This window comes from Ochlerotatus camptorhynchus, unplaced genomic scaffold, assembly GCF_037179485.1.
Source record: "Ochlerotatus camptorhynchus isolate MF236.1 unplaced genomic scaffold, CSIRO-AGI_Acam_v1.1 ptg000058l, whole genome shotgun sequence".
NCBI lineage: Eukaryota > Metazoa > Arthropoda > Insecta > Diptera > Culicidae > Ochlerotatus > Ochlerotatus camptorhynchus.
The window spans coordinates 112,501-214,713 of NW_027040548.1; the positions used below are offsets into that span (position 1 = coordinate 112,501).

Sequence of the window (102,213 nt, forward strand, 5' to 3'; positions counted from 1 at the left end):
TCTTCGTTGACGCATCCACGGTGGAATTGACTCCATCTGCGCGCTGGACACTCTATTCAAAGTGTTAACTGTTTTTAACATTCGTCCGCCAGCAGCAGTGCAGAATATTATTGATTTTGTGTTCATGTGCTACGGAATCAAAACTACCAGCACCCAGCAGATGGTCAATCGTTTAGTTTTATCGTTTATGGAATCCATCAATGCTGACGAAAACGATTCTGATGATTATTGTATTTCTAAATTCATTGTTTACGTTCAATAAAAACCAAGTTTAGTAATCAGTAATTTTTATTTTCTTTTCTTTCGAACCGTATTTTCCATACAACAAACAAATTTTCAAATATCAGATTATATCAAATATCAGATTATCCCATTGAAATATTATTTAAAATGGGTACTTTTTACCCAGTTACCAAATACAATAAATTTTGGAAATGGGTAAAAAGTACTCCATGATTTGACGTACAAGCTCTTTACCCATTAGTGGGTAATGATGTTTTACCCATTTTATGAGTTTACCTACTTTACCGCGAAATAGGCACTTTTTCACCCATTAATGGGTACTTTCCAGTTACAGTGTACACATTTTTTTCGTCCGGGAAGAAAATTAAATTTGGTGTCAAATCCTTCGGCGGTCTTATACTACGGCTATGCATTTTATATCCAGGCCAACCTCGCTCAAGGGGACTGAGCTTCATCCGTTTGAAGTTCACCATCTCATCGCGAATCTTCTTGAGCTTGGCTTCCCGCTCCTTATCTTCCGGAAGCTGCTGCTGTTGGACAACCTCGAATAATCCGAGGGGGGTGACTCTATCTACGATGCAGAAAAGATTGTGTTTTGCTGTGGCTAGCTGCACGCACGATGAGTAGATAGAAGGAAGATTTATGTCGATTTTGAAGATTTCCTGCAAAAATATGAAGCACGATGCAAGTAGATGCGAGAAAAGAAAGATGATTTTTCGAAGATTGATTCGCTAGTGTGAGATTTTTTGAGCATCTAGAATTGAGATTTAGATGTGTCGCCCCCCTCGGAATAATCGGTGCTGACAATCCTGGCCATACAATGTTGCCCTAATAAAAAATAACCATAAACGAACGTAACCCAAATCATTGAACTATTCCACAAATGGTTTGGATGATACCCAGAACACGTCGTTAAGCAAATTAACCATACAATTTTTATTAGGGTGGCCTTACCGAAACCAGGCACCTGTCCTTTGTTCAAATCCTTGGGAGTAATACGTCCCGATACCTTGCCTCGTCTTCGTTTCTTGCCGGCACTACTAACCGAAATGATTTATATCTGAACCATTTACCCAGAATCTGGGTAGATCTCACTCATCAGAGCAAAACCAGTTTACTCATGTTTTGACAACTCCATACAGCATTCAAAAATGAGTGCGATCCACCCAGTCACTGAGTAGCCTCAAAATAGCGTGTAGACTTGGCTTCACTCTTGGCGTGACTCATTATACACCGACTCTAACTGAAGGGAAAAAACTATTATACAACATCTCGCACAAAAATGGTTGTGTGAAAAGAGGGAGAATGATAATCATTGGAGAGGCCATCTTTCAGTGGAAGATTGACCAAAAACAAACATGCGTCCGTGTGCAAAAGACCGGTATTTTTAAGTGCAGTGCCATTTAGTGTACCCCCCCCCCCCCTGGAATGTTGGACTGCCTCCGTTCAGGACCTCGTACCGTAAATAAAACGGTCTTACACGGCTCGGCTCGGAAGTCAAGGGACGATTCCCTCAGACCGGTGGCCTTAATTGCCAAGGAGGGTCCCGTCTCGGCTTGACCGTCAACGACGGAAGACGCCTGCCAGCCAAACGAGCCAGCAATGCCTGCTGAGCGGTATGTGGCTGATGAACGCCACCAGATCCGCCCCAAAGCTGCAACACTGTCTGCAGCCCAGGCCGCAAGTTTCCGGCCACACGGTAGTGCAGGATCAGCCATGTGGGCCAACGCCAGCGTCGCGACGCCTAAGGAAATCCCGCTGCAGCAGTGAGTACAGTGAAAATTTTAAACCCTAGCATACACGCCACATATATGTGAAAACCGACACCCACACGCCACAGAATAGGGAAATAAATGTTAGAAAAATGTGAATATTCCTGTGTGTTTCATACTTTGTCCGCGTAGCCCCTCCGAATTCCCAGTAACAAACAAACAAATAAACAAACACGACTCTAAGCTGGAGCTTAATGGAACAACAAACTTTAATTATCCCTTCCAGGGCTTGGTCCATCACTAGTTGAAACACAGCAGCACTGGAACATGAGCAGTTTCACGCCAAATGACGAATCGATCTGACGCCATCTTCTCTGATTTGCATAAAACTTTGCATTATTTACCCATATTCTCGTTTTCGTTCGAATCGTATGTTCTACACATTTTTGTTGTATGGAAAATACGGGTCGAACGAAAACAAGAATATGGGTGATTGTTTGTTATGGTCACTTCTCATTTGAACTACAATTCGGCTATTTTGAATACCGAAAAAAAAAATCAAAATAGCGAGTTCAATATTTTCTCGAATAAAAATTAACATTAGCCCAACGTTTGATTTTGATGTCAACATTAGCATCGAAATCAAATGTATTATTGATGTCAAACATGCTTGGCATGCACAGTTGTACACACCAACTGTTCATTTGTTAATAACTTTTCACTCAGATGTTGAAATTTATTTTTCTTTAAAGTAATTGATAGATTAGACTCATAGTTTACTATAGATATGCGAAGATTAGGTAAAGTTTAACATTTGAATCAACACTAATCAATTTAACACTTAAATTCCGAGATGTGTAGTGAGCATTTCTCACCTCATTTTTACAACGCAAGAACAAATACAGTTTACTACCACAAACGAAGTGACAGACGGAGCGGCTCGAAAACTTTGGTGACTAACCTGCTATTTCAATTTTTCAGTGTACCACATGGCAACACCACTACTACTGGATTGTACCACATGGCAACACTACTACTGGATTGTACTAGCATTTTCACCAAATGTATTAGAATGTTTTGGTTCTATCTCTTTCACTCTATTCAAAACTGAAATGCATAAAAAAAATGACAAAATGTTAAGTACTTTTTGCACACTGTCAAAGAATCATTGTACACAAAATAAACTTTGTTCAAATCAAAACAAAAAATTAACCCATCTGGTGGATGATGGCACAAGCTTCCAAGAAAATTCTATTACTGTGAACCACATTATTTAAATGGATTTCTTCGCCAGTTAGTCGTCTGTCACTTCGTTTGTGTTACTACTAGCATTAAAATATACTTTTTTTTACATATGTATAACAAGTTTACACTCTCTTCTTTTTACTGCTTCAAAAAGAACTATGTTCCGTCAACTGTGTGTAAAGTTATTAGCAAATGAGCAGTTCGTGACCAAAACTGTGTATGCCAAACATGATGTCAAACATGGGAAAACATTATGATTTAGTTATATTTATGCAAAGCAACATGGTGTATACATCAGACATTTTGGAACAAAATTATGATATTCTAATGTCACTCTGACGTCAAGTATTTCAATCTTTTGACATTAGAACCAACCGTTTCAGGGGTGTTTTCGGATGAAAAAACGTCAGATCTAAACATTGTTCAGATGTTTTCAATTGTACCTCGTGTTTGTTGTTCTCTGATGTTTTTAGACGTACAAAACGTTTAAAGTAAACGTTATTCGGATGTTTCTAAATGTAGATGATTTCTAATGTTTTAAGATATACAAAACATTAGAATCTAACTTTTCAAATGCATTCAATTATATTGTTGGTCAAGTCGGATACCAGAAAACCCCACACGCGACATTCGATTTTCCTCTCGTTCTGTACGTTAAACATAACGTCGGATATAATGCGCTGCCCTAATAAAAATTGTATGGTTAATTTGCTTAACGACGTGTTCTGGGTATCATCCAAACCATTTGTGAAATAGTTCAATGATTTGGGTTATCGTTCGTTTATGGTTATTTTTTATTAGGGTGTATAGCGCATCACTATGCCATTAGTGCGCTAAGAGTTATTAGACCACTGACACAGGCGCCAATTCGTGGGTGACGAGGCACTTGGTGACATTACCGCTAGTTTGACGATTGTTGCAGCCTTTTTTAGCGAACTACCATTTAAGGTATGTATTGTTTACAAAATATGTTTCCACCTGGAAATAGTCCAGTGTTAGAAATGCGGTTATAGTTTATTTTACATTTAATTATTCTTGTTCAAAACTTCCCTAATAAAAAATAACCATAAACGAACGATAACCCAAATCATTGAACTATTCCATAAATGGTTTGGATGATACCCAGAACACGTCGTTAAGCAAATTAACCATACAATTTTTATTAGGGTTCAGATTTATTTTTCTCAGTTCAAGTCCATTGCGACATTGGCCCATATTTCAGCTCTATCTAGAATTGTTGCGCGCAAGTTGAACATCCGCGCTTAAAACGCTCGAGCTCCTCCCCACTGGGCAGCTAAAAGCTGCTGTCACAAAATCAGCCGTTGATCGCACGAAAATCAAAAAGAAAACAAAACTGCAAACTGTCAAAACTCAACACTCGCTTGCGCGCTGCATCAGATGCCGGTACACACATTTCCCAAGCCAGTTTTTCTCGAATATTTTGCAGGATATTTAAGCGTTTAGTTTACAATTTTATCGTTAATTCAAGTTTGAATGATCAACTAACGAATCAGCTCACTGAGGAAAGAGGTAAGTACGCGATATCCTGGTGCAATTTCGTATTTGAATAGAGGTGTTTGATTCAACGTACAGGAAGATGGCAACAGCAATGGAACCGGTCCCGTCTCGCGATTTAGAAGGTCGTAAAATTTGCGTCGAGCGCTTCATCTACGCAATCCTGTACAGCGTCGGGGCGCAGTTTGTTCTGCTTGCGAGCTTCCTGCTGTTGGTCAATTTTAGCCTGCTCCACCCCTTAGCTTGGTTGGTGGACTCGTTTCGATTGCTCGTTTCCCTTTCCACCTGGCTGTGGATTATGCCGCTCGTCAGTGCGGTCATCGTTCACGGAATATACCTGGCCAAATCGCACCTCTCCGGGGTCAAGTACTGTCCGACGCGGTTTCAGCAGATCTATCAGTGAGTTTTACTGTTTTGGTTATTTTCAAATTGAACTTGAGAGTTATGGTTATGGTTGGTGTCGTTTCAGATCGATCATCACCAAGTCCATCCTGCTGCTGGTCAATTGCGTGATTGGATTCCTGACGGCTTGGTTGTACACACGCTTCCTGCGGGACGATTATCGCATTTTGTTCCTACCGAAGGATAACGAAAATTCCGTACTGAACGAGAAGTATCTATTCCTGCAGCTGGGAGGCACGTTCGCCGGAGTGTACTATTTCATCAAGAACAAATTGGAAAAGCCTTGTCTCAACTTTCCGGTCATTCAGCAGTCTCGATACCAGCAGATTCGAGCTCAACTCTACAGTATGGTGTATCGGTCTCTGTTCAAATCGTTTTTCCCAACGCTGACCTACGTGAGCTTCTACTACACCTTCAACTGTTTCTACTTCCGCTACAAGTTGGCCAACGTCTTCCACGGTGTATCGCTCGCCGAGGAATCTTCGCTGGGTGCGCTGTATTCCGTGTTGACCGACATCCGACTGGTGTTGTACTGTTGGATTCTATCCTCGCAAATCCTGACCAACATGAACCTGATGCAGGTATTGTTTCACATTTTCCTCACGGAGCACCGGGAGTTCCTGGTCGAACGGACTTCGCTGGCCAATGACTCGCAAGTCACTCTAGTAGAAGCGCTTGCTTGCGAACAGATTCCTATCATCCAACAACTGGCCGCACTGGATCTTTTCACAATCGCGGAAAGCTGCGATCCGAGACGACGGGCCCGTCTGTATGCTCTGTCCATTCCGGGAGGCCATCCATACAATTGGCGTCTGGTTTCCGGCGAATGCATTCGTCTCATCAAAGACTACACCACTCAGCTGTCGAAATCAATCGAAGGAGCAACCCTGAAACCCCGTCCGGATATTGCCAAACTACGTCCCACGGCTTCCATGGATGCAGAAAAGCTACTGATGAAGCAGTACAATGAAAGCTTTGGAATTCGCAGCCTGTCTACGTCGGCCCTGCCAACGGAAGCTCCCCAGCCGGATGTCATCTGCAAAGTGGTCGACCACCGGCTAGACTCGTTACGCGAATCACTTCGCTCCATTCCGGGAATTTACTACCTCTTTGGGGAACCGAAAACTGCCAAAACCTGCCACCTTCTGGCGACGCAATCACAGCAGATTGTTTGGATCAGCCAAGCGCTGGCATCGCTGGCGGCGCACTCAATTCGGGAGGATCAGTTCGGTGTCGTTCAGAACGATCTGCCACTGGTCATACGGACGTTGCTGCAGCTGAAACAGGTGCTCGATAAGGTCGGTTCGATCCAGCTGGACGTGAAGAAGATCGATCGGAACTACGTGGCCCTGAAGGCGGCCACCAAGAGGAGCTTGTATCGAATTTCCGCCGCTTTTGCCGACTATCTGAACGATATCGTTCTGGAGCCGAGCGACGTGAAGGCCCTGCTGGGGTTCGTGAACTATCGGGAAGCCTAGGCGAATGGCCGGGTATTTTTGTGCGTTTTGGAACTTCTTTTTCTGTTAGTAAATAAGTCATCCAGGTAAACTGCCACGTGGACTCATGAAGTAATTGTAAGCAATTATAATTTAGTACGAAAATGTTGGATACGTGTGTGGTTTATCCGAAAAATCCTGCTCAATTATTGGGTTTTGCATTGGCGAGAAAGAGACTTTCGTCCTTACAGCCATATATGTTGTTGCCACTGGACAGTCCCTCGAATTGACATGAGAGTTTGTGTGTGGAAGAGTTAACTGTCAACTCAACGGTGGTAGGGTTGTCAATTAGAAGTAAGCCATCAGAAAACGATTTGTCATCATTGTTGTAGTGAACGAAATTGATAAAGTGAATTAAATTATATTTTCTCATACCTAATTAAATCCTAATTATTAAATTAATTGCAGTTTGAAACCTAACAGTACATTGAATTTGTTGCTGAGAAATATTTTGTGAAATACTTAATAGGAGACTAATTGTAAGTAAATTAAACTAAATTAACCTAAAATGTTTCTAAATAATAAACATTTACAGCTTTGAGCTGATCTCATCGCAAAGACGAGTAGCTTCAACGAAATCCGAATAATTAATTCTCGCAACATTCTCAAAGAATTATCGCCACAAGATGCAGCGATCATTTGTCCGTCAGACCCGATCTAGAACCAAGGTCACCCAAGATGCAGCGGGAAACCGTAATCAATCTGGAGACGGCGCTTGTGTGATGATTGACGATCCGGACACGACAGCGGATGATAGTTTTGTGCCTTCGGTGATCGATCTTGAGCACGGAAATGAGTGTGAGTGTGCGAAATGTGATCGACCCAATAATGACGAGCTTTATATGGTCCAATGCGGAGGCTGTAAGCGTTGGTACCATTTCTCGTGCGCGAATGTTGACACGATTACGGTACGCTCAAAAGACTTTGTGTGTGCGCAGTGTTCCCCTAAGGTACCTCCACCACCTGCTAGTTCTACTGCTGGACGGTCCAGCGTCTCTAGTGCACGGAGAGCTCAGATAGCCCGTGATCTAGATCGATTGGAGGAAGAAAGGCAAGTACAGGAGAAAGTGGAGGAGGAACGACTACGGATGGAAAAACTGTTGATCGATAAGGCGATGAAGGACAAACTAGAACGCGAAAAGGAGTACATTGCTCGTAAGCATGAGCTGCTCCGTCAGCAGGACGATGAAGTATCCAGCACACGTAGTCGGCATAGTAGCAGGAGTAGCATCCAAAAGGTGGAAGCATGGGTTGAGAAGCATGTGAAGCCTACTGATATCAATCGAGTCAACGTGGCAGGAAACGTGACTGATGCAAAGAACATCGATCAAGTGACACCAACACCCGTCGGTACGTCAACTCCGTTAATGAATAGCGGAATATCTGATATTGAAGGGGAAGTAATTTCTATTCCGCGTACCACCGATAGTGTAACCATCGGCGAAAGTCCGGAGAACGAGTCAGATTCGGCAAACGATCAACATCGGAATCCAAAAAACCATTTGATTTCTCCAAAGCTGCAGTTAGTGAACATTCAACCATATGCTCGCCTACTGGAAGAGTCTAGGGCTGCACAGTGGAAGATTGGAATTAATCCGATGCAATCCAGAACCGGCACGATTCCGAAGTTCGTTCCGAAGCTTATGGGAAACTCCTCTCCATACGATGTTTGGCACCGTGAAACCAGTGAGCTGAGAAAGCAGCAATGTCTTGAGCTGCAACTTCAGCACGATGTTGAACTGGAGCGTCATGAGCAACGTGAGCGTGAGCTGGTAGATCGCCTCAAACGCGCGGAGGAGCAGCGCGATCTGGAACGACAACGGTTGCTTCAAATCGAAGATGGCTTGCAAAGGCAGCGTGATATAGCAACGAAACATCAGGAGGAGAACGATTTGAGGCGCAAACGAGAGATGGACCTGGTAAACAAGTTGAAGCAGTTGGAACAACAGCGTACGGAAGAACGGAACCAATTACTCAAGGCTGAAAACGCTTTGCATATGCAGCTTGAAATGAGTAATCAGCAGTACCAGACCCTGGCGGCGACAAGGCAGCAGGAGCAAGCGGAAAGAGACGAAGACCGACGAAGATTTCGTTCGTTAGAGCAGCAACTTGCAGACCATCAAGAACTACTTCGACTACGAGAGAAGAGCCGTCCATTTCGAGCAACGGAGCCACAACAAGTGGCACCAGTGGCATCCACTCAGCCAATGCTGCACGTGAGTACAAATCGTACTCCCCAATTGGAGCGTAGGGAAATAAATAACTTCTCCCATACTTCGACACCCGATCCCAGTATCGTTAGTTCGTTAGACAGATTAGGAACGCCTCATACGTTTACTGTACCCCCTGAATTAGGGCCTTCTTATGTAGGACCACAGGGTCAACCACAGCTCAATCCGTTAGGGCCTTCTTACGTAGGACCACAGGGTCAGTCACAGTTCAATCCGTACCGCCCTCCGGAGTTTCACCCTTTCCATCATAATCAGTTCCCACCAGTGCAATACGGTCCAACACAACATCAGCTAGCTGCCAGGCATGTTATTCCAAAAGAGCTTCCGGTTTTCTCTGGGGATCCAATTGACTGGCCACTCTTCATAAGTAGCTACAAGCACTCCAACGAAGTTTGTGGCTACTCAGACTCGGAAAATCTACTACGCTTGCAACGTTCCCTCAAAGGTGCGGCGAAGGAGTCAGTTAGTAGTTTCCTTCTTCATCCTTCGACCGTGCCACAAATTCTTTCCACGCTACATACCTTGTATGGGAGGCCTGAACATATCGTACATAACATGGTTGCCAAAGTGCGAGCGACTCCAGCGCCAAAGGCGGAAAGACTGGAAACACTAGTCCAGTTTGGGTTAGTTGTCCAAAATTTATGCGGACATCTAAAGGCTGTCGGCATGGATAACCACCTTTCCAACCCTACCCTTCTTCAGGAGCTCGTTGATAAGCTGCCAGCTACAATAAAATTTAGCTGGGCACTCTATCAAGAGAATTTACCCGTTGTCGATTTGAACGCTTTTGGTGAGTACATGGGAAAAGTTACATCTGCTACTAGTGGTGTTACAAACCAATGTATGACAGCAAGAAATCCAAAGGAGGAGAAATCGAGACCGAAGGATAAGGTATATGTGAATACACACGCTACCTATGACCGTAGAAATTCGGGGTCGTCCAGTAATCAACCCAAGAGTGAACGGCGGGAGCTACCAACGAACAGCAAAGGCAAAGAAAACGAAGGAGGTAAATGCTGCCCGACTTGTAAATCAAAGGACCACATTGTAGCGAACTGTACATCTTTCAAAAAGCTTTCGTTGGACGAACGTTGGAAGGTGGTGAAAGAGAACAAGCTGTGCCGCAGATGCCTCGTTTCGCACACTCGCTGGCCTTGTGAAGGTGAAGTCTGCGGCGTCAACGGTTGCGAAAAGCGCCATCATCAACTTCTACATTATGAGCCTACCTCAGGACAATCCGCGATTACCACCAACGCTACTGTCACCATCCATCGTCAGCCTGTTTCGTCGACGTTATTCAAGATACTTCCGGTGACGTTATACGGGAAGAATGGTTCCGTTGATACCTATGCATTTCTGGACGATGGATCATCGGTCACCCTAGTAGAAAAGGCAATAGCAGATGAACTTGGAGCCGATGGTAAAATGCAATCCTTGTGTATCCAGTGGACTAGCGGAATCAACAAAAAGATTGCCACTACCCAACTGGTAAAGCTGGGAATATCAGAACCCGGTGGTAAAAATAAATTTGATGTGTCGGAAGTCTACACCGTCGAGAACTTGGGACTACCAGAGCAATCGTTGGATTTTGCTAGCATGCTAAAGCAGTACAAGCATTTTCGAAACTTGCCAGTCAAGAGTTTCCAGAGGGGCGTTCCTGGTTTGCTGATTGGTTTAAACAACGCTCACCTCCTGACCGCGTCCAAAGTTCGAGAAGGAGAGGAACAAGAACCAATCGCTTCAAAAACTCGTATCGGATGGGTAGTCTGCGGTAGTCTGCGAGGAGGAGCTCATCAATTCCAACACCGGCAGATGCACATGTGCGTGGAACCAGCGGAGCTCGATCTACACGAATACGTACGTGAATTTTTCTCTGTGGAAAGTCTAGGGGTTTCAGTGGCCCCGATTTTGGAAGGAAGTGAAGATCAACGAGCTCGTCGAATCCTCGAAGAGACGACAGTAAGAACAACTAGCGGGAAGTACGAGACTGGACTCTTGTGGAAACAAGACTCCATAAAATTTCCGAATAGCAGGCCGATGGCTGAACGTCGTTTGAAATGTCTCGAGAAGCGTCTTGAGAAGGATCCGCAACTCTACGACAGCGTACGGCGCCAAATAGCGGACTACCAGGCAAAAGGTTACATCCATGCGGTAACGGAAGAAGAAATTACAAAATTCGACCCACACCGCACTTGGTACCTTCCCCTTGGAGTGGTTCTGAACCCTAATAAACCGGGAAAGGTGAGGGTAATATGGGACGCAGCGGCTAAGGTAGACGGAATCTCTTTAAACACGATGTTGTTGAAAGGTCCTGATTTGCTGACTCCGCAGCTGTATGTTATGTTTAAGTTCCGTGAACGGGAAGTGGCATTCTCTGGCGATATCCAAGAAATGTTCCTGCAGGTCGGAATCAGAAGAAAGGACCGAAGTGCACTATTGTTCGTGTTCCGCAACTCGCCATCTCAACCTATGACTACTATGGTATCTGACGTGGCGATCTTCGGAGCGACTTGTTCTCCAGCTCAATCGCAGTATGTCAAAAATCTGAATGCAGCGGAAAACGAGCAAGACCATCCAAGAGCGGCGGCAGCAATCAAGAATAGACACTACGTCGACGATTACTTGGATAGCGTCAACACGGAGGAAGAAGCGATTGAGTTGGCTCTGGAAGTGGCGGAGGTCCATCGGAAGGCAGGTTTCCACATTCGTAACTGGGTGTCAAATAGACCCAAAGTACTAGAGGCTATAGGAGAAGTTAACCCAGCTACTGTCAAGAACCTCACGATGAACAACCAGAGTGGATTTGAGCGACTACTTGGGATATCTTGGCTGCCGAGGGAAGATGTGTTCTGCTTTTCGCTTAGCCTGCAAGGAGATCTTGAAGAATTAGTGGAAGGCGTGATTGCACCAACCAAACGAATGATGCTGAGCTTTGTCATGAAAATCTACGATCCGTTGGGGCTGGTAGGTTCGCTGATTATTCAAGGGAAGATCCTCATACAAGAAGTCTGGAGAGCTAACGTGGATTGGGATGAGCAAATACCGGAGAACATTTTCAAGGCATGGAAACTCTGGCTTCAGGCCCTGCAAGAATTGAACAATGTGAGAATTCCTCGTTGCTATTTCTCGGGGTACGATGTTAACTGTTATGATTCTCTGGAATTGCACATATTCGTCGATGGCAGTGCACAAGCATACTCGGCCGTGGCTTACTTCCGTGTTCAGGATCGTGGACAGATACGATGTGCTCTAGTTGCTTCAAAAACGAAAGTTGCTCCACTACAGTTACTATCAATCCCGCGCTTGGAATTGCAGGCGGCGGTTCTCGGGGCGCGTCTTCGAAAAACGATTGAAGAAGGTCATTCAATCCAAGTCAAGCGCACACATTTTTGGAGTGACTCTAGTACGATTATCTCGTGGATCAGATCGGACACTCGTCGGTATCGGCCATATGTTGCCTTCCGAGTCAACGAAATTTTGAACCATTCAAGGATTGAGGAATGGCGATGGCTGGGAACGAAAATCAATGTTGCAGATGAAGCTACAAAATGGGGAAAAGGCCCGAACTGTACGCCAGATAGTAGGTGGATGCGAGGTCCTGCGTTTCTCTACGAAAAGAAGAGTGAGTGGCCGAGCAGCGGATTCGAGGTACCGGAAGAAACAACGGAAGAATTACGATCGGCATACATATGCAGTCACTTTCTAACAGTTCCGATCATTGAGGTGGAAAGATTTTCCAAATACGAGCGTCTGTTGCGAAGCGTAGCATACGTTTACCGCTTCCAAGAGAAAAGTTTGAGACGAGCTGGAAATACACAGTGCGAAGGTGCAGAAGAGTTAAGCAGTGAAGAATTGCAGAAAGCAGAACGGAGTCTGTGGCGACTTGCACAATCGGAGTGCTATCTGGACGAGGTAGCTACTCTAAAACATAACAGTCAATTGAAGCGAGAACAGCAGAAGGCGTTGGATAGAAGCAGTTCTATAGCGAAGCTACCTCCTCTACTCGACGAGCACGGTGTTCTACGCGTGGATAGCCGTATCGCAGCAGCAGACTACGTCCCGTACGATACCAGATACCCTATCATTCTACCGCGGGGTCATCGGATTACCAACCTATTACTGGATTGGTATCACCGTAAATTTCGTCATGCTAACAATGAAACGATTGTCAATGAAGTGCGTCAGAGACATTATATTGCAAAACTCAGAACTCAAGTACGCTCTGCAGCAATTCGGTGCCAGTGGTGCCGCGTGTATAAAGCGAAACCCGTAGCACCAAAGATGGGTCAATTGCCTCGGATCCGAATAACGCCGTTTCTACGACCGTTCACGTTTGTAGGAATCGATTATTTCGGCCCCTACTTCGTTAAGGTCGGACGAAGTTCCGTCAAGCGCTGGGTAGCGGTCTTTACGTGCCTTACCGTGCGTGCATTACATCTGGAGATAGTCTTCAGTTTGACAGCTGATTCATGCAAGAAAGCCATTCGACGGTTTATTGCTAGAAGAGGAGCACCACAAGAAGTGTATACGGACAACGGCACCAATTTCGTTGGTGCTAGCAGGGAGCTGGAAATTGAGTTGCGAGAAATCAACATCGCGACGAGCAGCACTTTTACGGACACGAACACCAAATGGCGTTTCAACCCTCCCTCTACCCCTCACATGGGTGGTTGTTGGGAACGGATGGTACGATCTGTAAAGACTGCGCTGGGATCATTGCCAACGTTACGCAAGCTAGACGATGAATCCTTCATGACGCTGTTAGACGAAGCAGAACACATGATCAATTCACGACCGTTAACGTTCGTGCCGCTGAGCAATGAAGAACAGGAGTCGTTGACTCCGAATCACTTTTTGATGCTAAGTTCGAGCGGAGTTCGACAGCCGGTCAAAGCTCCCGTGGATGAAAGAAAAGCTCTATTGGACAGTTGGAAGTTACTGCAACATATGCTGGATGCGTTTTGGCGGCGTTGGATTATTGAGTACTTACCAATCATCTCCCGCAGAACCAAGTGGTTTCAAGACGTGGCACCAGTCAGGGAAGGAGCGATAGTAGTAATAGCAGACGAAGGAGTTCGTAACCAGTGGACAAGAGGCCGTGTGATCCGTACATATCCGGGCAAAGATGGAGTAGCACGTCGAGCCGACGTAGAGACATCTAGCGGCGTATTGAGGAGACCGGTTTGCAAACTTGCTGTTTTGGATGTAGTTCCTGATGGTGACGCCGAAACGGATTCCGGGCGTCACGAGGGGGAGAATGTTGCCACTGGACAGTCCCTCGAATTGACATGAGAGTTTGTGTGTGGAAGAGTTAACTGTCAACTCAACGGTGGTAGGGTTGTCAATTAGAAGTAAGCCATCAGAAAACGATTTGTCATCATTGTTGTAGTGAACGAAATTGATAAAGTGAATTAAATTATATTTTCTCATACCTAATTAAATCCTAATTATTAAATTAATTGCAGTTTGAAACCTAACAGTACATTGAATTTGTTGCTGAGAAATATTTTGTGAAATACTTAATAGGAGACTAATTGTAAGTAAATTAAACTAAATTAACCTAAAATGTTTCTAAATAATAAACATTTACAGCTTTGAGCTGATCTCATCGCAAAGACGAGTAGCTTCAACGAAATCCGAATAATTAATTCTCGCAACATATGTATTACCAAAGAGGTAACTCTAAGACCAGAAGGTCTCAGGTCAGTTGTGGGATAGTTTACCCTTCCGGGATACAGTTCGTTTGTGGTATTTTTTTATTAGGGTACACTCATAAAATAAATCACATAACCAGTGGAAAATATCCATGTGAATTTCACATAACTTTCATGTGATAACATGAGCAGATCTCTTCGGAATACAACGCTACTGCAACCAAATTTTCACCGAACCATGTTTGGGAACAACGAACCAATCTCAGCGTGTATTCGTGCGTTTACGGCTGTCGAAGAGTTTTTCGAGTTCAATGAACCAACCGAACGTTTTGCAAATCGGATTAGGTCTGTGTTAAATTAGCTCTAATATATTCATTAAGACTAAATTGTCAGATGAATTATTTTAAATACAAATAATTGGAAATTGCACCACTAAACCACATGAACGTTATGTGTCCAATGAAATCTATATGATTACTTACATAGAATTTCTGATGTTATGTGATATTCAGATAAAAATAGTTTTTGGAAAAATATTATATGCTTTCCTAATAGAAACTAAGTGAAAACTTTTATCAGTGTACCTAGAGTGAAGAAATGCTTCCAAATGAGTGGGAAAATGCTTCCAATGGGTAAACTTAAAGCCCTCCCGCATAAACAATAACCATAAGAAGCGCCTAACCACCAATTCGGGATATCATCCCAACTTTATGTGGGATAGTCGTACCATCTATGATATCGTTATTTATTTGTTATTTATTTGTTATTTATTTAATTACATCAACAGGCTGGATGAAGCCCCAATGATTTAAACCTTATCAACTATGGTAAAAAAAAAATACATTCAAGCATGGTCATAACATAAAAAACATTAAAAAACGTATATCTTATAGTCAATATCTTAACTCCTGCCGGCGAAAAACAGAAGAAAACTTTCGACGAAGCGCATCACGGGAGAGATGAAAGTCGAAAACGGATGCAACTCTGTTGAATGTTCTCTGCAGTCCGCAAATCGCACCGTACGCTCCATAATTTGTGCGACGTAGAGGCAGTCTTAGCATAAGGTTATTACGAAGCGGTCGGGGTTGAACATTCAGGTCAATTTGCCTCAGGATAGCCTCACAATCTGTCCTTCCTTGTAGAATATCGGCCACGGTAAGGGCTCTGTTTGTGTCTCTTCTAGTCCGGAGAAGTTCTAGGTCGATAAGTTGACAACGGCTTTCGTAGCTTGGTAATCGAAACGGATCGTTCCAAGGCAATCTACGCAACGCAAAACGAAGAAAGCGACGTTGAACAGATTCAATTCTCTCGGCACCGTTGTTGTAGTTTGGGTTCCAAACCGCTGAACAATACTCAAGCGTCGATCGAACAAGCGAACAATAGAGAGATTTTAGACAGTAGATATCAGTGAAGTTTTTAGCTATCCTAAAAATGAACCCTAAAGTTCTTGACGCCTTATCAACAACATATGCAATGTGTTGCTTGAAAGAAAGCTGCGAATCCAAGATCACACCCAAGTCTTTCACCTGATTCACGCGTTCGATTGTCGAGCCAAGCAGGTCATAGCTAAATATTATCGGTTGTTGTTTTCGTGAGAACGTAATAGCGGAGCATTTGGCTGGGTTCACTACCATTCTGTTTAACCTGCACCAACTAGCGAATACATTCAGTTGACGTTGAAGAAAGTGACAGTCAGCAATGGAGCAGATTCGTAGGAAGATTTTGAGGTCATCTGCATATGATAACCGAGGAGCTTCGATGACCAGATGCACGTCGTTGAAGTACAGTATAAAAATTAACGGTCCCATGTTAATTTCCAGTAGTAGTCCAGATTCTGCATCTATTCCATCTGGAGATCCTCCAATCCAGCTCTCTACAGGATGGATTACAAGGCCGCATCGTTTGATTAGAGGATTACGTTTTCTTCGATAGCATTCAAAAGCTAAAGACTCGGTTTCCTTGCCATATTTAGTAGATTTTACATTGAGGCTGCGGATGTTCCAGTATGACTCTATTTTTTTTTCTCCCAATTGGCAGACTTATTACTGATATACGTGAAGAGAGAGTAACAGGAACTGGCTGTTATTCTTGATGCCCGATGGATCTTCCAGGCATTTGTATTCTGGCTTTTCGTTTCGACAGCAATCGTTATGGATTTCTCAATGTCAACTTGTATGTACTTTTCGTAATATATTTTTTCCTCGTCCGAGCAGTACGATGCTGGATGAACCTCAATACCGCCGATTTTTCGTAGTAAGCATAACTCAATGTCTTTCGGAACACAAAATTCATCATCTGTATGATCTAACGCCTGTTGAGCACGATTTGGATAAGATAAGGGATCGTTCAGGAACCTGCCCTGAATATGTTTGTATAGTGCAGATTGCTTTGAAACTGAAACATGTAAAAACTGTGTTACTGGATAATTTATTAAATATAAATGTGATACTGCAGGATAACATACCGGCCAATATTCTGCTGAACGATTCGACCAATATTGCTTCTTCATCATGTTCGTCCACTTCCGGTGACGTTCTAGGGCGTTTGAAGCAACACATTTCGGAAACTTTTTTTGCACCCCATGGAGCAGACTTGTGAGCTTTCGGAGTTCCCCACACCTGAGTCACTTCCGTACAGGACATATACACCAGCTTTCTGTACCTTATGAATTAATATAAATCAAAACAAACATTATAAATAAATGTAATAGGTATGTACTGGGAAATAATGTTAAAATCCAATTACTTTTCTGCATGCAGCAAGCAAGCTACAAAGTGCTTGCATTTAGAAGTTCCCGCCTTGCAGGAACACTTGAGCGCCCATTGCGAAACATCAGAATAAATTCTCATATTTACAGTATGAGGAGTTTGGCCAGGGTGTGATGACTGGGTAACATACGCGAGAATGTCAATCCATTCAGTATCACATTTCCTCCAACCGATACTAACAATATGGTTTGCTGCAAAAACCGCATATCCTTCTTTGATCGGGCGGACGGATTCACCGACGTAGTCCAGTACATCGACAATTCAGTGCCAACATTTCAAAGGGGCGTAATTGCATTTGTAAACAATGGCTTTAGCCGTCGATTTCTCGCGAATAAAAGCTCATTCATGAAAAATAATGATACCAGCAGGTAGAGGAATGTTTCCTCTAGCAGCTAGCATTGTCATTTTGGTGAGGTAAGATTTCATTCGCGAGAAATTGACGGCTAAAGTCATTGTTTACAAAAGCAATTACGCCCCTTTGAAATGTTGGTACTGAATTGTAATTTGTACCTCACGTTCAGAATCTGCAAAAAAAACATAACCTGTAATGTTATTCCTGATTTGGATTTTATATTTTTTTAATATTCACTAATCTAATTTCAATGAATATATGTGCATAATAAAGTAAACGTAATTTCTCATCATCTGTTTTGCGTTCCATTTGAGAATATCCTTATTTTCACGACCAAAAAACACTTTAAAATTCACCTCCCACTTCGCGCCTTGGGACGAAAACAAAACCATCATCGCATTAGTAATAACAGAACTGACAGCTAGGTGTCGCAGGGCTAGTATTAGTTTAACTTTGATTTCTCAATTACTCGTTCATTAAAAAACGAGTCGGAAAAATTCTTTTATTTACATATGACCTTTGGTCAAATGATGACAAACATGAAAACGAATGTCTAGATTGCTTTCATACTGTCACTTACGTAGTATGCTATCGATCGATATCATAGAAACTGAGAACGTTGAAGTGAGGATTCATTGATGACGTTACACTGACGATTATTTTAACTTCAGTTTATGCGATTTCCTCAGTTTCTGTGCAAAATCAGCGTGGGTGAAGGAAGGCGGATTAACTCGCGGAAACAAATTTAAAGACATAATCCAACTGGTCTCATTGGAATACATTGGAAGCCAATTATATTCTACACGGTAACCGCAAAATACCCAATTATGACTACAAAGTAAGTATTTTCGAGGGAAACTGGGACTACCCATTAAATGAGTAAAATTTTACCCATTTATGAGTAATTACAACTACAAAAACAAGTAGTAAGTATTCATTTTTGAGTAACAAATACTCATAAATGGGTAATACTTTTACTCATTTAATGGGTAGTCCCAGTCTCCCTCGAAAATGCTTACTTTGTAGTCATTATTGGGTATTTTGCGGTTACCGTAATTTCAGGTGATGTACACGCTAAGATCAGTTTACCTAGACGGTACAAAGAGATTACCGAGATTGGCCGTAAATTGCACAAACTCACATATGGGTAAATTTTTTTAACCCAAATATGGGTTCTTGTGAACCATAAATGATTTATTTTTATGCAAATTTGATTTAAATTTACCCATATTTGGGTTAAAAAATTTACCTATATCTGAGTTCGTGCAGTTTACGCCTGATTTGGGTAAAGTAAACCTATATTTGGGTTATCTGATCTTAGCGTGTACACGCTTAGTTCGGTTCACCCAAATATGGGTGAAGAATACCCATAATCTCGAAAAAGTGCACATACCAATTTTATGAGTAAAGTCGACTTATACCCCGTTCACATTACAGCGTATATCACGTAATATACGCTGTCTTGCAATGAGCACTCATACATCTAGTTTTCACTGGAAATCCTATGTATAAGTGCTCATTGCAAGACAGCCTATATTACGTGATATAGGCTGTAATGTGAACGGGGTATTACTCATATTTGGGTACATGCAATTTACGGATAATGTAGGTAATGTTTACCTATATATGGGAAATTGATTTTGGGTGAATTTTATTTTTTCCAATTTATATGCTTTTGAACATTTATCGAATTAATAAAAATAAAAAATAAATTGCATCAGCTTTTATTTAAATCAAATGCAATCTCGTCACCAATCAGGTACTTAAATAGATCCAGCTTTAGCAGGAATAGAATTTGCGTCACAACGCTAGTCATCGTGAGGATATTGCTTTTCGGTTGGATACTTTTGGCAAGGGTAGTGGCATCATAAGCAAGGTTCCTCAGCTCGATGTCCTCATCCTCATCTTATTCCTCCTGTTCGTCCATATCTTCGTCAGATGGAGACAGTTCCTCCGGAGTGAAAACAAAGGGAAAGTATCTTCCAAAATACTTACCAATAAAGTGATTTTGATCCAGATTACTGTTTTGCAGATGAGAAGATGGCAGCAGCGGGATGGGAAGCGACGCGGTTAGACATTTCTCCATAGGGTTGATGTTTATATTGTGTCACGCTCTAAGGGGGGAGGGAGGTCTAAGATTTTGTGACAAGCAATGCATTAGGTATAGGAAAAACGTCCCGATGGGGGTGAACGTCTGATTTTTCCTTGATTTAGCGTGACATAATTCAAGAGCAAATTTTCATTACGTCGAATGTAACAAAGGTAAACAAAGTCGAGATATCAGTGTCAATCGATGCTCCTGCTATTACACTATATACTGTCCGAATATAGGATCACATCCCATTTTTAAATTTATTTACCAGTCGAATTGCTTTTTGACGTAATCACCTTCCGATCAAAATAGTTTTCGATGTTACTTAAGTCACCCGATTTCTATGGAGATGCCGTTTGCCTTAAGTAACAGCACCGAGAAACCCGTGAAAAGTGTACTTTCGTCGTTTCGCTTTCTCATTATTAAAGTGAATCAATCGAACTGTTTGTTGCTAAGATGATTTCGGTGGTCCTAAAATGATGAATGGGCTGCACGTAAGGAGACGTAATTGATAATTCTCTCGAATATCCTGGTAAATACACTTTGACTTAAGTAACAATAGGGGCCACCAAACGACGTATAATAACTTTTGACTCAAAAACCAGTATTTCTTAGCATGAAAACTAGCGATTTGCCTTTGTATGATTAAAACCCGGCTAAATATGTTAAACATTGTTATCACTATGAGATTATATGTGTTTAATTGGAAATAGGAATAACTTTTCGGTCATCAAAACAAAACTTTATTTTTCTCGGATCGGTGCGAATGTTACTTACGACGTAATGAAAATTTGCTCTTGAATTAAAGCATGGGCCCATAAAAATGAGTATAAATGACTCACTCTATGAGCTAGTTTCGTTTTCAGTGTTGATTCCGAGCGAGTTTCTCTACCTTCAAATAACTAGAGTCGGTGTATAATGAGTCACGCCAAGAGAAAAACAGTTGAACGCGCATCACGGTTTTCGAAAGATTCCCTTTCTTTTAACTTGGCAACAGAGGACTTCTGCATCAACTTCAAATGACTTCTAGCGAGGAAAAAAAAAATAACGGCTGTAGTAAATCATTATATCAGTGATTTTGTCGAATTATCTTAAAGAAAAATAGTAGAAATTGTCATTACTGATCATTACAAAACATATCGCATGACAAATGTAATGCTCACTGCGTGTATATGATCATTTCTTCGATTATATTTTATATTTAATTGCAATACCTTTCGTGGACCTTTCACAGCATCGTAATGCTTGTTTACTTTGCACGATAGGTAGCCGGTTTGACAGTTCAATAGGTAGACTTGGCTTCACTCTTGGCGTGACTCATTATACACCGACTCTACAAATAACCACCCGCACTGCTTTTGCCCACACACAGAAACTGAACAACAGGGTTACCAAAACTACAGATAAATCTGTAAGATTCCGGGCAATGAGAAGGCGGACTCACTTGCTAAGGTGGGCGCTATGCAAGGCGATATTTACGATCGACAAATCGCCTACAATGAATTTTTCTTCATTTATCGTCAACAGTCGCTCGCCAGCTGGCAAAATAAATTGAGTGAAGGGAGTTTGGGACGATGGCTACTCTCGATCATCCCTAAGGTGTCGAAAAGTCCTTGGTTTAAGGGGTTGGATGTGGGTCGAGACTTCATTCGTCTGATGCAGTAGTGGCACGAGTCCTGGAGTTTAACATTTTTTCCTTAACATTTGATACATTTTGCGATAACCATTGTGACGACACACAAAAACAAACTGGCAAGCGGCAAAAATGTCATGACATTTCTAAACTGTTTTCTGCCAGCGACAGAACATTTTCGCACAAAGAAGCAGACAAGACCGGCGGCACGCGCGAAATAAATTTATGTCGTGTAGAATTTTGCTGATTCCTGGCTAATTACTGCATTTATTTGATGTTTATTACATGGAATTAAAAGATAAGAATGAAGACTGACCACTCATAAGCATTGATGTTAAAATTATGCGTAAATAAGGGAGTTGGTAATTTACTGTCACACGCAAGCCTGCAGCTAAAATTTCATTACAATAAACTGTTTGAAAAAATCAGGCTGCGAGATTTTATTTATTATCTATCTCCGCTGTTCGCTTGGAATGTAGTTATACACGGTCGCCCGTGTGCTCTGATGTCTCGCCTAATGTCCAATCACTATTCGTTAAACGCTCACTTGTTTCGTGTTGGGCTGGGAGACAGCAATCTATGTGAATGTGGACAAGGTTACCAAGATGCCGATCACATCCTTTGGTCTTGTGCTGAGCATCGTGGAGTCAGATCTGAGCTGTGCGATTCCCTTCGGGCTCGAGGTAGACAACCTAATGTTCCAGTTCGGGATATTTTGGCTAGACGTGATCTGGAGTTTATGAAACTCATATATGTTTACTTTAAGAATACTAACCTTAGATTGTAAGTTTGATTAACCTTGTGTTTAGTTTGTGTATTGTGCGTTTTAATGTTTGTTTTCAAGATGAATAGAAATAAGTTCATGTTTCAGGATTAATTAAATATTTGTATAATAAATCATATTTCAAACCTCCTTCTCCCTTTCCCCATCCAAAAAATTGTAAATCTCCACTAACCTCGAGACGACCGCGAGTAATCGGTTCAATTCCTTTAACTCTAGATTTAAGACATTAATCATGTATAATGCAAATGATAACTCGGCTCTGTAAAGTTTATTAGATTGAGCCTGTACAAATAAATTAATATAAAAAAAAAAGATAAATCTGTATTTCTACAGATTTTTCAGAGCTTTTAAAATCAAGATTCTGTATTCACAGATTACAGATTTCTAGGATTTTAACAGATTACACAGATTTTTAAAATTTTATCGAACATTTAATAAATTAAACTTGAGGTGTTTAGTAACAAAACATTATTTTCACTTCAGTGTAATTTTATCATCACAATCTTTTATATCTATGCATGCTTTTTTGCGGAATTAAAAAGGAGAATGAGAACTGCCAAAGGTATACTTATTTGCCGATTTATTTTTTTTATATTAATTTATTTGTACAGGCTCAATCTAATAAACTTTACAGAGCCGAGTTATCATTTGCATTATACATGATTAATGTCTTAAATCTAGAGTTAAAGGAATTGAACCGATTACTCGCGGTCGTCTCGAGGTTAGTGGAGATTTACAATTTTTTGGATGGGGAAAGGGAGAAGGAGGTTTGAAATATGATTTATTATACAAATATTTAATTAATCCTGAAACATGAACTTATTTCTATTCATCTTGAAAACAAAAATTAAAACGCACAATACACAAACTAAACACAAGGTTAATCAAACTTACAATCTAAGGTTAGTATTCTTAAAGTAAACATATATGAGTTTCATAAACTCCAGATCACGTCTAGCCAAAATATCCCGAACTGGAACATTAGGTTGTCTACCTCAAGCCCGAAGGGAATCGCACAGCTCAGATCTGACTCCACGATGCTCAGCACAAGACCAAAGGATTTGCCGATTTATGATACATATATTTTTATCTATTTTTTGTCTCTGTCAGAAAAATTGCTGAATCACTTTTCAAATGACATTTTTTAAGAATTCAATTAATAAATTTTAAACACAGATATCATCACAGATTTTCTGGGCAAAAACTAAGATGAAAAGATTTTATTGAACAAAAACCACAGAGAACAGACGTCCAAGTTCGATCAGAAACTTGTGTAAAGTTAAGTGAAAACGTCGCCGTTACGTACCGCTAGCATCTCCTGATTTCCTCTATAAATTTATCACTTTCGACCAATTGGGCGCTAGTGTTGATAAATTATCTGTTGAAATTGCCACTTGGCGCTACCAGCACTTAGTGTATGTGTAAGTTTTGCAACGCCAGCACCATCATGTTGTCAAAAAAGGGGTTTTTAAGTGGGGAAGTCGCCGTTAGTGGCGCTTAAGTCAAATAGAAATCTTTACACAAGTTTTTAGAGAAATTTGGTTCGAGCCTCAATGCCTGTTCTCTGTGTTTTAATGTTGTCAAAAACGGAGGAGCAAAACCACGCAACAGGGGTAGTAAAGTGTGGTATATGGGTCTTTAAAATGATAACTAAATCTTTTTATGAATCCCAACATATTATTTGCTTTGTGAATTGTGGTATTCACAGTATCTACAAATGTCAACTTCGAGTCAAGAATTACTCCTAAGTCCCTAATTTTATCGCACCTTACAACCAGCTGGTTTCCTAGAGTACATGTAAAATCTAGAGTAGTGTTTTTTCTTGAATATGATATAATATTGCATTTTTTAACATTAATGTCCAACAGACTTTTAACGCACCAATTGTAGAAAACATCAATTTCATTTTTTAAATGTAGCAAATCAGAATTGTCAAAGATTTCCATGTACAGTTTCATATCGTCAGCATATATGAGCACATATAAATGATTTAACCAGACTTCACGTCATCCACAAATAAAATAAATAATAAAGGACCTAAATGAGATCCCTGTGGAACTCCCGAGGTAACATTAACTGGCGAAGATATTTTTCCTTTAAAGCGGACCATCTGTGTTCTTTCTGTCAAGTATGATCCAATCCATTTTAAAAGTGTACTTGTCATACCTAAACGTTTTAATTTAAAAAGAAGTAAGGGAATGTCTACTCTGTCAAAGGCCTTACTACTTGTAGCGGCGCCGGTGGTGTAGTGGTAAGCGTGATTACCTCTCACCCCAGCAGGCCTGGGTTCAATCCCAGTCGGCGCCGCCGGGATGTTCTGAGGCATAACATCTCTGATCACGTCTTCCTTCGGAAGGGAAGTAAAGCCGTTGGTCCCCGGTTCATGAGTTGATGGGTCGATAGGTAGGGTCCAGGTGTGGGAGCTGCTTCTCTGGCGTCGGTAGCATTGGTGCTCAGCACGGAAAACAAGATCGACGGAAAACAAATCAAAAAAAAAAAAAAAAAAAAAAAGGCCTTACTAAAGTCAGTGTATAAGGTTTCAACGGTATTACCTCTATCCATTGCTTCAATAGAAAAGTTTACAAATTCCAACAGGCCTCTATCCATTGCTTCAATAGAAAAGTTTACAAATTCCAACAGGTTAGTAAACGTTGACCGACCTTTAAAAAAACCATGTTGATTATTTGAAATGCGATGCTTAACCTGGTTAAATATTTTCTGGTTAACAATTGCTTCAAACATTTTAGGAATGCATGACATAATTGCAATACCTCTATAAAGCCAAAACAATGGTTTAACAAAACTTGTTGCTATTTTTTTCAATAAAAATGGAGTTATTTCATCAGGAACAGGTTCTTTGCCGGCATCGAGACTTTCAAGAGTCATAAAAATTTCTTTAACAGTGATATTATTAACTGATACGTCATTTTCCCCTTCATGTAGGTAAGAAAAATAGTTCAAATCGAGAGCATTACTGGATTTCTTATATGTGTTTTGGAAAAAGCGGGCAAATTGGTTACAAATATCCTCACTATCAGTGCTATCACACTCTTCAAACTGCATGCGTGATGGGAATGTACATGACTTCATTTTTTCGTTCGCGAAGTTAAAGAACGTTTTGGGATCAGATTTTATATTGTTCTCTACTCTTGAATTGTAATTCTCATATGCTGACGATATTTCTGCCTCAAGTGCTCCGCAAATTTCAACGTATTTTTCTAAATTTTGTGACGTTTTAAACTTTTTATACGCCTTGTGTGCTTTTTGTTTCCTGTTTTTAATATTTCTGATTTCTTGTGTATACCACACAGGATATTTGGTGCTGTTCATTATTATCTTTAGTCTTTTAGGAACGAATACTTCAATGATATTGAATAAGGTAGTATAAAATATGTCAACAGCCTTGTCCATGTTGTTTTCATCTTTTAAAAGGTTTTGCCAATTTATGTTATTCAGTCTGTTGTTAAATTCAGGAACATTTGCATTTTTAAAATCATAAACTAATTCAAAATCAACAACGCTTGGGCGTGACCGATGCGAGTCTGTGAACACTGAGTATTCAATAGCCGTATGAAATTTTTCATTCTTCCATAATGGAACTGCTGCTTCTACAATACAAAAATCTTCTGTACAATTAGTAAACATAAAATCCAAATAGGAATTGAGCTGGTTACGAACATGGTTAATTTGATGAAGTCCCAAGTGGCTGCTTTTATCAAAGATGAATTGCAAAGTATCGTTTTCACCTACAATTGGTAACAACAGAGAATTATTATCACTATCCTGTATAAAATTAACAGTATTCTGGTTAAAATCTCCATAAATATGAATTTTGGTTCTTGGATCTTCTCTTTGAATTTTCAGTTCTGCAGCAGTGAAAAACTTTTCGTAAGCTGGTTTTTTGGAAAAGTGTGGAGGAAAGTAGACAGAAGCAAAAAGGTGTTCTTCGCCGTTTATTACAATTTTAACCCACACATCTTCAAATTCTTTTTGGCTTTCACTAACAATTTGTTCAGCTTGAAATGTAGCATTCACAGCAATAAGTACACCACCACCTGATTTTTTACCTGATAATGATAAATCGCGGTCACATCGAAAAACACAAAATTTACTACCAAAGACCTCTTCGCTATTAATACTATCAGACCAACTAGTTTCTGTTTCAATTATTATATCATATGTGCATCCGCTTATTTTATTTTGAATTTCATTTATTTTATACGCACTACACTGAACCAATTTGACATATTCCTGTTATGTGGAAGTCTAATAATTTTGCGCTATAAGATAATCCATTGAAAATGATATGATTGAAAATGTGTCAGGTAAATTCTATTTGAATATCTGATACATTGACAATGCTGATAATTTGAAAACTTTTATATGATCGCCATATGATAAATGAAAATCGGTCAAATTATAATAATTAACTGAAATGGATTTGAAACCCATAAGCATAAGCTTTACTTTTCACCACAATATAATATATGTGTCATAAATCAATCGAAGTAAAGTTTATGTGAAAATCACATGAAATTTACTTATTCTTTTGACACATATATTTAATCGATTTCTAAAAATAAATCGAAAAATAAACACCAGGCAGTGGGAGCTTTCACAGTTGTGTTTTTTTATTGTAGCTGATTTGGGATTCGATCCAGAACTGTTGAGCTGTGATGCTTTTCGTGTCTGCGCTCGATTCCATTGGGCCACGGCTGACTTCAATATTGAGCTCGTTCAATTAGCATGAAGTAATAACAGCTCTCTCAACATGGAATATAGAACAACGTTATGCTCGTTTTGCTAGAGTGAAGAAAAATAGCACTGACCAATATATGCTCCGTTTCAGTGGTGTCGTGTATTCAAATCATTATTAATGCTCCTGTGTGCTATAAAACAACGACTACATTATATGAGTTCATGGAACTGGTTCATGAATCTTAGCAAATAAATATTGCAGTAGAATCATTTTTTTTCAATCTCAAAACATTCTTTTCCGGAACCCCTTATCTTATGAAACAATAACAAACAATGATTATTTATTACAGTATCATTGTTGTTAGCAATATTTAGTTCGACTAATCATTCTAATGAGTGTACGATACAAGGTACGATAACATAGTTGAAAATTGTTTCAATAATTTATAAAGAACAATTATGTAAGATGTATTTTATTGGGAGCGATGTTCATCCCAGAAAAACATACCAAAACAAATGTTTGCTGTTGGATTTCTTAAAAGGCAAATCTATATGACTATTTAATGATTGGGATAGATCTTTTTACAATATTCAAACCTCAAAAATCAAAGGAAGCTATTCCAATGAGATATATATGTTTTCCTATACTGCAAAGTTAAATGACAGTCCAATAGTTTCTACATGTCTGTTTACACGCGACATATCAACAAACGTCAAAAATCGTTAAAAGAAACTCCAATAAAATATACATGATTATCTTATATGATATATCTTTTAGTGAGCAATATTCATCATGAAAACAGGTACATTTTACTCGATTTGCTCATAGTGCAAACTTATATGATTTTCCATTAGTTTCTAGATGCCTGTTCCCACCCATGACATATCAACAGTTTTTCACCATGAAATATATCAGACAATATTCATATACATCTTACCTATCGCTAACCACGTTCGAAGCAAAGTATTATCAAGTACTAAGTATGTGAAATTACGATAGAAATCATTCCATATCGCAGTCATAGTTTTTAAGTGATAATCCATTGGAATCTATCAATCATCACATAGAATGAATAAATCTCCTGACATTGCTATGTTATAAGATGGATCCAATAAACGGTACATGTCGATTTGTTTCAGTGTACGCATACACGCTATGTCTGAAAGCACTTTTTTTGCAATTTTTATGTACCTCAGTTTTTTCTTCACAGGAATTGAGTATTGATCATAACAATCAAATCTGTGAAGGTTTTAAAATATTTCATCTTGGGTTTTTTGAGAAAAAGTGTTTTGAAGTACACTTAGCCGTTTATTAAGGCGTATATGGACTATTGACTATACAAAACTGTTACGGATCGAAACAAATTCAGCTAAAAATGATTCAAAAGAGATTAAAGTAGTCGAAATACTATGTTTCAACGGTATAGTAAGATTCCTTTTTCGGTACCATAAGATATCGTAGACTTGTTATGATCTCATGTTTAAATTAATAAAATAATTAAACTCTTGCAAAAATCTATGATTTCATATTTAACAATATGGAATTTCGGGGCTACCAGAGGTTTCGATAGATCAACTTTCACAACAAAAAAAAACCTATGCACTCATCCATGAGTTTATCACCGAAACAATGTCTCATAATAGCATCCATATTGTCCAAAACCTTTAGCTGATTATCAAAATTGCATCCTTACAAAACTACACATTTATCAAGCAATGGCGTTTATCAAGTACCTACAATGGCAACAAGCGAATCCAAATTGCGCATGCCGAGTTGCATTTGTGGCAGCCACCCAATTTGAAGCGTTTTGGGATCATTTTTGGCCGCGTTGTCTATCCTCATAGCTGATTTGAGGCCTGGCTGGATAGTTATTAAATGCTGACCTTATTAACACTCATATTAAGATCTTAGGTATAGCTGAGTAATTCTTCGTGAGAAATCTAAAACAAAAATCTGACTGTTTCAAATTTAAACCCACTGGTCTTCCTGCAACGTTTGAAAAACTAGCCTCGGCTTGTTTTTTTGCCTGATAACTGCAGTGGTTCTCAAGCTTTTTTTCTATTGCGACCCACTTTTATAAATTGTATAAGCTTGTGACCCACCAATATTAGATGGAGATGTTATTAGGCCAAAATTATGTTTAAAATCCATGATACCCCAAGAGATAAAATGACTAGAATCGACAAATTTGTGGTAAATCGGTAAATTCATCCAAACATCTGAAGACTATGAAAGAGCTATCTAAACGCATGAGTAACATATAACATATAACATTTAACAAGTATAAAACTACAGTCAACTCTCCACAACTCGATGTCCACTAACTCGATATTGAGTTTTAGAACCATAGTAAACATTAGTTTCATGGCTGTAATACTGTAATGGCGATTTTGTATGGCATTGTTATTCTATAACTCGATGATCCCTTGAATTTCGAGCTGTAGAAAGTTCAACGTATTAAGAAAACCACCTCATAGCGATGTTAAAAAACAGAGTCAAGACCTGCTTTTAACTTCAAACTGATTATTTAAAAAAAAAGAGCCAAAATAAAGGCTTTAAATCGCGAAAAAGGCCTCAAAACGCTAACATGACTTAGAAACGTCAGAACACCAACAAGGCCTCACAATCGCTAAACAAGATCAAAACTACCAAGAATTGCATCATAAACGCTTAATTGGTCTACAAATCTTATCAACAGCCTGAAAATTTCGGTACCAAATTTATGACACGTTAAAATACCCAAAAATGGTCCAAATAAGTCAAAATGGCCTAGACTTTCCAAACTGGCTGTATTATACCAAAATGGCTTTTAAATTGATTACCCCTGCATAATTTTAAAATCAGAATTATTCTACATGCTTGTTAAAAAACCTATGATCAACAATCTGAATTCCTGCAACCCACCTGAGAGTAGCTTGCGACCCACTGATGGGTCGCTACCCATAGTTTGAGAAACGCTGCTATAATGCAAAGTTATCCTTAATTTCGCCAGCCAATTTGGAGATATTCTGAAGCTTCCGGTTTTCACTACATACTTTACGTTTCTTAGGAGAAACCTGCGTCAGACATGATTTGCAAATTTTTACACACCTCGGCAGTTAAAAAAGTTTGAACTTCGTTAACTTCTTTCTTCTCGATATTTGTGAACCTCAATTTTCATATACTTATTGTTTATACAGGTAAACGGCAATGTAACATGCATGAGCCGTAATCAAGATATTTTTTAGGTGGCGAACTCTCTTTTTTTACACCCTTCCACCCTGCTCATGCCGTTGATCACATTTCATAAGGGAAGCGTAAAAGAGAAAGATATATATCGCAACAAATTCTGTCTATTATACCTGTTTTCAAAGACATTGAGTAAAAATTGTTCCCGATGAGTCAGTTTATAGAAGCTACATTCAAATTCAAATCCCTATTCAGAAGTTTTCCTTGAATTCGAAGAACTTCGAAGAAATTCTTCAAACTTTCCTGATGATCTTAGAACTTGTGTGTTGTGTGAGTTTGTCATTTTTTTCCCTGGATTTCTCAGATATTTCTTAAAGTTCACATTACTTCCTAATGTTAGTAAATTTTCCCTGTGGTTCACAGACCATCCTAAAGTTTGCAAAAATTTCCTGGCGTATAAAGAACTTTTTGCAGAGCATCATTAAAATTCAGATAATGTTGCTACAGCTTACGTATTACTCCATCACTATTGAGAAATGATGAAGTATTCGATTTTTGTTTTACAGTTGTTATTCTTGGATCTATCGCAAGGATCCGACTCTTATTGAAAGGTCCCGCTATTTATACCCTTCGGAGTGTTGGAACACCCTCCAAAGGCGCGCCCCTTTGTCAGTCAAAATCGGATTCCTTAGCAAAAGATTAAGGAATAACACTGATAATAACCATGCATCAGAACCCTAGTCTTAACCACTTCAAACTAGGGAACAACGAATTGAAGATTAAGAATCACATAGGTGAAGACAAACTAACTCATTTTTTCCTTGTTTCAAGATCATCCTCGGTCACTATCAACAAGGCATAAAAAGTAACAAGGACTAAGATTTGTTTCTTTGATTACTGAAAAGTCCTGTTCCCCTAGTTTAAAGTAGTCAGGACTAGGAATCAGTGGTAGATCTTACATCTCGTAACGTACCACGAAAAGGTGATCCACCCACGTTACGGGGTATTTGTAGAACTTACCAGGAGTACAAAAAACTCGCCTGAAGCTCACAAAACGTCCCTGAATTTGGCAAAATTTTCCTGAAGTTCATAGAACTTCTCTGAAGATCGAAACACATCTTGAAAGTTTGAATAATTTTCCTGAAGTTTGTAGAACTTCCCTGAAGCTCAATGAGCTTCTCTGAAAATTGCTCTGATTTTTTGGAGGAGCGTCTTTAAAGTTTGCAGAACTTTCCTTAAATTCACTACAGTTCCCTATAGTTTGCGGAGTTTCCTAGAATGTTACTGAACCTTCCTGAAAGTTTTCTTAGACAAAATAAGGGAACTGCAAGAAGCTCTAAAAATTGTAGTAATTCAAGATGAGGGCTACTTAAACATACTGAGCAAGAGTAGCTTACCTCGTGTGGGTTTCATTCCTATATTATGGGCATTATCTGTTAAACGATTTTCAAACAACTTTGTCATGGTTACCAGAATTTATTTTCGATCTCGCCGTTGAGTCAAACACCTCTATTTATTTTTAAAAAATTGAGAAAATTTTCCACCCGTCCGAATTGCAAACGCAGCCTTCGCCACCTACTGAATACGGGACACAAAAATTTTGGATACATACTATCTCCTTTATTGAACTCCGATAAAAATCTTTCGACGATCGTTACTAAGCGGCATGAGTACAAAAAGCGAATTATCTATTTTCTTCGTGAGCTCTTTTTAATTTTTCCAGATTTTCTACACGATAAATCTAAAAAAAAAAACACTCGACACATGACGAAAATCAATGCCTACTATGATTACGTAGATACGCTATTATTGGTTCCGGGAGTCACGGAAATCGGTACTGTAGGCAGGCATGGAAAATCATTTGCCTTCATTTAGTGCATTCATTTACATTCATTTGCCGCTAACTTTTTTCATCAATAGAATTTTGCAAAATGATGTATGGAGCTTTTGTAGGTTTTGTTATTAGCTACAACTTTTGTAAAAAACTCAAATTCGTATCTCTTATGCATGACGATCCAGAGCAGACAGAATCCACTACTGTTTTTCAGTGAATGTATTTTACATACACTGAAAAACAGTAACGAGTTCTGCCCGCTCTACTTCGTGATGCATAAGAGATACAGCAAAAATTTTAGCTAATAACAAAACCTACAAAAGCTCCATACATCATTTTGCGGAATTCTGTTGATGAATAAAGTTAGGGGCAAATGAATGTAAATGAATGCATGAAATTAATGTAAATGATTTTCCATGCCTGACTGTAGGACATAGTAATATCTCAGGCAAAAGTAGCTTGTGGCATGTCAAATCATGGCAAATAGGTAGAATCAATGCCTACTATGATTACGTGGTTGCCTTGGATTGTCCTGCTCGTTTTTTCTTTCTTTTACTCTTATGAGGGAAGAGAAATTAAACAAGAAGTTGTTCAAGCAACAAATATTAATTGATTTTGTGCAAACTCGTCATAACCAATACAGATCTTACTTGCGAGTCAAAGAGAGCTCTTTAACGCCATTTGCATTAATTAAATCATCTTTTGAACCTTGCCTGACTGCATTTGTTCAATTCGTAATAGTTTGGTATCGGCAATAGTCAATATACGCTTTCATAATCGGCATTGTAAACTTCAAAACAGTCTTTCTCAAAAAACCCAAGATGGAATATTTTAAAACCAGCACAGATTTGTTTGTTAGGATCAATACAAACATCCTGTGAAGAAAAAACTGAGGTACATGAATGTTGCAAAAAAAGTGCGTTCAGACATAGCGTGCGCATACGGTTAAAATTTTGGCAATAGACTGTAGTTTCACTTAAAAAAGAGCTACTTTAAAAACTAGCGACATGGTCACTTACGTCGTGCTGGTCAGGGGGTGAAGTGGCTGCATCCTGTCCGAAATCCCTCAAGTTATGTGAGATGCCATGATCCTCGGGCTCAGCTATGTTGTCATATTCTACCTCAGGTGAGTGTGTCAGTTGCGCCGAAAACACGCATGTCTACATGTGCACGGCTGACACGATGTAGAGGAAGAATTCCCCGGAGCCATACCATGTGAATTCTGAAGACCGCTTACTGGGTACGGGTTTATAGTTTCCCTTTTTTCAAACTGCATCGTAGGTTGATAATTAACCGGTGGTTTGTTGAAGACATTTTTTGCTGCTGAAAGCAGCTCTCGATCAGGTGGAAGAAAACGGTGGTTGCCATGATTTCTGATGTGGAACTGGTAGGAACTGTTGTTTTTGCTATTGCTGTTAATGTTATCCTGTTCGTTATGTTGAATGATGCTCCGGTGACCGAAAATGTTGCTGTGATTGGTACTGTACCCGTTGTCGGAATTCATGTTTCGATGATTACGATGCTTTAAGCTGTTGCTGTGTATGTTGTTCCTTACGTTAGAATAATTTCGTGCTGTATTTTGTTTCCTTTTCCTTCTAGCTTTTTCAGCATGTTTTTGTTGATTTAGCCGTCGTGATTTGCGCGCGTCGTAATCTGACCAGTCTGCCTTCCAGACCCTCCTCATGCCCAAAAGACGCCATCCTGAGTCATCAACGTTTTGCTCATTGTTTAACTCTTCCAGCAAACTGGGGAGAGGGTCAGGTGATGGTGATTTCACTTCGTATGGGGAGTCTGGCGTATTAAGTGTGACACAGTTAATTTGGGTTTCGATGTTGCCAATACCAGCCGATAACGATTTCAACTCATCTAATACAATACCTAACCCTAGTATAGGGTTTTGTTGCATTGCAACAGTAGAGCACAGGTCAGAAGTTATATTGCTGATATTTTTCAGCTCGTCCTTGAGAAAGTTAAGGTCTTCGGAAATTTCTGATGTCATTGTTGGCATTGAATTTGCAAAATTTTCTTGTGAAGCTTTCATCGCTATGTCAAAAAGCGAGGTAATGTGGTTTTTAATAGCACTAACGTTGTCAGTAGAACCACTGCTTCCAGTTGCCGTCAGCTGTTTTTTTTATATCGACGAGTAAAGCATCGAGTCGGTCGATCGCTTCATGGACAATGTCAGCATTATTTGGGTGAACCGTGGAGCGATGAGTCACCTCCGTGTTTTTGTTGACTTGGTCGACCAGCCGCGCTTGTTGCTCCACAAGCGCGTTGAACTCAAAACTAGCCGTTATCATAGTTTGGCATGAGCTACAGCATGGTAATACATAAGACAAAATGTTGATTGTCTTGTCTCTCTTGCGAATTGAGCTCCTCTGAACAGGCACAGGTACAGATAATCCTAGACAGGCTGCGTGGAATTGACGCTGGCATCCAGCACATTTCCACATGCCGGAGTCAGTGGAAGAATCCACAGCACAAATTTCACAGCTCATTTTAACGGCGTACAACAACAAAAGTTAAAAAAAATTGCCAATGGATACTAATTTTGATGATGATGTTGAATTTCGGGGAGTGGTACTGGCCACCAAACGGGTGAATGGTGAAATTGCTTTTCCTTATCACAGACGAATTGTGCCAACCGTACTTGCATTGCCACACTCCTCAGCGGCAGTTGAAAGGATGTTTTCGTCGATCACCCTAAACAAAACTAAACTGCGTAACAGGATGGATGCAGCTATGATGCGGGGAATCTTAGGGTCCAAGGAATATGGAAAAGCCAAAAAAGGAATCACTGAAATCATAAAAACAGCTTTTCGACTATTTTCAAGCAACATGTATGATAAAACTAAATAATAAAATCTGTTCGGTAAGTTCTGATCATTTCTCATTTATTTTTATTTGAAATAATAGATTTTCCCTTCTTCTAGCCTTACCCACATGCCTATGTTCCATTTTTACGTTGTCACTTAATTCCGATGGTTCGGTACATGAACCTCGATCGGGTTTTTAATTTTTTTAATCTCGTGATTTCAAACAGCAAAATGCTTTTTAAGTTTTGACTTCGTATTTTTTATACTAAGAATAAATATTAAAAAAACCACAAAAACGCACTTTATTAAGTATAAAAATGCTTACTTGTTTTGTTTAGTGTGTGGCGAGTAATTTTATAGCCAAAGTACATGTGGGAAATACGAAATCTGCAATGCGGTGATTTTTCTAGAATACAGACAAATACAGACATAGTTTGTGACACTCATACAGACTTTTGAAAAAATCATCTGGCATCACTGGAGATTTGGGCGTTATTGACCACCTTGTCAAGCAGTTTTGGCGTGACTTTCTACCAGCGATTTCACAAAACTGGACCAAATATTTTTTTTATGATACGCACAAATGTTGGCTACTTTTCTCGATGTTCTAGAGGAAAAAATATCAAAATAATGTTTTATTTTAAAGTTCAAGTGGTAGTAAACGTGATTTTAAGGTGATACGGCACGTGATGCAACAATGGCTGTCCCCACAATCATTAAATAAACATGTTTTGGTATGCGTACGAAAGACATCTTCCTACAAAATAGTAAATTGCTAATTACATACCTTAAAAAATTGGCCAAAATTGTATGAATTAGATCTGGATACATAGTTGTACACTTTTTCACCAAAATATTGCCAATTTATTCACACATTCGTAATATTTGCATTAAAAAGTACGATCAGTCGATTTTGTTCTACTCTGGGCATGTAATTATAATAACTGCTAATCACCCAAGAGAGAGGAGCCAGCTCAAATGACAGATGCTTTGTTTTGGTTGTCTTCTTCTTCTTCCTTTTTGTTGAAAAAATTGTTGATGGAAAGAATCATTCAAGCGAGGATGCGTGTTTGTCACTCGGTTTGTTGATATAGTTTTGCCGTCGGAGTGTTCAAATTTGTCGTGAACTGTATGTTGTGAGCAAGTATCTTACTGCATATTGCTTAGAGCTATCGGGTTCGTATTAAACGGGTTTGATTTTGTGAATTCTGGTGATTAGGAGGAGGTTAAAAGTGATACACAGCAGGTAAAATGCGTTGTCAAGTGAAGCGTTGCGGGGTGGCCGGAACAAGAAAACCCACCCGGATGTGTTGTTTCACCAGTGATGAAAGATTTTTGTTTATTGGAATCGTGGTTTTGATATGATCAAAAGTTTGAAGCGTGGAGGGGCTGACAAAATCGGATCATTACTGTAGTACACGACACTGAAGAAATCTGCACATTGTAGACGAAATATGCGAATCTGTCAAGGATAAGGAAAGGTAGTGGAATTAAATGGAACATACTAAACTCTTCATTCTCTTTATCTCTTCTCATAAAATTTAAATGAGGTAAAACGACGGATGATGCCGCCAACCACACTACCACGAAGTCAAAACATTTCACCACTTTATATTTACTATTCACTTTCATAATTTACTGTCAACTTAAAAAAAAAAATTAAAAATCAAAAGAAATCCGTGAAATCATGGATAAGAACATACTAACTACTAAAATCATTACCTTTGGAAATTCCTGGTTGCCACAATTTAAAAATCAAAATTATCAAAAGGTTTTTGAGATTTAAAGCAAAGTCAAATCGTACGAAGAAATCGCGTAAGCGAAAATATGATAGTCGAAGTATGCTACATTGAAACAAAAATTTCAAATAAGAATCAAGAGATAACACAATATATATGTCTTTATTTCACAAATTAACAATTATTTTAGTCAGAAATCTGAAATAGACCACCCACTCCTTCACAGTAGTCACCAAATAGTCAATGTATTGTGCAAAAAAAAATGGTTATTTTTTAGGAGCTCGGAGTAGCAGCGTACGAATACTTGAGCAACATTGTGCATTAGGTACGACTTCTAGCTTTTTCGGCATCAAAATGATTGTTGCTTGCTCCGATTTTCATACTTCTAGTGGATAGACGATAATCAATTTTTAATTACGTAACGATTGTTCACTTCAATCCCTACAAGTTGTCTCTATTTCAATGGAAAATAAATCCTTTGCGTGAAAACTACTAATAACACCCTCTCCCTGCTTCACAATAAGTAACAGAAACGCCGAACGTCCAAAAACATTTGTATTCTTCACCGTCATTAACTGCCATTTCAAAAAAACTATCTTGAAAAAAAAAACAATACGCAGATTTTTTTCCGATTAACAATACTTCCCCCACTTTATTGAATCAAAATTTCGGTTCGCAGTGACAGATCATGACTGGTTCGCATTGACGTTTACGCGATCGGCTTCAGAGCTAGCTGGCGCCTCTCTCTTGGCTAATCACTAGCTTTCACTTCCCAGAACCACACTAAAAACAATTACGACACGTGCTTCTACAAGCACTTTCAAGTTAATTCACTTTTAAAGATGATATTTACTTAAACAATATCATTTGCATCACTAAAAACGCGAGCCGCGAATAATTTCGTAAGCTGAAACTGTTTTGTTTACCTTTTTTCTATACACCACATTACGAAGGTGTGTGTACGAATCCATCTATCATCGTATCCAGTGTTGTCAATTTAATTGACACAAAGTGTTTAAAAAACAATGTTTTTATTGCTTTTGAAGGTTCTTCAACTGTGTTCAATTAAGAAACCATCACTAATACAAATTAAAAACAATTTCTTATTTTGATTTTCCTGAAAAGAAATGGAAGTAAATAAACCTACAAATCTTCTACAGAAAACATATTTGTCATTTTGGTTGCACTGGTCGAAGCCATCAGCTGATATTAAAAAGGCGAGAAAAGAATGATGTAAAAACATAAACATACACGATAACAAAAAACGATCTAGCGGCCAGTTCACATTTACCTACTTTCGACTTTGAGTATAATCACGATCATATTCATCTACTTTTGGGTGTAACTGACTTAATTTTGGGTAGAAAGCGAATTTTCAATTCCATAAGATTTAAACACATCTTATTTTGGCTTCCTGCAATAAAGAGTCGAGATGTGTGAAAATAACTTATTTTTGGGTACTTTTTTCTTACCATGTATCTGGAGGTTTGAGTGCTGGAATCATTTTTGGACCGGTCGTGTGTAACCAAAGTGAACAAAGTGTGGCTTTGAATTAATCAACTACTATGATTACTTGACTTGGTTGGCCTTGATGGTATGATATTTTTCTGTATAGAAAGGGATGTCTTTGGGAGGTTGTAGATCGTTAATTTTGGCAAATTGAATAGAAATGTAATAATGGTGTCAATTGTGGATGATAAATAGACATTCGACCTATTAATAACGAACTCTAGCAGCTATGTTTACGGTAATTGTGACACAATGAGCTGGATTTCCGAGGTGAAGCAATCACTCACACAACCACTGTACGATACACGCAAGTAGTGACGTCACTACTTGCGTTTACGTTGATTTTTTGGTTTACTAATACAACCCTATTTCACGATCTGCGTCACCTCTCTCTGTACCTCATTGATTGTGACAGTGCATGATGTACACTCACACCCCTACAGCATCAATGATAATCATTTCACTGACACATAGAAACGAGAGAAAAAAAGCGTGACGTATCGTATCACCTAAGTGCTCGAATAAAGTGGTTAATTGCTTTTATTCCTTTGGTTTGTTTTTTCCGTCGATCTTGTTTTCCGTGCTGAGCACCAATGCTACCGACGTGCCAGGAAGGCAGCTCCCACACCTGGACCCTACCTATCGATCCATCAACTCATGAACCGGGGACCAACGGCTTTACTTCCCATCCGAAGGAAGGCGTGATCAGAGATGTTATGCCTCAGAACATCCCGGCGGCGCCGACTGGTATTGAACCCAGGCCTGCTGGGGTGAGAGGTAATCACGCTTACCACTACACCACCGGCGCCGTTGGTTAATTGCTTTTGTAAACATACATGTCAATTGCTGATTTCTCACGAATAAAAGAAAAATCTCGTGAACAAACTATACCAAATGATAGAGAAACCATTCATCTACTTGTTGGTGTTTGTTTACAAAAGCAATTTCGCCCACGAAGTCCTCTAATTAACAGTTATCTTATAATTAATAGTGACTTTCGCTCAATTAAATTTTGCATTCCTTAGCCCTCATCACCTTTAATTGGTGCAAGGGTTGCTCAAAAATTATGAATTCTAAATAATAGAAATAGAACTTAAAAAGAAAAACGGTGTGCCAAGAATATGTCTCATTTATGTATTCCATCGCGTAATCTTCTCTATCGAATGCTACATAATACACATTACCACATGCAAGGATACGTTCATAGAAAACGATCCAAAATTGGTAGAGGAACATTTGAGGGTGGTTCAAAAAATATCAATTCTGACCCAGCTCGATTTTGATTCCAATCAAGCGATACTATTGAATATTCTTATAATTTTAGTAAGTATAAAAGTACAAATTGCAAGGAAATCGTGGGTGAGTGGAGCAAAAATATTGTGCATTTCTCACCATATGGATAGGGCACAGGAAAGTGGGGGCAATGTGGCACCCGCTTAAAAATTAACTTATTGAACATATTTTACACAAAATCTGTTGCAGGCTTAATGCTTTGAGCCTAAACAAATACTTTTCTCTTGAGCAAATATTCGAAAAATGTTAGACAAGCTCAAAATGCCAAAACTGTTATAAGATTTCTGATTCAGAAAATAAGGTCTATCAGTAGTTTCTTATAACTTATCGTTGATATTCCTTCAGCAGCTTTATAAATGGTCATTGGTTTCTTATATGACACGATGTTTTTCAAGATTTTAATAAATATGAAAGATTTTCTTAACAAAATATTACTTTTATCGGGGCATTGCGAGAGAGAACAGAGAACAAACGTCCAGCTTCCACCAGAATGTTGTGGTAAATGGCGTCGACAGTGCCGAAAAATTAGCTCTTCCAGCAAATGTAGACAGTTTCTTATGGGAATTTTCGGTGGAGTGAAAGGAAGTACAAAGTCCGCCATGTTTCACGCACAGTCTGCCGCTTTCTTATGGATTTTCTTATAGAGATTGCTGACGTTTGTCGTACGTAGTGTGCGTCACGTATACGTATACGCAAAATGTTTTCATCGGGAAAAAAAACTTCATAGCGGAAAATTTTCCCGATGAAAACAAATCACTTACACAATCATACTTTAGCAATCTCTATAGGAGTAAAGAGCTAGAGAGTCGCCGTCAACGCCAAATATATGTGGGAACGTCGCCGTTACGTGGCGCTAGCATCTCCTGATTTTCTCTATAAATTTTCCACTTTCGACCAATTTGGCGCTAGTATCGATCAATTTTCGGTTGAAAATTACCACTCGGCGCTACCGGCACTTAGTGTCTATTGTAAGTTGTGCAACGCCAGCGCCATCATATTGTCAAAGAGGGGTTTTAAGTGGGGAAGTCGCTGTTAGTGGAGCTTAAGTCAAATAGGAATCTTTACACACGTTTTTAGAGAAATTTTGTTCGGTTACAGTTACAGTTACAAGGACCCTCTGTTCGGATATGGGAAATAAAACCATTGATTTAGTATCATGTTTTTGCTGTACTTTTTAAATCAGTTTTCCCTTCATATTGTTCTCTAGTGATTTTTGGTTTGTATTCTTTTACTCATTTGCTGAATGATTTTTTTGCTGTATTTTCTTCTTCTTCTTTCATGGATGATGAGATATGTATTTATAATTAAAAATTGCTTTTCCACATGTAGTTTTCATGCTTCTGTGTGATGCTGATTTTTTGTTGTTGTTCCGTTTTGCGAGTGTGAACTATGTATTTAGATAAAATATATGAACATGTGATTGACACTTTTGATCTGAAATCATTGTTTTTTTTCATAATTTAATGGTAATGGTGATAGTGGATTCTGTTTTTTATTAGCTACAAATAGTTTTTTTTTTTCCCTTTTATGTTGGATCTATAAATTCGGTCATAGTTCGGTTTTGTCTATCGTGGTTGGGTTTTCTGAAACGTGCTTCGTGACACTTTTGCGATAATCTTTGTTTGTGGATGGTTGAGTGATTTGATGATAGTTTTTTCATCGTAAATAATTTATTAAATTATTTATTTTTCCTACAATCAATCAGCAAATCTTGCACAGCGAAAAGGGCCTACTCGGAAATAATAAGCGAATCCAATAGAAACTAAGCGATTGTTTCAGCGATCAGGAACCCTCAAAAGAGTGATGAGGGTGAAAATTTTCACCGTGAATCATAGGAAGAAGAAAATATTTTCACCTTTCCTGAATAATTTATCCCCCGCAGGTGCTTGAAATCATTATCCACGTGGAATATTTTGTTTTCTGTATCGGATTTGCTTCCATATATATTTTGATGAGACAAATTAAGATTTATAATATATTCCCTGCGGTTACGATTTTTCGGATTTTTAATGTGTGGTTATTTCAGCTGTAAATCAGTTTAGATCTGTCACAGAGAACATACGTTGAGGCTCGAACAAAATTTCTTTAAAAACTTGTGTAAAGATTCCTATTCGACTTAAGCGTCACTAACGGCGACTTCCCCACTTAAAACCCCTCTTTGACAACATGATGGCGCTGGCGTAGCAAAACTTACACTAGACACTATGTGCTGGTAGCGCTAAGTGGTAATTTTCAACCGTGAATCTATCGATACTAGCGCCAAATTGATCAAAAGTGATAAATTTATAGAGGAAATCAGGAGATGCTAGCGCTACGTAACGGCGACGTTTTCACTCACGACCTATGGCTCACTGACTCGTATCCGGACCTCTGGAAACAAAGCCTGGTAGTGCCCATTCCGAAGAACAACGCGGCGAGTGGAGAAGCCTCCTCCTTTAGGCCGATTGCGCTCACTTGCTGCGCGGCAAAAGTGATGGAGAGAATGGTAAATCGTCGACTTAGGCAGTTCCTGGAGTCTAACAGTCTCCTTGACGAACGGCAGCATGCATTCCGGCAAGGACATGGCTCCTCCACTTACTTTGCAGCCCTCGGGAATGTACTCAAGAAAGCCCAGGACAACGGTCACCATGCGGAGTTAGTATCCCTTGATATATCAAAGGCGTTCAACAGAACGTGGACGCCTGGCGTCATCAGGCAGCTCATCGGCTGGGGCCTGAAAGGCCACATCACGCACTTTGTACGGAATTTCCTCCTTGATCGTACCTTCCAGGTGACTGTCGGGAACACTCGATCAGATCCGTTCCCCGAGGAAACTGGAGTGCCCCAGGGATCCGTCATAGCGGTTACGCTATTCCTGGTGGCAATGAACGGGGTGTTCAGCCGACTGCCCAAGAACGTGCACGTAATCGTCTATGCCGATGGCATACTCATCGTCGTAACGGGACGAACGACTAAACGGACCAGGAATATTGCCCAAGCAGCTGTCTCCGCCGTCAGCAGGTGGGCGCTTTCTGTTGGTTTCCAGCTCTCCGCTCCAAAGAGTGTACGGTGCCATATCTGCCACTCGGGCCATCTGATTCGGGAACCACCGATCACCATCCAGGACCATCCAATTCCGCTTAAGAAAACAGTACGTGTTCTGGGGGTAGTTCTGGATCGGACTCTAAGTTTCGACCAGCACTTCAGATCGGTGAAAGAAAACTGTCGTAGCCGCATCAATATCGTCAGGACAATCTCCCGCCCGCACCGCTCCAGTAACCGCGAGGTCCGCCTTCGTGTCGCCCGGGCTGTTATCGACAGTCGACTTTTCTACGGCATTGAAATTACCTGCTTAGCCACCGAGAAGCTGAACCGCATCCTCGCTCCGGTATACAATACCTACGTACGCATCGTATCCGGCCTTCTACCTTCCACGCCTGCAGACGCTGCTTGTGCGGAAATCGGAGACATCCCTTTCCGCTATCGATCTGCTGCAGCTACTGCTACGAAAGCCGCTGCCCTCGCTGCTAAGACATCCGGGAATGATAGGGTCTTTCTCCTCAACGAGGGGAACAGAGCCCTCCGCACTGCAGCCAACCTTGACCTCCCCCCGGTGGCCAGGGTCCACTGGCATGGAGAGAAAAGTTGGCGATCTAACGTTATCAAAATAGATAAGCGGATTAAGAGAGGATTTCAAGCCGGAGATAACTCTGTAGCGTTGAGGCGTTCAGTTGCAAAACTTCTTGGGTCGGTCTATCCGGGGCACGTTCCTCGCTTTACGGACGGATCGCGATCACGGGCTGGAGTGGGACTCGGAGTGGCAGGACCAAACTCCGCAACAAGTCAAAGTCTACCGGAGGAGTGTTCCGTTTTTTCCGCAGAAGCCGCTGCTATTCTTGATGCAGCCATCACTCCTGCAGATCAACCGATCCTTGTGCTAACGGACTCACACAGAGTCATCCAGGCGCTGGAAGCCGAAGCCCCGCGCCACCCCTGGATACAAGCCATTACACGATATGCCCCACCCTCAACCGTTTTTACGTGGATTCCCGGGCACTGCGGTGTTCCTGGAAATGAGGCTGCGGACAGGCTGGCGGGATCCGGTCCATCTGGTCTCCGCTTCACCAGGAACGTACCACTCCTAGACGTCAAGCGTTGGATCGCGAATATTATCATGGAAGCCTGGCAGGAGGAATGGTTTCAGTTGCGGACCACTTTCCTGAGAAAGATCAAAGAAACCGTACGACCCTGGCTAGACAGCCACAAGTACAAGGACCAACGGATCATTTCAAGACTCCGGACCGGCCATGCGAGGATTTCCCACAATTTTGGTGGGACACCCTTCCACAAGGTTTGTCCAATCTGCAGCATCCCTGCCTCGGTGGAACACGTGCTGTGTGTCTGCCCAGAGTTTCAAAGGCTACGCGAACAACACCGACTCCCAGAGAACATCAGGGAGCTACTTGGCAACGACCCCTCGACGCTGGCTGCGCTGATTGCTTTCTTGAAGGACGCCCACCTGTACAACCAAATCTAGCACTCTCGTCGTTGGCTGCGCTGTCCGTGTTCTTCCACCTTCCTATTTTCCTGCCGTCGGGGTATCTCTGCCGAACTGTCTCACTGTCTCTTACGGTAGAGCTCTACCTTGTTCGCGCATCCATTCCTCACCACAGTCCCGATGTAACTCCCATTTTACATTAAGTTTTTTTTTTTTCAAATGTTGTTCCAGAGCCAGTTTTACGTTACGTTAATGTTAGACTGAAACGTTTCCTTAGAGGCAGGCCCTAAGCCTGACCTTCTACTATCAAATGTGATGAACTAGCCTACGGCTAAAAATCACAAAAATAAAGAAAAAAAAAAAGTTTTCACTTAACTTTACACAAGTTTCTAAACGAACTTGGACGTCTGTTCTCTGCGGATTCGTGGAAAATAGTAAAATAAGATAACTCCCGATGGAAATTAGCAAGTTGTGCAATAAAATGTCCATTATTTTGAGTTTTGAAAATCGTCATTATGATCACAGAGAACAGACATGGAGGCTGGAACAAAATTTCTCTAAAAACTTGTGTAAGGATTCCTATTTGACTTCTGCGCCATTAACGGCGACTTCCCCACTTAAAAACCTTCTTTGACAACATGATGGCGCTGGCGTTGCACAAATTACACTAGACACTAAGTGCTAGTAGCGCCAAGTGGCAATTTTCAACAGAAAATTTATCGATACTAGCGCCAAATTGGTCGAAAGTGGAAAATTTAGAGAGAAAATCAGGAGATGCTAACACCACGTAACGGCGACGTTCCCACTTATTTTACACAAGTTTCTGACCGAGCTTCAACGTCTGTTCTCTGTGTTATGATGCAAACAAATGGATTGGATGACATTTCCTCTCAAAATCGGCTAGCGCACTCTACATTAATGGTGCATGAAAAGAGCCTATAGGTAACTCTAATGGTGGTAAGCTCCAACTCGGATTAACTTTTAATACCGTCCCTGTTTGGATGATCTGCAAAGTGTTTGCTTAGAGTCGTGTTGAATAACTCTGTTGTCGACATCAAAGCAGCCGGGCATTCTTAATCGGGATTTAATCCGAGGATAATGCCGGTTGGAGCTTACCACCATTAGAGTCGGTGTATAATGAGTCACACCAAGAGTGAAGCCAAGTCTACCTATTGAACTGTCAAACCGGCTACCTATCGTGCAAAGTAAACAAGCATTACGATGCTATGAAAGGTCCACGAAAGGTATTGCAGTTAAATATTAAATAAAACCGAAAAAATGATCATATATACGCCACAGAGAACAGACGTTCAAGCTCGGTCAGAAACTTTTGTGTAAAATAAGTGGGAACGTCGCCGTTACGTGGTGTTAGCATCTCCTGATTTTCTCTATAAATTTTCCACTTTCGACCAATTTGGCGCTAGTATCGATAAATTTTCTGTTGAAAATTGCTACTTGGCGCTACTAGCACTTAGTGTCTAGTGTAATTTGTGCAACGCCAGCGCCATCATGTTGTCAAAGGGGGTTTTTAAGTGGGGAAGTCACCGTTAGTGGCGCTTAAGTCGAATAGGAATCTTTACACAAGTTTTTAGAGAAATTTTGTTCGAGCCTCCATGTCTGTTTTCTGTGACTACACACTAAGTGCTGTTAGCGCCAAGTGGCAATTTTCATCAGAAAATTTATCGATACTAGCGCCAAATTGGTCGAAAGTGGAAAATTTAGAGAGAAAATCAGGAGATGCTAACACCACGTAACGGCGACGTTCCCACTTATTTTACACAAGTTTCTGACCGAGCTTGAACTTCTGTTCTCTGTGAACGAAGTGACAGACGACTAACTGGCGAACAAATCAATGGATCACATCATTCGAGCAGTTTAAGGTTCAACAAACCATCATTGTTTTTTCAATCATCATCAAAAAATGAAAAGCAGTTTTTTCATTCAAATTCAAAAATCTGCAAACGAAAATGTCATCATTGCATTCTACTGGCCTACCGCAACACAGTGATGACATTTTCATTGGCAGAATTTTGAATTTGAACGAAAAACTGCTTTCGATGATTGAAAATTCAATGATGGTTTGTTGAATCTTAAAATGACGTTTCCTACCACTCGGCTTTAACGTGGAACAATATATTTGATATTTTTTCTTCTGCAACCTCGAGAAAATATGCTTGAAAAATCTGAAATTTATTGTTTCATGTTCGTAAACTCGCTGGTAGAAGGTCGTCCCAAAACTGCTCGACAATATGATTAATTGGCAAATTAAAGTTGGCACTCGTGGAGAATAGAAGAACTATGAGAGTGATGATGGTTTCAAAATTTTACACGGTGAGGTATACGAGTGCAATCTTAAAATGCTTTTATTTAAATCTGGTTAACTCACTCATACATCTAGTTTTCACTGGAAATCCTATTTATGAGTTCTCATTGCAAGACAGCCTATATTACGTGATATAAGCTGTAATGTGAACGGGGTATTAACACAGAGAACAGACGTTCAAGTTCGGTCTAAAACTTGTGAAAAGTTAAGTGGAAACGTCGCCGTTACGTAGCGCTAGTATCTCCTGATTTCCTCTATAAATTTATCTCTTTCGACCCATTTGGCGCTAGTATCGATAAATTATCTGTTGAAAATTGCCACTTGGCGCTACCAGCACTTAGTGTCTAGTGTAAGTTTTGCAACGCCATCATGTTGACAAAGAGGGTTTTTAAGCGGGGAAGTCGCCGTTAGTGGCGCTTAAGTCAAATAAGAATCTTTACACAAGTTTTTAGAGAGTCTTTGTTCGAGCCTCAATGTCTGTTCTCTGTGGTTTAGGTTCAGTTTCTTTTCGTTCAGTTCGTACATAACATTGGCCACCTTAAACCGTGCGTCTGCGTTGTCCCAGTTCGTATGCAACGTTGATCTCCGCAGCCGATTTCGATCTCCGGAAGAGTTCCGGTTGTGGATCTAAAATGCAATAAGATGTGTTTCGATATTCCTTTTGCCGAGGTTTTTGTAGTCGGAGGGATTCCATCGCCTTCCATTCGGGTCAGTTTGTCTTGGTTCCAAGACTCACTGGTTCCAAACGACAACAAACCGTAAGCAACGTTGTTTGTAACCAAAAACAGATATGGAAAACCAATGAGCGTAAACAGGTGAGGCCCAGAAAATTTGTCGTCTCTTTCGTTCTCCGGCTGATTAAATGGATGACGGAGTTTGACGTTACACTCCTTCAACCGTCTTAACAGCGGGAGAACGAAAGAGACGACAAATTCACTGGACCTTACATATATTAATCGCATTGATTGATGTTCAGTAGGCCGTAGCACATTCGGCCCCTGCTTGGTTCTTGTATTGGTTCGGATTCCACTGCTTGTTGTGTTGTTTCTTCGCCTTCAAAACAAAACATTTTAACTGTCTGATTAACCGCGTTGCCAAGAATGCCATTATTCACAAGCAATCAAAGTCAGTCTGATGACTGTGCCACTGTGGCACTGCCGGCACACTGAGAAAAAAGTAGGTACAAAATAAGTGTGTGTTATACAAGTTTTCAATGTAGTTAGTACTTAGACAAATTTTGCTATCTTTGTAATGACTCATCTTACCTACCAATCCTAAACTTACCGATTCAATCGCATTTGGTGTTATGCTTAATTTGAATGTATATCGCCCAACCGGGAAAATGCTAATAATTTCGGCATATCACTTCAGTAAATTAATGGTCGAACTAAAACTTAAAAACGTTAAAGTGAAACACGAAAATGATTGCCAGATTATCTACATTCTGTATTGTGATGAGTTGGTCAGTCAAAACCAGTCCCATGAATCCCCTTTCGGCCCTTTTTCACACACGCAGAGCTGCACAAGTTCAACAATACATGTATAACTGCGGACTGCGCTCGCACAAATCCTCGATTGGCACAAATTTCATCCATCAAACTTGTTCCTCTTTGTTAACTGTAATGTCATGAGTTTTTTTTTTGTTTGTTTCTTATTTCCTTCCGTCAAGAATTATATATATATACTTTGTTCTACCATTTTTTAATTGAATTCTACTTCCACTACCATAGATATTCACTACTGCCGTTCTTGATGCCACATTGTATCATCATTCCAATGCTCCTTTCTTCACTGTCCAGAAAAGAGAGCTACCCATAGAAAAAAAAAACGATTAAATATCGAAATGCAATACGCAACAACTTGTCAAAAGTACGAAACAATGTACACATTTGGTTTGTCTGTGACTGAATGTGACAGTAGAAGGAACTGAACTGCAGCATCACTTATTCGAGAAAGTAATACAGAAAAACTATTTGGCACAAAAATTGCATTCCTTTTACGCTGTCGCCCCCTCTTCCTGTTCTAAATCTTCCATTTATATTTAAAAAGTTATAAAGAACCCGCACTGCGTGAATTGTATGTATGTACGTTACGTGTGTTTGTATATATAAGTTGTTATACTCTATGTTATGATAATCGTTTTATTTTTTTGGCACATTAACCACGCTTCTTTCTGTTAAATGCAGTTTTACACATGCTGGTTGGTAAGGCCCAAGCACAATGACAGCGGAAAAGCCTGATCTGAGCAAGTCTATTTGTCGGATTGAAAACTAGTTAGAACCAAATCGACTTCGGTAAGGCATCTTGATGTCATTTTTGACAACTGTCAAACTTTCCGTTTCCGTTGCACTTCCACCTACATTGCGTTTGGGCCTTTAGGAATCGTTTTTCCCCGCGGTTTAGGTATGTCACAGACAGACGTTCAAACAGAACCAAATTTCATCGAAACTATAATGATCCTCAACTGATACAAACAAAAAAAATCAAGCGGTGGCTCTCAGATGTTGGTCAGGAAGTATAAGATTTCAAAAATTCCACTGGATAGTTTTTCAAGATACAGATAGAAGAAGTTCATTTTGAAGATTTTAAACCTAGGCCGATTCTGCGTGGTGTGTGAGGTGAGGTGACAGTGAACATCAGGTGAAGTGACAATTGGTGAGTCTCAGTACAAACACAGAGAACAGACGTCCAAATACCACCAGAAACTTGTGTAAAGATAAGTGAGGTGAGGTGACAGTGAAGTAATGGTTAAGTGACAATTGTCACCTCGGGTGAGGTGAGTCTCCGTGCAAATCAAATGGAGAGTCACCTCACGCGAGGTGACAATTGTCACTTCAGAAGTGACAGCGTGTCACCTCACCTCACACGCCGCGCAGAATAGGCGCAGAGAACAGACATTGAGGCACCGACAAACCGACATGCATGACCATAACAAAAACAATAAAATTTCTGACCAAAGCACACTACTGCCATCTGGCTCCGTGTTCGCGGGAAATATTTAGCTAAGCCATGAGCCTGCATGCAAAAGTTATGAATTGGTTCGTGTCTGATCTATTCTGGACGAATTATTTTTATCTAGATCAAAAAATCCTATGGTTTTGACAGTTCGGATCACTGCACATTTAAATGGACCGTTTACGATTTTAGGGCATAAGTCAGAATTAAGTGTCATGTCGGTTTGTCGGTGATTGAGGCTCGAACAAAATTTCTCTAAAAACTTGTGTAAAGATTCCTATTTGACTTAAGCGCCACTAACGGCGACTTCCCCACTTAAAAACCCTCTTGGACAACATGATGGCACTGGCGTTGCAAAACTTACACTAGACACTGAGTGTTGGTAGCGCCAAGTGGCAATTTTCAACAGATAATTTATCGATACTAGCGCCCAATTGGTCGAAAGTGATAAATTTTTAGAAGAAATCAGGAGATGCTAACGGTATGTAACGGCGACGTTTCCACTTAACTTTACACAAGTTTCTGGTCGAGTTTGGACGTCTGTTCTCTGTGGAATAGGTCTACTGATTTCCTCTATAAATTTTCCACTTTCGACCAATTTGGCGCTAGTATCGATAAATTTTCTGTTGAAAATTGCCACATGGCGCTACTAGCACTTAGTCTCTAGTGTAATTTGTGAAACGCCAGCGCCATCATGTCGGTTTGTCGGTGGATTGAGGCTCGAACAAAATTTCTCTAAAAACTTGTGTAAAGATTCCTATTCGACTTAAGCGCCATTAACGGCGACTTCCCCACTTAAAAATCCTCTTTGACAACATGATGGCGCTGGCGTTGCAAAACTTACACTAGACACTGAGTGTTGGTAGCGCCAAGTGGCAATTTTCAACAGATAATTTATCGATACTAGCGCCCAATTGGTCGAAAGTGATAAATTTTTAGAAGAAATCAGGAGATGCTAACGGTACGTAACGGCGACGTTTCCACTTAACTTTACACAAGTTTTTGACCGAACATGAACGTCTGTTCTCTGTGTTAATACCCCGTTCACATTACAGCTTATATCACGTAATATAGGCTGTCTTGCAATGAGCACTCATAAATAGGATTTCCAGTGAAAACTAGATGTATGAGCACAGAGAACAGACATTGAGGCTCGAACAAAATTTCTCTAAAAACGTGTGTAAAGATTCCTATTTGACTTAAGCGCCACTAACGGCGACTTCCCCACTTAAAAACCCTCTTTGACAACATGATGGCGCTGGCGTTGCACAAATTACACTAGACACTAAGTGATAGTAGCGCCAAGTGGCAATTTTCAACAGAAAATTTATCGATACTAGCGCCAAATTGGTCGAAAGTGGAAAATTTATAGAGAAAATCAGGAGATGCTAACACCACGTAACGGCGACGTTCCCACTTATTTTACACAAGTTTCTGACCGAACTTGAACGTCTGTTCTCTGTGGTATTATCCTGAAATATATCTGATTATTATATTACATTACTCATAGTCGACAAAAATTTGCTCAACATTTTAAAAATCCTTCGGAAGTCTTCTTCAGTTTTAACATGTCTTTAAACATTTTCACAAAATATGCAAATGTCTTTAAAATGTCTGCAGGAAAAAAATACTTCTCAAAAGGCAGCGCCACCTGGAAGCTACTTGCTACTTGAATGTCTGATTTGAACTGACGGTTATGGCATTTTACACACGATGAGATTCAAGCTTGAATGTCTGTCTGCGGGTATGTGCTGTGATCCGATGATGACTAAAGATGTGATCTGGGGGAACGGAAACGGATTTTTTCGATACAACATCCAAAGTTTTTTTTTACGCACACCGACTGAGGTATTCTATTTGATTTTCTCATACTGCTCGAGCGCATTGCGCTCACTAAACGGAAAATCGATGATAACCCGGTCCTAGATCGATTCAAACGGTACATAGCTACTTTGAAGTGGCGGGGGTTAATTGATTCTGCTCTCTAGTCGTCTAATAATGATTACTAATTCATATACCTCCTAAACAGTGGGGGTTTTTTTTTCTCAATAAATGTATGCCTTTGTTATCGGTAAATTTTTGCTATTGTTTCTGTATGTCTTTCTTTTTTCTTCTTCTTCTTTAATTAATATCTGTCACTGTAGTAAGCGTCATTGAGTTATCTTCTTTTATCAGTTTCGTTCACAACTGCAATTTTTAATATCTTTGTTGTTGTATGCTAAGTGGTAGGACTAGTAATTGTTTAATTTGGCCTATTTGTTTTCTTTTATCTCTGATCTCGCAGCATTCCTTTCATGGTTGGTGAAGGTTAAGTCTAGTTGAAACAACTTTCCCCTAACGGTGTTTTTTTTTCTTCTTTGTTTCTCCCTCTTATTCCGAGTAAATTATTAATACTTTAGTTTGTTTACTTTTAAATGCGATTTGGTAAGACAAATTGAGCTACCTAAAGGTTAGTACTTTTTGCTGTAATAGTTGTTGTGGAAGTCAAAGAGATCTGATTGAAAGCCCTCTAGTAAAAAATTGGACGCAACTTTCAAAATGCACTGTTTTTCTCGATTGGAACAGCTTTTTTCGTTTTTCAGGTGACAGTCGTCCATACTTTTACTAGATGGTTTTAATCTGATTTCCCTTTTTTGTGTATGTTTGATTCCGTCGAATTTCAACAACAGACAAAAGTCACAACACAGTCTGCCATTTATTACTATAACTTGTTGTTTTGATTTTCGCTTTTATTTAAAAATACCAAAGACCGATCAACTCGTATGCGTGGAAAACTAGAGCACTGACTGTTAAAACTCTGTCAAACTTTGCGTGGTCTATCGAAAGTAGTAGTCGATAAAATCAATATCAAAAATAAGTTCTAGGTTAAAATTTAGTATTGGCTTGAACGAGCGTTTGTGGGTCGACTCCCTGTGGTCATTGGTACCCAACTTCCGAGATCGTTGCCCACACCGTGCGTGGGATCCGATAAAATTAGTTTTTTTTTTACGTTTATAATACTCACTATGATTGTATGGAATTAGATCTTATAATTTCATCAACTTAAATAGATTTATAAAAGTCTCTCTACGATTAAATTCCAAGTTTGTTTTTGTAGTTTTCAATTGCTAATAGGTTGCCGTAATTGATTTTATTTTTCTTTTATTTTAAACGCTTCCGCTGGCGGAATCAAATTTACCTGTTAGTCGTCACGTTTGAACTACTGTAGTTTCGATTTACACTGTTTGCTAAAACAATCAACCAACTGGTACATATTAGTTTCTATCATGTTTTTCCCCTATTCTCGATTAGCAGCGTTTCCCCGATTGCTCTCTAAAACACCACAGACAAGTATAATCAACACGCCTTGTCCTGGCACTAAACAATCAAATATTGCTTCAACATATAAACAAAACTATCTCCCGTGCTACTATGGTAACATTCAGTGGATTAGAAACACCGTTCAAAAGGGTCTTGGCACAAAGTTCCACGCGGCCTTTGCTTTTTCGAAATAAACAACCGCGCCTAATGAAAGACCGCAATGTTAATCCTTACAAGGATTGAGTAAACTGGTTAACAAAGGTAGCGTGGAATTTTACGGAAATACCCGTACACTTACGTTGCTAGTCGAATTCTAACCCCCGGACGCCAAACTCCATACCGTCCTCGTCGTCGTAGTCGAACAACTGTATCAATTCAGAACAACCCGCTCCGCCTCCTCCTCCTCCTCCACCAGTAGCGCCCTCCGGTAAGGCCCTCTGTTACACAATCACCTCCATCCGGTTGCCTTTGCGCTGGACACGGGTCTGATTGTATGGATTGTCCACTAGGCCTCCGCATTTGAACGTAAATACCACCGTCTGCTGGCCGAAGTTAGCCTCGAATCTAGAACAAGCAAGTTTGATACAATTTTGAATGCAACCTATAAGGAACCACACGGTGTACATACTCTGTGCTGATGACGATCTCGGGAGATTTGGCAGTTGCATTCTGGATCACCAGGAACAGCTTCGTAACGATCTCGATCGAGTGGGCCGTTTGGAACACAAAGTCACCCTTCTTCCGGCCGATTTCCGACTGCGTGAAATTGGGATCAAAGACATTTAAATTTATGTAATAATATTTATAGTGTAGCAAAGACAATGTTTAAGTTCCGATTCTAAGAACACTAACTCGCATTTAACGTACGTCGTAGGAAACCTTGAACTTTTAAATAAGAACCAAAAACCCCTAAGCCATTGAAGAATCAAAGTGACGATTGACTCTCAGATGGCGAGTGGGTGAAAATGGTAATGACGTTTTGATATCTGTCAAATGGAATGATTTTTTATAGAGATTGCTGACGTTTGTCGTACGTAGTGTGCGTCACGTATACGTATACGCAAAATGTTTTCATCGGGAAAAAAAACTTCATAGCGGAAAATTTTCCCGATGAAAACAAATCACTTACACAATCATACTTTAGCAATCTCTATAGTACATCATCATTTTTGTAATTGAGAAATCCAACTTAAACTCCTGCGCGCCAGGTGGCAGGAATAAGCACTAACCGACGGTGATACGTTTGTGACAGCCCTTGATAATTTCATGGATTGTTTTCAAAATTGATTAATTTCAATGTAATTTCATGCAAATTTCTATTTAGAATGGATTAATCTTGTACAAAATGCATAAAACTATTTTGTAATGCATTGTCCCTAAATAAAAAGCTACTATAAGACTTATAAATTACAGAAAACATGTTAAGGTTTGAAATCATCTGCCGATTAAACAGAAGAAGAAGTCGGCCGACTAAATCCCTCGACGAAAAACTATTAAATAGGCCGATTGCTCGGTGTATCATCAAACGAAAAACGATTTAATATGCTGATTAATACACCAACTAAAATTAATTACAAGTGGCAATAGATTTAGTCGGTTGGCGAATCGGGTGATTTGGATGATGTTTGTTTATTTGGAAGATATTTTCGAAACAAAGCACGATAAAATTCAGCATTATATACTATTATTACGAGTACTACTTTTTTGCTCGGATCATGTTTTGACTTCCACAGAAACTCGCTAGAATAAATAGAAAATAATAGTTTTTTGGATGAAATTTCAAAAATGTATTCAGTTTGACACATTATTTCGGACTTATCACCGCTACGATTGCAGCGTCACGGTGGTCGATTGAAACTTGGATTTTTCAATTGCGGATGAAGATATTCAAGTGGACAGCCTTTCGCCCCCGGATCCCAACACCCATACACACTTAAAATCAAAATCTGTCCTCGGTGAAATATATTGCCGTAACAGTTCAGTAAACTGAACATTTGCCGAAGTTTTGTTAAACATATAGTTCACTGAACATCGTATCTGGTTTTAGCCAAATTTCGGTAAAAACAATCATTTACCAAGCTTCGTCAATTGTAATCACTGATCTAATCGGAAAAATTTCACACTGCCGAAATCAGCAAAATAATATAATGAACTATACGGCATTCACATTTTGCTTAGCCGAAAATACTTAAAATATCTTCAACGAAGACGGACACATAAATAACTGTCAGGATTAAATTAGGTTAGGTGCGAATGAAAATTTAAAAGTAGTAGCGTCGTAGTTCAGAAAAATCAGTGAGGATGATTGCCCCGGGATGAATCTTCCTCGACGGAAGAAGCAGCACCGACAATCGGAGATCAGATGTCCGATAACGAGTACTACGAAGAGGATGAAGACGACGATCGAACTACCTTCTACGGAACCACAGAACAGAAAGGGAAGTGCAAACAAATCGGTGAATCAAAAGTGGTTCGTTTTTCTGCTCAACAAGCGATGTGTTGTGTTAGCGTTCCACATGGGCTTTCTATGTGCACTCACACTATCATAGCACGCTGCGTATCTTAACTGCAGGCAGAAGATGCCTTCTACCGCTAGGTGCGCTAGTGTTCGCAAATGACAAGTGGAGCCACTTTCTGATCCGAAGTTCCACTCCTGTGACGGAACGCTAGATGCGAAGCAATCAGTTTCTAAAATTCCTTGCAGTGGCTGTGGTGCATTGCTGCAATTGAATAAATCCAAGCAGCAGCTTATGACCACCATCTGCGAGAGGTGCCAGAGATGCCAGATTACATCCAGGGTTATTCTGCGTGGCGAATGAGGTGAGACGACTCGAGTCACTCGTGTCACCCGATTCCAGCTGGCGAGTGAGGTGAGAAAAATCACTTGGGATGAACCCGGTGAACTCTCACCTTATTCTCACAGTCGTATTTCGGTGACAAAAGTCGTACTGAAGTGACGATTTTAAGTGACAAGAGTCGTAACCTCCGCTGCAGCCGACTGGACGGAAAACCTTAGAGTTCTATAAGCGATGGTTGCGGTTTTCGGTAATTTATTACTTCTAAATTTATTTCAATCAATTTTTTTTTGTTTCTTCGGTTTCCTCAATATGGGTATTCTTGGCATAGGAGTACCGTGTAGGAATCGGAAACCCATGTCTGAGGCCATTTTGAATTCAAGATGGCGGCTTCCGGTGGGAGAAAAACTTGAAAATTCTGTCAAATACCCCTCAATATGGGTATTTTTAGAATTGGGGTGACGTATAGGGTCCGGAAATAGATGTCTGACGCCATTTTGAATTCAAGATGGCGGCTTCCGGTGGGAAAAAAAACTGGGAATTATTGCCAAATTACCCACAGTAGGAGATTTTTGGAATCTTGGTGACGTGTAGGGTTCGGAAATCGATGTCTGAGGCCATTTTGAAATTCAAGATGGTGGCTTCCGGTTGGAGAAAAACTTGAAAATTGTGTCAAATATCCCTCAATATGTGTATTTCCAGAGTGATTTGAGAATTTGGGCGTAATTACTTTTGTAAACAAACACGTCAATTACTGATTTCTCTTGAATAAAAGCTCAATCTCGCAAACAAACTATACCAAATGATGGAGGAATCATTCCTCTACCTCATAGTGTTATTACTTTTCGAGATCGAGCTTTTATTCGCGAGAAATCGGTGATTGACTTGTTTGTTTACAAATGCAATTACGCCCAAATCTCAAATCACTCCGGATTTTTAGAATTGGGGTGACGTGAAGGGACCGGAAATCGATGTCTGACGCTATTTTGACTTCAATATGGCTGCTTCCGGTTGGAGAAAAATTTGGAAATTCTGCCAAATACCCCACAAAACTGGTATTTTTGGAGTCGGGATGACGTGTACACACTTAAAACCAAAATCTGTCCTCGGTGAAATGTATTGCCGTAGCCGTACCGTAAACTGGAAATATGCCGAAATTTCGTTGAAGATACATGATTCGCCGAAATTTTAGGTTTTTTTTCAGCGAAATTTCGGTAAAGTCAAACATTTACCAAGACTCGTCAGAGGTTTTCACTGATCTAGTTGGCAAAGTGTCAAACTACCGAAGTCTTAAAAACTAATTACCGAACTCTACGGCATATTCATTTCATTTTGCCGAAAGTACTTAAAATACTTGTCAAATCAGAAACGGCCATATTCCATGTTTTCAAATTGCCGAGAATACGCAAAATAGCTGTCAGAACGAAACGAACTGTTGATAAGTGCACGCGTGTGTTATATTGTGTGGAAGCTGCTGAAAACGTTAAAATGGAGGAAGTACATCGTCAGCTGGATGCGGAGGAAGTTAGTGTAAAAAGTCGAGTACTTCAAACCCTGCGTAAGTAATAAATTTGTTTATTTCTTTTTAGACTAATTCTAGACCGAAAAACTGTATTGTTTGCTTCTTTTGTAAGCAGCAGGTTCCAGGTTATGTTGACGCCTTACAACGTCATGTCAACTACCATTTAAAGCAAAACCATTTTCGTGCTGATGTTATTCTATACAACTGCACATTTTCAAAATGCAAACTGAGCTATTCCCACTTTACTTCGTTGAAGCGACACATTCTTTATTCACATCCGCTTAAATTGAGTAAACAACCGTCAAACATTCCGTTTATTGACGACCCTTGTGCATCACCAAAAAAAATGAGGTTAGGTTTTCCGACTTCTCTTGAGTTTTCTGAACCTCAGTTGGAACAAATGAACGTGCCGGATCAAATGAATCCTTGTGAAATATCAGTGGAAGCAATAATTAAAGTAGCCTCACTAGGAATTTGTCGACTTTTGACAGACGTCTCTTTGCCTCAAATGAAGGTCGAAGAAACTATAAAGCTCTGCGAAAACTTAATCTTACTGACAACGCAACACCTGCAGCAAGAAACAAGGCTGTATTTAAAAAGTATTAATATTGATACTAATTCTGACGGTGTGATAAATTTTCTTAACGTATTTCACCTTCCTGATTTATTCGCAAATGTGTCTACTCGAAACAAGCAAACACAATATTTGGAGGAAATGGCCATTACTGTACCCAAACCAGAAGAAAAAATGCTTTCGTATCGTGAGGATGTTCGTCACGTCTATGGACATCATAAAGTAATACGCGTAAACGAAACGTTCTCTTACATACCTATTATCGATACATTGAAGTTAATTCTTAGAAACCCAGAAAATCGAAGATTGCTGAAAGAAACTGAACATCATTATCCATCTCACTCTTGGAGTACGACTAGTATTAAAGAGTATAGCTCCTTTTGCTCAGGAGAAACATACAAAAACAGGGATTATTTCATGAAGTACCCTGATGCCATAAGATTATCCTTATACCAGGATGATGTAGAGCTTGGAAATGCATTAAGTTCCCGAGCAGGCATAAACAAAGTATCGTGTATCGATTTTAAAATCCAAAACTTTCCGGATAAGTACAACAGTTCTCCACGAAGTATATTTCCTGTTATTTTCTGCACTACGCTGGACGCAAAGCACCACGGATACAATAAAATAATGCAACCGTTGGTTTCTGATCTCAAAAAGTTAGAACAAGGCGTAACAGTGTACTATGGATCCGATAAGTACGTTATCAGAGCAGTTCTGTCGGTATTCTGTGGTGATACACTTGCTGCACATGAAGTATTCAATTTACTTGGACCGGGAGCTAACTTGTTTTGCAGAATTTGCACTATTTCGCGCCCGTTCTATAAAGAAGACCCTCATAGAGAATTTCCACTACGAACAAGACAATGGTATGAAAGTCAGATGAAGTTGTTAGAAGAAGGACAAATCTCTCTATCAGAATGTGGTCTCAAAGCTGGTGGTTGTATTCTAAATGAATTAGAAAACTTCCATATCACTGAAAATTTTGCATTGGATGTCATGCATGATGTTGCTGAAGGCATTGTACCGTTAACAGTGCAATTGGTACTAAGTACTTACACGAAGGACAAAAATGTTGAAATAGACGTTTTGTATATCAACTACCGTATCAACAGTTTTGCGTACGGATATGTCGACAGGAAGAACAAACCCTCTGCTAATTTTACAGAAGAAATGCTGAAAAAGCCAAGTGCTTACAAAATGAAGCAAATTGCAACACAAAACCTTCTGTTGCTTAGAGCATTTCCATTCTTGTTCGGACACAAAATCCCTAGTGATTGCCAGTATATATTGATGATTGGCCATTTGATTAATATTACGCGAATCCTCATGTCTCCAATAATCTCTGATCATCTATTAACTGAACTTGAAGAGCATGTCAGACTTTACCAACAATTGTTCTATACAAATTTCAACAAACGGATTAATAAAAGTCATCACTTGGAGCATTATGTGCATTGTATCAAGCAAAGTGGCAATATGAAACAGTTCAGTTGCTTTACTTTTGAGCAGAAAAATAAGTCGTTTAAAAACCAATCAGCCACATGCCGAAACTTCAAGAACATTTGCAAAAGTTTGGCCAAACGACAGAGCTTTAATATGGTTATCAATTTACTTGATAATCCATTTACTGACAAAATTGTATACAAGACCGGAATCCTAATGCTACCTAAAAACAGCAAAAGCAGACATTTTTTGCAAGGAAACGATGAACCCGTGTTTGTCCCAAAAAGCGTTACAATCAATGGGATAGAATTTCGACCTAATTTAGCAGTTGCTTGTAAAAAACCTAGCATGGATCTGTTTCCTCTATTCGTCGTAATTAAAGAAATAGTTGTAGTCGACAACAAAATTAATTTTTTGGTGCAGGAATGCAATACGACAGACTACAGTGAATTCTTTCAAGCTTACGAAGTTGAAATTAATGAAAGGGAGCAATTTGTCAATACTGATGAAATTCATAACCACTCCACCTTCACCTTTTGGATGCCGTACAACAGTAAAAATAAGTACATTTCTAGGCGCTTTTACCGCCGAGATAACTGAAAGAATTAGTGTAAACACTGTGTTATTATTCATTACAGGAATATTATTATACCTATAATTCACTTTCAGATGATGAAGAAATCACCAGCCTTGCACTATTTATGTCGCTAGATGACACCGACTTCACTCGGCTGAAATTAAAAACTAGAATAATAAAAACAATACTGAGAATACAAATGCACTTAACGTCTAGCCAGCAGATAATTGAAGAGGAATACCTTGAAACAGCAGAAGAAACAGAGGAAATCGGTGCAGCAGAACAACAAGCAAGCGAAGAATCGATCCACCTCGCTAGCCGCTCGAGCCAGATAAATCCGTATGAAGGAATGACGTTGGAGCATGTAAGTTGCAAAAAACAGCTGATAATCCACTCCGTTTGACACACACCAGCAACATTAATCAACAGGTAGAAATATGACAGCTCCATGCACCATGTAAACATCACATTGAGCTGAATCTATAATATCAACAGGGGTAATAAAGTGTGGGAACCCAACGTTGAGTATAATCATAGTCACCTACTTTGGGTACTACTAACTTACTTTTGGGTAGAAAGCTAGTGGAAAATTCGAACGAATTGCACACAAGTATATCAAAACTATAGTTGAACTTGAATCCGGTTTATTTATTTACAGTGCCCAGATGAGTGAAAAGAACATACTTTTGGGAACTTTTTACTTACCGTGCAGACGGCCAATGAGAGTAATTCAAGCTGAACATTGCATTAGGTCCTAAGTAACATTGATCGATTCTCTTCGTCGACTTTTTCTTTCGTTAATAACTTGAGCATATAACCGTTTCTTGTTGTGTTTGTCGAATTAGATGCTAGATAAAAGCTTCTTTTGTCGATCTGTGTGTTGAAAATACCTGGGAATGTCTTAATGTCTTCCATAAGGCTACAAAGAGAAAGTCAACGAAGAGAATCTGTCAATGTTACTTTGGACCTAATGCAATGTTCAGCTTGAATTCAGTAACTGAGTCGAATTCAACTCAAAATAACAAAAAGTGACACTGACGAATTTACGAAGAAAATCGATCAATGCAGACAGAGCTAATGAAATCTCACGTCCACCTTTCAAAAATACCAATCTACATTGATTGATTATCTTTACCGACTCTCTCTTTCGTTAATAACTTAGCTTCAAAAACATGTTCGGCTGTTCTTATCCTCCAATATACTTAAAAATACTTTCTTTTAACCAGACTTCCTGCACACGCGCATCAGTTTCAAGTGACGAGAACATTTTGACTCTCTCTCTCCACTTTTCTCTCTATTAACGTTGCGCCCGGGCATATCACATACGAGTTGGTTTTTGCTCTTTTGCTTCTCATTCGTAAATAACTGTGAGGTGTTTGAGAATGTCTCGTCGCTTTCCGACACGAGAGAGGTATTTGTGCTGCATGTACTTGAGACAGCTCGCGCGTTAGAGCTCGTGAGATTTTCTCGTGTACCTTTTCGCCACAAAATAATATTTTGTGCTGTCGGAAGAAGTTGTGCTTTTCGTGTCAGTTTTTTTTCTCTGAAAGATTGTCAGTGATGAAGAACTGTTCAATATAAATATCGCCGCAAAAGAGGCGATTTGTTTGTTGTGCAACAAAAAGTTAACTGACCTGAGGAAATTCAGTTACCATCGACACTACAAAACTCTTCACAAAGATTTCGCACGACAACGAGGGCTGCTGGATGATGACGATCAAGGTGACGCTGGTCCTTCGAGAAAAATTTCAAAGATTGAGGTACGAATCGACCATAAAACCTATATTTCATCAATGGTCGAACTTGTAACCGTAAATGGTCTTCCCTTGAATATGCTCAAATATCCTGCGTTTCAAAACATCGTAAGGCCAATTGAGGAGGGACTTAAGTTGACAAAACACTTGGACCCGGATTCAATACGTGAGGTATTGTCAAAGGTGGCAGATCAAATCCAACTTATGATCACAAATGAAATTGCCTGTAAAATGGTTTGTCTCAAGATGGATGCAGCTACCCGAATGGACCGGGAGTTTTTGGGAATAAATATCCAGTTTGTTGACAAAAAAACTATTAGGATACGTACTCTCAAAATAATTGAGCTTCATGATAGACACACTGCAGCAAACCTCACGGAAGAAGTGCTTAAAACCCTGACGCCGTATGGGATCGATATCCGCCGACTACTAACGGTTACGACAGATAATGCTCAGAACATGCGTGCTACAATAAACCGTTTGAAGATAACACAGGAACTGGAACTTAACGGCTCTGGATTTTTCGATGACGCAAACATCGAGGAAGAGGAAGACGATGAAGAGGAAAATTGTGGTGTGGAAAATCAAGAGGATGAATGTGTTGATCGGAAAATGCAACTGATAGAGCCTATTCTTGAAGGAGTGCGATGCGCAGAACATACACTACAGCTAGCCGTGAGTGATACTCTAAAGGAGACTAAAATGAAGGAACAACTTCTGGATATTCGGAAAGTTGTGAAAACTCTGCGGAAGTTACCGTATAAAAAGCTATTTGCTGTGAGCAAGCGGAGTAAGCCAAAGCTAGACTGTCCTACGAGATGGAATAGTACATACACGATGGTACAATCTCTCACCAAAGAAAAGGATTTTATTTTGACGTTAGCAGATGGAGAGGAGCAGATCATTGGCGATAATATGTGGAACTTTTTAGAGTGTTTCATCCACGCTTTCAAACCAGTAGCAGATGCTACATTACAGCTCCAAAACTCTCAGATAACTTTTGGCGACTTTTTCTTAATCTGGGAAAAATGTACATTCCATGTGAGAAGTGCAAATAACGAAATATCTAAGGTTATCGCTGAAAAGATGGACAAAAGGCGTGTCGTTCTGATGAGTAACAGATCTTTCTTGGCTGCAATATTTGTCGATCAGCGAATCAATTTTCGAAACAGTCCGTTCATAACAGATGAAGAGAGAATCGTAGCATTGGTAATTCCACCTTTTTTTTTCGTTTGTTGTGTTTATGTAACCAATAAATTTCCCTTTTTCAGGAGTTCATCAAGCAAACGTGGGAAACCATCCAAGCTATTGCAGGTCGCTGCCAAATTGGTAACACTGCTGCTTCGTCTTCGACTGGTAATGAGCAACCAAATACACAGCCCGAAGACCCTTTTGAGGCATATCTCAATACCTTCGATGAGTCGAACAATACATTGGAGGACATACACATTATGAATGAGCTCAGCGATCTCTCTAGAATGCCACGGCTGAAACTACCGGAGAATAAAGAGAATTCTATTTTAGAATGGTGGTATCGTTTCAGAAGCACAAAACCGGAGTTGTATAACTTGGTTTCTGCACTTTTGGCGATACCTTGTACACAGGTCAGCGTGGAACGTTCGTTCAGCGTATTGGCGTTGATTCTTACCAAACACCGGACACTACTAAGCGAGGAAAATCTACGGAATATCTTGTTCATTCGTCTTAACCAGGAGCTTCTGCAGAAAGTGGATTTTAATAAGACCTAAAAAGAAAATGTGAATTTTATACTTGATTTCTTTAATTTTTAAGTTTTTTTTTTTATAAGAACTGTTTCTTTTTCTACTAAACATGAATAAATGAATTTTGCTTTCAAAAATGGCAAGCTTGAATAATATTCAATTGGATAACCCAGTTTCATTTATTTGCAAAACATAAGGGACAATCGGACATGGCCGAATCAACTTACCGTGTGGGACCGAAATCCGTACAACTTATGGAAAACATATGAGGTGTGTGGATTTAGATTCAGTACGGTACATAATTATATATCCAGCATAATTTTGGGAAAACACATCTATTTTCATGGTTCCAATACTAACAATCTGGAGCAACAATAGTACCGTTGTAAAACCATTTCTTCACAAAGCAAAAGCTGCCCACGCAAACCAACAGCATAATCGTTAAGGGGAAACTTTCCCCTACTCGATGATGCTGATAGTTTGCGTGGGTGGCATTCGATTTGTGAGGAAAGGGCTTTAGAACGGTTTGATTTAAAATGCTCTAATGTTGCTCCAACAATGTTGTTAATTATGAGCTTGTTAACAAAGACTTTCGATGACTCGTTGAAAGTTCGATGACGTATTCTGATGTAATGCCTTCAGATATCAAATGACTACCGCTATGATGGTGGCTTCTGGTGCACTTCAGAGATACAGGTTCTGAGTGAATCGTGCGTGGGGTTCTACAGTAATACGGACCTAAGGGCAGCAAATGCTTGTCATGAAGGCTTTTACCTCCAACTCTTTGGTATTAAAAGTACTTACGTAAGATTTTCTGATATTGCAAATCAAATCTGACCGCTCAATATGTGCCACATCACTCTTCATCCAACAAAGGACAGGAAAAGAGTTCCAGTGTTCTTCATGTCTTTAGAGTCTATGATTTCTGCAGAGAGGATTTCAAGTCTTCATAGTTTCTGAGCTGATGAAATTTAGGTCTGCTTTTGTTGAATTTTTGATGCAAAGTGTCAATGTGAAAAAAAACCCGCTAGCTAAGATCTAAATGGCTAGTGAGAGTATATTCTAGCTTGAACATATATTTCGCATTTCACACCAAACAAATAGGCGCGTTTTAACAAAGTGTGATAAAGGTGCGGTTTCCGTCTTGTGTCTTCAGAGCACTTATTAGATAAATGCACCTCTCCTACTAATATCACAAAGTTGAATGAGAGTAACCAATTTAAATTACTGTACAAAATGTAAATTTGTTGAGCAACCACAATTGTTCGGTTTGTTGCTTTTTTAGTTAGAATGCAATGCTTTATGTTCATTATTATGTGATTTACAAAAAATCAAGATAACGATTGGTTAGAACATTTTAAAATCTCAGACTAACGTTTTTAATAATCAAGAAAATCATTAAACTCGTCGGATATATTAAAGCTCCCTAAATAGAATAAAAAAATTATGATCTGAGAAATTAGGGAAAAAAAATCCAACTCTTCAATTGTATTGTGGCAGGTTGGTTAACGCATGGTGTAAAAATAGGGAAATCTGTTACTAAGCTGAATATTTCACAGTTTGTTTTCCTTTTTTCGATCTTTTAAAATTATTTTAATGATATTTTGAAATTAAATCGCACAAATAACCTTGCAAATAATAAACCAAAAGCTTCTATCGACGTGCAAAGAAGTAAACCCAAGAGTAAACCACACTATCCCAATCCAACTTTTTTTTTCTTCATCTTTCATGATGAGATATAAACAATATTTTTGCACACTTAGATTTTTTGCCAAAATGGGCCGAGCAGCTCGGCATTTTATTTTGCTGGATATCATTTATGTTAGTTAGCTGAATCTCGGCAAGTTTTTCACTGAGATCCAGTAATATAAAAAGCCGAGCTGCTCGGCCCATTTTTGCAAAAAATCTAAGTGTGCAAAAATATTGTTTATATCTCATCATGAAAGATGAAAAAAAAATTGGATTGGGATAGTGTGGTTTACTCTAAGTGCGTGTATGTAATTTTTTTTCAGGAATCTATCTAATCCTTATAAGGAAAAACTGATTCGCTTGGATTTCCAATATAAAAAAAATCAAAATGTGTCAGAAAAAAACAGTTTTTGGTGAAGTAAATTTGTCCATATGCGAAACCTACTGCCAAAAAATAAAATAAAATAAAATAAAAACAAAAAATTTTGCCGAATGTGGGCATATTAGTGGAATTCCTGTATAAAGAAAAAGAGAACCATAATAAACGGGTACCATACTTTACCGATATCATAAATAGTACGACCATACCAAATAAACTAGGGATGATATCCCGAATTGGTGTTTAGGCGCTTTTTATGGTTATTGTTTATGCGGGAAGGATTAGTAATTTTCATTTAATTCCACTACCTTATTTGCTTATCCTTGACAGATACGCGTATTTTGTCTACAATGTGCAGACTTCTGTCAAGGATAAGCAAATAAGATAGTGGTTTTAAATTGACATTACTAATCCTTCTATCTTTCTTAATAAAAATACACCGTACTGCGTAAACAATCAATCTTCCAGCACGAGAAAAGTACGCGAGACGAGCTCACGAGAAAATGCACACGAGCTGTTTCATGTACACGCAGCCCATGCTCCCCGCTCGACCCGGCAAGAGACGAGACATCGCTATGCACGTCGCAACAGAAACTCGCATGTATTGATACAAGGCTCGCTCATTTCCCTTGTGCCTCGTTCGTTTACTTCACACAGCTCACCATAACTGAGAGGGGTACGAAATTAGGTAGCGCAAAGCACACTGTCTCTTCTCTGTGCTCACGAGATTTCAGGAAGCCTGCTTTTAACATGCTATGTTGAAAAATTAGTTCAAAATATCAATGCAGTCAAGTTATTAACGAAAGAAAAAGTCGATGAAGAAAATCGATCAATGGTGATTGGCCTATTTGAAAAGTGACGCGAGGTTTCATTAATTCTAGATCAACAATAGAAAAGGGCCCATCAGCATTTGTAAACAAACCGTTCCAAAGCCCTTTACTCACAAAGTGAAGGCCACCCACGCAAACCAACACTATCATCGGAAACTTCTACTTACACGATGATGGTGTTGGTTTGTGTGGGCGGCCTTCGATTTGTGAGTAATGGGCTTTGGAACGGTTTGTTTATAAATGCTGATGGGCCCTTTTCTATTGTTGATCCAGAATTCCTGTTTGCATTGATCGATTCTCTTATACGCCCGCAAAAACGCGAACCATCACATGACCTTACCGATAATGGTTATAAATTGTTTATAATCCCTGCTAAACTTCAACTGAAATGGTTATGGAACTTTACATGAACGTTTGTGTGATAAAGTTTTAACCTTATATATTATGGTTTTTTGGAAGCGGACCTTACAAATAATGGGTTGTTAAGAACCATTACCATTCCAAATTCTTGTTTTCTCCATACATTTTCGGAAAGAGAACTATATTAGAACGTTTTTACTTATGGTTTGAGAACATTAATGGTTATGGTTATGGTAGTCAGTAAGGTCCATTAATGGTCAACTTTACGTGAAATATATCGTGAATTGGTAATCAGTAATTTACAGGCAACCAATTCGCGATATATTCCACATAAAGTTGATCGATGTTACAAAATCATTCATGGACCTTACTGGTTACCATAACCATTACCATTAATGTTCTCAAACCATAAGTTAAAAGGTTTTAGTATAGTTTTCTTTCCGGAAATGTATGGAGAAAACAAGAATTTTGAATGGTAATGGTTCTTAACAACCCATTATTTGTAAGGTCCACTTCCAAAAAACTATAATATTTAAGGTTAAAACTTTATCATTAAACGTTCATGTAAAGTTCCATAACCATTTCAGTTGAAGTTTAGCAGGGATTATAAACAATTTTAACCATTTTAGGTAAGGTCAATTTATGGTTCGCGCTTATGCGGGCGGCCGATTTCTTCACCTCCGCTTAAGCATTAAACCAGGTTTAATTATATGGGTAAACCTGGTTTAAGATTTAAGCGGAGTTGAAGACATCGGCTATAATAGTCAATTCGACAGTGACACTTTTTGTAATTTTGAGTTTAATTCGGCTCAGTTACTGAGCTAGTCTCATTGGCCGTGTTCTGTTAGTTGTAATTCAAGCCGAACAATGCATTAGGTCCATACCATTGATCGATTCTCTTAATCGACTTTCTCTTGTATCGAACAGTGTTAAAAAAAATAGCTTGAAATATACATGGCCATGGAGATGCAAACAGAAAATCGACGAAGAGAATCTGTCAATGTTATTTAAGACCTAATCTATTATTCGGCACGTTTTTTTTTTATTTATTTCTATGGAATAATATTTTGATCAAATGCAGCTCTCATATTTCTACTTGTGTTAAACAATGACAATATTGTTAAATTGTGTTGATAAACCCTGGTGTATACTCAATATTAACAGGGCAGAGGTATGTTAATATTATGTAAATAATGTTCTGAATTTTGCCAGGAGATCAACATCGATACCGTTCTATCAAAAACTAATAAAGGTCAGGAGTTGATGGAAGCTTTGAAGGAAAACCGCAATCTTGATGACAAGATGATTAAAAAGATAACCCACCTGCTATGTGATTTCCTAACATCGATTTACGGAGTGTACACACTTAGATTTTTTTGCCGAGATGGGCACCACCGAGCAGCTCGGCATTTTATTTTGCTGGAAATTCAGCAAAAAATATGTTTGTTAGCTGAGATCTCGGCAAAATTCCCGTTTGTTAGCTGAATCTCGGGAAGTTTTTCACTGAGATCCAGCAAAATAAAATGCCGAGCTGCTCGGTGGTGCCCATCTCGGCGAAAAAATCTAAGTGTGTAGGTTTTGAAATAGTTCGAAAATAAGTTTGAATCCTTTTTCATATTCTACTTTTGTATTTCAGCCGTGCTACCACATACCACAAAAACCTTTTGGCCAAATCTCTAGTGCAGTCGTATCCGATGTTGGCATCAAAAGTTTCCGATATTCCTCAAGTACGAATTTAACCTGTACCAAAAACAAGGAGTGATTCCTCTAACAGGATATTAACTACACAAATTCTCCATTATTATATGTTTAGGCCTTATGGTTTTATGTCGATGGTCGGGGGCCAGGACGACACGCAGGAAAAATCCATTATCATTTGGAATACCTCGCTAAACAATCTGGCCAAAGAGTTATCAACAGAAAATCGGCACCGAAAGAGGAAACGTGTGAATCAAGCGAGCATCAGCCACTAGGTGAGATCGAACTGATAACTTTGGTAGGTTATATTAATTATATGTTATTGGTGTATTTTATAATTTGTTTTATTTACCAGATCGAGGAATTGAAATTTGTCGTTCCAACCGAGGACAATAAAACTCGGATTGCATATTTATGGGATTCAACATTTGACTACCGCTGCCAGTATCGTGCGAATAAAGATGTTTTTTCGTTTTTGGAAGAATTTCCTGTTGCCTCGGCGTTTGATGGCGAGCTGGTATTCAATGTTTAATGCTCTGTACAAACTCTCTAAATGAATTTTCAACCATATTTTTCTTATCCAGATTGATTACGACTTCAAGAAAATGAAGAAAAACACGGTGGACTTCACCGATAACTGGAAGCATTGGCAGGAAAAAGTTTTGCAAGGACATCGCCACCTATTCAGAGAAATAAGTAATGGTTCGTATAACATTCATTCATTAATAATTCATCAACTAGATTTGCATGTGTTGTGGTTTGTTTAGATTTTGTACGTGCATTGGCAATAATCCGTGCCAAAAATCCAACACGAGGCTCAAAGCGCTTGCGTGATGAGGAGTCAGCGAAGGAGAATCCGCTTAAAGGAATTATCGATTGGGTTAGCGTAAGTTGTTCAATTTTATAAAAAGAGAAATGTCAATTAAAAAGAACAATATGTTAAAATTATAATATTTATATGTTACATAATATTTTGTTGGTAGAAGCCACATCAATGCCATACTAGCTTATAAGTTACTAAAACAATCTTATAAGAATTTACTGTTTTTAACATTTTTAATTATGGTACACAGGTACACGACGCAATTCTCATCCACCCCATCACTCCTACTTTGATTGTGCGCGGTGACTTGTTGGACAGGGGCGAACAGTGTTACATCGCATGGAAGGGTATGAATATACCTATCGGATGCAACATTATTTCTGCGTTTGGAAAGCTGTGTCAAAGTTTCGACGTGTTTGCCGTAGATTGCGTGCCTAGCGACAAGCAGTTCTTTCTTTTCTTCAAGGCGGCTGTTTTCGCTGTCAGTAAAATCGGAACTACTGGGGAAAAATTTGTGCGTTCTCTAGGGTAGAAATCAGTTGGTCCAGTAGAATTAATCAGTATCGCAGCAAATTTCCTACAAGTTTTTTTTTATAGAAAAAATCGCAATTATTTAGAGATAAAGGAGTATGGTCGATTACCTTTTTGTGAAATCAAAATGTAGAGTAAAAATCTAGCGTGTTAGTCAGAGAAATGATTTATTGTCACAGAAGAATACGATTGTAAACAAAAATACGTTTGAATAAATAGAAACAATGGTTAAGTTTTATTATATTTCTTTTCATTGAATACCAAAATTACAAATAATAGAGAGAAAAACATAAAAAATACCGAGAAACCGCAAAAAAAAAACTACCGAATTGCAGTAAACATTTTTGCCGAAAAGCAGTAAAATATTTTACCAAAGAAATCGGCAAATTATGACAGCTGGGACAAATTTTGTTCTGCCGATCTCACGGCATTCAAATGGTTTACCGAGATGTTTGCCGAGAGCTCGGCTGTTGGATTCTCGGCAGTTTTTTTTGCCGGTTTCGGCAAAAAAATCTAAGTGTGTAGGGACCGGAAATAGATGTCTGAGGTCAATTTAAAATTCAAGATGGTGGCTTCCGGTTGGAGAAAAACTTGAAAATTCTGTCAAATATCCCTCAATATGGGTATTTTTGGAATTGGAGTGACGCGTAGGGACCGGAAACCCATGTATGACATCATTTTGAATTCAATATGGCGGCTTCCGGCTAGAGAAAAAACTGGGAAATACTGCCAAATTACCCACAATATTAGTATTTTTGGAGTCAGGGTGACGTGTGGGGACCGAAAAACCGTGTCTGACGTCTCTCTGAAATTCAATATGGCGGCTTCCGGTAAAAGAAAAACTAGGAAATACTGTAAAATACACCACAATATGGGTATTTTTGGAATCTAGGTGACGTGTAGAGCCCGGAAAGCAATGTCTGACGCCTTTTTGAAATCCAATTTGGTGGCTTCCGAATACAGAAAAATAGAAAAATACGGATGGGTTTTCCGTCCTTACACGTCACTCCGATTCCAAAAATACCCATATTTACCCCTCAATTGGACAGAATTCCCAAGTTTTTCTCGAACAGAAACCACCATATTGAATTCAAAATGTCTCTACACATCACCACAAGCAAAAATATCCATATTGAGGGGTATTTGATAGTATTTTTTAAATTTTTCTGTAACTTCAAAAAAGGCGTGAGACATCGATTTCCGGTCCCAACACGTCACCAAGATTCATGAAATACTCATAAGGCGGTGTATTTGACAGAATATCCCAGTTTTTATTTAACCGGAAGCCGCCATCTTGGATATCAAAATGGCCGTTTCCAAAAATATCCATAGTAAGGGGTATTCGACAGAATTTCCCAGTTTTCTCCAACGGGAAGCCGCCATATTGAATTTCAAAACGGCCTCAGACATCGATGTCCGGTCTCTACACGTTACCAAGATTCCAAAAATACGCATATTGTGGCTAATTTGGCAGTATATCCCAGTTTTTCTCCAACCAGAAGTCACCATATTGAATTTAAAAATGGCGTCAGACAAGGTTTTTGGTCCCTACACGTCACCACGATTCCAAAAATACCCATAATGTGGATAATTTTACAGTATTTCCCAGTTTTTGTCCAACTGGAAGCCGCCATATTGAATTCAAAATGGTGTCAGACACGGGTTTCAAGTCTCTACACGTTACCATGATTTCAAAAATACCGATATTGAGAGGAATATGACAGAATTTCCAAGTTTTTCTCTAACCGGAAGCCGCCCTATTGAATTTTAAAATGGCCTCAGACATCGATGTCCGGTCCTTACACGTCACCCCGACTCTAACCAATAATCTACCAATATTGTGAGGTATTCGACAAAATTTTCAAGTTTTTCTTCTAGCCGCAAGCCGCCATCTTGAATTTCAAAACGGCCTCGTATATTGATTTCCGGTTCCTACACGTCATCAAGACTCCAAAAATATCCATATTATGGGTAATTTGGCAGTACTTGCCAGCTTTTATCCAACTGGAAGCTGGCATATTGAATTTAAAATTGTGTCAGACATCTATTTCCGGTCCCTACACGTCACCAAGATTCCAAAATTACCCATATTGTGGGTAATTTGGCAGTTTTTCCCTAACCGGAAGTCGCCATATTGAATTTGAAAAAGGCCTCAGCCATCGATTTACGGTCCTTACACGTCACCCCGACTCCAAAAATACCAATATTGTGGGATATTTTACAAAAATCCCAAGTTTTTCTCCGACCGGAAGCCATATAGAATTTGAAAAAGGCGTCAGACATAGGTTTCCGGTCCCTATACGTCATCAAGATTCCAAAAATACTCACATTGAGATGTTTTTCACAGAATTCTCAAGGTTTTTCTCCACCCGGAAGCTTGAAAAAGGCGTCAGACATGGTTTTCCGGTCCCTACACGTCACCAAGATTTTAAAAAAATACCCAATATTGGTAGTATTTCCCTAACCGGAAGCCGCCATCTTAAATTTCAAAACGGCCCCAGACATCGATGTCCGGTCCGTGCACGTCACCCCGATACCAAAAATACCCATATTATGAGGTATTTGATAATATTTTCAAAAAACTTTTTTATGAAATAAATCCCAATTAATGGGTTTTTGTTACGTCTGGTTCGATTTACGAACCGCCGCGCCGGTTTGGCTCGTAAATGAAGGTTCCAGCGTATTAATAATTAAAAAAAAAAACACGATCGGAAAAAAAATCTTCGCTCGCAATCGAAAACAACAAACAGCAAAAACTGAAAGGGTCTAGCACAGACCGAACATTTTCAATTAATTTTAATGATATTTTTATGCATGATTTCAAACATGTGAACGTGGATTATGTTTAAGAAAAAATTAAAATATTTTAATCTACCTTGTTTGACATGGAATACGACTCGAAACGCATGTTTATGTAAAAAATAAAAACCTGCGATTAAACTGATAAATGAACCTACAAAAACTGTGTAGGCCCTTTTCGAAAAACAAAGCAAACTGACATTTCGGCGAATGAACACCGAGTCACTTTGCAACTCACCTAAGAATGAACCTCTCACCTCACCCGAGTCGACTGTCGGAATAGAGTGAGAAGAGTCATGTGACTGCGAGGTGACAATTGACGAGTGCACGGATGGATTTGAGTTCACTCACTCGACAAAAAGTGACACAACAGCGGGGCCCTGTTTACTAAAAAAATTCACTCGACAAAAAGTGACACAACAGCGGGGCCCCGCTGTTGTGTCACTTTTTGTCGAGTGAGTGAACTCAAATCCATCCGTGCACTCGTCAATTGTCGTCTCACCTCATTGACGAGTGCACGGATAGATTTTAGTTCACTCACTCGACAAAAAGTGACACAACAACGGGGCCCTGTTTACGAAAAATGAACACATGAATAATGCTCACGTATTATTTGAAAAGGTCCTATCAACTATTGCAAACAACTTGCTAGGTTCTTTTCACGAGCACCGAAGTACGCCCACGCAAACCAAGAGCACTATCGGGAAGGGGACAATTTCCCCTACCCGATGATGTTGTTAGTTTGCGTAGGCGTATTCGGTTCGCACGAAAAGGGCTTAACAAGTTTTGTGTACAAAAGATGATAGGCCTGTTGCAAATGTTACGCGAGTATTATTCATGTGTTCATTTTTAGTAAACATGGCCCCGCTGTTGTGTCACTTTTTGTCGAGTGAGTGAACTCAAATCCATCCGTGCACTCGTCAATACGCCACGCAGAATAACCCTGGGAGTAGAACAGCTGATCACTAAAATCCACAACTCTGGGGAACACGGGGTGACATCCATCTGGTCGGATGCATCAACGTTGGCAAGAACGCCCTGTTCAACGGCCTTGTCCGGTCCGATCTGTGCAAAGTCAAAGCAACTGATCTGATCCAACGAGCCACGGCTTGCCCTTGGCTCGAAACGAGTTCAGTCCGAACCGAAGAGGAAAAACTACGCAAGTACCAAGCACCGGATCACCCGAATTTGCCACTCTCACATTGGTCAAACCTTCGCCTGCGATGCACGGTAAGTTCTGATTATTTATGGCTAGATTGATAGTGTTTTATTTTTCGTGGAATAAAAAAAAACAATGTTATAAAATTGTATCCTACTATTTTTATTTTCCTTTAAAATTGCAACCGTAATCAAGCAAACAAATAAAAAAAAAATGAAAAACAGCCAGGATTAACCAAAAAAAATACCGATAAACGGTAAACAATTTTTCCGAAGGATTGGCAAAATTTGACAGTTGTGGTAAAATAATTGTGCTTTGCCAATCTAACGGTAATTGAATGTTTTACCACAGAGAACAGACGTTCAAGCTCGGTCAGAAACATGTGTAAAATAAGTGGGAACGTCGCCGTTCCGTGGTGTTAGCATCTCCTGATTTTCTCTATAAATTTTCTACTTTCGACCAATTTGGCGCTAGTATCGATAAATTTTCTGTTGAAAATTGCCACTTGGCGCTACTAGCACTTAGTCTCTAGTGTAATTTGTGCAACGCCATCATGTTGTCAAAGAGGGTTTTTAAGTGGGGAAGTCGCCGTTAGTGGCGCTTAAGTCGAATAGGAATCTTTACACAAGTTTTTAGAGAAATTTTGTTCGAGCCTCATGAATCCGATCGACGTTGTTAATTTGTCAACTTGTCACTCCCAACACAGTTTACTCATTTTTGGGTAGGTTTAGTTTTGTCCGATCTGGGTGTATTCTACCCAAATTTGGAAGTTTTCAAATAGCGTGTTAATATTTCGTACACGGTAACCGCAAAATACCCAATAATGACTGCAAAGTAAGCATTTTCGAAGGAGACTGGGACTACCCATTAAATGAGTAAAAATATTACCTATTTATGAGTATTTTTTATTCAAAAATGAATACTTACTACTTGTTTTTGTAGTTGTAATTACTCATAAATGGATAAAATTTTACTCATTTAATGCTTAGTCCCAGTTTCCCTCCAAAATGCTTACTTTGTAGTCATTATTGGGTATTTTGTGGTTACCGTGTATGAAAATCTAACTGGAAAAGTCAAAGATGCACTTCAGTCTGATTGGAATGACGTTTGTCTACGCGGCTAATGAGAACAACCCAAAATTTGAATTTAGCTTACTCATAAATCACAACGTGCAGGAACTCCAGCGATGAGTAAATTTGCCTCATGTTTTTCCCTAAGAGAAGAGGACGGTGGCGAAAACGAACCACTTGTCTATCAAACGTGAACCAGCTCGTGATTGGCCGATTTGAAGTGCGTAAGATAGATATAGAGATAGACATAGAGACTAAAAAGAGTAAGAAGCCAATTAATCATGTTTTGTTGTTTTTGACATCATCCACATCCAGAGGGCCATTCACTTTCAAATGTATGGGAATGGTAGAAAACCATTTGGAAATGCATGAAAATTTTCAGTTTTTATTCATTATCGTCTTTATAGGCAGTTTTAGATGCTCAAAAATTGCACGAGTACATTACTATGGTGATAAGGTAAACACTCGTTTATTTGTTTCTTTCTGTGAAAACATGTTTAGTCACAAATCGTGGATTTTCTGATATTCTCCATACTGCAAAAATGATTTTCCTACCACTGAAGGGGCGACATCTCTCGGATCTTCAGTTCAAATCATATAATTAATTGTCTCCTCTTCCTCTTAGGTTTTTCCAGGAAGAAATTCCCGAACACGAGAAGATTTTATTCACTTATGGCGGTAAGCTCCAACTCGGATTAACTTTTAATACCGTCCCTGTTTGTATGATCTGAAAAATGTTTGCTCAGAATTATGTTGATTAACTCTGATGTCGACATCAAACCAGCCGGACATTCTTGATCGGGATTTAATCCGAGGATAATACCGGTTGGAGCTTACCACCATTAGTCTATTGAAAAATCAAAGTGAAGATTAACTCACAGATGGCGAGTCAATGAAATTTATATAAGGTCTGGGCCAACAGGCAGCTTGCTGGTGTTAGAAGCAAAAATGTTGTAAACACTGCTGAACATCTCCGAACAGATAGAAATACGTCACTGCCAACATACTGAGAACAGATAGAAATACGTCACTGACAACAGCTGTTTTGTGTAAAAAGATAAACATTGCAATAAAATACGAACACCACTAAACATTTGCACATTTCACGAACACCAAAATAAGCCCTTTGACCCAGACCTTATATAAACGTCATTGATGGCGAGTGGGTGAAAATGGTAATGACTAAAGAGCCTGAATTTATAAAGAGACGACATGTCAAAATTGGAACAATCGATTATCTGTCAAAGTCATAAGAAAAGTCATTCCAATCGAGCAGAAGACCTGTCAAATGGATAAGATGTCGCCTCTTTATAAATTCAGGCTCTTTAGTAATGACGTGTTGATATCTGTCAAACACGTGAATTTTTTTTACAACACGGTTAGAAAAAAGTACCCAAAATTAAGTTCTTTCCACTCATCTCGGCACTATGGTGCAGGAACCCAAAAGTAGGTAAAGCGGGTCAAAGTAATTTTCATTTACTTGTGTGCAATTCGTATGGAATTTTGCACTGGCTTTTTAACCAAAAGTAAGTTAGTTGTACCGAACAGTGGATAAATATGATTACTCAACGTTGGGTTCCCACACTTTATTACCCCTGTTGGGTGGTTTTGCTCCTCCATTTTTGACAACATTAGAAGGAGAAAAGGAGACAAACTAGTCAAAAGTAGATAAAAGTGATGAGTGTTATTGAAGTTGAAGTAATTGAGATGGGTTAACTTTTACTCATAAAAGGATATTTGATTCTTACCGTGCAAGCGGAGGGGTTGTTTTCGTTTTGTTTATTTTTATTTACGAATGAAAGTTCTTACAGCAAACAAAAAATTTCTCACAGCTAACAAAAAATTTCATCTCACTAACCACAAGCAAATCGCATCAATACGAACCCGCCTGGAGAGGACAGATTTTTGAGGTTAGTTACAGAAAAACATGAGGCAAATTTACTCATCGCTGCGTTCCTGCACTTTTGGCGATTTTTTGTAAACTAAACCCAAATTTGGGTTGTTCACATTCGCCGTTTACACAATTGGATGGATATTCTGTACTCAAATTTGAGTAAAAGTATGTTTACCTATTTTTGGGTAACTTCCTTTTTGGCTGAACTGAGTGATTTTCGACTCAAAAATGAGTAGCCTCAAAATAGCGTGTATAGGTTATATGAAAATCAGAAACTTGCACGGCGAATGAGAACAACCCAAATTTGAGTTTAGTTCACTCATAATCGCCAAAAGTGCAGGAACTCAGCCATGAGTAAAATTTGTCTCATGGTTTCCTGTGGAAAACCTAAAAAATCGGCCGGAAAATGAGGAAATTAATCATGTTTTGTTATTTTTGACATCATCCACATCCAGAGGGCCAGTCACTTCGAATGTATGGGAATGGTAGGAAACCATTTGGAAATGTATGAGAATTTTCAGTTTTTATTCATTATCGTCTTTATGGGCAGTTTTAGATGCACAAAAATTGCACGAGTACATTACTATGGTGATAAGGTAAACACTCGTTTATTTGTTTCCTTCTGTGAAAGCATGTTTAGCAAAAAAACGTGGATTTTCTGATATTCTCCATACTGCAAAAATGATTTTCCTACCACTGAAGGGGCGACATCTCTCGGATCTTCAGTATAGCTACTACTCAAATCATATAATTAATTGAAGAAAATTTTATTCAGCCTCGGAGTAGTACCAATAGACTGAGTGAATCCAATCTTTACTTTTCTCAAATTCGGGAATTTTTCCCTGGAAAATCCTGGGAAAACATGAGGCAAATTTACTCATCGCTGAGTTCCTGCGCTTTTGGCGATTATGAGTGAACTAAACTCAAATTTGGGTCGTTCTCATTCGCCGCGTGTATAAAGTTATGTGGAAACGTTGCCGTTACGTTGCGCTAGCATCTCCTGATTTCCTCTATAAATTTATCACTTTCGACCAATTGGGCGCTAGTATCGATAAATTATCTGTTGAAAATTGCCACTTGGCGCTACAAACAACTTAGTGTCTAGTGTAAGTTTTGCAACGCCAGCGCCACCGTGTTGTCAAAGAGGGTTTTTTAAGTGGGGAAGTCGTAGTTAGTGGTGCTTAAGTCGAATAGGAATCTTTACACAAGTTTTAAGAGAAATTTTGTTCGAACCTCAACGTCTGCACATTTTCTTGAATTTACTATGTAGCCGGTCAGCTTAATCATCATCATGCAGTGGCTGCGTAGATTTTTTACGGCAATTTCCCAATAAGTCTTGATTTTTTATCACTCCTGATTTTCAAAAAAAAAAATCACAACCTGCATCGTAGAAGTTACTCTCTCTGATTGAGATTCTTCTGACGTGATCGACCGTGTGTGAACTAATGAAATATTTCATCAAATATTTACTATCGAAAGCTGTCAGTTGGTTTAACCACATGTGGCGGCTTTCGTCGAAGACCCCTACATCACAAATCATTATGATACTCATCACCATGTGCACCAGTTCATCCGCATACAAGAACGGTTCACTTTTCGGTTTTCCGCATAGTTCGAAGTGTTTCTTTCTTTATCCTTAGAAACAAATTTTTGAGGAACTTCACGTGGGAATCATCTGCGTGGGGTAAATTATTAAATTGCAACAATTTCTAAATTAATTAGATTATGAAAATTTGTTTTAATGGGTCCCACACACGGATAGTTGCAATTTTATCATCAAACAGTGTTGCAAGGTCATGTTCAGAAAATCTGGACCAATTAAAATATAAAATCTGGAAAAATCTAGAAACCTTAACAAAATCCAGTTTTTAACATGATGCTATTGAAATCAAAGTGATGTGCCAATCTTCCGTAAAAATCGGTCAGTATGATTACAGACAAACAGACATAACACATAGAATATTTCTCACTGTAGAACATCGTCGCTAAAACATTACCGTCATCTGTTGAGTACAATGTGGTGGGCACTACACTGAATAGATGGCGGTAGTGTGTAAACGTCAAACGCAAGGGAATTGACTATGCGCGCCACAGGTGGCGGTACTACCAACTACGATACTTTTAAATTGTCCGTTAAAGGCTTGTTCTATGAACAACTTGCGAGAGTTATGTCTGTTTGCCTGTGGTACAACCCTTATGCTATACCATTTATATAATTCAAGTAACCTAAGAAGATCAATAATTGGACGTTAAATGAGAGAGCTTTAAACAAAACACATTTGCATGTATTTTGGGGGTGTATTTAAGCTTATGATCGGGAGTGTAGGTTACCCGAGCAAAGTAAAATACCAACCTGATATCATCTTGAAAACAAGTCTTGTTATTCCAGATATCATTTTGTTTTCAGTTGTAATCGCATAACTAATTTAGTTATCAACATCGACTAATTGTGTTATCAGTTTGTTGTTATCATGAAAGAATATGAAATGATGGAAGGTTACTTTAAAACTTCAAATATTATTCGCATGGTAAGAAAAAAACACACTGCCAAGCATGTCTCAGTTATCTGCGTAAGGCTTTAATACCAAATCGATAAAATAATTTAAAATTTGTTGAAAATATTTGCATGGATCACAGGATGTGTTATCAGGATGTTTTCGGTGATAACTAAATCAGTTATTTTTGTGATATCCACAGAGTAATTTTTTGTTATAATTTTTGTTATGTTGGCTGCTTATTCAACCACATTTTCAATTATCAAATCTGATCAAGATCTCAAGCTGAATATACGAGAAAGGCACGTATATACTAGCGCCGCATATTGCGAAAATTCTGAACTATTGTCACTCAACAAAAAGATCTTGACTTCCTGAAAAACTTTGCCCAATACATTTACTTTCTATCTGGAAAGGATCTAGAGATATTTTATATGCGAGAATTTCACATGTATAGTAGCGCCGGGAAGTGCCCACCTGCGAAAAGGCCTTGACCTCCTGAACAACTATGCCGAAGACAGTACCTTTCTATCTGGTCGGGAACTCGAGATATATCACATACAAGAATTTCACATGTATACTAGCGCTACGTAGTGAGAAAATTCTGAACTACTATCCACCAGCGACAAGGCTATGATCGACTGAACAACTTTGTCCAAGACAGTAACAGTCTATATGGTCAGGATCTCGATATATTCCATGTTGTAATCAATTAAGTCAAATCCCACGTAGTATGGTCACAGTTTACGCGGTTTCTATTTACATTTTCCCTATTATCCGCATTTTTTGGGTGTTTACTGTAATCAAAGTTTAGCTTGTTTAGATCAAAACAAGTTTTTTTTTAGGAATACTCGTTGATTTCAGATCGATTGATAACCCAGCAACAAAATGGCAATGGAAAACTCATGTGTGTTGTACAAAGTAGAACAGCGCGAGTAACGGAGGGTTAATATAATTTGATGAAAATATGTATTTCATTAGAGCCTAATTGTTCAGTGCATAGGCTGTGCCTTCCGCTAAGAAGGCTTATCTAGGGACCAACCCCCTAGTCTATACACCTACTGTCCTTCCCGTTGCACTCGTCAGCTCGTGCGATACTCTAGACACACATGGGTGGTCGTATCCGGGTCCTCCCCTGGGTAGGCTCGTGTCCGTCCAGGTTCTGGTACATTAACTTATCTATATGCATGGTAATTATACTTTTAAAACTCACCTTTTGATTATAATGTCGAAAATGCTGAAACTAAATAAAGGTTAGCGATCCATATAAGGTGTGTGCTGCGACGGAGTAGTAATTGAAGGAAATGAGGTTCTGATGTGATGTATAGGTAATTCTAAAATAGGTAAATCAATTAATCATTAGCTGCTAACAGTTACTAATAAATGGGTACGATAAATCACTCATCAATGAGTATTGCCACTCCCACTGAAAAATGGGCAAAACCTTTATCATAAATGGATATTCGATTCCTACCGTGTATTTAAAGTAAAGTAAGGATCTTATCAAGCAAGCACACACCTTTTACGATTCTTATCCTACTTACGGTTTCCTGCACATACGACTTTTCCTAGATACAAGCTTCGTCCAGTATACATTGGCTGTCTCCAACCGGCATGATCCTTTCTGTCTGCTTCCTCTTGCCGGTGCAAGTTTAATTCTTCTTTTCTTGTTCGAATTTTCTTTTTCTTCTATTGATCTTCTGGTCGTGTTCCCATTTGTCCTCAGGCAGTTAATATTAGTACATGATAGGAAGAAAGAAAGAAATAGAACAAGTTAAGTGTGGGTCGCATGCATTGGTTACTTATTTGGGTCATGGTGTTGTCTTCCCTATTTATTTGCCTCTATTCGCTCTCATATCGCAACGTTGAACTCTGGATCAACAATAGAAAAGGGCCCGTCAGCATCCGTAAACAAACCGTTCCAAAGCCCCCCACTCACAAAGCGAAGGCCACCCACGCAAACCAACACCATCATCGGATAGGGGAAACTTCCACCTACACGAAGATGGTGTTGGCCTGCGTGAGCAGCCTCCGATCCGTGAGGAACGGGCCTTCGACGGTCTGCCCACAAACGTCGATGGGCCCCCTTCACTGTTGATCCAGAACTCACCCCCTTCCCTCACACTATTATGGTCGGAAAAGGGAACCCATATTTAGGAATCTATCGCGAACTGCGATGCAGAAGATATTAATAGCAAACTAATCTGGAACTGGTCTAAGACATATGACCCAGTGAGTATTGACACCTCACACTGTTGTGAATGAGCACGGACGCAAGATTTACTAGAGTATTAAATGCAAAACGCAAATTCAAAATAAAACTTGACAAGTCATCGTCAATCCCCTTATTCTTGGGCAGGGTCTGACGATGTGAATCTGATTTTGATCAGTGAACGGACCCCATATGGTACATTTTCTCACTATGAACATGTCATTTCCAGCCTATCTGAACTATTTAATAAATGGAAACCATAACATGGGTTACGCTTCCCCTAAGCGGGCCCACCGCATCCTATCTCTGTCTTATCTCAAATGCCAATGGTTTGAATGTATCAATATATACATTGGAAATGACGTTCAATCAAATAAACCCATACCGCACTCACTTAACCAGGCTTCAGAATCGTCCAGTGGGCAGTGCGCTCTACACTCCAAGTTCCCTTTCTTTCAAATTCACCCCAAATTTGATATTTTACCCCTTTGAGTGTTGATTAATCACTCACAATGAAACATTGTGACAGAGCACGGACTTGAGGTTACTAGAGTATTAAATAATCTAGGTCCTATTTAGGATTATATCTGAAAAATCCAAATTTGGCCAACGCCCACCATTAGAGTGTTAGCTGTCTTCTTATATAAAAATAACAATCTGTTTACAATTGTCAGTTTTGTACTTTTGAAAGGTTGGCTGATGATTTTTTCGCACCCGCAAAAGTTTTCAACAATTTCACGTACCTATGTTAAAAGATGCTGTGTTCGAGAACAAACAATTTATACTACTGGTTTGTCCTCGAACACAGCATCTTTGAACACACGTGAAATTGTCGAAAACTTTTCTGGGCGCAAAAAAAAAACATCAGACGCGGAATTTGGTGAGATCTATCTGATTATAAATGATGATTATTCAGTCAGCCAAACGTATCCTGTGGCTTCATCTTCCCCACTAACAAGCCCTCGTTCAAACTCCTGTAACACTTATTGACCTCCATAAGGGATTTGCGATTGTTTATAAATGGGCACACCCAATGACGTTTCTAAACGACCAACAAAAAAGGTCATGTTAAAAGTTCAAGGTATCCACGGACTCTCGCTCAATAAAAAAAAAAAAACAACTATCGATCGAAATTTACCTGAAACAAGCACCCGGTGGGCGATTCCGACCGGTCCGACATATTCGAGCTGTAATTATCCTACGGGAAGGTGCTCAAACACACACACAAACACAGTCATAAAAGGAACGGCCAAAGCGAGGACGGTGGTGTTTTTTGTTCGTGACATCCAGGATGCGGTGACGCAATTTAAGCATGTACATTCCACGGTTGCACGGATGCATGGATGCGCGCGGGAGGATCGAACGGGTTTAAAGAAAGAAACAAGCACACCAAAGATACTACCATTAGAAAAACGGGATGGGGTGGTGCACTTGGTTTTTTTTTTTATATAGCTTTTGAACCGACTACATCATACTTGGTTCAACCAATTCCGCGCTAACGCTACCTTAAGAATTCTACCACTCGCTAAGACCGAGCAACCGGCCTCCAGTACTTACCGCTCGTATGTGAATCACAGCGATGTCATCAAAGTACGGACTGAGCGACATGCGGTAGATCTCCGACGCCGGTATCCGGTACTTGATTTGCATGGTTTTCTGATCCAACAGCAGCATCGAGTTGGTCGAAATCACCAACAGGATTGGGATGAACTGGAATCAGTGAATTAATGGAATCAATCCGCGCGAATTGCTTAGAGAGTGCAAACAAACCTTCCCGCTCGATCGGGCAATCTTGTTGATGATGTCGGCAAATACCACGTACTGATCGTTGTGCTCGCAGCTGACCCGTTTCCATTGGATGTTCTGCCGCAACCGGATGTAGTCCCCGTGGAAGGGATGGGCGACCGTACGGGGGTAGGAGATCTTCCGGTCCTTGAAGATAATACTGGCAGTGACCTTTTCGCGCATTCGGTTCCGAGCCGGCTGATCGAATGACTTTCGATACTTGTAGCACCGCCAGCGGTGGAAAATGTTCCGCAGCAGTTGAGACGTCTCGGCCAGGACCGACGGTGCCGTTGGCCAATCGTTGCAGATGGGGCTCATGTTGTCGTGCGGTAACCGCAGCAGCAGGGTGAGCAGGAATTCACGGGTCTAAAACAACGGTAGGATCAGATTGAAGCTACGAATATAGGACTCACATGTGTGCAACGCTCACTTTGATGAGGATGAAGAACCGACCGATCACCTGGACCGCCCAATGAGCTTGCTTTTTGAATTCAGTTACCCGCACCTTCTCTCGTTCCTGGAAAGATATCAAAACACAATTCAGTACAATTCATATCGTCATCCGTACAGGCATTATTGATACCCACCCTCCAACTTCTCCAGTAGGTCGATATGACCAGCTGACTGTGGCGGAGTGCGACGAAGTGTTTCCGCTTGGTATAGCAACGATAGGTCTTCTGAATCAGTACGGCAAGCTTGTTTAGCCGCACTTTCCGGAACTCGTCCAGCTCATATACGGTTCGGGGACTTCTGATGAACACCTTTTTGCGGCCGATGGTAAACTCGGCTCCGGGCAGGGGAACACTGCGGATAATCAGGGCCACCCCGTCGATGATCGTTCCGTTGAAGTGAGGCCACGTGTATTGGCAGAGAAGTTTGTAGCGCTGCACGAAACGCGAGTGCACCATATTGAAGTAGTGTCCATTGCGCCACAGGTTGATCAACGGCATTAAGCTACGGATCGATTGGGGTCAAATAGAGCTAGCAAAGTTTAGATAGTATAACACTTACCACATGTACCGAACTTGGCGCTGGACCAGCCCCAATTCCAGCATCTTCGGTTGCTTCAATTCGTTCGGTTTGATACAGAAGATATAGTGATTGTAGCGTTGTTCTAGTTGCTTCAACAGCGTCTGTAGCGAAGTTCGAAGATTTGTACTCAGACTGGTCGGTTTGCGGCCGGAATTGTGCCGTTTCGGATTACCCTCCGGGAAGAGGCTGGTCACGATCGGTAGCTCGCAGTTTTGGTATAGACAGGCGCTTATGTGCTTCGGTAGCAGGTCCAGATTCTTCTCGATGAAGCCATGGCTGGTATACAGCACTGGTCCCTCAAAGTGGCGAATTCTGAAAAGATCCGAATTTAACTCAGCATTCCTCGTTCAGGAAAATTTCAACGGGGCACTCACTGAAAACAGTTGGAAGGCAAACTGGGATCACGGGCTAGGAAGTTCGTGTGGCCGGAGCAACACTGGTGCAACCGAGTGAGCAAAATTCCATCGTTGATTATCTGCGGTTCGTCCAGCAGGTGCAGAATCCCGAAGCAGGGCTTGTCGATCAACTCGCAGATCGCTTGATTGTCGAAAAAGTCAATCTTAATCCAATCGATCCCCTCCGCCACGTACAGATCCTGCTGGTACTTGAGGACGTTCTTCACATAGTGCTGCAATTATTCACCAGAGCAAAGAAACCCATTCACACAACTAGACTAAGGTAGACCAAATAAATACTACACGGACCTGCTGCAACCGTTCGTTGCAGTAGTTGATGGCAAACTGTTCGAAGGAGTTCTTCTCCAGCACTTCGAACCCGTAGAAATCCAACAGACCGATGGTGCGCCCTCGAACCGCACTCAGCGAACCGTACTGCTTTAGCTTCAACAGTTCGTTAATCCTTGCGGCAACCAGCGTAAAAAGGCGCCCGTACAATGTCCGGCACAGGGCAAACTTGATCTTGGCAGCGTACGTGGCATCAATCTCCGATCCGTCAGTTTCGATCTGGTCCCAACTCTCACCGACCCGCGTCAAACAGTGGAACAGCAGGTGCCCGTCAAGTTGAAGCAGCTGGGCGATTTCGTCCAGTTCTGAAAGGTGCAAATTGGAAATCGGATTAAGCTGTTGCAATATTCCAGTCAGACTTCACACAGCCGTACCATACTCATTGGAGATCTCACAGCCCTCGCTTCCGTCGATGTTGGTCGTGGGGATGAACATAAGATTGCCCAGCTTCAGCACCACCGCCAGGATGGTGAAGATGGAGAAGATTTCGTCCTGATTGAAGCCGATCACCTCCAGCGAGCGCTGTGGAATAGAAGTGTAAGAACCTTATTGAGATTGACTTCCCGAAAGAAATCTGTGGAACGATTTCGAAGTACTTCAATTGCAAGCCCAAGGGACTTCAGTGGCAGTGACCTTTGATAAACTTTGAGCGCAGGTCAAGTGAGTTTTCCAGATGTTTTACTCGACGCGCTTTGGGGACAAGACCAGTGGAAAGGTGGCAGGTCCCAAGAATTCCAATTTATGCTGAACTAATCTTAATGCTCTAGATCGGTTTGGGGAACTGCAGGAACGTTTCAGGGGAACTTTGAGAGCTAGCGCGCGTACGGGGGTTGGAAAGACGGGTCCAGAAGACTTGGTGTGCAGATTTTGGAGGAGGATCTGATGTATTTTGAGACGATCTTCGAGAACAGGTCTAATGAGTATCGAGAATGCAAAGGGACATCATCAAGAACAAGTTAAGGTATTTTGTATTTTTGTTCCAAATTCCGGAAGGCTTCGGATGCAAGTCCAACGAATTTCTAAGACAAAGACAAGCAAGTCCAGGAGATTTCTAAGGCTGTAAACCATTTGCCGAGTTAAATTTAGGCTGAGTTTCACTGCCGCATGGTTTCCTGTGGAAAACCTAAAAAATCTGCAGGAAAATGAGGAAATTGACGAGAATTTTATTCAGTCTCGGAGTAGTACAAATAGACTGAGTGAATCCAATCTTTACTTTTCTCAAATTCGGGAATTTATCCCTGGACAATCCTGGAAAAACCTGGAAAAACATGAGACAAATTTTACTCATCGCTGAGTTCCTGCACATTTGACGATTATAAGTGAACTAAACTCAAATTTGGGTCGTTCTCATTCGCCGTGCAGAGGAATTTTCGAACATCTTAATTAATTTTCGAAATGTCAAATTTAAATGAAAATTTACCAAATGGAACACAGCCTTAGCTCGTGGTTGAAAGTGACATTTCAAAAGTTATTTCTTATGTTCGAAAATCGCTGTGTTACCGATCGATCGGTTTTCGAGCCGAACTCAGTCACGGTTGTCAAAATTTACCTTCTTAACTACTTTTTCGAACGGAGACGAACCAGCATTCGGCTGAAAGTCTCCTTAATAGAGATGACTAACTAACTAACTAACTTATTTTTCTTTCCTTTATTTAACGTCGCAATCTATCACCGACGGACATCGATTGCCACCCATTGACGGCAATCGAATGTGCAGGAAGGCAGCTTCCACACCTGCGTAGGATATCGCACCTAAAGAGCCTGAATTTATAAAGATACGACATCTTATCCATTTGACAGGTCTTCTGCTCGATCGGAATGACTTTTCTTATGACTTTGACAGATAATCGATTGTTCCAATTTTGACATGTCGTCTCTTTATAAATTCAGGCTCTTTAATCGCACACATTCATCAACACACGTGTGCCGGGATCAACGGTTTCACTTCCCTTCCAAAGGAAGACGTGACCAGAGATTTTTGTGAGTCAGAAAAATCCCACCGACCTCGGCTGGGATTGAACCCAGACCCATTGGGGTGAGAAAGCAGTAGCGCTTACCACTACACCACCGGCACCGGCCAATTTAACTTCTTGTATGCCAGAAATAACCATGCTCGGATAGCAGGGTTAATCCAACCGGTCAGCACTCGTGTTTAGTTCAGTTACCGTGGGAACGTAATTTGTGATTAGTCCCGGTCCCTTTCAAATTGTATCATTATTTATGTATGGTCGTTATATTTGAATGACGTTTCACATTCATCTAGTAATGGCCGATTTTCAATCAATTAATCGATTAATCGATTAACAAACCGAAAAGTACAAGGGACGAGTGCTCGGCGCCTAATACATAGGTGCCACAGTCGGAAGAAGTGTTAGTTTGTTTACTAAAATGAACCACACAGCAAAAAAAAATGTAATATCGATCAACGTAATTCAAGCTGATGTATGAAATAATGATGTAATAGCAAAAAGCAGATACAATATTACATCAATGGATGTAATTTTGTTCGCAAAATCGATGTACATCGTACAATGTGATATTACACAACCGATGGATTGACCAGGTTGCAGCAGTTTCGATGTAATATTCAACAACTTTTTTTGCTGTGCATGCCCATTTTGTTATGGCATGTTTGCTAAAAGAAATGCGCCTCGTGTTTATTAGCGAATTTCACATCAAAGATTGATTAATTGAGTAGGAAATCAGTTTGGCACGGCATTTGTGACCAGCATACACCTTCCGGTAGTATGAAACAGGTCAAAAACTGTTCAAATCCGCAGATAAAAATATTTGTTTTGAATTTCTGTATAGCAAAATAGTGAACTTTTCGTGAACATTAACGGCAAAGAACTCACCAACACTGGGAGATCGTGAGTTCCTGCCCACCTGTCATAAAACCGTCTTGGGACGAGTGTACCGATGGATTTGAGTTCACTCACTCGAGAAAAAGTGACACAAGCTGCGGGCAATGTTTACTAATCATGAACACTAAATGCTCATGAATAATGAATAATGAACATTTAGTGTTCATGATTAGTAAACATTGCCCGCAGCTTGTGTCACTTTTTCTCGAGTGAGTGAACTCAAATTCATCTGTGCACTCGTCCATTGACGAATTTCCATGTGAAATACCAAATGATTGTCATGTGACCACACATAAACAGAATCCACCTACACTGAACCAAAACATCCGCAATACTTCGAATGATTATTGCATTGCTCGAACCCTTTAACAATATGCATTCGAATTTCGGATGATATTCTTATGGTTGAATTCGTCGTCAGATGATGAACATCCATATGACTGTCATCCAAATACACGATGATTTTCGTTTGAAAACTAACTATAAAACATACGGCACTCAAACATTTAAGAATAGTGTGACATGCAAGTGCTTTTAATTAGATTTTTAATTTGATTATGTACAATTCCATACTGAATAGCCATAATAAGCCATTCCATCCTGGATACAAAAAAATTTCGTGGTGGAGAAAACCTCCTCCACCACGAATTAGCCAAACATTGATTTTCATCCTTTACCTTTGTTCGTAACAGCTCTGATAGCGATGCATATGCTTCCATCTCGTTTGTCAGCTCAGATCAGCAAATGACGTTCGATAGAATTATTTACATCATCGTTTTGAATCATTTGCGTTATGGGGCTGATCCAATACCATATGCATTTCCATTTAGTATGACAGTCATTCTACAGAGAGCATTACGCATTTCAACTGAACGCCCTATCCCTTCTCATAACAAGTTTCATCCAGTATTCGAGAGGAAAATCATTTGATTTCAAAACAACCGTCATCCGGTTGCAGCTATCATTCGAAAAAGCGATTTCGGTATTTTGTTTTGAATGGTCTGAGGTTTCATTCGATCAGAGGATGATGTTTGTGTACAGTGTAGAAGCACAAATGAAATTTATGAGTCAAATGAATTGTATGTGTGGTTATTGGCAAATCAAAGTTGGCACTCGTGGAGAATAGAAGAACTATGAGAGTGATGATGGTTTCAAAATTTTACACGGTGAGGTATACGAATGCAATCTTAAAATGCTTTTATTTTGCAAATGGAGCATTTTATTTAAATCTGGTTAATGCTACGCTAGTAGAAAACTTAAGGACTACTTAATAGACATATAATATAGAAAAAATAATTTCTTTTCAGATTTTTATGTGTAGACATAGATTTCAGCTTTTCTACAACTGTAGCAGCAACCAGATTTAAATAAAATGCTCCATTTCCAAAATAAAAGCATTTTAAGATTGCACTCGTATACCTCACAGTGGAAAATTTTGAAACCATCATCACTCTCATAGTTCTTCTATTCTCCACAAGTGCCAACTTTGATTTGCCAATAGGCGAATCCAATAGAGACTAAGCGATTGATTCAGCCTCTGGCGGTAAATAGAGGAACCCTCAAAATAGTGATGAGGGTGGAAATTTTTACCGTGAAGCATAGGAAGGGGAACATATTTTCACCTTTCCTGATTAATTTATCCACCGCAGGTGCTTGAAATCATCATCCACGTGGAATATTTTGTTTTCTGTTTCTGGTTTGCAGTGATCCGGCTGGTGCTTCCATATATTTTTGAAGCGAAAAATTAAGATTTATTAAATTATCGCAGCGGTTATGACCTTCCGGATTTTTAATGTGTGGTTTTTTCAGCTATAAACCAGTTTAGATCTGTAGATAATCGAAAAATAAGACCACTCCTGATAGAAATTTGCAAGTTGTGCATTAAAATGTACATTATTTTGAGTTTTGAACATCGTCATTATGGTGTAAACAAATGGGTTGGATGACATTTTCTCTCAAAATCGGCTAGCGCACTCTACATTGATGGTGCACGAAAAGAGCCTATTGACGAGTGCACGGATGGATTTGAGTTCACTCACTCGACAAAAAGTGACACAACAGCGGGGCCCTGTTTACTAAAAATGAACACATATATGTTCATTTTTAGTAAATAGGGCCCGCTGTTGTGTCACTTTTTGTCGAGTGAGTGAACTCAAATCCATCCGTGCACTCGTCAATTGCGGATTTCACACCTGATTAGACTCCTGCGCTAAAAATAAGTACACACCCTAATAAAAATTGTATGGTTAATTTGCTTAACGACGTGTTCTGGGTATCATCCAAACCATTTGTGGAATAGTTCAATGATTTGAGTTATCGTTCGTTTATGGTTATATTTTATTAGGGCAGTAATATCATAGAGGTAACTCTAAGACCACTGGGTCCCGAAGAAAATCATTATTATTTTTGGCTCACTCAGTACCAGAACAACGGTCCCAAGCAGTCCCAAGCTATTTCACTCACCCCTGCATGTTCTGCATGAATGCACACACCCCTGATGTTATCTGTCAAACTTTCATAGCGAATCAAAACAAACATAGTGTAGTAATAGAATTTCAACTAGAATAGGCTACGTTAATCGTTTGCTTGGGACCAATAGGCTACTAAAGTGGTGAGCCAATTTAAAATCGTTAGTTTCGTATTGATTGTTGGTAATATTTTCGCACTGGTCATAAAAGTTAAATATGGAGCTTCTTAATGCTTTTTAAAGCTTTAATTCAGCAGTGTAGCTTGCTAGTAATGTTCTAAAGCTGTTACTGCTTTCAAATAAGTCGATTTTTAAATTTTCTGGCCTGTGCGAAAATATTACTGTGCAATTATTTTTTGCACAGGAGTCTAATTTGGTGCAAAATGCGCAATACACATGGCTTCTATGTGTACACATATTAAGTATGTGTACGACACATAGACATCATCAAACGCCCAGCCCTCGGCGCCTAATACATAGGTGCCACAGTCGGAAGAAGTGTTAGTTTGTTTACTAAAATGAACCATGCCCATTTTGTTATGGTATGTTTGCTACAAAAAATGCGCCTCGTGTTTATTAGCGAATTTCACATCAAAGATTGATTAATTGAGTAGGTAATCAGTTTGGCACGGCATTTGTGACCAGCATACACCTTCCGGTAGTATGAAACAGGTAAAAACCTTTCAAATCCGCAGATAAAAATTTTTGTTTTGAATTTCTGTATAGCAAAATAGTGAACTTTTCGTGAACATTAACGGCAAAGAACTCACCAACACTGGGAGACCGTGAGTTCCTGCCCGAGGCGCATTTCTTATAGCAAACATGCCATAACAAAATGGGCATGGTTCATTTTAGTAAACAAACTAACACTTCTTCCGACTGTGGCACCCACCCCGGGAGCAACTTAACAGCTCCAGTGTAATGCTAATGTACCCCGAAAATTCTGGTACTCTGGTTCTGTCAAATCGAATAATGGTGGAGTAAATTTACAATTGGTCTTATTTTTTTATCAACTTTTTTTTTCCCGTTTTTAAGTTTTTTGTTTTTTTAACTTTTTATAAAAACATTGATATTTTTTCTAATAGTCTTCCAATCGACTCAGCATGACGGGATCGGAAAATGTCTGTCTGTTTATGTGTGTGAGAGAGCGCGTAAGACAATTTTCTTATATGTATTTCTCGGCAACCACTCTACCGAATTGAACGCAACAACAACCAAATGAAAGCTACCATGATTCTATAGAATGTTAATTAATAGACTTTCAATCGATTAACTGGTTCCGGATATATGGACGGAACAAGACCCTAAAATCCGGGAACTAAGTGATGTTTGTCGGCAACCACATAACCGAAATAAACGAAACCCTTTAATCGGGTTACTGCCCAGTGCCCACATAGGAAATAACCATAAAAAGTGCTTAAAAACCTGTGCAGGTTCCGAACTATGTGTCATATGGTTAAACCATTTGGGTTATGGTTCGTGTATGGAACATTTTTATTAGGGTGGTGCTTTCGGGGTAATTTTTAAAACGAATATCAGAATTTACAGAAATAAGAAGTGCCAGATCACACCACTGGTGGATTAATAAAGTAATACGTCTCACTCAAAATTTATTCTTGGTTTGCTTTCGACGTCCACATGAAGTGAAACAAAAACATGTTTTCTGATGTGAAAAAAGTTGTGCCACCAACGATGGCTGACCCCATTGTTTACGTACGGTGGAGACATCTACAATTTGCAAGTGGGTACGTGAAACTAAGGTTTTCTGTCTAGATGCTCGGGGGGTGGTGGCACCTATGTATTAGGCGCCGAGACCGCGACGAACGTCAGCGACAACGGTGAATTCGGTGTCGCCGATGAAGTCAAAAATGCCAGCTGTAAATCACCTGAAGGATTCCAAGGCGGAATTCTTTACCCACGATATTCGCGGTGAGAAGCCCTGCAAGGTGGTCATCCGAGGTCTACCGAGCTACGACCCAAAGTTCATCTCGGATCAAATCAAGGACCACTACAAGCTGGTCCCAACTGTCATCTACCGGATTACGCAAAGGGACGAGAACACGAAAAAGTGCCCGGATTGCCTTTTCCTGGTACACTTCCAGAAATAAACAGTGACGATCAATGCGTTAAAGCGGCCATCCGCTCCATCAACTCCATCATTGTGGGATGGGAGCCATACCGTGGCGGCCGTCACCACCTCTGAGTGTGTCGTCGATGAGGCCTAAGCGATAAAATGTGGTGGCGATCATCATGGGTCCGACAAAAAGTGCCCCAAACGCGAGGATTTCAAGCGGATCCGAAAGCAGGCGTCCACAAGAAACCAACCAGGGCGGAAGAAGGAAAACACTCCGGCATTCAGGATGCCGGACTTCCCACCTCTTCGTGCTACGCAACACGGTCAAGCAAATCCATGGCTGCAATCCAGCCCCCGTCAAGGAACGTCTGGTGCCTCAGCTGGACAAAGCTCTCCATCCCCCCTGGGTTCTGGAGACAACCACCGGCACAAAACGCCATTCCCGATCTCTTCTCTGCGGATGAGCTGATGAAGATTTTCGTCGACATGACCAGTGCTCGTCGCCAGTGCCGCAACAAGCCCGAACAGATCCAAGTGCTCGGTAAGTTTATCATTCAGTATGGCGTCATTTCGAACACTTGACTTCCTCCGCAAACACAATATCGACGTGGGCCTCCTAACAGAGACCCATCTCAAATCCGGTGACAGCTTTTGGTTGCCTGATCACAACATTATTCGACTTGATCGCACCGACTCCAGGGGGGTGGTGTTGCGGTCATCATCAAGAAGGGGATCAAGTTTCACACTCTGCCCCACATCCGCACTTCTATCATCGAGGCCCTTAGTGTGGAGGTGGAATCGCCAACCGGAAACGTTCGATTCTTAGCCGTGTATTGTCCTCGCCAGTGTGTTGCCAGCAACGGATAAGGGAGGAAATTCAAGAACGAACTCACCGCTATCACTCGCACGAGCTCCCGATTCATTGTTGGGGGCGATCTGAATGCTCACTACGAAGCATGGCGCAACTACCAACGGAACCAGAACGGTAGTCTACTATTCGACCACTCGCAGCATGGGCTGTATACAGTGGACCATTCTGGAAGGTAGCCAAGGTCTTGAAGACTCAGGCTGCTCAATGTGTACAAAACTTGGATGCCTCCCCTTGTGTCGTCCCTCCGGCAGAAAATATTACAGTGGAGCAGATTTGCTCAGCGCTGAAAAACACCAAGAACATGAAGGCTCCCGGGTTTGACGGTGTATTCAACTTGGTATTGCAGAAGCTGAGCACGAAAGTGTACTCGCTTTTGAAAGCTATCTTCAACATATGCTTGGAACTGCACTACATTCCAAGTATCTGGAAGGTAGCAAAAATCATACCAATCCGCAAACCCATCACTACCTTCCAGCTATACTACCCATAATCGCATATCAGTCCCATCTTTGCTTGATTTCCTATCCATATGGGACTGATATGCGATTATGGGCAGTATAGACCAATCAGCCTCCATTCAGCGGTGAGAAAATTGTTCGAGAAATCAATTCTCAACCGTTTACTTAAGTTTGTCGAGGAACACAACATTCTCCTACCTGAACAGTTTGGGTTTAGGAAGGGGCATTCCACAAATCACCAGCTAGTTTGGGTGATAAATAACATTCGAAGTAACAAAGCTGTATCCAAGTCCACAGCCATGGCATTGTTAGACGTTGAAAATGCGTTTGACAATGTCTGGCACAACGGACTTGTGTACAAGGTTTGTAACTTCAACTTTCCACCACATCTTGTGAAAATCACCCGAAACTACCTCCAGCAAAGGTCGTTCAAGGTATCGTTGAATGGTTGTAATTCTCTAGGGTGAACAAACTGGCTGTCTACAAACAAATCATTGCGCCTGCGATCTTCTACGCAGCTCCGGTGTGGGGATCATGTGCACAAATTCACAGGAACAAAATACAGGTAGCGCAGAACAGGGTATTGAGGATGACCCTTGATCGTCCTTTCGATACCCGTATTCCGACCTCCATCAAGAGTCTAACATTCCGAAAGTAAATATTCAAATTAACGAAACTAGGAACAAATTTGTGCAGAAATGCATTACTTCCGAACATGCTTTGGTAAGCAGCTTGTACATAGTAGATTAGGTTGTAGTAGTTGTAGGATAGTTGTAGTTGTAAATAGTAGTTATAAGTAGTCTCCTTTTTCCAATTGGAACAAACCAACCCCACCAAGGTGGGAATTCTCTAAACAGGCCTGATAGGACTAGAAATTTAAATAATAATTAAAAATTCCAAATGAACTAAAGTTGAAAATATGCATCTGTGTCACTTGAAAATTCATGCATGTAAACAACACAAATTCAAGAAATAAAGATCATCTAATGCAAAAAAAAAAAAAAATAGTCAAAAGTTATATTCCCGGACTGGTCACGAATGTAGGTGGCTATCGTACAGGAAAAAAAAGGTCTTAAATAGGTACCTTGGTAAAAGTAAAATTAGTCCGGTCTTCCTCGTTGGTGATGCTGTATTTGAGCAGATCGTACCGATCGATATTGCGCTGTAGTTTGAGTGATTCTGAAAATATGAAATCGTTTGATTTTTTTTTATATTTTTGGAGTCAACAGATTTGACCCGAAAAACTTACTGAGCAAATGGATATCAGCACCACTGAGCAGCTGGTAGAAGATGTGAAAGTTTCTTTCGCCCGGACTCCGGTTCGTCACGCGTGTCTGCATGAATATAAATGATCAACAATTAGTCCAAAATTGATGTAAACCAAGTTTCATTAGTTAGAGTTTTTGTACCTTTTCCAGCATATCTTTCGGATTTGCATGGAACAGAATGATAAGCATCAATTAGCATTTCTTCTATCCACACTCTTCCAATGCTATTATACTTACATAACGTTAAGTGTCCTCCCGTCGGATCACCCTTGTAATCGAACTCGATATCGAAAAATTTTCCCTATAAACGAATCCACAATAAGTTTCCCGCTGGATCATACCACAACCCACAATACTCACAAACCGACTGGAGTTGCCGTTCTTGAGCGTGCTCGCATTGCCCATCGCCTCCAGGAACACCTCGGCATGCGCTACCCGTTCCCGCATCTTGGCCAATTCCAGATCGCGCAAGTACACCTCCTTGGTGATGGACTTCAGGATCTGCCGCCGATGAACCGATGGTGACATCATACTGCTAGCTATGCTATGATCGTACGTCAGCGCAATCGACGAGGACGACTTGTGGATGGACCGGGTGCTACTCTGGTGGCAGCATCGGCTCAAATTGCAACGCTTCTGCAGCGACGGAGAGTAGCCACACATGCGATGCAGATCCATGTGACTGCTACCGGCACTGCCACTGCTGGTGCAGTTGTGCTTCGGACAGGATACAGCAAATGCCGACTTGAGCGTCGACTTTGTCGGGAAATCGTTCGCTTCCGTTGACCGGCTGATGGATTGGTTCGAGTGCTTTAGACATTTGGGGGTGCTACCCATCACCCCGGCACCTCCGCCACCGCCAACGCCTCCCATCATGGCCGCCAGGTTCTCCGAACTCTTGTGGTGCGAAATCAAATCGAATTCCACCGTCTTCTCGTGGGAACATTTCTGCTGATGGGGACGATAGAAAATTTATTTCAACGTTCGTACGGCTAGCCATATTAAAATCTCAACTCACCCTGGTGGTGTTGTACTTCATGATGCTGTCCAGTCGGCCGGTGCCCCCGGAGGTGCTGCTTTCGAACGACGAACCCACGCGGGTGATGGTACAGTGCTTCGGTGTCGTTTGGCGCGAGTTGGGATTTGATCCGCGAAGCGAGAAGATCGGTGTTCTACTGCGGCGCATTTCCGACAGCTGCGTCAGGAAGTGGACAATCATGCGGGAGGATTCAGTTTTGCCGGCACCGCTTTCGCCCGACAGCACGATGCACTGATCCTCGTTGTAGTTGAGCAGAAACTGATGGGCCGAGTTGGCCAGGGCAAAGCTGGAAGTGGAAATGGGGGGAGAAACTTGGGTTAGAACACCGGAAACCTGCTTAGGGATGGTCCATTAATTATGTCACGCAAATTTGGCCCATTTTCAACCCCCCCTCCCCCCTTTGTTACATTTTTTGTATGAACCTTATTTTTGTTTGTATGGCTCGTCACAGTTTTCAAAACCCCCCTCCCCCTAAATGTGTGACATAATTAATGGACGACCCCTTATAGCTTAATCCTGTGGCCGAACAGCTTTAACGTATAGTCGCTTTATTCATAGTCTGGCGGATAGGATTTCGAGAACCAATTGAGCTGTCAAAGAGCGGAACCAATCGAGCAAATCACGACCAACAACAGAAAAGAGCACATCAGCCGTTTTCTCGTGATTCAAGGCTCGCCTACGTAAACTAACACTATCTTTGGGTTGGGGAAAGATTCCTCTATCCGATGATGCCGGTAATTTGCGTTCGATTGTCGAGGAAAGAATAATCGACGTTTTGTTTATACAAATTGATAGGACGCTTTTCAATTGTTGGTCTACAATATATTGAATTGGTTCCGCTTTTTGATAGATCGTAATTCTATCCGCCAGACTATGAATATAGCGACTATACTTTTACGAGGTAAGTCCAATTATGGATAATATTCTGATAGCTTCCCAAGTAAAAATTTAAAACCGTATTTATAAGGCATATTGCAAAAAGGGCTCTCATCAGGCTATTAATGGGCTTGGTGGACATTTGGGTACTTCACCCACGACTACTTAAGATAATGCCTTAAGTAACGAAACACGTCCAAGATGATTAGTACACTGATGCAAAATTTGAAATTTCCGCTCCACAGTGCTCAAACAGTTCCAAATTGGGCCCTGATTAGCCTCCCAAAATTTGAACTCATTTAGTGAGAAACTGACTTGGCACAAACCATTTGAAGTTTATATGGGAATAACTATGAAGAAACCATAATTTCGGTTCATATCTATCTCAAAATTCACCAGTTCACTCTACTTTAGAAAATGATAACTGAGCTTATTGAAATTTTTTCCAGCTACAACTTTGTTGAAGACCACTTTTCGATCAAATGTAAGGAACAACAATTATTAATGATTCAAGTCACTGATGTCTTATGATTATGCTCAATCAACTGTGCAGCAGGCAACATTGGTGTATATGGCGCGTAGAATAGAGGACAAAAATCATGGCTACTATGTCACACTGCAGAATACAGTGTTGCCCACAATACAGTTGCCTAATCTTACCATAAGATTATCAATCTCTTAAACAATTCAGGCATAACATTTGATAACGGCACAAAAGCATTTGTAAACAAACTTTCTAAGGCCCTTAGCACGCGAACCAAAGTACGCTCAGGCAAACCAATACCACTTTCGGAATGGTCATAGTTGCTCGTATCCGATGATGTTTTTGGTTTGCGTGGGCGTACTTTGTTTCGCGTGTAAAGGGCCTTAGAAAGTTTGTTCACAAATGCTTTTGTGCCGTTATCAAATGTTATGCCTGAATTAATAACTATTTAATTTGACGTTTGGCTGCAAAGTTGTAGCTGATAACAATTCCCATAATAATAGCAATAGAATTTTTTAACAGTACAATATGTAAAAAAGCTAGAAGACAATGAACAAAAAGTTTTGTTTTCCCATAGTAATTTCCATATAAACTTCAAATGGTTTGTGCCAAGTCAGTTTCTAACAAAATGAGCTTAAATTTTGGGAAGGTAATCAGGACCCGATTTGGAACCGATTGAGTACTGTGGAGCGAAAATTTCAAATTTTGCATCAGTCTAATGATTAGCCTATAGCCACAGACAAACAGACATAACACATTGAATATTTCTCACTGTAAAACATCGTCGCTAAAACATTACCGCCTCTTGTTGAGTACAGTGTGGTGGGCAGTACACTGAACAGATGGCGGTAGTGTGTAAACGTCAAACGCAAGGGAATTGACTATGCGCGCCACAGGTGGCAGTACTACCAGCTACCATACTTTTAAATATACCGTTAAATGGTTGTTCGACGAACAACTTGCGAGTGTTATGTTTGTTTGTCTGTGCTATAGCCTATAAGCATAATCGTTCTGGAGTTCAGAACATAAGATCCATTTGTTCAACTATGACTGAGACAATGTAATTAGCAGTGAAATATGTCTAAGCATGGTTATAAACTATATGCACTAGGGTAGTTCAAAATATCGATTTTGTTCCACCAGGCTCAATGAATTTTAAATCAGGTATCGATCATTCTCCCAGAATTTTAATTTTTTTTTTTAAGCGAACTCATACTGCACTGGCCCTTTAAAGTTTATTTGAGAATTGCTATGGGAAAACTGAAATTTTGTACTCAACGTCCTAGCACTCTACCATAATGATTTACGGAAATGCTTGCTATCTGCTGTTGTCATATTTTACAAGCTACACCTGTTCAAGATCACTTTTTTAAAAAGACTTCAAAGTAATTAGTTATTATTTGATTTCGATGTCGATAATTTTCTGATATGATTAATCAATTGCTTTCAGAGCAACACTGCATCCTGCATCTTGCACTTATGACATAGTAGCACCGGCGAACCGACATGCCACAGGCCTGCTTGGCATGCACAGTTGTACCATAGAGGTAACTCTAAGACTAGTAGGTCCCGAAGAAAATCATTATTATTTTTGGCTCACTCAGTACCAGAACAACGGTCCCAAGCAGTCCCAAGCTATTTCACTCACCCCTGCATGTTCTGCATGAATCCACACACCCCTGATGTTATCTGTCAAACTTTCATAGCTAATCAAAACAAACATAGTGTAGTAATAGAATTTCAACTAGAATAGGGTACGTTAATCGTTTGCTAGGGACCAATAGGCTACTAAAGTGGTGAGCCAATTTAAAATCGTTAGTTTCGTATTGATTGTTGGTTGTACCATAGAGGTAACTCTAAGACCACTGGGTCCCGAAGAAAATCATTATTATTTTTGGCTCACTCAGTACCAGAACAACGGTCCCAAGCAGTCCCAAGCTATTTCACTCACCCCTGCATGTTCTGCATGAATCCACACACCCCTGATGTTATCTGTCAAACTTTCATAGCGAATCAAAACAAACATAGTGTAGTAATAGAATTTCAACTAGAATAGGGTACGTTAATCGTTTGCTTGGGACCAATAGGCTACTAAAGTGGTGAGCCAATTTAAAATCGTTAGTTTCGTATTGATTGTTGGTTGTACACACCAACTGCTCATTTGTTAATAACTTTTCACTCAGTTGTTGACATTTATTTTTCTTTAAAGTAATTCCGGAGAACTTTGAGATTTGGGCGTGATTGCTTTTGTAAACAAACACATCCATCGTCCATTTCTCGTGGATTGAAACGCAATTTCGCGAATAAACTATACTAAATACAACCAGAGGACCAACCGCTTTCGGATGCATATGGAGCTGGTAGTAAACGATTTGAGATTGTATGGGGATTTACAGTATTAATTGAATATTTCCAATATAAGCATGTATGTTAAATACAAGAAAAGTGCCCGAGCACATTAAAATGGTACAAATACAAGTACTCGTAAACATTTTACTTGCATTGAAAATGTATTTCGTAAGAAATTGCGGATTTTCTGATATTCTCCATACTGCAAAAATGATTTTACCAGCACTGGCGGGGCGACATCTCTCGACTTTTCGGTGTAACTACCACACAAATGATGTAATTAATTGTATTTATCTATATTAAAAATATCAAATAGTAATGAACTCGTGCACTTTTTTGCATTTAAAACTGCTTATCAGGAAGATAATGAATAGAAACTAAAATCTCCATACATTTTCAAACGGCTTCATATCACTCTTATAAATAAGTACGGACGATATCACAAATGGCGCAATTATATCCCGTATGGTTAGTACGATAGCCCGAATAGGTGGTTAAGCACTTTTTATGGTTATTTTGTATGCACTGTATTTGTAAAACAACAAAACATGATTAATTAAGAAAAAAATCGTCAATACAGAAAATACAGATTTTTTAATAGAGTGGATACAGATTTTTTATAAAACCACCTGGCAGCTCTGCGAGTAGATTAAAATTTGCCTTCTAATTTATACTAAGTTCATATAACGGTTTGGAATTCGTTCAGTGTATAATTGGAAAGCTGTAAATCGCGTTAGTTTTAATTATGAAATTCATGGAAATGGCATTTTAATTGTAGGAACTCCGTTCCTGTAGGAATCAGCTACGAAAGAGGATAAAATCCAACTGTCTGGTGGACTGCTGAAGCTTAAGAATGAATCCGAAACGGAATTGTGACCGATCAACGGTGAGCTGACTGCATGGGACAGTTTTACGGAGTCCCTTGTGAGGCCTCAGTTTACCGGTGCAAGGCAGCATGATTCGCACGAGCTGGTCAGACATTTACTGGAGAGCATGAGGATCAAAGAATTAAGGTAGTGAGCTACGTCGCTCTATAGTGATGATGAATCTAATTCTTTCTTTTGTCCACAGATATCAACTGATGATCCTGCTTTCGTTCGGCTACAGCAGAACCGTCGAAAACTATATGAAGAAGAAAGTTAAATTTTACGGCGTGCAAGCAGCTGATCGGATCTTCTATCCGGAGCCGGTGTTCCGGGGCTTTCTTGTGTCAAGCCTCACCTGCCAGGATTCTTACCACGTGTCCTCGTGGTACGTCCAGAACCGGATTACGGCTTTGGTGCTCCTTCTATGTGGAACCTGCAAACCAATGAGCCATAAGAAGCGCCGACGTGTCACGAAAGTCAATCGTGTCACTGCCAAGAAGGACAATAACCTGCTCAATGCCACGATTATGGGTGCCATAGGGTGTCAGAAATGGGAACGGATTCCGGTGCCAGTGGTGAGTCCGAGGCAGATGACGATGAAATGTCGATGCAGATGTGGAAGACAAGCTAACGGACTCGGGCACCATGCACGGAGCTAATTCGAGCCAAATCTTTCTAATTGAAATAAAATAATCACCAGTATCCCTATTTTTAGTTATTATTTACACAAGGAAAAAAATTAATGACAGCAGCATCAAAGCCCAAACACGAATTAATAACAATTATACATAGATAGAATACGTGCACTTTATTCACTGCTATGTATAAAGCAATTTTATACTAAGTTCGTATTCTCATCCTTTAAACCCAGCAATGCGTCGGGCAGGAGAGTTGCGATTTAGCGTACATTTTAATCTATTTAGATTTGAAAATCTTTTGAGTGTACTGAACAACATTGTAACTTTATTTTCCCTTTATTAACTGTGTGATCGAGCACTCAGCGGCTCGATATGTTCATTAATATTCTGGATTGTGAACACCAATAAAACAAGCATTTTTTTAACGAGTACATCCCATCTACTACAGATATAATGTGACGTAAGGCGAACCTCGACAAGCTTTTTTACCATGCTAGCAGTTGCCACTCCGCCGTCATATCAGAAAATACCTTGACTAACATCATGTTTACGTTTGCCACATGCAATGTTTCAGCATAATGTGGGTGTCTGACATTAATCGAGGTCAAGAACATGAGGGGTACTAGGCATTATGTTTTGTTGGAAATCCTCTGAAAAAGTTTTCAGGAATACAGTATTTCAATGGTTATACCATAGAGGTAACTCTAAGACTACTGGGTCCCGAAGAAAATCATTATTATTTTTGGCTCACTCAGTACCAGAACAACGGTCCCAAGCAGTCCCAAGCTATTTCACTCACCCCTGCATGTTCTGCATGAATCCACACACCCCTGATGTTATCTGTCAAACTTTCATAGCGAATCAAAACAAACATAGTGTAGTAATAGAATTTCAACTAGAATAGGGTACGTTAATCGTTTGCTTGGGACCAATAGGCTACTAAAGTGGTGAGCCAATTTAAAATCGTTAGTTTCGTATTGATTGTTGGTTATACTTCTTAAGAAATATACGCAAAATTAGGAATTCGGCAATACAAAATCTTCCCCAATAACCCACATAATTCGATGTGAAAAGTTAATGTTCACTTTATGCAACAGCTTTTGATCATGTTGATCATCCATATTCAGTGTCATTACATGTTGCTGAATATGAACCATTCGTCAGTGTTATACCATAGAGGTAACTCTAAGACTAGAAGGTCTCGAAATAACGTGCTCAACTTTTTGGCTCAGCTCTGGTACTCTCTTCGGTCCCAAGCTAATCGATTCACCCCTCGAAACATAGGAAAAACCAATAACCCCTCATTTTATCTGTCAAACTTTCATAGCGAATCAAAACAAACATAGTGTAGTAATAGAATTTCAACTAGAATAGGGTTCGTTAATCGTTTGCTTGGGACCAATAGGCTACTAAAGTGGTGAGCCAATTTAAAATCGTTAGTTTCGTATTGATTGTTGGTTATACCATAGAGGTAACTCTAAGACTAGAAGGTCCCGAAATAACGTGCTCAACTTTTTGGCTCAGCTCTGGTACTCTCTTCGGTCCCAAGCTAATGATTCACCCCTCGAAACATAGGAAAAACCAATAACCCCTCATTTTATCTGTCAAACTTTCATAGCGAATCAAAACAAACATTACGTAGTACTAGAATTTCGACTAGAATAGGGTACGTTAATCGTTTGCTTGGGACCAATAGGCTAGTCAAGTGGTGAGCCAATTTAAAATCGTTAGTTTCGTATTGATTGTTGGTTATACCAACAATCAATACGAAACTAACGATTTTAAATTGGCTCACCACTTTAGTAGCCTATTGGTCCCAAGCAAACGATTA

General features: G+C 39.9%; 5 protein-coding genes across 5 annotated transcripts; 3 read left to right on the forward strand and 2 right to left on the reverse strand.

Annotated features, from left to right (window-relative positions):
• Window positions 1–4,782: 4,782 nt before the first annotated feature.
• On the forward strand, window positions 4,783–6,615 carry LOC135717501 (nucleoporin Ndc1-like). The gene is made up of 2 exons (XM_065239615.1): window positions 4,783–5,114; window positions 5,185–6,615. Exons 1-2 carry the CDS (start codon window positions 4,798–4,800, stop codon window positions 6,593–6,595), a joined length of 1,728 nt encoding a protein of 575 aa, XP_065095687.1. The 5' UTR covers window positions 4,783–4,797; the 3' UTR covers window positions 6,596–6,615.
• Window positions 6,616–7,239: 624 nt separating this feature from the next.
• Window positions 7,240–14,136, forward strand: LOC135717498 (uncharacterized). The gene is made up of 3 exons (XM_065239612.1): window positions 7,240–8,829; window positions 9,919–12,979; window positions 13,184–14,136. Exons 1-3 carry the CDS (start codon window positions 7,240–7,242, stop codon window positions 14,134–14,136), a joined length of 5,604 nt encoding a protein of 1,867 aa, XP_065095684.1.
• Window positions 14,137–16,509: 2,373 nt separating this feature from the next.
• Window positions 16,510–41,814, reverse strand: LOC135717499 (uncharacterized). Its single transcript, XM_065239613.1, is given in 6 exon segments — window positions 16,510–16,892; window positions 16,963–17,159; window positions 17,244–17,528; window positions 17,897–17,938; window positions 41,524–41,642; window positions 41,707–41,814. Coding segments are annotated over 6 exon segments (1,134 nt in total).
• Window positions 41,815–51,608: 9,794 nt separating this feature from the next.
• Window positions 51,609–96,847, reverse strand: LOC135717500 (unconventional myosin-Ia-like). The gene is made up of 18 exons (XM_065239614.1): window positions 96,804–96,847; window positions 95,149–95,455; window positions 94,491–95,078; window positions 94,368–94,431; window positions 94,272–94,285; window positions 94,112–94,196; window positions 93,947–94,041; window positions 84,503–84,650; window positions 84,090–84,433; window positions 83,760–84,013; window positions 83,365–83,697; window positions 82,941–83,307; window positions 82,784–82,870; window positions 82,339–82,719; window positions 82,126–82,278; window positions 81,707–81,766; window positions 52,869–52,996; window positions 51,609–52,804 (listed from the first exon to the last, which is right to left on the reverse strand). Exons 1-18 carry the CDS (start codon window positions 96,845–96,847, stop codon window positions 52,681–52,683), a joined length of 3,576 nt encoding a protein of 1,191 aa, XP_065095686.1. The 3' UTR covers window positions 51,609–52,680.
• Window positions 54,556–77,549, forward strand: LOC135717503 (uncharacterized). The gene is made up of 7 exons (XM_065239618.1): window positions 54,556–54,710; window positions 67,524–67,614; window positions 67,701–67,883; window positions 67,941–68,102; window positions 68,170–68,287; window positions 68,353–68,471; window positions 77,502–77,549. Exons 1-7 carry the CDS (start codon window positions 54,556–54,558, stop codon window positions 77,547–77,549), a joined length of 876 nt encoding a protein of 291 aa, XP_065095690.1.
• Window positions 96,848–102,213: the final 5,366 nt, after the last annotated feature.

Coding starts and splice junctions, on each gene's coding strand:
- LOC135717500 (XM_065239614.1), bottom strand. CDS start 96,847: ATGACCATTCCGAAAGTGGTATTGGTTTGCCTGAGCGTACTTTG. Junction 83,698..83,759: donor TTGCCTTCCAACTGTTTTCA/GTGAGTGCCCCG, acceptor GGATCTTTTCAG/AATTCGCCACTTTGAGGGAC. Junction 82,279..82,338: donor TTGCCCGATCGAGCGGGAAG/GTTTGTTTGCAC, acceptor CACTGATTCCAG/TTCATCCCAATCCTGTTGGT.
- LOC135717503 (XM_065239618.1), top strand. CDS start 54,556: ATGAATCTTCCTCGACGGAAGAAGCAGCACCGACAATCGGAGATCAGA. Junction 54,711..67,523: donor AAATCGGTGAATCAAAAGTG/GTTCGTTTTTCT, acceptor TTTGTATTTCAG/CCGTGCTACCACATACCACA. Junction 68,472..77,501: donor GAATTATCGATTGGGTTAGC/GTAAGTTGTTCA, acceptor CTTTATCCTTAG/AAACAAATTTTTGAGGAACT.
- LOC135717501 (XM_065239615.1), top strand. CDS start 4,798: ATGGCAACAGCAATGGAACCGGTCCCGTCTCGCGATTTAGAAGGTCGT. Junction 5,115..5,184: donor CGGTTTCAGCAGATCTATCA/GTGAGTTTTACT, acceptor GTGTCGTTTCAG/ATCGATCATCACCAAGTCCA.
- LOC135717498 (XM_065239612.1), top strand. CDS start 7,240: ATGCAGCGATCATTTGTCCGTCAGACCCGATCTAGAACCAAGGTCACC. Junction 8,830..9,918: donor CCACTCAGCCAATGCTGCAC/GTGAGTACAAAT, acceptor TCTTTCAAAAAG/CTTTCGTTGGACGAACGTTG. Junction 12,980..13,183: donor ATTACTGGATTGGTATCACC/GTAAATTTCGTC, acceptor TCACGTTTGTAG/GAATCGATTATTTCGGCCCC.